At 38.0% G+C, this 144179-nt stretch overlaps 7 protein-coding genes across 11 annotated transcripts; 3 read left to right on the top strand and 4 right to left on the bottom strand.

Moving 5' to 3' along the window:
• The first annotated feature begins 31368 nt into the window (after positions 1 to 31368).
• On the top strand, positions 31369 to 37212 carry gjd2b (gap junction protein delta 2b). Its single transcript, XM_087812835.1, has 2 exons — positions 31369 to 31539; positions 36350 to 37212. The coding sequence occupies exons 1-2, from the start codon at positions 31469 to 31471 to the stop codon at positions 37188 to 37190; spliced, it is 912 nt and encodes a 303-aa protein (XP_087668961.1). The 5' UTR covers positions 31369 to 31468; the 3' UTR covers positions 37191 to 37212.
• Positions 37213 to 70888: 33676 nt separating this feature from the next.
• stxbp6l (syntaxin binding protein 6 (amisyn), like) lies at positions 70889 to 75317 on the bottom strand. Of its 2 annotated transcripts, none has more exons than XM_087812833.1 (7): positions 75164 to 75317; positions 74128 to 74295; positions 73928 to 74058; positions 73543 to 73870; positions 73380 to 73478; positions 71526 to 71677; positions 70889 to 71462 (listed from the first exon to the last, which is right to left on the bottom strand). In XM_087812833.1, exons 2-7 carry the CDS (start codon positions 74276 to 74278, stop codon positions 71439 to 71441), a joined length of 885 nt encoding a protein of 294 aa, XP_087668959.1. In that variant the 5' UTR covers positions 74279 to 74295; positions 75164 to 75317; the 3' UTR covers positions 70889 to 71438. The 2 variants fall into 2 exon arrangements, with proteins under 2 accessions (XP_087668959.1, XP_087668960.1); XM_087812834.1 differs by having other exon boundaries at positions 74128 to 74292.
• Positions 75318 to 76297: 980 nt separating this feature from the next.
• On the bottom strand, positions 76298 to 88575 carry ddhd1b (DDHD domain containing 1b). The gene is made up of 13 exons (XM_087813199.1): positions 87569 to 88575; positions 86582 to 86758; positions 86158 to 86286; positions 85021 to 85168; positions 84837 to 84946; positions 84523 to 84629; positions 83648 to 83904; positions 83495 to 83570; positions 82502 to 82651; positions 82373 to 82437; positions 81398 to 81576; positions 80381 to 80632; positions 76298 to 79048 (listed from the first exon to the last, which is right to left on the bottom strand). Exons 1-13 carry the CDS (start codon positions 88266 to 88268, stop codon positions 78864 to 78866), a joined length of 2535 nt encoding a protein of 844 aa, XP_087669325.1. The 5' UTR covers positions 88269 to 88575; the 3' UTR covers positions 76298 to 78863.
• Positions 88576 to 88997: 422 nt separating this feature from the next.
• cgrrf1 (cell growth regulator with ring finger domain 1) lies at positions 88998 to 94390 on the top strand. The gene is made up of 6 exons (XM_087812589.1): positions 88998 to 89168; positions 89968 to 90104; positions 90438 to 90615; positions 90836 to 90983; positions 91830 to 91937; positions 92590 to 94390. The coding sequence occupies exons 1-6, from the start codon at positions 89065 to 89067 to the stop codon at positions 92932 to 92934; spliced, it is 1020 nt and encodes a 339-aa protein (XP_087668715.1). The 5' UTR covers positions 88998 to 89064; the 3' UTR covers positions 92935 to 94390.
• A 557-nt stretch (positions 94391 to 94947) lies between these two features.
• ptk2bb (protein tyrosine kinase 2 beta, b) lies at positions 94948 to 113382 on the top strand. 4 transcript variants are annotated; one of them, XM_087812550.1, is made up of 31 exons: positions 94948 to 95048; positions 97815 to 98041; positions 99166 to 99344; positions 99467 to 99554; positions 99877 to 99956; positions 100061 to 100123; positions 100744 to 100798; positions 101366 to 101506; positions 101581 to 101655; positions 103023 to 103124; positions 103195 to 103312; positions 103398 to 103437; positions 104135 to 104166; positions 104235 to 104276; positions 104346 to 104443; positions 104509 to 104590; positions 104660 to 104760; positions 104852 to 104967; positions 105656 to 105756; positions 105865 to 105954; positions 106949 to 107153; positions 109318 to 109435; positions 109509 to 109568; positions 109637 to 109759; positions 109822 to 109974; positions 110167 to 110202; positions 111577 to 111601; positions 111767 to 111801; positions 112359 to 112493; positions 112571 to 112651; positions 112734 to 113382. In XM_087812550.1, exons 2-31 carry the CDS (start codon positions 97844 to 97846, stop codon positions 112950 to 112952), a joined length of 2991 nt encoding a protein of 996 aa, XP_087668676.1. In that variant the 5' UTR covers positions 94948 to 95048; positions 97815 to 97843; the 3' UTR covers positions 112953 to 113382. The 4 variants fall into 4 exon arrangements, with proteins under 4 accessions (XP_087668676.1, XP_087668675.1, XP_087668674.1 ...); XM_087812549.1 differs by having other exon boundaries at positions 109819 to 109974; XM_087812548.1 differs by having other exon boundaries at positions 109822 to 110202.
• Positions 113383 to 114398: 1016 nt separating this feature from the next.
• Positions 114399 to 127990, bottom strand: chrna2b (cholinergic receptor, nicotinic, alpha 2b (neuronal)). Its single transcript, XM_087813101.1, has 6 exons — positions 127690 to 127990; positions 121021 to 121172; positions 120904 to 120948; positions 120732 to 120841; positions 115439 to 116603; positions 114399 to 114801 (listed from the first exon to the last, which is right to left on the bottom strand). Exons 1-6 carry the CDS (start codon positions 127754 to 127756, stop codon positions 114676 to 114678), a joined length of 1665 nt encoding a protein of 554 aa, XP_087669227.1. The 5' UTR covers positions 127757 to 127990; the 3' UTR covers positions 114399 to 114675.
• Positions 127991 to 129173: 1183 nt separating this feature from the next.
• On the bottom strand, positions 129174 to 136824 carry LOC148061013 (uncharacterized). Its single transcript, XM_087813100.1, has 3 exons — positions 136679 to 136824; positions 130481 to 131004; positions 129174 to 129495 (listed from the first exon to the last, which is right to left on the bottom strand). The coding sequence occupies exons 2-3, from the start codon at positions 130996 to 130998 to the stop codon at positions 129366 to 129368; spliced, it is 648 nt and encodes a 215-aa protein (XP_087669226.1). The 5' UTR covers positions 130999 to 131004; positions 136679 to 136824; the 3' UTR covers positions 129174 to 129365.
• Positions 136825 to 144179: the final 7355 nt, after the last annotated feature.

The following is a 144179-nucleotide window of genomic DNA, read 5'->3' as shown; positions in this document are numbered from 1 at the left end:
GAGAAGGTGCAGAAGCATGTAAAGGCCTGATGTTGTTTTTCTCTTTCTTCGTTTTGTTTTCGCCCCAAAGGTCATGCGTAGGCGTCAGAGAGAAAGGGGGAATTTAAGCTGCCGTTTGAGTTGTCGGAGCAGGTCACGTAGAAGCTCTGGTTCGATAAGAACTCGTCTGCTGTTATTGGATTGATCATGACACGGATGATGGATGACCAGGCCCAGATATTCAACAATATAAAAGGGGGGGAAGAAAAGAAATGCCGCTGCATCTGTGGACACGTTTCCGTGAGACTTCTTAATTCTATTTTAAAGATTTGATCTGCTCGGTGCGCGCGAGCCAGAGACGCGCGCTGCAGAAAAATAAAGCTGATAACTGCAGGAAAATATCCGTTTTTTAAAATTTCCATCCAACATGCACCGCAACAACATGGACAAATGGAATTAAACCACACGTAATTTCCAACACCATCGTTTTGCACAGGAGAATGAATAAGCATAGAGATAATAAATAAATAAATAAATCCGGGCGTCATTAATCTCTGTCAGGCTGCAACGATCCGCTGCAGTTTAAAATCGAGCAGGAAAGCGACAGTGATGCCAGAGACTCCTGATTATTAACGAATATTCAATACTTTTCCGACAGAAGTTGTGGTCCAATCAGGGACTTTTTAATACCTTAAAGCCGTCCTGAGGTACGTGTAGAATGTAAACATATAAAAACACGCGTTTAAAGGTTTTAATAAATGTATTCCCCCTCGACGAAAAATGGAATTTGTCGCAATATAAACACCACATTTATTCCGCTTCGCTTGATTTTTAGACAATTCTACACATTGTATTTTAAATCAACTGCCCGACACACCTACTTTAAAATGTAGTGTTTAGACTTAAATAAAAAACAATGATAGCTACCGTATTTTATAGCGGCTTTTTATACAGCACATTTTACTGTATTTAGACCGACTATTCAAAATTGAACAAGTAATAAAATGCCGGCAATCGTAACACGTATTTTATATAACTAAAAATAGAAAATGTAAAATGATATTTATGACGTTATTCTAAGAGAAGAGGAACGTTTTTTTCATTATTTTAAAATTGTTATAAATAAAAAAAAGGCGCGGGCCGCCATTGTAACATATAGACGCGGTAAGTGACGGACGACGGAGACTGATGTGCCATTGCAGCATTTAATTCGTTCGTTTAATTTAGTTCTAAACCCTTAAGAAATCCCTGGTTTAGAAAGAATAATAAATTGTTTCCAAAAGACATACATCAGTGAATGATGTCTCCGAGTGGCGTCTTTAAGAATCATTCAAATGCCTTTATTTTAACACCTCGAGGTAAGTAAATTCCTCCATTAATGGGGTTAATAAATGTAAAAATCCTTTGTTTTGGTTGACCATGATCGCAGGTGAGAATGAAACCTCGCAGCAGCTGACGAGCTCCGTCTCGTCCTCCTCGCTGCTCCATCCTAACAGGCCTAATTCATTCACTGCTGCCGACTGAGCGGAAGATAAATGCGTTTTGAAAGCTGCCGGAAACAAGCGCCGATCTGTTTGAAATATAGGTCAGAAGAAAACTGCAGCACATGATGCACAAACTATTTCCCAGCGCGCAGTCGATTTAAATAGAAGCCACAGTGGAGGAGGAGTGTAAAGGCCTCTGGATAGATACAGAATAGAATCAAGCGCATCTAAATCTATCTTTTAACATTTAGTACAAATCAAAAATATTAACGATGAGGAAGCTCGTTCTTTATGATTTAAAAGGAAATGTGCAAAACTGAGAATGTGATTTTTAAGAATGTTTTAAAAATGTTCTTAAAGATGCTGTTTTTTTTATTCTTTAAGAAAATGAAAATACATAGACAATTTCAATCATTACATAACAATTACTGAAAAACTGATCATATCAAACAATTTTTTTATATTACATAATCTTGCTTAATCGTCGTTTTATTCGTTTTCTTGTTGCTTAATTACAACTTCCTTGGAATCTTTATTTAAGCATTCCATTTATTTAAGGTGTCAAATCATAAAAGAGCTATCTCACTTTACAGTCTAACGATACGTTATCAGCAGTTCGATCACCCTCCCCACAAGAAAGTTAATGTCTTCACTCACATTTAACTGTGCTTTTGAAGTTATGGTTCTCAAAATACATGTCAAGTTCATAATAATAGCCGTTTTGTGCTATTTATATAATTTTGTATTCCAATGTAGGCAGACTTGTGTTGACACATTATTATATTATATTAAATTATATTAAAAATCATCATCCACAGCTATGATCATGCTTTTTTCTTATATTTTATTTTTGACTTTCTAAAATGTGTATAGAGTATAAAATATATCAGTGATGATAGTTACTTAATTTGATGTTTGTTTTTTAGTGTTATAAAATGATGACCAATCTTACATGTTTTCTGTTATTTTTATTTTTTAAATACGTAGTATTGATTTATGTTTATATCTGCAACATACTGTTGTGTGACTGTCCATTTAGATTAAACTACATTAATCTAACTCAGTGGTACCGAACCTCCAGCCCAGTGACAACATACACACAGGCCGCACAGAAATAATGAAAAAAATACAATTCTGTTCTTAACTAATCATTACAGTCTAAAAGCTGTTCATTTTGTCTGAAGTTACATTAGCCTAATACTCTTTACATTTTAAGATTTTTTTTTTTCAGTTAAAACATAGTGAAATACAATCAAATAGTCCTTCACCTACCATTATAGTGCTCAGGCTTACTGATGGCTGGGTAAGTTAAATTGCCCAACAGAGGTAATTACTCAAATTACAAATACACAGATCCATTAACCTTATTGAAACCATTATGAAAAGTCAATCATCTTTTTATGATAACCTCATCATACAAACAAAATGTGGGATAATGTACAGTCATTTGATTGGATGACAGTTTGCCATCTCTATAAGACTTTGAAAAATATAATGCAACGAGAGTTAAGTCTATGTCCTAAAAATGTTTTATTGCTTGTTGGAGGTCTGCATCCTCTGGGGACTTTAAAGTTTTCCTCGGTTTTCTCTGTTTCTCTCATTTCCTTTACCTCAATACTTTCTCCTCATCAATTATTTTATGCAAGTCTTTCATATATTTGTGGTGTCAGCAGCTCTTTTGTCACTTGGCTCTAATTCATCTTTTTGGTCACTGTAAAACACCACCAATGTGAGTACAATACAATATGCAACAGTGGCCTCCTCCCAGTGACGTGCGGTGAGGTTCATGGTGGCTGAGGCACTGACTCCTTTAGTGTCAGTTTTACAAGTATATAAACCCAAAAGGGTAACTTATTCAATTAACTACTGGTTATTTCATATCTCATCAGCATTCTTCACACACACACACACACACACACACACACACCCCCACACACACACACACACACACACACACACACACACACACACACACACACACACACACACACACACTTTTAATAATTAATAATTTATGTATTGAATTGTGATATTTTGTGGGATGTTAGTCTACATCCTCCAGATCTTTGGCATTATTCGATTGTTAATGAATATTGATTTATAGCTTCATAAACCTGTCATCTTTGACATTGACATAAGAGTCATAGAGGAAGTATTATGTTTTAATTATCAATTTAATTAAAATTCTATATTCAAATTCTTTAACCTTGCATATTTAATGTTTTGAGACCTTTCAATTGGCTGAAAATCTAAATCAATAGATATAGAAACAGAAAAAGTTTAACCGGAACTCTACAGATTTAAATTTGGCTCAAGAGTGAAGAATCCCGAGCGATAGTTAGCTTGACAGCATTATGATGTCACGCTGTATGTATTGAATTGTTACGTTACAATGACTTGATCACACGTTGTTGTCAGTGTTAGACGCTATGCTGTAAGGAAAGATAGACCAGCCTTATGTTGCTTCTGATTGGTTAATATTGCATGGTGACTTCTGTGATTGGCTACATTTACACAAAAGGATTAAAGTAAAGAAGGATCTGACCTTCAGAGTAAAACATCGTTCCTGCTTAAATCCTTTGACATTAAAATGTTCTTATTGATCGTGAGATGTAGTGTAAGATGTTTAAACTCCAGACGTTAAAACAAAGTTGACACTTTGTCAGGAAAATACCTAAACTGATGCGACAGTGCTTGGATGTTGTCACCTGATCGTTTATGCAGGATTGGCTGAAAGTATCATCAAGTAGCTCGGTACTCGTTTGGTTTTGTCTGGTGGCTCTGTTTGCATTTATGTTGAATTTGAAAGGCTTCAATTTTTTTTATGTTGAATTAAAAAAGATACCAATTGAAAAATATTAAATAATTGAAATTAAAATATAAAAAATTCAACCTTTCAATAATTGAAAAAATAAATTAAACCATTCAATATTGTGATATACTTCCATGTGCGTGGTGGCCAATTCTTTAGTATTATATCAAATATAAATCCAAGAAATCCAAGAAATCTTACACTGCTTTGAACGACAATAAACTGCTTAGTGAACGAATAAAACAATGGAGAATTTTTCACTTTGCCATATTTGGGTGTCTGATGAAGACTCATTACCAGAATTTTAGTTCTTATCTTAAAAGCATAAAGACTCCCAAAATACTTGTTTCCTATTTCATGTTTGCTTTAGAAGTAAAATGTAATACAAATACAGTGGTATGAAAAAGTTTGGGCACCCCTGTACATTTTCATAATTCCAGTTAAATATATCTTATAGGAGACAAACACAGTGATATTTTAGAAGTGAAATAAAGTTTATATGATTTACAGAAAGTGTGCAAGAATTATTTAAACAAAATTAGGCATGTGCATAAATTTAGGCATCACAAAAGAAAGATTACTCAATATTTTGTGCATCCTCCTTCTTCAGAAATAACAGCCTTTAAACGCTTCCTATAGCTTCCAATTAGGATCTGGATTCTGGTGGAAGGTATTTTGGACCATTCTTCTTTACAGATCCTCTCCAGTTCAGTCAGGTTTGATGGTTTCCGAGCATGGACCGCCTGCTTTAAATCACAGCATAAATTTTCAATAATATTCAGGTCTGGGGACTGAGATGGCCATTCCAGAACGTTATACTTGTTCTTCTGCATTGCTTAGTAGATTTTGAGCAGTGTTTAGGATCATTGTCTTGTTGAAAGATCCAGCCCCGGCACAACTTCAACTTTGTTACTGATTCCTGGACATTGTTCTCCAGAATCTGCTGATATTGAGAGGAATACATGCGCCCCTCAACTTTAACAAGATTCCCCGTCCCTGCACTGGCCACACAGCCCCACAGCATGATGGAACCACCACCACATTTTACTGTAGGCAGCAAGTTCTTTTCTTGGAATGCTGTGTTCTTTTTCCGCCATGCATAACGCCCCTGGTTATGCCCAAATAACTCCTTATTCCAAAATGAAGCTGGCTTGTCCAAATGTGCTTTAGCATACCTCAAGCGACCCCGTTTGTGGCGTGTGCAGAGAAAAGGTTTTTCCGCATTACTCCTCCATAAAGCATCTCCTTGTGTAAAGTGCCCTGAATAGTTGAACGATGCACAGTGACACCATCTGCAGCAAGTTGATGTTGCAGGTCTTTGGAGCTGGTCTGTGGGTTGACTGTGACTGTTCTCACCTGCTCCGGTCATTGTTTTCAGGTTCATTTGAGAGTCCCATGTTGCCACTCTTCAGAGAAGATGATTGGACTCACCTGTTTATGGAGGTCAAGGGTCACTGAGGTTACCAAACCAATTTTGAGTTCCAATAATTAGTGCTAAAGGTATTAAAATCAATAAGATATAAGGGTGCCTACATTTATGCACATGCCTAATTTTGTTTAAAATATCTTGCACACTTTCTGTAAATCATATACACTTTATTTCACTTCTAAAATATTACTGTTTGTCTCTGTTATAAGATGATACTCACCAGTACACAGTATTAGTTAGGAAAGTTTGGCTGCACAGTTTTGAGGACCGAACACAGAGGAGAGGAGGGACGCCGAAAGCTGATAAGTTAGCTGGTGCTCCAGTTTTCTGTAGTGCACTCATCTTCTCAATCATGTCTTTATTCGGTCACAAATAAAGTTGTGTAATATGCTGTCCCAGATATTACACAACCCACTCATTACACAAGACGTAAAACGGTTGTGATGTAAATATTCATGGTTCCACTTGCTGGATATATTCTTACTCTAACATCACTGAATGACCAAGAGGACGGTGTCTGGTTACTCCCGACTGCTTCGTTCATTTAGTGGGAACGATAATGTTTAGAGACACAGTCTACCCCGACTTGATTATGTCAAACATGATTTAAAAGTTTCACATTGTTGCCGTCAAACTTACAACCCAGCCTTAATTTTTATAATTAACACAAATTGATTTGTTTTATTTTTCTTGTGTCCCATCAAAAAAAAAAGTTTTTAACTGGATTTTCAAAAACTTTACATGTGGGAGTTGGTCTCATTTGGAGTTTGACTCTCTCATTAGTAATTTACTCTAGTATCCAGCCTTATACCCCAGCTCTGGCTCTTAGGTCTGTGGATCAGAATCTGCTGATCTCCAGACCAGAGGAGAGAAATCCTTCCAGGCTGTTGCTCCGAAGCTTTGGAACGATCTTCCTCTCTCTCTGTGTTTGATGGATCTACTGACTCCTTTAAGAAGCTTCTTAAGACCTTTTTTTTCTTGCAGGCTTTTTCTTGATTTTCTTGGGACTGCTTTGTTTGTCTCTATGTTGTCTTAACTTTTTTAAGTTTTTTAATTTTGGTGTATTGTTTTGTTTTTAAGCGCTTTGTGACCCTGGTCTGCGAATGGCACTTTAAAAATAAAAATGACTTACTTACTTACTTACTTCTGTAGATGCTACAGTTGTAGTGAGGTGGACCTTTGTTTGTCAAAATGTCACCAGAAATCCACTCCTCATAAGGCATCCTCTCACCCTTCAAGCTCAAGATGAATTAGTCAGAAATGTCACATGTTGCCCTGAACACTTTCACACTTTCAAACTCCTTTTCAGACCTTCCCTCACTTTCACCTTGCTTATTCCCTGAACTACAGGATCCACCATATGTCCTCAAGGTTTCTCTTCTCTCTCTTTTATTCCCTTCATTAATAAACTCCTCAAAGAACAACTTCCATCGCTCTCATATTCTTTTTATTCTCGCCTGCTGCACACACCTCTAGTTACACTGAATACGTCTTTCTTTCCTTTACTGCCCATTCTGGAAATCAGAAACTAAAGTAAAATAAAGTGTAATATACAATCATATAAAATTGTCTGATCTGGGATTTAAAGTGAAGTGCTGTCTAACTGTCTTAATTGTTTGTTTGTTTTTTTGTGTCGTAATTGTATCTCAAACAGACAATAATGTTTAAGCAGAAACTTGTTTTCATTTAGCTTGAAAATTTGCATGCTAAAACAAAACTTCAGTAAATCAGCCTTACCATTTTATTTGCTTGGATAGTCAGCAAAACGATGAAATTTAAGTGATGAAATCTGAGTCTAACATCATATGTAGCTCTTCTACTTATTGATCCAAATGAATTTGGAAACCCCCCAGAAGTGGTTGCATAAAGGCAATATCCTGACATTATTACCCAATTTAAGTGTGTTTACCTATTTCCCTAATACACGCAGCATTCCATGCTTGTGTAATATAGTGATAATGATTGAAGTTAGAGACCTTTAGTAAAAAATTTGGTTAGCCAGATTGTACATTTTACTTTCAATCCCCTTCTGCAAACTTGGATGCCAGGAAATAATTTTATCTTTTCTGTGGCATTTAAGGCAATATTTCCTATTCAGAACTAGCCAACCAACCCTCTGAAACAAATGGAATGAATAAGTGGAAAAGTAAGTCATTTTTCTTGGCAAAAGTAGCATCCAGACATCTAAGTTAGACATTAGCTCAGCAGCAGGTGGATACTTAATATTTGGGAGACCACATCTTAACCTGATCAATCTTCTTTTCATGCAAGTAAATTAAAATGTTGCATGGCCCTTTGAGTGTTGAGATCCTTTTGAAATAGGAGGAGATGGATGCCCCTGATATTTTTGATTTTACATGAAAAGCTGATACAAAAAAAAAAGCATTTGAAAACCAAATAAATGATGGAAGTCGTCCTTATTTAATATGAATTAAATATAGTATACATTTAATTGAAATTAAAAATATTTAGATTTTCAAAAGTGTGTCCATTATATTTTTAAACATTTTTTATCATCATTACTGTTGCAAAGTAAACATTTATTTCCAGTTTTGCAAAGAGCTTTCTGGACTACATCAACAAACTTCCAGTGACTAGCTAAGCAAGTGGTGAATTTCTCTGGATATATAAGAAGAGGCAAGCTTGGGTTGATGGGCAGGGGCAGTTGGGTTAGGGGTTGCAGTGATGTGCTAACCGTAGTGTGAGAGGCTGTCACACATGCTGGACAACAGTGGCAACAAAAATGTCAGGTGAAAAACCTGGGACGACATGTGTCACTTTGATTCTGAGGCGGAGGCCAGTTCTGCAAGTTCAGTGTCCAGAGTGCCTGTCCGAATCCTCCTCCATCTCTGCCTAATGTGAATGAAAACACTTGTGTCCAAGGCCAGATGGACAGAGCTGCAGGCACTGGGAGGCGGCTGACAAAAAATCTTGTTTCTCCTGTTAAAAATAAGAGACTTTGACACTCAGATCAGATCTACTCTGGGATTAAAATATTCATGATGCATGTTGGTTTCTAATACCAGATGTGCAGTATAGTAAGTATTACTTAAATATTAAGGTAAATCCAATTATTTGATTAGAAAAAGATTTACTTTCTGAGACCGTATGTCTCCATTTGATTCTGTTCCTTCAGTATAATGATGTATATTTGGATTTTTTTGGGGGGAATTACAAAATACATTAAAACAATTTATTTGTAAACACATCGAAAGGAATGTCAGCAAAAAATCGTACTATGCAAGTCTTCTGAAAAAAGTGTCACACTCGCCACGAAAAATACCATACAATTTTTGGATTTTAAGAGTTTTTTTTTCTTTTTATTATCGCTTGACTAAACTGCCTTAATTTAAAGTCTTTGGAATATTTTTTAATTATCATATATTTGACAAGAATAAATAAAATATATAAACTATATCTAGGGAACATCAAGCTGATTGGGATTTTTACAAAAACCCAAATTTGCTCCGCAATTAGCTCCTTGTGAGTTGCATAATGACTCCCACATGTGGAATGTGGTGCCTTGACTTTGCGATGACAAATGAGATATTGTGTGTCAGCAATAATTAATGAGAAATTAAAGGTCAAAGTTGAAGCTCAGTATGCACATGTGATTTAGATTAGCGTGCTTGTGTGTCAAGAGAAAGTTTAGGAAGATCTACCATAAAAAGATATTCAAGACTGCTTTTTCACTTTTTGTGTGTTTATGCATGTATTGCCGACTGAAGACCATAATTCGTCTTTTTTATTTCAACTTGAAAAGGCGTTACCAGTTGACGCAACAGAGGTCTTCACTAGCACCTACTTGATAGCATTTCCTAAAGAAATGATGCAAGCATTGCACTCTTTATAGAGCATCAGTGAAATCACTGCAGAGAATCCTGAGAATCGTTCGGTCCCAGATTCCTTCAGGACAATCCTCCCTAAAGACAAATGCCTGTGAGGCAGGACAACATGAGGGTTCTAGCAGAGCTCATCTGGTCATTACAACATTATAGAGTTGGTCCGTCATGACGGATGATCGGGGGAGTTAACATGTGCAGAGTTGAAGAAGGGGACACGACTCGGAGTCAGGCTGTGTGTTTATAAACTCCCATCATTTCCCTGCAGCCTCAGATTACAGCAGCACTCAGCACCCTGTCGCTCTTCTAGCCGGCACCGACGACAGGTCATCATGACAGCATTTTAAGTGTAGTGTTACCAAATGTACAGCTCTTATTAGATTATATTTTAAGGGGTTCCTGCAGCAGCAAGTGAGGTTTGAGTCGTCGGTTGTAGCTTTAACTCATTGAGGCTATCGCTGGACTTGTGCTACAAAAAAAAGTGTGCTTTGCTTTTGGACTCCTGTGAGCGCCCTTGATTGTGGGACCGTTAGGAAAAGGCCTTTGGCAGTTGCCAACAACAATACCTGACAAGGTTGTCTTCAAGAGGACATGTGTCCAGACCGCTCATGTTAGGGTGGCACAGAGGCTTCATGGGGAATGAAGCCTCCGTGTCACCCAAATACAGTTGGGATAAGTCTGGTGTTGTGGGTGTGTGAGTGTGTGTGTTGTAAGTAAATTATACTTATTAATATCCACATACTTTTCCTCTCTTCTTAAGATGATTCAGTTGTTGACTCAAAACTGTCAGGATGTGTGAAACTCCCAGGGTTTGTCAAACTTAATCACTCAAGGGCCAAAGTATTTTCACACTTTCGGTCATGGTCTGAACAAATCTTACATAAACCAAACCATCTCTGACCAGGAGTATGACCTTCCTTTCCTATAAACTCAGTTTTACTTGTATTTTCATATTGTAGTTATCTGTAGGATTGTTGACATACATCATTTCTGTTCCTGATATCTTTATCATATTCATACATCCCAATAAGAACATGAACATCAATCTACTTTTGACCAAACCTTCTGGTGGGCCACATCAAATAACTTGGCACTTCTGATTGGCACATGTGACACATTTGCCTTTACCTAACGATGGCAGTGAACTCCCCACCAAACCAGCTGGCTTGTAATCATAATTTCAATTTCATATACTGTATGGATTGAAAACTAAAGTAGTGTTGCCTTTTTGTCAGTATGAAATGTTTGATTTGAAGTGTAACTGCAAAAGAAATAGGCTACATGTTACTTTTGATTCATCAAGTTAACAAGTCCGTCCTCGTGCAACTGCCGGAGAGGGGCCAAGCAAAATAAACCAGCCGAGTTAATGGGTGCGATCCAGAGTGCAAGGGCTGTATATTTGCTCTTGTCAGGTGAAAGGTGGCCAAAGGTGGCTTTGAGCTAGCACTGTTACCTGAAAAATAAACACGTCCGCCAGCTCACTTGACAATATTGCTTGTCATAATGTTTGACTCCACTGATATTTTAACTTTTTTTTACTGCAACATTATTTTACTTCATTGTAACCTTGTAACTCTGAGGTAATTTATATAATAGTATATATAGATAGATATATGTAATTGCAACACTGAAGCGAAAACACTTCAAAATTAAGCGAAAACACTCTGACATTATTGTTGCTGTGGAACTGCTGTGGACCCAACTACCGGCATCAGTCCAGGGGACTGACTCCACCTCTATGTTTGAAAACAATCTTAAAACCTTACTTTTTGATAAAGCCTATAATTAGGAGTGACTCTGGCTCTGCCTGAATCCGCCCTTTTTGTTTTTCTTAAGCTGCTATAGGCTTAGATTGCTGGAGGAGTTTTAGACACCGAGCTCTGTATATCCTTCTTTTTCTTCATTACATTCATCACCTGTGCAGTTTAAACCCACACTTTTTATTTCCCTCCCGGAGCCCCAGGGCTCCACCTCCAGAGCTGCTGCTGATCCAGGATCTCCAGCACGTCATCAGATCCAGAGTTCTCTCCAGCACCTCCATGGACTCTCCTATACTCTCCTCTTGTTTCTCACTGTATCCTCCCTCACTCTTCTCTCTGTCCATCTGTCAACCCCCCCCCCATCCTTCCTCCCAGCCGGTCACAGCAGGAGGCCGTCAACAATGAGTCTGGTTCTGCTCGAGTTTTCTGGCTTATAATTGGAAGTTTTTCCTCGACAGTGCCGTCATTTGGTTTCTCTCAGTACGTACATGAACCGACTCACTGTTTTAAGCACACATTAGATCTTGTCCTAGAATACGGACTTGAAATTAAAAATGTTATTGTCTCTCCTCAGAATTCAGTTCTTTCTGACCATCAATTAATAGCCTTTGATTTTATCTTAACTGACCCAAGTCTACAGAGCAGGAGCACTCTCAAAAGATGTCTGTCTGAAAGTGCCATGACCAAATTTATGGAAACAATTCCCTCAGTGCTCGGTAAAATATCTAGCCTCAGTGTGTCAAGAAACTCTTCCCATAGTCACCCAGACATTGATAACATTGTGGGCAGTTTCACAGACTTGTTGCATAACATGCTTGACTTAATTGCACCACTAACTCAAAAGACAGAAGCAGTCGTGCTCCCTGGTATACTCAGGAAATATGTAAGTTAAAACAGGATTCTAGACGATTAGAAAAGAAATGGCGTTCATCAAAAAATGATGAATTCTACCAGGTCTGGCAAGATAAGTTAAAAATATACAAGGCATCTCTTCGGAAAGCCAGAGCCAGCTATTACTCATCACTTATAGAAGCAAATAAGAATAACCCCAAGTTCTTATTCAGCTCTGTAGCCAGAATGACAAAGAGCCATCATTCCATTGAGCAGTCCATCCCTCCTCATCTCAGTAGCAGTGACTTCATGAACTTTCTTAATGAACATTTTTTAACTATTAGTGGAAAGATTCAAGACCTCATAGATTCTTCTAATACAACCGGTGCAGCTTTACCGGACACAGACACTAAAACTGATGTATATTTTGAGTCCTTTTACTAGTAAGTCCGTGACTGCTGTCCCTGATTGTTTCCTCCTCAAAGTCCACAACATGTCTTCTGGATCATATTCCCACATGGCTACTTAAAGAACTGTTCCCCTTACTTAGCACTTTCATACTTGACATTATTAACTATTATTAACTTGTCAATGACATCAGGCTATGTGACTCAGATTTTTAAAGTTGCATTAATTAAACCTCTGCTTAAAAAGCCCACTCTTGATCCAGAGGATCTCACTAACGATAGGCCTATCTCTAATCTTGTCTTCATTTCAAAGATTCTGGAGAAAGTGATTACGAGTCGGCTCTGTGATTATCTCCATGACAATGATCAATTTGAGGTGTTTCAGTCTGGTTTTAGGGAACACTATAGCACAGAGACCGCCCTGGTAAAAGTTAGTAACGACCTGCTAATGGCTTCTGATCAGGGCCATGTTTCAGTTCTTGTTCTTTTAGATCCCAGTGCTGCATTTGAAACTGTTGATCACCAAATTTTTCCACAGAGGTTGGAAAACCATATAGGCATTCGTTGAACTGCTCTAAACTGGTTTAAATCTTACCTGTCGGCTAGAAAGCACTTTGTACATGTCAACCACCTCTCATCGACACGCACTAAGGTCAGCTATGGTGTCCCACAAGGTTCTGTTCTTGGTCCAATCCTATTCACAAAATATGCTCCCACTAGGGGACTTGATCAGAAGACACTCTATAAACTTTCACTGTTATGCTGATGACTCTCAACTCTACTTATCAATGAAGCCAGATGAAAGAAACCAGCTAACACAACTACAGTCCTGTATTACAGATATCAAGTCCTGGATCACCAAAATCTCCCTCTTACTGAACTTGTAAAAAAAATGAGGTTCTACTAGTTGGTCGGCAACATCTCAGACAATCATTAACTGATGATCTAGCTTTACAAAATAGACTTGCTCCTGCTACTAGCACCACTTTTAAGAATCTGGGTGTCCGCTTTGACAGGGACATTTAACTCACACATAAAACAAATCTCACGGAACGCCTAACTTTTCAGCACCTCCATGGACTCTTTTATACGCTCCCCCTTTTTTCTCTCTCACTGTATCTTCCCTCACTCTTCTCTTTGTCCATCTGTCTTCCCCCCCTCCCATCACTCCTCCCAGCCTGTCACAGCAGGAGGCCGTCAACATTGAGTCTGGTTCTGCTCAAGGTTTCTGCCTTCTAAAAGGAAGTTTTTCCTCGCCAATGCCACGATGTGATTTACTCACTGCTGGGATCTGTTTTTCCTTTCTCCACTTTAGTCTTACTTCAAATGTAAAGTGTCTTGAGATAACTTTGTAATAATAAGACACTTTAAATAAAATTGAATTGAATTTATGAAGCTGTTTCGTAAAAAAATAACGTTTAACGAAACATAACATCCTGATATACATTCCTTAAAACATTTGCTACACTAAGACATCAGTGTAGATTTACTACATAAAAGGTACAAAACATGTTCTGGCAAAACATAAAGTATAAAGTCATTGCCTATAATTGAAAAACTTTATAAACTTTATTTAAAAGTACAAGTTAAACCTGACGTGAACAAAGAGATGCTAACAGAATAATAAAATAGAAAACAGTGTACCGTAAATACCAATGATTTATGACACTCACATTAGATGAAGATTACTTTTCATTCTCTTTTGTTCTAAATCTTTTGCTACTTGTCACTTCAGACTCTTGTTGTTTCAACAATAAAGTCCATGAACTGTCATGAACAACACTTCCATTGTGGAATACTGCCGCACATTTCCGTTGTGTTCTCACTTCGGTATTTTCATATGTTGTGAGCTTTTTCGACCACCGTAATGGCTACCACCGTACAAATGGGTGTGTCAAATGCGGCAGAAGGGGAATGACTAGAAAAAGCATATGTTCAAGCCATTTAAAAACAATAAACGACTTTATGAAGGTTTTTTATTTTTCTTATCTATCAATCTTTTGATCTGGCACAATAATAAGTGAAATGAACTCAGATTGAGGGCCTTTCTATGTAATTTTAGGTGAGATTATAATTTAAAAAAAAGAATTATAGAAATGAATAACAGATCATAATCAGCCAATCTCTTAAGGTTTTTAAATCTCTTGACAGCACTAGATTTACAGTAAGATGGATGTTAATTATCAGATTCAGAAAGAATAAGTGTCCTATAACAATATTATCCAGTTTTGTTTTATTATTTAATTAAACGATCTTGATTGTGCCGAGCACACGACTATAAAAAGATATAGATTTAGATGTATTTACAGCAAACAACTCTCTGTAAACATGTTTAGTCTGTTAGTCGGAAAACATGGAGTCAGTTCATAAATACAGGCAACATCGGCTTCTGCAAACATCACGAAAAAAAAAAAAGAGAGAACATTCCGAAGAACCAAACGCCCTCCGACCTTTTTTAGTGTTTGTTTTTGTAGTTTTTTTTTTTAAACCCGCGGCATATTTGGTAACTCGTGCACGTAGGAAAAAACGGTGCTTCTTCACAGGTCGGGAGCAGGAAGTCGTGGTTTTTAATTAATTATTTAATTATTATTGTCTTTTGATCTTTTTATTTATTTCTCTAAATAAAGATCACAATTTGTCCAAAATTAAACTATTATATTGACAATTGTAGAGATAAAATTCAAAGAACTTATACAATTGACAATTAGTTAGAGATTTAATGATCGATGTTTACAAACATGCTAGTGAAAAATTAAACCGCTATGGCCAAAATTTGGTCGTCATGATAGGATCTTATTGACAGTAATTAAAAATCGGTGAGACCTTTACATTATTGAATGGCACACAAACACAAGTCAGCAGGTGATGAATGAGAGAGCCCGGGCGAGGCTCATCCATCACCTTGCTGGTGCGCCTGGCAGAACCAACGTGACAGAAACGGTCAAATAACGTTTAGCACACAGGGAACCCTGTGTTTGGGGGAAGATTATTACTGTCACAGCTTTAATGGATTAGCTAAGACCGTTGACGCTTCAGCCAATAAGGTGCAAGTACCTTTCATTAGCATAGCTATCAGTGGTCCAGCCAGGCAGCAGCAGGTTCTGTGATTGACAGATGGAGGTGGCTGCCCAGCAGACATGTAGCCAGTCTAAGGCCAAGCAGCAAGAAGCCAATTATATGGGGAGAAACAGGGTCATTCATCATTCAGTTAGACACCTGTCCAGACACACAAAAGGGAGTAGGGAGGCTCCGCCAGCATCCCAAGACAGAGATGATGCTCATTACATTGGGCTGGGAAAAAAAATCAAATGAACCCCATGTTCACATTTAGCTCACAGACAATACAGCATGCAAGGGAGGAAGTTGAACTTTTAAATTTAGTCAGAAAGACTTTTCACCAACTATGTTTATTGTTGCTTAAAATAAGTTTGGTTATATGCCTTTTTCATCTTCATTTTACACAATACTACAATATCCAAGCCAATAAACTCGAGAAAACATTAGACAATCACTGGCAATCAATTATTTACTTTATCAAATGTAACTTGGCGAAGAAGTAGACAGAATACCAAATAGAAATAGAAATTTCAAAAATTTAAATGAAACTTTCTACCACATTGTAACTATTAAAAAATGTTGGTTTTTTTTACACCTGAACATATTCTTGTCTCCTGGCTTTAAAGGTGCAATTCAGCATCTATGACTTAGTGTGCATATTTGCAGCAATTTATTTTCTGTTACTTTAGCTTTTGGATTTAGAATTTTACTTAAACTTTTAATTTCTATATTCAGTGAGTTTCCGTGATTTATTTTTTGAACAGTAATGACAAAAATGTCCCCTTAAAGGAAAATCTAATTGAATCTAATCTAATCTTGCCCTACCCTTTAGAATTTTGCCTGAGCAACCCATAGACAAGTACAAGTAGTGCTCATGTTACCACCAAACTGATTTACAATAGTGGGTCAGATTATTTCAAACATAATATTTCTGTACCATAATATAAATACCGAGTATTGAAGAACGTCATCCCATTTTAAAGTTAGACCATTACTACAAAGTTTAAACACATTTAAAACATATTTTCTAAGCTGTATAGGAGCCATTGCATCAGTTAAACAACCAAAATTGTTGTCTTAACACTCAGCTGCTCTACTTTTGGCCCAACAGGGATGCTATCACATGGTTTCTTCTTCTTCCCCAGCAATTCCTGATGTTGAGAGTGAGAGTATAAAGAAGTCTTATTTTTTGCTCTCTTTGGAATACAAAAATAATCTTATCTCAAAACATTTATTTCAATTGTTCCCAAATGTATTAGATGATCTGGATTTAACTGATCTTTCTCAACATTGCCATTCAAACAAAGAATTGGCCAATATCATAGCACTCATCATTGTCTTTGCCTTTCAACAGCAAGGGTGTGCCCAACATCCCCCTCAGTGCTCAACTTCCCATTTACGCCTCATCAGCTAGAAGCTCGGCTCCCTCCACTGATCACAGACTATAAACCACTGCACTACACAGAAATTAACAAACGCTTGACATTTGCTCCACGTCCAATTACTCAATATCCAAGGCTGAGCACATGTTTAATCAACATTCATATCCCCAAGGGAAGCCGAGGAGCTCTCTGCTTCACCAGCCCGGCCACATTAGGACGGATCCCTTGGGCCCTCTTGGCAGGCGTCACTGTTTACCTTCTCCCTGACTTTGTCGTCCCCGCGACTCCGGGGGCCCAGCAGTGCACATGGCACTGCCAAATCAACCGCACAAGACATGTTGGTCAGGGAGTAAGGGATCAATTCACCTTACACAAAGGGGGTCAGGAATGCAAACTGAGACCGCCCACCAAACAAACACAACCTCTACACCCCTGCTGGTCATGCCCTGGTGGTGTTGAACTCTCAGAGGAGTGCATAGAGATGCTGGTCAGATTAAGAATATTCATCACAAGCGCAGACATCTGTGGTAAAGTGGTGGTTTTTTTTTTTACTTCTCCAACATCACAGTGAAATCAAGCTTTCACGACTTCTATCACTGCATTGAAAGATAACGACTGAAATGTTTTTTTTGTGTGAGTGACAGCAGCTCAGAGGCCTGGATCCATCACAGCAGGGAAGCGTGCAGAGCAGATGACGCCACAGCATCTGGGATGTGCTGGACACATGCATGGATGATAATGAGCTCACCCTAAAAGTAGAAGCAGTGCATTTACCAGCAGCGAAATAGAAGATGGTAAATAAAAAATACCCAAATACATTTTTGCCTTGCCTGACTTATTGAAGACATAACTATATGTAAGATTTTGACATATCTTTGGATATTCTTTTGATTAGTTAGAGATATGCTTCATACCCACAGAGTCTGTGATTGTCATATGGGTGTGTGTGGGTCAGTGTTTTTTATATGAAGTACTGAGATACTTTTTGAAGTCACCAGGAAATGAGAAACAGGCCATAAGAGACTTTTTTTTTTTTAGTAAATACATGTCGATGTGTCAACATTCTTTCTGCAATATGCCTCCTCACTGTCCTTTTTTTGTGTCCAAACAATCTGACCAATGAAATTAAGTTTTACATCTCTACAACCCTGGCAGCAAATAAAAGAACACACACAATGAACATATACGAAAAATACCATTTAGAATAAAAAGCAGAAAAAAGGTAAATAAAACAAAAATGATTAAATATACTTGCAAAAATAACAACAATAATAATAATAGAATAACAATAAACAAATAAATAATATGAGAATAGAAATGAATAACAGCCAAAATACCAATAAATAAAACCACTAATTGAACTTTTCTTTTTCCAAACTTTCAACATGATATTACCTTAAAATATACAATACTTATTTCTGTGTCCATACTGGTCATCAAACAAAAATATCTTCAAAACCACCTTTAATTTCTATGCAGAGCTACCATTGCTAATTGACTTTTGGTGTGTTTTTTTAGAGCCATCCTCTGCTCTGGCCACAATTTAATTATTAGGCCATACTATAGTTTGAAGACCGGAATTGGTTCATGTTCTCAAAATACTTAAAAAAAACCAAGCCTTCCAGATTATTATCCTGGAAGAAAATCTGGCCATCCCTTGTGACCCAGAGTCTCCTGCAATACAATGTGCCATCCTATACAGCTAGATCCATCAAGATGTAGAAGAAGGACCCCCAACTCAAGACCTCGCCATGACCTGCATAATCTCCAGACCTAAAGTCAATTGAAAACCTCTGGAATGCCATCAAGAAAAAGATGGATGGTCACAAACCATGTTGAGCTGCTCGTAGCAGGAATTGCCTATTCAGCCAAAAACAGTGGCAGACATGAAGACGTGTAGTGTGTCGATTTGTTTTCATTTCCTTGGTTAAACTCAATGTTGAATTGTAATCGACAATATTTCTAACTGTACTATCCCATAACATGCTAATTACTTTCTTTGCATTGTGGTCAATCATGCGTAAAATTCTGACGAGATAACAAACCTTTACTGAATAAAAAGGAACGTTTTCATATTCTTCCCATATCCCTTAGTGGCCGAGTGACATACATGTTTCCTGCGTCAGAATTATTTCTCTCCGTCACCATAATGGCATTAATGTCTGTATCAGGCAGACACAACAGTCTGAGAAGGCGGGATTGGAACGTGTGTTGTGTGGTAATCACTAGATTGCTGATCAAATAGAGGATTACATCTGTATGTATGTGTGGTGCAGATATAAGTGGATGTGTCAGAGAATGATGGATGACCAGGGGAATGTGCTGCATCCCTGAAGTCTTATACAACTGGCCCAATCCCCCCATCCATCTGAGCCTGCCGCAGCTACCTCATCTGTCAGGAAAAAGCCATTTTCTGTGCACTAGTGCATGGAGCTTAAGGTTATTCCATTTCTTTATTACAAAGCGGGATGTAATCGTTCCAGGCTACTGTATATCAACACGTGTACTTTAATCTGAGGCAGAAATCGCTGTTTGTTGCTCTGTGTGTGTGCGAGGATAGCTCTACCTATCATTATCCATGCAAAATTCTTCAATAAGAGCTATTATTTACATGTCAGGGTGCATGTTGTGTCTCAGTGGGGGTTAATGTGTGACCGGCCATGTTTAGAGATGCTGCTCCTCTCAGACGAGCCACAAAGAGAGACAAAGCCAGGGCCACCGTCATCATTAATCTTAGTCAGCGGGCAAGGCTGGCCCAATCTGCATGACCAGGCCAGTGACAAATGCCACTATTGGACTGGGGCGTCGCATCTCCCCAGCTTCATTTCCCGTTAATGTCAAATCCATCACGGCCAGCCCTGTCCTGCCATGTCGGAGGAGATGAGACTGGTCGTGGGTGCGAATTAATTGGAAGGACAAGAGCGGGTTGATAGGATGGAGGCAGACGAGTGGCGAGTTGCATAAAGAATCTAATGTGTACTATTAGAGCTCTGCACACTGATGAATTTAAACGACCCTTGTTTTATGATGCTTGTGAGTTAGTGTTAAAAATGGAAGAAAGGTCTTGAATGGTGCAATAAATTTACATTGCTATTGAGACTAATTGAGAGGCTTTACTGGTCTAAAACGACTTTTTGAATGATGGTAGTGCTTTGACTACGGGAGGTTGGTGCACTATTTGACGTACTACTGCCCTCTGGTGATAATAGCTCACTGTCTCAGTCAAGTGGTCAAATAAATAAACAAGGGTCAGCTAGTCCTTCATCAATTTTTCTTAATCCGTTGAATGTTTCAAAAATGGTTTACCAAATTACTGATTAATGACCTGGTTTATTTCAGGTGATAGAAAAGCTTCTGCGGTGGATGAGTTCCGCCCAGAGTTTCTCAAGGCCTTGGATGTTGTGGTGATTATTTGTCTCTCGAGCCTCTGCAACTTCACATTGGAAGCAGTACCCCTGGATTGGCAGACTGGGGTGATGGTTTCCCATTTTAAGATTCTGTCCGTATTAAGTAATTAAGCAATATTTGTATAGCGGTTTTTCAAGACCAGGGTTACAAAGCGCTTAAACAATCAAAACAATACCCAATAAAATAGATGCTTAAAAGGTCAAGACAACACCGAGACCAACACAGGAGTTGTTGCTGGAGAGAGGAGAGTCTCGGCGGATAAGCAAACGACGTCAAAGAAAAAGTTATTTAAACTAACAAATCTAACAAATGAATTCAACTCCTAAGGGGGCCACATGCAGGCCCATAGTCATTCTGGGTCAGTCCACTTCAGTTTGTTCCATTAAAACTATGAAAATAAAAAGCAAAAATACCCTCACAACCTATTGACCTCATACCTTTTTGAAATAATTTCAAAAGACATGGTTTCTGAGCCTAGAATGTTAAGGTAAAAATTATCCCAAGTGGCAAAATAAAGAATTGAATAATTAAAAGAAACTAAGACAACAAAGTGACTTCCCCGAAACCCCAAGTGCACATCAAACACTTTGAAGAACAACGTGAGTAGGATTGACATCTTCATCCTGTGACAAATGAAAATAATGTGCTGCCATCATCAAAGTACACATGAATCCGAACAGCGTCTCTGCGTGGACGTGGAGGGAGGCTCCGGCCAGAGCCGAGGAGTGCTGAGTGCTCTGACAGAAGTCTGATAGCGGGCCACTTCTGAATGATTTAATCAGGCAGCTCAGCCCTTCAGCCAAGTAGCAAGACATGCAGATCCCTGTGTGTTACAATGATTAGGTGCACACGCATGATGGGAGATGAAGGAATGGCTCATCATTTGCATGATTTCAGAGACGGAGCTGCAGTCAGTGATGGGTCCAGGACTTGTCATGTCCCACGGGCACTTTTCAGAGGAAACGCTTTATTTTTCTTCTCCTTTTGTAAACATAAATCTCACTAGAAAACGTTTCAGATCCATCAGATCACGCTTATCATTTTTGACGGACCAAAAGACATACATTTCAAACCATGGATCAACCTTTTATTATTGTTTATAATTATATTACATTGTACGTCACTATAAACTTCAGAACTCAAAAGTTCAGTATTAAGATTCAAGACTCTGTTATTCACTGGCCGTGTACTTATAATATATATATATATATATATATATATATATATATATATATATATATATATATATATATATATATACAGTGTTATGAAAAAGTTTGGGAACCCCTTTACATTTTCATGATTTTCCTTTATAAATCATTGGTTGTTTGGATAAAAAATCCAGTTAAATAGATCTTATAGGAGACAAACAGTGATATTTGAGAAGTGAAATAAAGTTTATATGATTTACAGAAAGTGTGCAAGAATTATTTAAACAAAATTAGACATGTGTATAAATTTAGGCACCCTTATATCTTATTGATTTTAATACCTTTAGCACTAATTATTGGAACTCAAAATTGGTTTGGTAACCTCAGTGACCCTTGACCTCCATACACAGGTGAGTCCATCATGAGAATATATGAGGTATTTAAGGAGGCCAATTGTAAGTGTTTCTCCTCTTTGCATCTTCTCTGAAGAGTGGCAACATGGGAGCCTCAAAACAACTCTCAAATGACCTGAAAACAATGATTGTTCAACATCATGGTTTAGGGGAAGGATATAGAAAGCTATCTCAGAGATTTAAGCTCTCAGTTTCAACTGTGAGGAACATTGTGAGGAAATGGAAGACCACAGGCACGGTTCTAGTTAAGGCCTGAAGTGGCAGACCGAGGAAAATCTCAGTTAAACAGAGGTGCAGGATGGTGAGAACAGTCACAGTCAACCCACAGACCAGCTCCAAAGACCTGCAACATCAACTTGCTGCAGATGGTGTCACTGTGCATCGTTCAACTATTCAGCGCACTTTACACAAGGAGATGCTTTATGGAAGAGTAATGCGGAAAAAGCCTTTTCTCTGCACACGCCACAAACGGGGTCGCTTGAGGTATGCTAAAGCACATTTGGACAAGCCAGCTTCATTTTGGAATAAGGTGCTGTGGACTGATGAAACTAAAATAGAGTTATTTGGCCATAACCAGGGGCGTTGTGCATGGCGGAAAAAGAACACAGCATTCCAAGAAAAGAACTTGCTGCCTACAGTAAAATTTGGTGGTGGTTCCATCATGCTGTGGGGCTGTGTGGCCAGTGCAGGGACAGGGAATCTTGTTCAAGTTGATGGGCGCATGGATTCCTCTCAATATCAGCAGATTCTGGAGAACAATGTCCTTGAATCAGTAACAAAGTTGAAGTTGCGCCGGGGCTGGATCTTTCAACAAGACAATGATCCTAAACAATGCTCAACTACTAAGCAATGCAGAAGAACAAGTATAACGTTCTGGAATGGCCATCTCAGTCCCCAGACCTGAATATTATTGAAAATTTATGCTGTGATTTAAAGTGGGCGGTCCATGCTCGGAAACCATCAAACCTGACTGAACTGGAGAGGATCTGTAAAGAAGAATGGTCCAAAATACCTTCCACAAGAATCCAGACCCTAATTGGAAACTATAGGAAGCGTTTAGAGGCTATTATTTCTGAAGAAGGAGGATGCACAAAATATTGAGTAATCTTTCTTTTGTGATGCCTAAAGTTATACACATGCCTAATTTTGTTGAAATAATTCTTGCACACTTTCTGTAAATCATATAAACTTCATTTCACTTCTCAGATATCACTGTGTTTGTCTCCTATAAGATATATTTAACTGGAATTTTTTATCCAAACAACCAATGATTTATAAAAGGAAAATCATGAAAATGTACAGGGGTGCCCAAACCTTTTCATACCACAGTGTATATATATAATAAATCAAATCTTTGTCTGGTTCCTCCCCCTAGACCTGTTTGCCTTGGATTAGCCTAGTAGGGGCGTGAAGCACCTGACAATATGGCTCCAGAGATCATTTGGACAAAGAAAAACTCACAAAGAGGACACATGTAAACATGTACACCAGAGGTCCCCAAAACCTTTTCCTGTGAAAGCCACAGACCATTTTCTTCTCTGATGGGGGGCCTGGGGTCAGTTTGTAACAGAAAAAGTGTGATGCTTGCAGGGGTGCCAAAACATAAAAAAGTATTGTTTTTTAGAAAGCCACACATAACAAAATAACCTTTTCCTGCTAAGCCAGGAAAAAACCCCACTACTTATTAAATCAATAATAACCAAATAACCTTCTCTTAGTTCTTCAGAAAAAAATCCAAGGAACATTAACCTTCTGTTGTGCCGTGCATCTTAACAGGTAAAAGTTCAGTTTAGTTATTGGAGCAGCATCTAAATTTCAGGCCTTAAAATGTTGATGTATTTAAAACCAAAACTTAGAGAGCAAAAGAAAAAAATAGGTATGTGAGTTCAACAGCAAAAAACATACAGTCTTATTTTTCATTCACTTACTCAAAAAAATAATCTACCCCCTAAAAGGTGTGGTCCTATAATTTTGTCATGCACTGTATATGAAAAAAAATGCTACTGTTGTATTGTTCAGGGGGCCGGGTCAAATGTGAAGGCGAGCTGTAGTTTGGGGACCACTGATGTAGACAAAGAAACTTTTTTTTTTTTAATTAAAGAATTTGAATTAGACATTATATTCATTATTGAACTGTACATTTTAATACAAAGAATTACAAAATAAAAACCTACTATTAGCTTAATAGTCATAAACAAATCCACATGATCAGTTTTTTTTTATTTTAACTCCAACTTGAGAGCTGCATATATACAGTCGGATGGCTGTGTGTGAACATAGTTTTATAACCACGAATATTTGTACAACCAGCTCTTAACCAAACTATCCTCTACACCAAACGGTCACCGCGTCTCATAGTATCATTGAAAATGTATTTAATTGTGGATTCAAATAAATGTTTTAAAAGTGGGTTAGACTCCAAATCAACATGATGAACATTAATCAAACTTAATTTAAATAATTTCCCTTATGAATCACATTTCTAGTTGTTGACCAAGTTCCAAATACAATTTCAAATTAAACAGGTCAATCCGCTATCCCACATTGCTACTCAGTCTGTCTCACTGTGTGTAGGTCAATAGCTTCTCCGCTTGGGGGCAGCATTACTTCGCTATTATACAGAGGCAATGAAATTCCCAAGATGGCATATCTATTTATTATTATTATTAATGTTTTAACCATAATAATACATCACAGACTCTGTTCTAGCTTGCCATAACATCCAGTTAGCCATTTAGTTAGTTATTTCCTATACTTTACTATAAACTATAAATAATAAGACGTACTTATGTTCAGTTCAGTTCAGTTTATTTTAAGGACAATGTGCAGTTACATTAAAAAGATGGCTATGTGATCTATAAGTTTTGATTGTTTAAGTGCTTTGTGACCCTGGTCTGGAAAAGCGCTCAACAAATATAAATAACTGACTTACTTACTTACTATAAAATGTTATTATTGTTTTTCTTCATCATTCCATGATAGTAGGATAGAACACCTGTGGCTGCCAAGGTAGTGCGTATAGTTGCTTGTTACATTGACTACACATCCCTGCTGTTAACTTGACTTGCTTCCAAATCGGAATCTGTTTTGGATCCTTCCATCGTGCGTACCTTTACCCTCGACTCAAGGACTTTGTCAGGTTAACATGATGTCAGTTGTAATAAGCATGTGCTGGCTTGTTGAACTCACGGACAGTATGGGCTGAGGATGAGAGCCCTTAAAGATATGTATCCAGAGAAAGATTAGAAATTGTAGTGATCCATTTCATCCACTCAATTGTCCCCTTGTCTTTGATTACACTTACCTTAAGCAGGGATTTTGCTCCGGCTGTGAGTCTGGGTCACACTATTCATCACAACCGCACATTTTATAGGTCAGTCTGTGATTACAGGGTAATTTAATCTGTGACACTGCTGGGCTGCATGAAGGCATAATCCTGGGCGCGCCCCCCTGACCAGTTGACTCTTTCTTTGATTGAGTTAGGCAGCCGTGGATGGATTCTGCACTTGTGTCTCGTAGTGATTTGAAACACGGATGAATTCACAGGTCAGATGCTTCGTACGCACATTTGTTTTCAAATTTGCACTGAACGGAGATTGTTACAGTTGCGTAGTGTTACAGATTGACTTCTGGATTCTCAGATCGTTTGAAGATAGATCTCTAAACGAATAAAACAGTTTGAATACATTTTATAAAAAGCATTTCTCAATGCCATTTAATCAGACTAAACTTTTGCTCTAACTAAGGGCTGAGTCATGAGAGAGACCTTACTTGACATTCGACGTAGATTAAGATTCCTGGGTCCCCTTTAACTTATTCAGACTGAAAGGTGAAAAGTAATCAGATGGTACCAGCTAGACATTAGACTCATGAAAGAGTTTGTTCAACGGAACAAGTCTTGCAACTCTGTAACTCCAACCCCACCTCCATAACAAGTGATACCTTCTCTCTGGTCTCCTGACCTCAGGTCAAGTCTATCGTCATTTCAACATCATAAGCAATTCCTGAACCACTTACTTCAACTTTACTGACACCTCTACTGTCGTTTCCCACATCCCTCCCTTATATTCACACATGTATTCATTTTTTTTTTACCACTGTTTACCTCAGCAAGGTGAAGTGGGCTGGAGCCTATCCAAGCCATGTTTCTAGACTGTGGGAGAAACTCTTGAGATCCCAGAGTAAACCCTTGTAGATTATGGTAATCCACTGCTCTTCAGAGTCCCTCTAAAACCCTTTCACTGACTTTAACTGGTCTAGAATTCTGCGTTTACAAATAACAACTACTTACTTGTACGGCATTTGCATTTTCTTGATGATATGTTCGAATACCTGACATTTGATAAATCAGAAGTTTTATGTCTTTTTGTTTTGAATCACTTACTCAGCCATGCAGCCTGTTGTATTTTTAAATATGTAGTATTCATTTTCATTCATTAATAATGAAAAGAAGTCATACACTTTTATCGTGTGTGGTTAATTTAGGCATAATGAAAATACGTCTATAAGATGGAAGTCAATGGATTGTCTTCTGTTTTGTGCCAGGCAAAACTTCCAGACAAATGCTAAGAAATACTTGAAGATCCTTTAGTGGTTTGTGCCAGGCAACACTCCCAGACAACACGCTCGATGTCCCTGGCTGCTAGATAACATTATAAATTCGCTGTTTGCATGCAGACATAAAGGGCAGCTAAGGTCTCCTTGTACCACGAAGCAATTAGCTTCTCTGGCCTACCAGAGCATCAGAAGTTGAGGCAGACAGCAGGGAAGAATTATGATGAGCTCAGTCAGACTTAAACTCTCCCATTGGTGGACAGCTTTGTGAGTTCAAACACAGTTCACTTCTCAGTGGGTCTGCTTTTGGTTTAAATGGTCAAAACCTCCTGTGGGGGGCTATATTTAAAGTTGTTCTGTCCTCATCTGGCCTGGCGCAGACCTGGATTTTTTATTTTATTTTATTTTTTCATATACTGTGAAGACGCGTGAAATGTAATAAACAGTTATTCATTGAAAAAATCTGGAATATTAACTTCTGATCTTGGTTCTAATTATTTGAAGATAACATAGATTTCTAGGGTTTACCCGCCTTTCTCGAGATTAATAGTGAGTTTATGCCTCAGTAATCCCTCATTCATGTGTTCTCTGGTGCTTTCTTAAAATGTACACAAAATATTAAACAAAAATACCAACTTTGATACTCAAGTCATCTATAATGGTGCTAAAGGATTGTGACTTATAAACGACTAAAATGCTTGTTTAGAGAAAACAGTTGATCTCATTGATGAAGCAAGAGCAGAAAAAACAGCGGTAAATTTACAGAATTTTGGCATTCATCAATACATATATGCAGTTGCCTTTGAAACACATGATACAAAAATATTACACATTTAGCTAAATTATTTGGCAATAAAAAAAAGAAAAAATGTGTCATGATTAAGTATTATCTATTTAAATTGACTTCATAGACGACAGATGTTTTCTACATGATGAATGGCAATAACATATAAGAATATAGGCTTGTAAATGGCTAAAACAAGTAAATATGTAAACAACCTTCAGGTATATTTCGTGACAGAGAGGTCTCCGTTACAATGCAATCGACGCTCTTGTCAGCAGTTAACCGGAGTGGTTGTGCAAAACATGCCTGAAGTTAGCTCACCAATAACAACTGGTTGAACTTCCAAAAGCCTCTGTTGCTTCGCCTGTTAGGATCTGATAGAATGGTATATACTTTTGGATGATTAATAGCACCTGTCACAGCCCTCTAGACCTGCGCTTCTGATGTCTTTGTCACAACTCCGCTATTAACAGAAGATAATGAAATGTTTTTCTAAACTACACTCAACCCAAAATGTATTTAATATCTGCTCCAGAAATGTCTTTTCACTCTCTTTCCCTCTGTTTGTTGCATTTCTGACAAGTGGACGAGATCCTCTAGACCTCCTTATATGAAGATCAATGACTATTCATGGGAGGGGATGCATGATAATTACTGGTTACCGTGACAGTGTTATTTTCATACATTAAAACATGTTTAAACTTCATGAAAAAACCATCAAGTAATTATTTATAATAAATACATTTAATTGACCAGAGTATCTTTACACATGGTAATTGTATCTTTAAATAGCATATTCAGAATATGTACTAATTGTGTGTTTAGCGCTTGTGTTGCCTCTAGGTCAAGGTGAACGACCTCCCCGGCTTCTATAAACCTTCACCTTGACCCGGAGGCAACCAAGGGATACCTCAAACACATTTGTTTAAGAGTGCACCATTTATCCTTCAAGTGACATTCTGTGTTAACAGCCCACATTGCATTTTTATTGCATTATAATATACACTCTAGACTCTTAGACTGTCTCTATTAATAAATGTCTATTTCCTTCAACAAAATCTTAAGTTTGATTTAAATAATTCACATTTTCTATAGAATCTCCATCTGCTCAGCCAGCAACTTCATATGAGAAAATCATTTTCACAACACTTATATACACACATATATATATATATATAGGGGGTAACATGAGTGGCATCACAGGGACCTTGACCGAATCTTAATCATTGAAGAAATTCAATATGTGTGCCTGAGTGTTCATTCAGAGGACAGTTCAGTTCCTGAGAGGAATGTGACCTTTGTCCTGTGGATGGATCAATCACTAATCTCTACGGAGATTCCCTAGAGTGTCCTCCATCTACTTGCTACTGTGGAGGTCCGAGGGGCCTAGTCACCTTTGCAGCTAAAAAAAGCAAATGTTCTCGGTGTTCATGAATATATTGACCATAAATATAGCTCCATAAATGAGCCCTACTATCAATATAGTAAGTAAGAAACAGTTATTTGTAAAGCTAAATATGCCTGATTTCTAATTCGATTTTATACTGATTCAGTCCAAAACTGTCAAAAAATATTCAAGTAAAACTAAGCTTTAAGAAAATGTAAATATACAAATTCAAAATAAAAACTTTCGTTCTCATGCTTTCATTAAAACAAAACAGTTGTGTAATGTTGAAGATTCAAATCATTGTATTTGCTTTTGTTGTTTGTTACAACAATTGTTTTTTTCCCCCTATCAACATGGCGCCCAGAAGATCTTAAATTAACCCTTTTATAAAAGCTAGGTTGTAAACCATGTGATGGTTGATGATGATGAAATGGTTCAACTCTATCCTTTTGTCAACAGTATGGTAAACCCGACAATCCTGTACCAAGACAATTAATAAGCAGTAAACAAACAAATAACCTTTTAAAAAAATGACTTTTAAAGATATCAATTAAATCAGATATGTTGTAGACGTTTGAACACTAATTCATATAAATATATTCAAAGCAGACTTTAATTAACTCCAATTAAATAACCTCAACAGATGGTGTAATTAAACATTGTTTAGGATACATTTTTCAAACAACACCTTTGTACTCTGAAAGTTTGTTTTACAGCACATATTTTGAAGAAATTGTAACAAATATATCCTTTTATTTTTTTAAATAGAAAATTAAAATGTAAAAAAAACCCAAAACTGCTGAGTTATTATTAAGACAATGTTTTAACTTGATTAATAATAAGGTTTCATTAATATTTTTGTTAATAATATTTATTAAATTGCAAATAAAAAAGCTGTCATAAGTTGTCATATTTCACATATTACTCATATGACATGATGAAAATAATAGATTTTGTTTGTCTCGTGTCAGTAAACAGGTGATGCCTTCCAGACCGCACCATGAATCCGTGCTGCTTTAACAGGATTTGCTGAGGACAGGCAGATACTCAAGGTTTGTCCTCTTACGTTTACTTCTATATTTGGAAACAAAGCACAGCAGCTAAAGAGCTTACTCTATGGAGTCAAGTTGAGTCCTCACTGGATGAAAACAATCACAGAAAAGAAGTAAAAATGTTTCTTAATCATGATGTTCCCAGAATTGATTGAGTCACGGCTCTGTTGTCTTTTTCCTGACGTCGCAGTCAATAGTCTGAACCCCAGGAGTCGTCATGAATTGGACTATAAGTAGCAGCAGGGCTTAAGAGCCATAATACGTTAGCGGTAGCAGTGATGTTCTCCAGACCTCTGACCCGTGACGCAAAGCCAGGAGTTCACGCTGTGTTTATATCTTTGAAAACCTCCCTTAAGTTGGCTATTAATTGATAAGCATGAGCAATGAAGTATTACAAGCTAAAATAATGTACTTATTAATGTAGAAGCTGAGTTGTCACTAAAGTAAGCATACATTTAAATAATGACATAGTTAAGCAACAGTATAGTAGTGGCTTCAAGAATGATTGTATTAGGTAGCATAAAAACAATGGTTTAATTTTTTAAACCAGAAAATACAGCAAGAGGCAAAATATGACACATAATTGCTTTGGACACATTTAACGTTTTTTAGAGTCCAATAATTGGCACCACTTTAACATGAAACACCTTCTGTTTTCTGGAAGTTTCTTTATGTGAATGTCTGTTCCTTAACTTAGCTTTAACAATATTATCTTACTAAGTCACAATATGAATGACATATGTGGGAGGTGTTGTGGCAATAGTGTTCAGAAGTTAAATTATAGCCAGTTGATTGTTCACATGTAAGGGATAGAATAAGAGTGACAAAAGTACAGGTGAAGTGTTTACACTAACAGAATTGTTAAAATATGACAATAGAAGATGATACTGTATCAATATTCAACAGCAATTAATCTTTTGACTTTCAAATAACATCTTATTTTATTTGTATTATGGTTGTTGCCTGGTAAACAGTATATTTCAATAAGTAATAAGTGTCTGTAAAATAAATTATTTATATTTTTTATTTGCAATTAACATGAAAATCTTTTAAACCATTTTTGTGTTGCAATTCAATTTCCGGCCACTAGATGGAAGCAGTCATCATGTTCTAAGGACCAGCTAAAGGAAATCAAGGCTGTCACTGAGGACAAGAGGATACAGTTGGCACCAGCCATTATTAAAGCCGATTTTTGTGCATATTTTAATTTTAAAACAAATAAAAGCAGTCTGTAAATTGTGCCCCTGTATCCTGATACGTATCTTATCAACAGATTCTTGCCAATACACACCTGTGCAGTGGGCATCATGCTGTTGCAGGAATAGTGTATAAAGTGTGTAACTTATTGACTATTTTAAATGGTTAAAAAATTAAAAAATCAGGTGATTAACAACAATATCAGTAAAGTTATTTGTGCACCCATGAGAGAATGACAATGTTGTTCATGTCACTTTTCACATCCTCAGGGCAGCAGTGTGAGTCCATATCTTCTCTCCGGCGGACAAGCCAGTGAGCGTATGACGCAAAGGAGTCTACTTAAAGAGGGATTAAGGCTGAGCAGCCCACACAGCCTCCCTCAGTAACTCACACTCTCTCTCTTACTCACGGCACAGGAGGAGCAGAGTGATCTGCTGGATCATGTGTTACAGCAGCAACATGCTCACGTTCTCCGCTCGGATCCTACATTGACTCTTGTTTTTGTTGCTTTGAGTGTGTGTTCCTCCGGATGAGCAATCATGGGGGAGTGGACCATTTTGGAGCGTCTCTTGGAGGCGGCTGTCCAGCAGCACTCCACTATGATAGGAAGGTAAGAGTTTGGAAAGGAGAGGGGGATTAATAGAGGTCTAACTTGATGGTGGAGCAGCATCAGTTTAAAGGCTGTAGAACGTTCCACTTACAAACAGTGTTTCATGTCTGAAATAATACCTCATTTCAGCACGAGAGCTTACACCCGCTCTGTTTTTCAGAGCTGCCTTCACTTAAGAGTTTGATCTTATCTCTGGAAAAATTGTGAGACTTCCATAAATTAAATGCAGTTTTTATTTACTTATTATTTAATTGATTGAAAACAGCAAAATGTTCAATAGAAAAAGAAAAAAACTAGAACCGGATTAACTAAACAGGGTTCTTGAAAAACTGATTTTAAATGTATTTATGTATATCTTCAGCAACAATGCTTGACAATAAATATTTTACTGCCTAACTTTCATAGTGTAGAACATTTTTATGAAGCCATTTCAAATTATATGAAAGGACGGTTTTGATTGGCATGTCCATAAAAAGCAGTAGACAATGAATAATTGAGTGAAATCCCATTGCCCTATCTGCTGTCAAAACCCAGAAAGACCTCATTTCATTTATCCCCGTGGAGTTACGTTAAACCTGTGCACCCTCCTCATATGTAAAGTTTATCTTGTTTTGATATGGCATTGTACCATATTATATTAAAAAAGTTTTTTTTAACAGACATTGTTCTTCTATAATTTGAAGATTTTTATAAAATGAACATTTTTCAGTTAATGAATCACATTAAACATAAAAAAGGATAATTGAAATGAACATTTTTGAATGAACACAGCAAAAATGCAATATATTACCTACATAATTAATTAATGCTTGTTATAGGAGCAAGGTGCCATTTTGTAAAATCTTTTTTTTTCTTATTTTTCTTGGTCAGTCCGTCAGAAAGTAAGAATCCAATAATACTCTATATCAGTGATTCCCAACCTGTGGGCCGCGGCCCCTGGTGGGCCGCGAAGGTATTGCAAACCGCAAAATCGTTTCCAAAATGGTATCATTTTTTTTGTGGGACGGTGGATGTAGTTATATAAAAATAAAAATACACATAATGTTTTAAATGTTAAAACTCGTTAAGTTTAAAGGGATAATAAACATTTTCAAATATTATTTTCATTATATTGTTTTTCCTTCGAGTATCATACATGTGACAAGGAAAAGAGAAAGCATCATAAGGCCTTGGTTTTTATGGGGTCGGAGGTGAGACGCAAAGGTTTTTGAGACTTAAAAGTGGGCCCTGAGTGGGAAAATGGTTGGGGACCACTGGTTTAAATTTTCTAAATATTTAGACCAGATGTGTTAGACTCATGTCCCAGTTTCCAAAACCAGCCACCCAAGTCATTTTATGTGGCTCTCATTTTATGTCACATAAACTGACGAACCCTTTCTTCATCAACCTCAACATCCCTATTTGGTCCAGAGCCTTCAGCTGCTCATCGGACATGACATTGTCACTGATCTTAGAACTCACCTATAAACCCACCTTTCAAAATTTGCTTTTTTATTATTTATTATTTTATTATATTGATGTTTGATAGTTCCCCACCCTGTTTCCCATTTATTGTATCTCTATTTACTTAAACTTATTTCTTGCTGTTTTACTTTTTCTTACTGTGAAAGGTACCTTAAGAAAATAAATGTATTATTATAATTATTATAATAACAATAATGTCCATGTGTCAGTTTGACATCCATGATTAGGCAGAAAAACACAGCAATATTCAACCCAGATTCTACATGTGTAAACTGAATTTAAAAAACAATGCTCTCGTAATTGGTGAGGGCTAAATGTGAGCTAAAGTCAACTACAATGTTACATTTCCTGTCATTGACGGTGAAGAGATGAATGCTGATAATAGGAAAGAGCAAAAAAGTAATTACAAGCCACTGCTCCGAAAGTCATTGCTGTTAACTGGGTAGTAGTGCTTGGGACATTCCATAACATACTTAACTTGGTTATCGGTGATGGAAAGAGGGAGACTGTGGATCAAAGAATGATGTGTATGTTGTTACAGTCCGTCAATGTGAAGTAGGAGCAACTGTAGAGTTTCTGATCTATGATTATGAGCTGGCAGGACATGTTGAGATGTTGCATCCTTTACACATTCCAGGGACACCTCTGTCCTCCATCAGAAAATCAAAGGGGGGAGAGGGGGAAGTAGCTTCTTTACTATGCCTACTGGTCTTAAACCATTAAACCATGGCTAAACAAAATGAAAAATTGGAAAAACGGACAAGGAAACATCTACCACACAGCAGGACCATGTAAATCTGTTACGGACTAATTGATCTACAGCATCTCCTCAGAGTTGGGTCAGGTCAAGGATAGACTTGTTGTTAAATCAATATCTTTATTATGTTTGCTAACAGTTTCCCTGTGTTTTCATGGTCTGCATCTGTTTCTGTGTGATGTCAGCACCGAGGGCGTAATGGTGTTTATTGATCGAGGCGGGCTGCACTCGGTCCTGTTCGACCATCTACACATACCTGACACATGATTTGGTCACAAGACGGACACAATGCTGAATCTGCACCATGTCAGACATTCCAAAGCTAGGACCTGACAAGTCATTTCTCACAGAACACCTGACACTTTTTCACTTATAATCAAACTAAAACTTGGATTTAAAATAGTGCTTCTGGCTCCACCAATGTAAATTCTCTGTTTTGCTGATACTAAATTTCCTGTATGTTCAATTGTTTTCAAAACAAATGAAATGCTCTTGTTGTTGCAGTTTCTCGTAGTATCTTCCTGGTAACTTCAAAAGTATCTCAGTACTTCATATGAAGATGTTTTCTACGACTAACTACTGTATGGCAGTTTGGTGGTCACATGACACTCACAGATTCTCCAGGCTGGTCGTCTAGACAAAGTTGTGTAGTGACGAATATTGGTAAAAGTAACTAGAGAGCTAAAAACCTAAAAATAATCCCTTCATAAAATAACAAATAAAATAATAAAAGTTACATTTTAGTTGCTTTAATTGGTCAAATATATTCATAAATAGATGCCTGGACCGATCTGCCCGTACGTATGATCTGGGCCTTAATCCACGAAGAAAGTTCTCAAAACTCTTTAAATGGCATAACACATCAGACATCAAAGTGTGAACATGATGGCTGGATCAGGAAGACAAAAGGGAAGCATCTAATTGGGCTTGTTCTATTTTTAAGTCAACAAAAGAATTATTTTAACATCTAAAGTGGTTTCAAAATAAGTTTGGATGAACATTTGCTCATTTTTGAGAGGAGAAAGAGGATCTATGAGAAAGCTAGACCTACATTCTGATATTTACAACTAGATCAAGCTAAATAAAAGATAAATTGTTGAAAACCAGAGGGAATACTCATGTTCTTTTTCCCCAGACTTGTCGTTTGACATGTCCAAAAGTTTCTAGTTGTTTAAGTGGCCTCTTAAGCCGGGGGTGGTCAGTAGATTGCATTTATGTTTTAAAAGCAGTATTTATAGATAGAAGATAATAAAGACAGCCTCGTCATGATAGTTTATCTGTAATGCCTGATAAGACTTGAGAAGCGTCTCTTGTAATAACAATGAATCCTTTTTTACTTCAACATCTCACCACAGTTCCAGTGAAACACAATGATGCACAGGATCAAATCAAAATAAGAAGATTCAAACATTTTCCTGGTATCATTTAAAGGCATGTTTAAAGGCCTTTTAAAACTTCCGTAGAATCTTTCTTAGCGATCTGGTGGCGTGAATGTCAGGCTGAACGTATGTAGCATTTCCTTGTCCGAGATCCTTTCAAACTTAAGTTTAGGAATAATGACAGTAACTTTAATCATCCTGTTACAAGATAATTTGAGGCATTAAAATGCGATTTCAGTCCCTGTCAGTCAAGACTTAGTGGTCGCTTTATTTTACAGTATGTCACAACTTTAATCAAGAGCCACGGAAGAGCTTAAGTTCAGCTCAATTATGACCACCTAACTATTCCCAAAGGTACTGACTGTACTGGATGTTACAGCTCAGTAAGTCGACTCTAAATCCCCTAAATATCTGAATTTAATAACTGTCTGTGTCTGTAGACTTAAGTTAAAGTTTATAGTTTACATGACTTTGGCTGTACTGGGCTGTATGCTATGTTTTGAAGGTAATAAACCTGTCAATGAAATAAAAAAATCATGTCACCACCAGTCCACTATTATTCACCACTAAATTGTATTCATTTGTGACAAAACTACCCTCCGTGGTCTAAGTAGATGGGGGATTCTGGAGCAGGGGATTTTTGAATAATAATAAATGGATTATGGTCTGGATTAAAAGTCAATCTATTTCTTTATCACCAAAATAAAATGATTGTTTCAATTGACCAAACCCACTAAAAAGGACTTTGGTTAATGGTTTCATTTTGATTCTAGTATATCATGTTTTGATAAAATTACTTGTATGTACATTCAACGAAAGAATGCAATTAAAAGTTCATGAATATCACTCATGCTTACATGGTTTTTAATTTTTTTTTTCTTCCAAAACATGTCTAAATATTACTATGAACAAGCCTCGCTCAACAGTTAGTTATTTAATTCTGAGCCTCTTAGTTTGTATTTCATGCCGTTGTTCACTAACAACACTTCATCCCAAAAATATAGTTAGACAAGTCAAGTTCTCATTGGCCAACCTCCAATAACAATGAAAAGCATGCCATTTGAGAATATAATGCCTTTATTCTTCCCACATGGGGGAGGGGGGTTCTGTATCAGATGGATGTGCATTGTCTGTCTTCACCCTGTCATTTTGAACTGATTCCATGAAGGTTTAATATGAAATGTAATTCAATTCAACTGTGTTTCTCTAGGATCCTGCTGACAGTGGTGGTGATATTCCGGATTCTTATCGTGGCCATTGTTGGAGAGACAGTGTACAACGACGAGCAGTCCATGTTTGTGTGTAACACACTTCAGCCAGGCTGCAACCAGGCCTGTTACGACAAAGCCTTCCCCATTTCCCACATCCGCTACTGGGTCTTCCAGATAATCATGGTGTGCTGCCCGAGCCTTTGCTTTATCACATACTCCGTACACCAGTCTGCCAAGCAGAAGGAGCGACGCTACTCAACAGTCTACCTGTCCTTGGACAAAGAACAGGACATGAAGAGGGATGATAGCAAAAAGATCAAGAACACCATCGTGAACGGAGTCCTGCAGAACACAGAGAACTCAAACAAAGAGGCTGAGCCTGAGTGCCTGGAGGTCAAGGACATCCCGAGCACGACCATGCGAACTACTAAGTCAAAAATGCGACGGCAGGAGGGCATCTCTAGGTTCTATATTATCCAAGTGGTATTCAGGAATGCATTGGAGATTGGATTTCTGGTGGGTCAATACTTCCTCTATGGATTCAATGTCCCTGCGGTGTACGAGTGTGATCGATACCCCTGCATAAAAGACGTTGAGTGCTACGTGTCCAGGCCGACTGAGAAGACGGTCTTCCTTGTCTTCATGTTCGCCGTCAGTGGTATTTGTGTGGTTCTGAATTTGGCCGAGCTCAATCACCTGGGCTGGAGGAAAATCAAAGCTGCAGTGAGAGGAGTCCAAGCCAGGCGGAAATCCATTTACGAAATCCGGAACAAAGACCTACCCAGGATGAGTATGCCCAACTTCGGACGCACTCAGTCCAGTGACTCTGCTTATGTTTAACAGGGGGCTAAGGACTTAAAGTGCAAAAAACTGAAATAATTCAAGAGAAGAATGTGCATCACTGGACTTCAACTCTGAAAATAAGAGGGGACCCTTTAGGGCACATTCAAGCGCCACCTGTTGTATGGCGTTTTTCATGGTTTGTAGATTGTCAAAGTTTCAGAAACAGAAGCATAAATGATTGAAAGTATTGAATTGTTGGTACACAAAGCTAAACGTAAGTTAAAAAAAAAATGTGCTGAACTCTATATGGAAAAAAATATACTGTGGTGCTCCAAAATGATACAAGTGTTGTGTTTGCATTAATCTGCCACTTCTTCAAAACAGGCTATTTAGGATCCATCTATCTTGTTAAGCACTGTCACAATACATGTTGTATGAAAATTAATCAATGATAAGGTCCTCCGGTAAAAAGAAAAGTTATGGTTGAAACGCACATCATTTTCTTACTGTGGTGTTTTAATTTTAGTAATGCGAGATGAAAAAGAAATTACGCCAAAGTGCTAGTCTGATGGATTTGGGAGTGAAAGCACAATAATAAGTTCACCAATTCTGCCGTGTATAATTTACTGTACATAACCTATACGTTTCCAGCCCCACACAGTCAATCCAAATATGTAAAATAAATCCAAGTGAAAGTCATAGTTTGTATGAAACATTGGGTTTAAAAAAAAGTTAAAAAAATTACCATTGAATAAATCTAGGGTAGGTATTGAAGTATTTAAGGGTAAACAAATAAGAGTCCCTCTGTCTTATGTTTATCTCTTAACTCCAAAACCAAGTGGCTTGACATCAGGTTGGTGCTATATTGTTATTTGTAGTGTTACTTATTGTAGCATCCTCTCAGTCACAGTCCACATGAACCACCTTCCTTAAGTCTCAATGGTTTAACTGTTAAACAATATTCAAACCTTTTAAAGGATTATCTGAAGTACTCCTATAAAGTACTAAGTATGCATATGCAGTGGTACCACCCCTCCCTATCCTACCAGCCTTGATCCACCACATGGACATCCACCTAGGGCTGCATCATATGACATTTTTAGTTTCCTGTTCCGTTTCATCCTGATGCATCCGCCCTTGTGGCTGTTTCTGTCCAAACACTTTTTTATCCAAGGAGCAGATGGATTGATGTAGAAATGCTTTCAACAAAAAACTGTCGGTGTGGAGCTGTGATGTTATAAAATCAGTCATAACAGACCTGAGAAGTCACTACGCATTGATTAAACACACCCTAATGTTTCCTTCAGACATAATGAGGTAGAATTTGGCAAAGTTTAGTCTGGTCAATCCTGACAAAGACCGACGATGGTCCACCTATTCCATATTATATGTCTGTGCTGCATTTCTTTTTGGATGTAAAGTAGGACTGCGGAAAATACTGACACATCCCTTTAGTAGGGAAACTTCAGTCAACGATCTTACCAATGTTCTACCAACAAGGACAGGATAGAAAAAAATAACTGAATTTGAAAGAAACCATAGTAGCATTTTGACATTAATATAATTATTGTATATTTACTGTGTTGTTTTAATTTTAAACAATCATGACTCATGTCTTATAATTCTCTAGCTATTATTTAAGTGATGCTCTCCAAAGTGACCGAACTGCATTACAGCAGAGACTGTGTTTTTATATGGCTAAATTACTGAGATATTTTTTGAAGTTACCACGAAGGTAAAATAAGGAACTGCAACAAGAGCCTTTTACTTGTTTCTTATACAATAAATGTTGGCTCATTGATTTAACAGCATTGGAGTGACCAATCCTGAAACAAAGAACATGTTTTCAACCTGCATACTGTTGCTTTAAGAAAAACATCTTATTTAAAAAATATATATATACTGTATATATATTTAGTTAAATACAATCAATGATATCTGGTGCTGCCTAGGATGGTTGCTAAATCCAGACATGCCTAAGCTGATTTAATGCTATTGTTGAGTTAATTAAAACGGCTCATGTGAATGAGAGTCTTCTGTATCCACTCACTGTAGTCAGCCTGTCATGAATGATGGTTTATTTTCTTATTTGGGTGGGTCACATGACAGGATGTTGATTGTGGACATGCAGTGAGCAGCAAGGATTTTTTTTTTTTACACATTTAATAAAAAATGTTTTAAAGGTCCCACTGGGCTTCTGTTTCTGCGAATAAAATGTTGAAAAAAGCCACATCAGAAATACATCTTTTAAACTAGATTCAGTCACAACTGCACGTCCACATATTTTTTGCTTCTGTCCACAAATCAACGTAACTGTTGTCTCATGGACGTATCTCTCATCCTCTCTTGCTCTGATTTATTTGGAGGCCTGCTCGCACACCAATGACCTTAACCCGACACATTTGCTCTGACAGAAGTAAAGCAAACCTGAGAACTGACAATGTTGTTTTTCTGTGACACCCAAGCGCCCGATATGTGGTTGTTGTTGTTTGCTTGTTCAATTAAGTGCAATTTACAGTGTGTAAATATATAGATATATGATGCATATCTAAAAATGTTCTATCAAGGGATATAAAATGTGAAATTATCAAATTATCTATGTAAATAAATGTTTTTTATTTGTACCTCTTTATCATGATGGTTTTCTAATTTTATTTATTTTTTGTCATAGTTTATTGAGAAACTGCAAGATTGTGCAATAAAGAGAAGCCATATAAAGAAGACCAGGACTATGTGTGATCTCAGCTGTCAATAAGAGCTCCAATTTGAGAAACTTATGAAATACTTAAGTTTGATATTAAAGTGAAAAAGTTCACAAATGTTCTACTCACCCTCTATTGACCAAGGGTTGGGATTATTTTCTGAGTAATCTGTTCTTTTTTCTAGAGTTATAAGCAGATAAATGTGTCCTTTTTTTGCAGTGCCTGGCACTTAGTTGTCTTCATCTTCATCTTTGTCCAAAATCATCCAAATACCTCCATACTGCTCTCTTTAATTCTCTCGTCTTGACACGAGAAATCCTTTGTAAAACAAAAATGACACAAGTCTGTGTTTTAAGTTTGTTTGAAGCATAAGATTAAAAGGTTACTATTCAACACAGTTAGGAAACTTTATTTTTGCTATCAGTTATTCTATTATCCAATTGTTCTGAGATCTTGTCTCTGAAGTAAGACAAGCTATTTTTAGGTACCATTGGATCTAAACTTAGCCTCTGGTATGTATTTCTATTATAGTGCACGTGTGTGTACAACATGCACAGGAAATCGGAATAAGTTTACCAAAGTATTTACAATTTATGAAATGAGACAAAACAGTCTTTTTAATTTTACCTTAAATATCCATTCAAATAAACATTATGAGACATGATGCTAATAAAACAATTCATAGACAAATTGCAAGCAGAGTATGTCATACAGGTGTTACTCTGGGATAGGTCGAAGGGGATAGGAGCAACACCCAATTTTAAAAAGTCAACGCGGATGTGCAGTTAATGGAGCATCCACTTGAAGCTGGGAGCAGCAAGAAAGAAAGTCACGTATATACCACCCCCCAAAATGACATTCACGGCATTAAAGCCTGATTTAAAAAGTGAGCGCACATTAGCCTCTGAATTAGCCCCTTCTAATATGTCACACTCTGCAAATACAATATATACGTATATATATATATATACACACACACACACACACACACACACACACACACACACACACACACACACACACACACACACACACACACACACACACACCATTTTCCCCTCTTAAACACACTAGATTCTTTATATTTATTCTGTCATTGTTACTTTAAGAATAAATGTTATTCCCTCTTGCATGATTCCTAGTGCTAAGCATTTTTGATTTGACCTCTTTGTTTGTTTTCTTTTACTCAACTAAGTACATTTTATTATCTTTGTTAAATTATTTTTACTGAAAGTCCAAATTAAGTTAAATATATAATTAAAATATTGAACCAAAGAAAAAAGGGTTTGGTGACAAGGTGACCCAGAATCTGTCACACAAACCAAGGTAGAATTAAATACAAATATAATTTAATAAATACAAGCAAAACAATCAAAAACGTCCAGGAGAGGGGGTTGAATAACAAGGAGTTCACTTTGTCAGTCCATGAAATAATTAATCCATAGAAAAAAGGAGCCAACGAGGGGCAACAGGAAGCGAGAGCCCCATTAAGGAGTGACACGTGGCGCCTTACCCGGCTTGTTTGGGAATTCCCGATAGTAGGGTCCAGGAGGAGGGAGCAGGAGATCCAGGACCTCTTCTCAGGTCCGTAACCCCCCCAGTCCACCAGGTACTGGAATCCACGGCCCCGGCGACAGACGTCCAGGATCTTCTAGACAGTGTAGGCCGATTTGTCATCGATGACGAGGGGTGGAGAGTTGTTAGCTGGTGGCAACGGGCTTTAGGAGGGAGAAATGGAAGGTGGAATGGACCTTCAGCGATGCAGGAAGCTTGAGTCGGACAGCCGAGGGGATTATGAGCCGATTCCACCTCGAACAGTCCAATGAAGCGGGGAACACACTTCCTGGAATCCACCAGGAGCAGGAGGTCCCAGGTCGACAGCCAGACTTTCTGGCCAGGACGGTAATCGGGAGCCGGAACCTGGTGTCTGTCAGCCAGGACCTTGTTCCGATGGGCATAGCGTCCCAGGGCCTGCCTAGCGTGCCTCCAGACGATTTGCAGCGGAGGATGTTGGCACGAAAGGAGGGGCCGGCCACTTCACGCTCCTTGCCGTTGGAGGGGCGTAGCCCAGTGATGAAGTTGGGACCAGGGACAACTGGGAACTGGATGTGGCTGAAGCAGTCTGGAAGTAGGACGATGAGAGTCACGAATAAAGCAGCGGTAGAAGTTAACAAACCCGAGGAACTGTTGCAGCTGTATAAGTGTCTTAGGAACCGGCCAGTTAGTCGCTTGCAGAGCTTGATTGGCCTCGCCGAGGGAGTGCCCCTTGCCGACTGTCGACAAAAAACACCACAGGGCAAGAGAAGGGAACAGGAAGTGAAAAAAAAAAAGTCTCAGGAAGGGAACAATGACAGGTTTGAGATAACGATAATGAAAATGTTTTTATTACCATCCGAGTTTGGAAAGAATAAAGGAAGTCATGATCAATTAACGCTTAAGGTCTGCTCAGACGACTAAAAATGACACAGCGGGAGATGAAAGCATGGCAGCTAAAGTAGCAACATAGAGATATAGTGACAAAGAGTGTGTGTTTGTGCTTGGCCGCTCCACATCTGTGATCCTGAGAAGAGAAAAGTTTAGGCTCCAGCCAACACTGACCCACTGAGGCGAGTCTTAACACGATGTCTGTGCTTTGTTTTCATCGTGCGTTTATTCTTAATCATTTGATCATGGTGAATAGTTCAGTGGGTTGAAGAGACAGGAAGAGATCACCCCGAAAGACAAATGTTTCTTCTTGTTCGTTTCCTTCTTTTGCTGCTGAGGTCAAGATAGAGTTGTCTAAAAAAAGAGATGATCAATAAGGTCAGGTGAAGGAGCATACCTTGCTCTAAAAATCTTTGACAGGAATTGCCAAAAGAAACAAGGCAAAAAGACACGTCGAGTAGAATAATGTGCTTCCTCCTCATTGTTACGCAACTGTGTAAATAATAACTAATACAAACAGTTTGATTAATTCATCTTGTTTTCCCTCCCGCCTCAGAGGCTCATGTCCATTCTACTGCTCAAACATCTATTTTAAACATTGAAAGCACAGCTTGTTGAGTGGCTAATGTTTGTTTGTGTGCCGGTGTTTTTCCTTGAGCTTACCAGACGGCCCTTTTTGAGAGCTACTTTAAACAAACCTGCTCTCAGCATGAATATTCATATCTGACAACAGCTGCCCGTGTATGTGCTGATCAATGGCCGCTCTGTCAGAGGCAGCATGTCGGAGTGCTCGACTGCTACTGAAAGATGTAGTTTACCCAGTTCAGGTCACAGTGGAAATTCATCCAGCTGTGATAGTAGAACTTACTTTATTCAAATTTGCTTCAAAGTCGCTTTTCTGCTTCCACATCGGTGGACGACTTCAAAACACTCTAAATCTGTCTGGCTCAGTTCCTGCTAGAGTACCTCTTGAAAGCAGTTTACCTGTTCTAAATATTAGCCGCATTTTTGTTTTAGCAGCAGTGTGCGAAGTGTTTCTAAAAGGTAGCGTCTCACAGTCTGCGAATTAAGGTAATAAGAAGTTACGAGGTTTTTCTCATAATTCTTTCATGACTGTGACTTTAGGCAGTGTCCAACCATTTAGATTATTATTTTTCTTTAACAGCATCAATCACAAAACTCATACCACATTCCACATCCACCTGTCAATCATTTTACCAAAGGCAATGAGAAGAAAAACAACTTGTTTGATCATCAAATTGACTCAATAGTAAGTATCTTTCTTCGATTTAGATAATTGTGGTAGTAAAATTTAAATTGATAAATGAACTTCATAATAATAAAAGAAGACCAAAATGTAAGTTAAATGTTATATTGATACATCCAATAAAACAAAAAAAAATTGCTGTTTATATAGTGGAGAATGTCCGGAAAAAAAAAAATAAGGCACATTATTTGAAATTAGGTATGAATCTCATAACACAAGATTATCAATTTGCCGAGCCGCTCAATATGAACAAAATCAAAGAGTAGCCTACCTAAAAAGCAGACACTTCTTCTTAACAGCTGTGTGGTCTCTAGGTCAAGGTCCCCCCTCTTAACACTTTTCAAACAGGTAAGTGAAAAAAAGAAACAGTTGAGTAATGTTGTAGTTTTCAATAATATTTAAGGGTCTTGGTCTTGTCTTTGTCTCAAGTACTCACCGTCTGGCCCCGTCACAGGACCGAGTTTATTTTCTTCACCTTTGATAATCCTTTGACAGAACCTGAACTCCTCCTTATAGTCTAGAGAGATAAATTGAAAAAATGTTGGCAAACTGTTTGTTATGAGTGTATTATTTCTTTAATTTTGAATCGTTATGAGTCTCGGTCTGGATTTGCAAAAGTCTTGGTCATGACCACAAGATAAAATCCAGTTTTAAATAGTAAAGCCAATGTGAAAGTGCAAAAAACATAGTTAATTTAGGTTCCACTTGAGACTGGCCTTTAAAGAACGAAAGCCAGATATACACCAAACCAAAAAGAACTCGCTTTCACGACAATAAAACACATTCAAAGCCTTTTTCAAATTAACATTACCTTTAATAATGGGCACACAATAGCACAGTAGCAAAGTGGTTAGCTATGTGTGTCATTCTACCCTCTGCATGGGCCTTCGGCAGTGTTCTTGAAGTGACTTTTTCTCTTCCATTATTCAAATGGAATCTGTTCTTATTCTTGGAGACTTCAACTTTCATGTTGATGCCATTACACCTTCCTCAGAGAAGTAAGAACTTTTAATTTTAGCTGAAGCCTTTAATTTTGAGCAAACATGTTTCTGAACCCACTCACCAAAAAGGCCACATTTTATACTTAGTTTTTACTCTTGGCCTGGACATTTCTAATGTACATGATGTTTATCTGAGTAATCATTCTCTTGTTTTATTTAACATGGACTTCATCCCGGAACCTATTGAAAGTTAGGTCTCAGGTTATCTCAGCCTATACAGCAGACAGTTTTTCTGCAATGTTTGTCCCTCTTTCCTTCAATGATTGCCTTAACATGGACAATTTGATTCACTGATCATTGTGTTAAAATCCTGGATCAAGTGGAACCTGTTAAATCGAAATTGACTATTCACAAAAACGGTGCCCTTGGAGAAACAAAGATCTCCTGAGTCGGAAGAGACTATGTCGAAAGAGTAGAGACTTCACCTCAGGGATCTGATGTCCTCATACAATGAGATGATTGAAACTGCCAGATCTGATTACATTTGGAAACAGGTAAATTAGAAAATAAATCCCCCAAAGTGTTTGTAAAACGATCAAAACACGGAGACACTTCCGTCGCTCCAACACGATGTCACTTCCGTCCCGGGTCTTATACTTCGTGTCGTGGAGAAAGATGAACAATCCAGAGTGTGTAACGGGTCATTTATTCGCCGCTTCAAGTCAAACAAAATACAAGCTTTTATTTACGATCGACCGGACCCACGATCTCCCAACGATTTTACAGATCAATAGCCCCGGGCAGACTGGTCCCGAGCTGTAGAAACATCGCTATATTTAAGGCAAATTTCCCGTCCAGGAGGTCGTCTCTTTCCGGCCAAATAGTTATTTCAAGTTCCCTGTGTCACGATCAACCGCAGAGAGACGTCCTAATTTGTTTTCTTGTAATCTAATCATTCAAATGTTCTCTGTCAGGGGTTATCTCTCTTCCGTCTTTTAGCCTTGTGTCTTGCTTCATTCTTTGATCTTCAATTCAAGGTGATTTGCAGATAAACAGATGTTTCAAATTACCAGTGTTGTATCTCTAATTCTGATCCAAGCTTGCCTCGAACCAGTGTGAATCAGTCTGAGTGGAATGTTGATTGTGAATGTGTAGTCAAACTCTTGCGCTCTTAGATCAAGTGAGTAATTTATACTTTATATTTTGATTAACTTTTAGCATTAATTTAAGTATGGCGTATACGTATATAATAATTTTAATCTAACATTTGACACGATAAATGATCTCGTGTGTCCTACTGCTCCAATCACCCATGTCTTCTGTGAAGCTGACAGCCATGCATTGTTGAGATTTTTCACTAACAAAATTAGTATTATTAAAGAAAAAATCTTGTGGGCCTTCTTTAATCCTGTAACTCTAGCTGATATTTCAGCACTGCTGAGCAAGAGGAGAGTATCATCTTGCTCACCAGTCCAACATCCTTTCGTGTAGGTTCTTTATTAAAGTGTTTAATGTAATTGGCCCCTGGGTTACCAATATGGTAAACATTTCCCTTTCCACAGGGGCTTTTCCCAATACATTTAAGCATCTCATTGTGAAGCCTTTACTAAAAAAGCCTGGCTTTGACTCAACTAACTTCAGTAATTTCAGGCCTATTTCTAAGCTTCCATTCTTGTCCAAGATCTTAGAGAAGGTGGTGTCTGAGCAGCTGTCTTTGTTCCTGGATCAGAGCGTCATCGATGAGAAGTTTAAGTCGAGCTTCCGCAAACATCACTCTATGGAGACAGCCTTACTGAAAGTGTCCAGACATCATGATGTCGGCTACTTCATATAAATTCACTGTTCTGGTTATCGTGGATCCTCAGCCTTTGACACAGTTGATCACCAGGTCCTGCTGAGAAGACTGAGGGATGAAGTGGGACTGTCTGGGTCTGTGTTACAGTGGGTCTTGGCATACCTTTATGGGCACAGTTTCAGTGTATCTTCCAATCAAATAAGATCTGAATCAGCGGATCTGTTGTGTGGAGTCCTTCAAGGTTCTGTTTTGGGTCCTTTATTATTTTTGCTGTACTTGATTCCCCTGGGTAAAATCATTCAGAGATTTTGAGATGTTTCTTAACATATTTTTCCTGATAACATCCAGCTCTAATGCTCATTCGATCCAACTGAGTCCCAGAGGCTGAACAATTTTAAAATTCTGGTTCTTACTTTCAGAGCTATTCATGGTCAGGCTCCTCCTTACATCACTGATCGGATCCAGCCTTACATCTCAGCTCGGGCTCTGAGGTCTGTGGATCAGAATCTCCTGATGGTTTCTCGCACACGGTTCAGGACCAGAGGAGGGAAGTTCTTCCAGGCAGTTGCTCCTAAGCTTTGGAACGATCTTCATCTCTGTTTGCACTTTATGGAGTCTACTGACTCCTTCAAGAAACATCACAACACTTTTTCATTCATGCAGGCTTCCCCCTGATTTTCTGGAACTCCTGTTGTTGTTGTTCTCGGTGTTATCTTGATCTTTTATATATATATATATATATATATATATTTAAGCGCTTTGTGACCCTGGTCTAGAAAAGCGCTCTATAAATATAAATTACTTACTTACAAATAGCCTCAAACCCTCTGTGAAACCAAAACATAATTCAAGTTAAAATTTTGATAAAAAATATGTGGGGAAAAAAAGCTTAAAGACCACACTGGTTTAGTCTTAACAAGAATTTACCTCAAGAGGCAATTGGCTAGTTGTTTTTAAACCTGTCAGTTGGACATCAAATATGATAAAAAATAGACGCAAAATACTGCACAGTAATAAAGACTTTTCAATACAAGTACAAAAGAACAAAGCCTCTCCAGCGGCAGACAGATCCACGTCCAGTGTTATGTCTTGCAAATGGAGCTTTTCATTTCCACATCTATAGAGTGAAGCAGACTTTTCATTGGCAGAGCTCACTGATGTTTTAAGCTCCCGAGTGAGTCTCTCATGTGTACCTGTCCCTCGGAGAGCTGCTGGCGGGAGCTGTCTGGTCCTTATCTGAAGAGGAGACAAGTTCATGGAGGTCCAAGTTAAGAAGAAGAAAAAGAAGAAAAAAACTTGCATTTCAAAGTCTCTTATCTTATCTACAAGAACATAAACAATTTATAAAGTTTTACCTTACCTTATAAGCGTGAATCCTAACTAACCCTTTCCTCAGCCACCTCTCTAAGGAGAGCTGGTTTATAATCTTAAGCATGGTTAATAATGGTCTGATCATGCCTTAATAGATTGACTTAACTGGAAGAAAATATATCAATTGACCATGACTTCATGATGTACCTTCTCCTTTGGAGTGACAATATTATCAAAATTGAAAAAAAGAAACATCTATGTTGTTGTCTAATCCCATGAGGTGTGTTCTCTTGTTCTTGACCGTAAACTGCACTGAAAACCCAAACAGTACTACTACCTTAAAGTCATTATGCTCAATTAACTCAAATTGACCATAATAACCCTATATTTAAGTAAATAGCAGAAAGCGTGCATGGTGACGTCATCAACGTCCATGTGTACTCTAATTTAGTGCATTTTCTGATTTGTCAATGGTTGAACTTATTTGGCAGAGACAGACAGACTAGCAAGTTAAGGACAAACAATATAACATTGTTTTTCTTTTCTAAATACCCATTGTGTCAATGCCATTTTCTGTTTACAGAAGAAATGTTGTGTTAGTGTTTTCACAATTGATGGATTGTAGATAGATAGTTCACCCATGACTGTGTCGCGTCCCACAAGGACAATGTCATCCTCAAATTTGCAAATGACACAGCAGTGATAGGATGCATCACTGGCGGGGAGGAGGCGGCCTACAGGAGGGAGGTGGCCAGTCTGATGGCATGGTGTGAGGACAACAACCTCACCCTCAACACCGGCAAGACAAAGGAGATCATAGTGGACATGAGAAAGAAGAGGAAGTGTGAAGTGCAGAACAACGAGACTGAAAAACTCTCTTTCCAACCGCCATCAGACTCCAAAACAGTTAATCCACCATCTACCTCATGCACTAATTTTACTTTTACTTGTTTTTATGCTGTTATGTTGCTTTGTTTTAGATTTTAGTTCTTTCAAATGTATATATATGTATATATGTATATGTTTATACTGTGCACTTTTGTTGGGAGTACAAAGAAAGAATTTCATGGTTCGTAGCACCTATGACAATAAACGCTTCGAATCTTGAATCTAGATAGATTTGTTCCCTGTTCAGCTTCTCCTCCAACCTTCTCCTGTATGTGTCCTTTGCCTCCTTCAAGCAACGCTTCACCTCCTGCTGTGCTGAACGCATGGCTTCTCTTTCCTTGCTCCTGAAAGCCTCCATCATCCTGTTAAGGACATCCTTGACCTCCTTTGTTACCCACGGTTTATTATTAGGGTAACAGCGGACAGATCAGTTAGACAATGTGTCTGACCCTCAATGTCCTCACCATGAGACTTCAGCAGCGACTCCCAGTCTGTGATGTCAAAGTAGTCTCTGATGGCGTCCACTTCCTGGTTGTCCTAATCGTCACATACTGTCTCTGCACCGGAGGACTGTACTGTGACTTTAGGAGGACCAGGTTATGATCGGACCTTCCAAGTGGAGGAAGAGGTTTGACTCTGTACGCATCCTTCAAGTTGGTATAAAGAAGGTCAATTTTCCTAGGATTCCTGGTAGGACAATCCACTGCATGGTGGAAAGTAGGCAGTGTAGAGTCCAGGTTGGCATGATTAAAATCTCCACAGACGATGACAAAAGCGTCAGGATGTTTATTCTGGAGTCTAGCTGTTATTGTGCTCACAAGCAGAGGGAGCCGCAGCACTCGGAGGAATGTAAACACACAACACTATCATGTGACTGAACTTGCGTGGTAGATAGTATGGCCGCAGGCTGACAGCCAACAGTTCTAAATCCTGACAACACAAGACTTTTCTTTCTTTACTGTCAAGCTTTATTCGAGGATCCTGGAAAGGAGGGTCTGTTGGATAGTCGAGCATCAGTTTCAGGATGGGCAATAAGGTTTTTGCCCAGGTCATGGAACTGTGGATCAGCTCTACACCCTCAGCAGGATCATTGAGGGTGCATGGGAGTTTGCCCAACCTGCCCATGTGTATTTTGTATTTAACAGGGCATCTGTTCTCTGTATGAACGCAGTCAGACCTTGGTCCACATAGCCGGGATTAAGTCGATTAATTTATGGTGAGGGTTTGACTCCATTATGGCTGCTCTTTGTCTTTGAAAACTTTTACAGACATACTTTCTACGGGCAGCCACGGTGTTGATGTATGATGGATTACCATCTGGATCAATTTATTTTTCAATGTTTTTTTTTTTTTTACAATTTAAATAAACCTGAAGTGAACAAACAGGCAGAAACCTCGAGCAGAACCAGACTGACGTATCAGACTCAGTGTGAACGGCCTTTTGCTATGACCGGCTGTGAAAAACAGAGACAAGGTGATGGAGAGAGCAGGAGAGGGGAATAAGTGACAGTGAGAGAATAGATAGAAGTGTAGAGAAAAGAGCTAACGCTTTCTTTTTTACTACATCTCTGAGTTTTTGTTAATTGCAGACACCCTATGTTTGGTTAAGGTGATTGTTGGCACTGTTTTTCTTAATGTTTAAAAAGATAAATATCAATGTCAAGTTCTGTGTGTGTTCGGACCACAACTATGCCTAAACTTGAAAAGGGCTTGAATCACTTTTCGAAGGCTGCAAAGGACAACTCGATTCTTTCTCTTTGGTTTTTATTTTCTTCTGATGATTTCAGACGAAGATTCCAGTTCGGAATATAATTGTCATAAACGAATAGGTTGAAAACCTTTAAAACAGAAACATGCATTAGTTTTAATACAATTCAATAAAGGTCAACGTTTTGTTAAATAAAATGTTCATATAACTTGCTTTTTCAACCAAGTTTACAAAATTATTTAAATACGTGCTTTAACGATCAGTTTTAAGTGCAAACCAAAAGACAAAATGCAAGCTTAAATTAGCTTAAACAAAAGTCTCTTAATAAATTATTAGCACTCAGGAGCAAACATAATCCTCTTTAAAAGTAGTTTCTTTCCTACCAGTTGCATCTTCTGGGTGATCAGGAGCTGTGGTCATGTCCTGTTTTCAGGAGCAGGTGAGAGAGACTGACTGGGCTCAGTCCAAACATTTAGGCCATACTGTTCTGGTGGGTGCGCAGGTGAATTCGGTCCTACTGGCAACACAGGCCAGGATGTTGGTCCCACCAGAGTCTTTTGCACATGTTCGCCCTCTGCTGGTTTGGAGTGCACTTGAGTCTTGACTTGACAATCAATAAGGCTAACACAGGTGGGAAGAATGAAGATGAAATGCTCAGACACTGTATATTCATGTTAAAAAAAAGAATAAAAGAGTGAGAGTTTGTGTGAGAAATAGACTTGACCATGCTGTTTGACTGTCTGACTTCTAAAATAAATTCATGTAGTGAATATCATGTTAATTAACTTTTTCCTAGGATGAAGAAACTGCTGACAGAGATGAAGAGGATGATTGTTTGGTGATGAAGAGTTTCCATCTGCAGTTGTTTTATGAACACGCACAAAACACACCTGATGTATCTGCTCCGATCAGAGATTAATACTCTACCTTCATTCTTTCTTTGGTTTTAAACTTCCTCATGCTTTTCTGCAATAGTCAAAGATACAGTCAAAATATTATAAGTGTCCTACAGGCTCAGTCAAGGTCCCACAGCTGGACGTTGACATATTGGCCACTTTGGGTGCACAGATTGATAGCTTTGGTCCAGGGTCGCCGCAGTGTCAGGGGCTGATGAAAATGTCAATCAATAACAACAAATATATATATATATATAGAGAGAGAGGGAGAGAGATACAGTATATATATCCATATATAGATATATATATAGATATATATATAATAGAGTATATATATATATATATATATATAATAGAGTATATATATATATATATTTGTTTTTTTGCTCACCAAACGTTTTTGATATTTTATTGAATATTTATATATGATAATAATCTCACTTAAAAGGGTACAATTATTTTTAATAATTAAAAACAAGTTACTCTAAGAGAGAACAACAAGTCTCTTTGTTTTCCAAGGGGCGCAGCTCAAAGAGAAGAAAACGTTTGACGATTCCTTACTTCAGGAGTCATTTGGTTCCCTTCCTATGTTTACCTTGATGTGCAGAACTAAAATAAGAATATGGGCCAATATAACTGAAAATGGGATGATATTCCTTGACTTTAGTTTTTTTGTACTTACACCATCTGACTAAAGGGCAGCAGTGCAAGACACCGTTGGGCACAACTTTGACATAAGATGCTGCAGTGGATGATTTTTGTTGTCATGAAAAGGAATGAGAGAATTATTTGACTTAATATTTGCGTGTTTAAACGTTGACCGTCAGCAGGACTAATGGTGTTTATGCAGCAGCTGCTCACATATAGCAGCCGGAGAAACAACACAGCGATTATTATATTTGTGTTATCAGTCTCTGTTGCTCCAGCCTCGTGTCACTGTTATGTCTCTGGTCGTCACGCTAAATATGTGTTTTGGAGGTCACTGGTGGATGTGACAGACTGTCATGCTGTGCTGTATATCTCCTGTGACATCTTGTGGTAAGATGTGCTGACACCTGAACCCGGTCGTTACTACCCAGCATCCTCCTGGCCACATAGCAAATCCTGATATCGTCACACGTCTGGGACGAAGACTGGATCGCTACAATAAAACAAACGTCCTCGTACCCCCAACCTACGTCGCCACGACTAACACAGCCAGACGGCAGAGATGCCCGTCACCTGCTGGGTGTTTGCTGACCACTGTGTTCTCGTCTTGGACTGTGTGGACTGATCTGTGGAGCCTGCCGGCACAGAACTTCTTCTAAAAATAGTCGGTCCAACTCCTTCATATCAAAGTTAAAACCAGCGAAAGTAAGAAAAAAAATTGCCACCTTAGGGAAAGCTGTTCAAACACTTCCTCAATCTTTCTGACAATTTGAAAGAACTGTATGGGTTAATTCATTAAAGTTTAAGGAATACCAGTCATGCCCTAAATTCATAAATAGAGAAGGAAATAATAATGAAAATAAAAATATGTGCACAAATAATGGGAATAAATAAGGAATAAAGTGGGCAAAAGTAAATATGAAAGAATTATTATATTAACTTTTATTCATGTTTATTTTACTTTTATTTGTAATTCAATTTTTTATAGTTTCCATGTTTGTAGTTCCCTTTAAAATTTAATTTTCTAAAACTTCACTTTTCACTGTTGTTTTTAATTCGTCTGTATGGTGTCCTTGTGTGTTCTGAATGTCAGGACTCGGGGCAGGCAACGCAAATGCAGAGGAATAATGTCTGGAGGTAGATCTGTTTCTTTATTATTCAAACAAAATAAAAGTTACTTCAATAAAAAAAAAGTTTTTTACTTTAATAGAAAATAATATTTTCTTTGATTGACACATTATGGGTTGGAGTTTGTGGTTTGTGTCTTAATTATTCAATCCCAAAAAAAGTTATTTTGATTGAAGCGAAAAAAGTTTTGAAGTCATTTTTTTTATTGAAGTGAAAAGTTTTGAAGTCCTTCTTTTTTAATTGAAGAGAAAGGACTCATTCGACACGTGTCAAATGTGGGCGCGTGCTTACCGATTGGTCAGACATGTGGGCGTGGCTACACAAGCACATTGTCGGGGTAGAAGGGGTTGTTCGGTAAGTAGATAAAATCATATTAAATGTATTGGTTTCTTGTTGAAGTTTGCAAACTTGATTCACGTTGACTAATTTGTGTGATGGTGCTGGTTATTTAACGCCGTCATTTCGTCAGAACGGCTGTGCTAACAGCCAGCCAAAAAACATTATGCACACCGAATAAATACTTTATTTCAATTAAGTAAAGCGGCTTAATTTTTTCCATTACCACGTTATGTTATAATAAGTAAAGTTATTAGTGGTAAAACAACAGTCGACAACTTTTGGCCAGCATCAATCTTATTGACTCTCGAGTTTTGGTGCATCTTGATACACTTTACACTACCTTGGTCTATAAAGGCGCTTTACAAATAACAATAACTTACTTACTTACTTACCTACTTACTGTATGCATGACACATTACACATAAGTATTGATAAGTGATGTTGATATAGCTACAGTAACAACTGCACTCTTTTCTGGAGACAGAGGCGAGACAACTTAATTTCAGTTACTTAAGGCTTAATATCTTAAGCATTGGATCACTTTGCTTGTGTGTTGGTCAAATATCCAGCTTCCTGTGAGAAATACTGTGAATTGCAGGATATATTGATCATCACACTTTGAAGACACCTTGTGGCCTGGGCCCACCTCGGTCTGAGGGTCGCTTTGTAATCTCTCAAGGAAGAATTGGTCCCTCTCAGGGCCATAATCCTTCGCCAGAGCACCCACCCCTTTGGGTGAAGGCGTCCGTTGATGACGCCTATCAAGCCCCAGGAACATTTTTGATCGATAAAGACAGAAGAACGGTGAGAGCGAACAATGACTCACCTGCCGAACCAACTAACCATGAAAGTAGAGATTAGCGGACACTGGTGGGAAATGAGGTGCCACAAACACAGGACCATCAATTCTTCTAGGTACGCTTGCACACAGTTTTTGAAGGAACTCGGCTGGTAGGTTGTTCCAAACATATATCAAACACTAACCACAGACTTGATGATGTTGAGGTCAGGGCTGTACCATCACTTCCAGGACTTCTTCTTCTTCTTTACGCTGAAGATATTTCTTAATGACGTTGGCTGTTCGCTTGGGGTCGTTGTGCTGCTGCAGAATACATTTTGGGCCAATCATTCGCCTCCCTGATGGTACTGCATGATCGATAAGTATCTGCCTGTATTTCTCAGCATTGAGGAAACCATTAATCCTGTCCAAATCTCCAACTCCATGTTTCAGAAATGTAGCCTTAAACTTGCAAGGAACCTCCACCATGTTTCACTGTTCCCTGTAGACACTCATTATTGTATCGCTCTAGAGGCCTTCAGCGAACAAACTGCCTTCTGCTACAGCCAAATATTAAACATTTTGATTCATGAGTCCAGAGCACCTGCTGCCATTTTTCTGCAGCCCAGTTCCTATGTTTTCATGCATAGTTGAGTCGCATGGCCTTGTTTCCATGGCTGCAACTCTTGCTGGTTTGAAGCAGCACGTTGTTGGTTATGTAGGTAGACCTTACCCCACCTATAACTTACTTACTTAATTACTTACCTATCACACTATGTAGTGGTTGTGGTGTTAAGGAACTTGTTTTCTGTGCGCACGGCGCAAGGATACACAGTGACGCGGATGATGTGTGTTGTTGTGTACTAAAGCTACGGCTAAGAATAATAATAATAATGTTACTGCCTTCGTTAATGTCGATGTTGTAAATTGAGATTTTATTTAGTTTTTTTTTTATTAATTCAAAATGTAATTTTTACTAATAATATTTATTTTGTGGTCTGTTTTAATGTTGTTATTTTGCATATTAGGAAACATATTAAAGGTACAGACATAATGAAACCAGATGTTTAAGCAAAATTATTTAAAAAAGAAAACATAAGACATACTGTAGAGGTGCGAATGAAAGTCTCACTGTATAGTTTCATATGTTCATGGTCATTTTATTTAAAAATATTTTAGGATGTATATTCTACCATTCACGTACTTCACAAAAAAACAGTTTTAACATATTTAATAATAACTCCAGCTACTAGGCAAACCTGGACCGTTCAGACATTAAACCCAGAGAAGAGGAGATTATATAGATAAGACTTTGCTCTATATTTACATCCCAGGCCATGGTGATGTCACGTTCAATCATCAACACTGCATGCACCTACAGAGAAACATTATGTTTCCTGACAGCAGGTCATGCGCACGTCACTGTACCTGATCGGCTTTGTTCTGTGATGTGACATGAAGGAAGAAGGTCACTAAGTAAATCTGACATCCTGCCGTGTATGAAACATGGAAGTAAAAGCAAGAATTCGGTCGTCCTTAAGCCAATCGAATGATGATCTAATGATTTTAAAGATGTTTAACAATCAACAAAAACATTGACAGGTTTTTGCCAAGCCATGAAACACCTGACTGCCGTCTTGGGTAAAGAGAAAAACACAAAGTATAAGCACTGTGCTGGCTGGAGATACAGTAGATGAGACTGAAACTGCACCAGGAAAAAACCTCCTGTGTTTAGATTTGGCAAGGAGCTCCAGTGGAATGAAAGTAATAAATAAGTAATCTAGGTAAAATTTAAACTGTATCATAATTGTTGTTTTCGTTGTTGAATTAAAAAAAAGTCTTACTTTAAATATTATTTGGCAAAAAAAAAAAAAGGACTGATGACAACAGTCACTATTTAATGAGGACAGCATAAATACAAGAATATTTGATTTAAAAGCCACACTTTTCTGAAGAGCAGTCGTGGGCATTTCAATTCACTCATGGACCACATTTTATACTGTGATCGAGCAAATAGATAGAGGAATACAATTTAAAAAGGAGAGAATAATTGTCATTGTGCAATAAAATACTGTGAAAATACTCCAAAAAGGAAAATAAAAAAGTGGGCGGGTCGAACATCAGTCTAAGGCAGTGATTGGTTAAACTAAAGCAATCGATGTCGATCTCAAAAGCATTGAGATCATTGTCTAAAAGCATTGACGCTGCACGAAGAGAGTGAGAATCTTTTCTGAAATCTTAGCAAACAAACTTGATAAGTTGTCCATGTTGTTCATGTGCATGAGACTGATTTTTTTTAACAACCACGACCCTAATGAATAAACACCCCGTGAATCTCACAGCTACAGCACCAGCTCATGCGGTAGAGTGCTCGCCTCTCGATTCTCAGCTACTCATTTTCATTTTCATTATTATTATATTAACGTGATGCAGATATTTATATATTTTGAAATGAGCAACAATTAGAGACATTGTTATGAGTAACAATTTAACATTGAATAATAGGCTAACTCTCTGTTTTATTTAGACATTGTGTAGTGTTCGCAGAGAGAGAGAGAGAGCATGAAAGGTTTATCAACTTTATTGATAATGCTGATCATGCTGCTGTGCCACAAACAACACCTAAAAGAAGTGATATGAGAACTTTACTAAATATAGACTAAGACTAAAATAGTGAAAATAGTAAAAATAGAGACTGAAATACTGTAGGAAGGAAGGTCAAAGAAAAAAGAAAAGATTAAGAGGTAAATTAAAAGAAAAACTGAGGCAAATAAAAAATACACCTGTTCAAATTAACAAATATATTAATAAAACACATTTGAAACCACGCAACATCGTCTACTGTTGAAAGAAAACTCTCACACATTCACACAGATCTTACAAACAACACACTGAGCTCAGCAACAAACAAACAAACACATTTAAAAAAATTAAAATTGAATAAGATAATGAAAGTGTCACTGCCTCGACCTGCTCCCTGTGTGTGTGTGAGACTGAAATAATTCCACTGAACCCCCACCTGAGTTTCTCTCATTTCCCTGAAGTCAAAACATACTGATCATTTGAACGCTAACTTCAAGATTTATTCATATTAACCACATGGAAAAAATGAAGAGACATACAAAGTTCGGAATACACAACTCATGACACACACACAATGCCCTCATAACCACAACAGATTCATAACTGACTTTTTCATAACTTCTGATCATTCTCTTTCTGTTAGGGGTGGTGTTGAGAAGCCCTCCAGTGAGGGAGTAATGAGAAGCCACTGTCCAATGCAGATATCAGATGATCTCCTTGTTAGAAGGGGAACAAGAAACATGAGCCAACATGTGTAAAGGTAAAAACTTGACTAGCAGACTTTTAAATTCATGTATTTAAGTTTACTTTACTACTTTAGACATGTGGTGAAATAGTTAAGATGTGTAAATTATCAAACACAAAAAATCATGATTTGATATGAATCCAAACGTCTCCTAAAACTAAAACTAAAACTTTACTTAATGCTAAAAGAAGGTACATATTGGTAATATATTTAAAAGGACCATGAAATGGGCTGTAAATTGTCTAAACATCGGGAAAGTTCCAAACAACAGCAAATATCTTGTTATTATTAAAACATATTTTTAGAACTAATCCTTTTATAACCATTCTTTTATCAGTGGCAGCCAATGATACAATACACAATATGAAAAGTGAAACTTGGAATTAAAAATTAAATTGATTAATTGAAAAAGTTAAATAAGAAATGGAAATATGTCTCTAGAGCTGCTACTAACGTTTTAAGGCAACTATAAACATTTTATGAACAAATTTAAAGCAGGGAAAAGAATTGACTCTGAAAAATGTAAGACCCATCAGAAAAAAATGATGCCTTCAGGAAAGAAAGTAGAGAATAATATATTTAGAAACTACAGAATCATATGAGTCTCTAAATTATCTTTGTTAAAGATAAATATACCTTAAATCCAAGTTGATCAAAAATAACAACTAGAACAAGAGATTGATTGAAAATAAGCAAGTTGAATTCTAAATTGACTGAACATATGGACTTGCAAGTGTAATTTATTGAAGGAATTGAATTATGGAAAATACTAGTCTTCCATTCACATGACAAAATGATTATATTAAAGTCTTAAAACAAATGAAACCTAAAATAAATATCAAATTAATGCTAGAGTTGAATAGTTCTTGGAGGACAACTTGATGTACAAATGATGCACTGATGACGGGGGAGAACGTCAACAACACCTCACACGAAGAGCCCACATCCATGGTCGCCGACTAATGGATCTGCTTCTTCCCTTTTACCTCCCTAAAGGGTTTTTTCAAAGAAGTTGATACTGGCTCTACATCCATATATATTTTACTAAAAGTCTAGTCTAGTTAATATAAACATGTTTGTTTTGATGATTTGCCATTTAATTAATTCAGTTTTAATACTTGATTTGGAATAATTTTTTTTGGTGTCTGATTTTTACTTAAGAGGCATCACTTGGAAGAAATAATGACATCATAACCAAATGTAATCGTTGAGTGGCACTATATGGATGACAGTTTAGCATGTTTAGCTTGTGATCAGATTTGCGATTATTTTTATTATTTTGTAAGGAGACTTGTCTTTCAGGGGGAATTCAAGGATATGACAACTTTACAGGAATCAATCTTCTAGATTTAACACACATTTCAAATAATCACTTGATTAACTGATAATCTTTCATATTTAATTCATATTAAATAGTCATTGCCTCTCTTTAGAATCCATGTGCTCAGCTATTCGTCAGGTCAGGTCAAATTAAAAGAGCTACCTGAAGAACTGTTATTTGTTGATTGTGAAATAAAATACGTTCTAGACTGATAAAAAGCAAAAAACAAATGACACGAAAAATGAAACAAAACTCAACTAATGTGCATTGTTGATGTGTTGCACGGTGGTGCAGGTTTACAGCCATCGATGGGGCCTGTTCTGGTGATTCTGTCGCAGAAATTAAAAGAGCTACCTGAAGAACTGTCATTTTGTTGATTGTGAAATAAAAGTCTAGTTACAGGAGTGAATCTTAAACACCCAGTATTTGTCTGCCTTACCAACAGTTGGGAAAGGTAGAAGTTTGACAAATAGACCGTTCTAGAATGAGAAAAAGCAAAAAGCAAATGACACGAAAAAATGAAACGAGTGATATCACAGGGAAGTTTTGATAAACTTGCCCATACCTGTTGGATCGTTCAGACGTGAAACGATAGATTCTTGACGAAGAACGAAACTCAGCTAATGTGCGTTTGTTGAGGTGTTGCACGGTGGTGCGGTTACAGCCATCCGTTGGGGCCTGTTCTGGTGATTCTGTCACAGAAATTAAAAGAGCTACCTGAAGAACTGTCATTTTGTTGATTGTGAAATAAAAGTCTAGTTACAGGAGTGAATCTTAAACACCCAGTATTTGTCCGCCTTACCAACAGTGGGAAAGGTAGAAGTTTGACAAATAGACCGTTCTAGACTGATAAAAAAAAAAGCAAAAAACAAATGACACGAAAAAATGAAACGTGGTGAGATTGGGGAATTTGATAAAACTTGCCCAGATAATGGAACAGCGATATACTGGTTGCACCAAGTACTTGAAAAAATGGAAAGAAAGATATAACTTCGAACCATCCGAAGTTACAAATAAAACAGAAGAATTGCTCAGACAGCTGTCGCTTCATAAAGAGCAAAAAAACTCATTTTTTAATAAGAATTAATAATTTGACATATGGCCCATGGGCTATACTCAACCCATGTCTGGTCTAGAGTCTAGGTTTTACAGCAAATGGACAATGTGTGAGAGCATGATGTCAGATTTCAAACAAAATAGGAAGAAATCGTAAGTGATGTGATGTCGGCCACGATCCACTACTCTATGTCAAAGATCGCCACCTATATTCAGAAAAACTGACCTGGTTATGGCTGTATAAACTCCCAGTGTGCATCATGATACCTTAAAGTGCAGGTAAACAGACCATGCGGGGGAAAAAAACATTATGTGCAAATTTGAAACTATTACAGTCTTACAATGTAATTTCCTGCAAACCAGCTTTGTCCTTGTTCTATTGGGCTCAATCCCTGGATGGAGACACCATTAGGCATATTTGGAGTTGTTGTTATTCAAAGCAGAGAGTATGATTGTGTCTGGCCTCTTTAATCATCCGGCAGCCAGCAGCATGTGTGGATTATGGGATTTGCAGCTGTCTCATTGTTTTTCAGGTGAAGTAGGCCAGCAGTATGGGACACTGGACTAAAACCTTGCCAGAGCACACGCTAAACCCAGCGGTTGTAAAAATAGCCTTTCTCTCAAACTTGTGACCCGGTTTGTCTGCCACTTTTAGATAGTTTTTTCTATTAAACTCACTTGCAGTCTGTCTTCTCTGTCGCACTTTCTTTAAAATCCCCAAACCGCTTGACAAAGGTAGTTGAAAATAAGCAGGTTGTATACAGACCTCCCAGTGAAGGTTTCAATGTGGAGGGCAACTTAATCGGATCAAGAGAAAGGAATACAGGGGGGCAGAAGACCCCCTGGAAAAAGTTCAAATACATTCATTTGATTGAAGATTTATTTTTGTCCATTTTAATGTGGCAGAAAGGGGGTACACACCTCCCTCTGAGAATTTCAACTAAATGTATACTATATCTTATACATACTAAAAAGGGATTTCCATAACTTCTGATAAATCTGGCTATTGTCAGGACTATTTACACCTGAACGTATTCTCTGCTCGTCTGTAAGTACAGACATGTAGAATAGTAAAGTGCAGGTTGAAGAAGGGTCGAACACTTGTTGAATGTGAAGTTGGACAACTGTAGCGACATCCTGGGCCTCAAGTCGACTCAGTTAAGACTTAGCACCCCCCCCCCGGCTGGTTTCTATCAAAATTATAATGGTGTGTAGAGATTATGCATGCTCTTGTAACTTTACATGTGTTTGGTCTATTTTTGGCAACAATAGCAGCATACTCAGGACTGGCGCAACATTGCTGTGTTGCTTCTAATCTGAATCTCAGCTGTAGTGAAACAAAATTCTAAAATGTGACATCTGCTGGAAGATAGCTCTTGGAGACAGTAAAAACTTTGTATGAACTTTTTATCTGTTTAAAACTTGCATTTTCATTTCATTTCATTTAGATTCCGATCATTGTCCATGATCCCTCCAAACATGTCAACTCCTTACTCAAAACATTTGCAACTTTTGCTGTAGAATCTTTAAAGTCCATGTCCTAGAAATAAGTTTTTAAATTGAAAGACGAAACAGTACGTACTATTTAATGAGCAATAAAAACAAGATATTTGATTAGTATTTTTTAACATACTGTATCCTGAATGATCTCTAAAAAGAAGCCACAGATCAGCAAAGAGCTCTTGAGGAACCACAAGTCTCGGCCCGCCTTCTTCTTTTTTCCAGGGTCAGGTCACAGGGACAGAAACTTTAGCACCGCTGTACCGTGGTGGTGAGGTTTGTGTGGCCCAATGAGCCTATGTTGTTGGTGGCTTTAAGCACCTGGTAGGGTCACCCAAGGCAATGAGGTCGAGAGGGAGGAAGCAAAGACTAGCTCAGTGAGGCAGTGAGGCTCCAAGGCGCATAGTTAACTGAAAAGGTGTCGTGGCATCGCCCTATCATGAGCTTTCTATCTGTGGTTGAGGCCAAAGGGGAATGATGTGACGTGAGCCAGGTGGCAGTACTAGTACTATTGTTAAATTAAATGGCAAGTACTAAGAGACCGTGGTGACCCGTTACTCGGCTGCAGAAGCTCGCTCTATAGACATGAAACTCTTCTCTGGCGGGGTGATGAGGGTGCCCTGCTTTGTTTAAACAACGAGTGTGTGACAAACCCTAATGCTTGACCTATCACAGCAGAGTGGGTGTGGTAATGGTAAACAAGATTAACATCTCAATGTTTTGAGTTTGCGGGTCCTAAGCACATTTTCTTATGTAAATATTTAAATTAACTGAGAGTTTTGTACAGAAACATACTGATTAGTACAATAGAGGTGTAAAATCAATTTAAAAGACACTCAAATCAACACATTAGTTGCCCTCTAATTCTAATCGAATTTATGGAAAAAAAACATCGACAACTACAACCTTTGGAGTCCAAAACTATAAAAAAAAATAGCAGGATGTAGCCACTTTAAAGACAAAACCTTTAATGATTTAAATGTTTAAAGAAAAACCTATGCATCACCCTGGTTTAGATATTTACAACAGTTATTGTGTACATATACAATAATCACACACAACTGTCTGCTTGAGATTTTAATTTGAATCTCTGTGACATATTTTTATCTAATGTCCAGCAAATGAATGCGAAGTGAAGAGGTGCTTGTGTACCCAGGAAATGATCCCATGAACATTGGTTCACAACTGTGACATTCTTCGGCTGTCTCATTAAAATGCCTTCATAGCCACTTTCACAGCCAACCTCGAGTCAGAAACTCAAGCCTTATTCGGAAGAAAGCCTTCCAGCAGCTACCTGGTTTTCTAGCTCACAGTTGAGCAGATGTGGTGAGATGTTCATAGAACTGACTCTAATGTCCCTTGACTGTTGAGTGCAACAGCAGACTGCAACGTCAGGACCATTATCTGGACGCGGGGATCAGTGAGCAGGTCGAGCTCTTCTTCATGTCTTTTAGATGGAAGTGCATCCGAGGTCAGATTTTAAGACGCTGCAGTCAAATCCAATCCGTCTCAATGCCTCATTATACTGCTGCCTGCACAAGCAACAGAATACCACAATCAATGGCAATTTTTTTTATATAATTTGCATCCTTATTTTTTATGTGGTGATGTCAAAATGCCCATTTTTAATCTGCTGTTCTGTCGCCTCCCGGTGTTGCGTGGCTTTACTCTGAGCAGTCCAGTTTCCTCCCACAGTCCAAAAACATACAGAGGTTGATTGAGAACTTGGGGAAATTGTCAGTAGGTACGAGTGTGTGTTTGAATGGTTGTATGTCTTTGTGTGTCCTGCAACAGTAGGGTGTCCTGTCCAAAGTTCCTGGGTGTCCCCCTTCCCCTTGCCAGATGAAACTGCCTTCGACTCTCGAGACTGCTGACCTACTGGTCAATCACGTTTTCAGACTCAACGGCATCCCAGTCAACATTGTGTTGGACAGAGGGCCTGAGTTTGCATCTCGAGTCTGGAGGGCATTCTGAAGAGAGCTGGGAGCCACTTCAAGCCTTACATCTGGCTACCACCTGCAGTCAAATGGTCAATCTGAGCGGGTTAACCAAGACCTGAAGACTGCCCTCCGCTGCGTGTCGGCTCATCAACCCGCTTCCTGGAGCCTCCACTTGCCCTGGGTCTAGTATGCACATAACTCTCTCACCTCCTCAGCCTCGGGTATGTCGCCCTCCATGGTGGCCTATGGTTATCAACTCCTACTGTTAGCATTCCAGGAGAGAGAGGTTGCTGTACCCTCAGGGAGAGCCCACCTACGTCGCTGCCACACCATCTGGAGACACACGAGGGCTGCCCTGTCACGCACCGCTACCTACATAAGTCAGCTGGCAGAGAGGTACAGGTCCAGCTTATAAACCAGGCCAGAAGGTGTGACTGTCCTCCAAAGACGTCCCCCTGTAGGTTGATTCCAGAAAGCTTGCCCCTAGGTTCGTCAGCCCATTTGAAAGAATCATAAACCCCTCTGTGGTCCGGCTGAAATGACCTGCCTAACTCAGGTGCACCCAACTTTCCATGACTTTTTCAGATCATCAGGGGAAAGGCCAGAAATCTATATTATATTGTAATTCACATGCTGCTCAGAGTCATCGCAATCCATGGCTCCTATGCAGCAGCGGCATTCCGGGGTGGGGCCGGCCAACCCGGGGCTGGCTGGGGCGGACGCCATCACCGCAGACACTCGCTCTGTGGATTTGAGACCGGATAGCTGCCATTGCCATTTGATCCATTCTAATCTGTTGATTCTCTGACTACTGAGTCATTCGCTGGTACTTCACCGGTGATAACCTTAAGCTTTTCTGTTCTTACCTTTCACAATAAAAGCCCCTTTCTCCAGATAAGAATATTTCTTTATCTTGAAATGTACATTGTTTGTTTGATGTTCTCCCTCCCTTTACTGTTTTAACTTGTGAGTGAGTTTGTGATTATTTGGTAAATATTTTTCCATCAACCATTTGGTATATATGGCTTAAAATAATCTCCCCCTCACTGTAACAGACACAACCAGACAGCATTATGCAAACTAGTATGTAATTAGTCATTGATATGTAGATTAGCGTGTGACGTCTTTTAGAGCTAATGCTAGCTACTTTCATTGGAAAAGAGTTGGCAACACTGCTTGAAACTCTTTTAGGCGACCTCTTTCATTCCGCACATGTCCACCGCTTCCTCATACGACACAAAAAGCTCCTTCAGAACAAAAGCTCAGCAAATAACAGGCATGAAGTGTTCACATGCAATAAAAACCCACCCAATCAGCATCTAGGAATCTATCACTGTTCTGAGGGTCAATTTCTCAAGAGCTCAAAGGTGATGGTAAAGGAGTAAAGCACAAATTCAATCAGATCTCTTCTTCTAACTTCAGATAATGCTGATCATTATTTTTGACCCTGCCTTGACAACTTTTGCATCTGCGTTGATAGAAAATGATGAAAAGTAAGAGGTACATTGTGCATTGACTTGACCGGTCCAAGGCTGTTGATAGAATGATAAGTCTTGTCATGGACTAGTTAAATGTGCTTGTCCTTGTCCTTGCTTCCTCAATATCACATTGTAGAGCCACCATGTTTTTATCACCACGTTATAAATAGACCACCACGATTAGCCTGACAGTAAATGTGATATATGATGCCGTCCCAGGTCATGTGTGTGTTTGTTTGTGTGTCTTGAAGATTCACTTTAACGACCAGAGCAATGTTTGATTATGTTGTGTTCGAGCCTGTTGTTCTCTGAGGTCCTATTTAAAAATAACTTTAATTTTATTCTGAAAATAGCATACTACTAAAATAGCAACACTTAAATAGAAGCATGTTGTGCGTGTTGCGTCTTGTATTTGTTAAAGTGTGTAAGTTTATGTGTGCATAAGTCACACTACTGGTCTGGAAAAGCGCTATACAAATAAAAATTACTTACTTACTTACTTACTTACTATGTGTTTTAAAGCAAAGGCAATAATGTTTACAATTGAACCTTTCATTTAAGGGCCATTTTTTGACTGTATGCTGCTTTTTAAAGGACCTGGTCTAGAAAGGCGCTTTACAAGTAACCATTTCTTACTTACTTACTTACTATTAGTCAATATAAACAAAATGTTTCAGGCGGCCCCTCAGTGTTAAAATAGAGTAATTGCAATGTCGTAAATTCTCTCGTTTCGCCATTGCCATTTTCAATCGGCATATATTTGTTTAAGACACAAGATTAAAGCTCACGTTGTTTAAGTTTCTGGTTTTATCTTCCTGGTGAAAAGTTCCAAAACTCTCTAAGTACTTTATATGGAAAACACTGTTTCAGACCAACTGCTGTAAAGCAGTTTGGTGGTCACGTGACACTCACAGACCACCCGGGGCGGGTCGTCCAGACAAAGTAATGCATTGAAGAACATTGTTAAAATGATAGATAAATCAATCAAACACAGCAGAAAATAATATTAAAAAAGGTTGCATATTGTTGCTTTAAGAGCCAGTGAAATTAAGCACTTTTTATATAAAGTCTTTTTGATGACATAAAGTACATTATAATTTTTCATTGTTTTCCGCTGATGAGAAACCTTGTCTGCATAAGTCAGAGGTTTGCTCGCGCCTCTCCAAACCCACTGAAACTGATTTGTCTAAACCTGTCTTTTCATTCAATTAAGCATACAGTGATTTAAAATGGAGTAAGTAAGTAAGTAAGTCATTTTTATTTGTATAGCGCTTTTCCAGACTAGGGTCACAAAGCGCTTAAACAATCAAAACAATATTCAATAAAGTATAAACTTTAAAGATGAAGATAAAACTGATAACACAACAGGAGTTCCAGAAAGTAGCAACAAAAACTTGCCATAGGTTGCCTTGGGATATGTAACAGTGCTTACTTACTAATTACTACCCACTACTTACTATTTCATAGCCATTGTTTTCCAGTGATCTTAATTGTAGGCACAATCTTGGTAGTCCAACCCCCCAGCGAGAAATACTACTCTGCTCATATTCATGAAAACAATATTCTCAGGAAATGTTTTTTATTCAGACTCTTTTTATGGCTTAAATCATTAGAATGAAACCACCAAAGTCGATCATATTGAGAACGTAAAGCTACCCTTTTACTTTTTATATTGTATCGTCACTTCCTGTTTTCTCAATTTCCTCTCCCGATGAACTTGACAAATGTCACTTGTGGCTGATCAGAAATCACCTGCAGTACACCTACCCTCCACTCCCAGACTAGTGTGACAGAAAAACAATCATTTGTTAGGTAATTGTTTTTCTTCTGGTTATATTTTATGGCTTTTCCTGGCTTTATTATTTTTGTTATTTTGCTTTACAATGAGTTTTATTCTTCGATCTGGTGGACATTTCAGTTTATGTATTACCGTGAGACATTGTACTCCTTGTTGTTGTTTGATGAAATATTGGACGCTGTCTTTTGTGCTTGCTCTCATTCCATTATATTTCCGTATGGTAATGCTCCTGTTTCTGCTCGAGACTGATCACTTTCACTTGGGTTCTGTTCCATTCAAAATCATCATTACGTAAAGTTTGCTTGTTAATGACTATTTTCAAGATGAGAATTTTTAATTCTTCAATTTAATCCAATAAATTGCATCGTAGCATCGCAGTGAGGGATATATTTATGTGTGATTTTTTATTTTTAAAGGATGTTTTGTCTAAAATGTAGAGCATCTTGACTGTTATCGTTGCTTGGGAACAAAACACATGTACACATTATATCTCACCCTTTTCTTAGTCAAAATCCTGTACATTTAATGTCCCACTAATCCTTCAATTACTGAAGCTCTCAGGCTTTTAATGTCTTTATTTCGCAGAGTCTCTTTGGCTCTAACTTGGACGTGTGTGCCCCATTCATGAACCTTTATGTGCATCATTGTTAGACGTTGATGCAAACACTAAAGCCTCCAGATGTTCAGTGACAGATGTCAGACTCATGCAAGCAGAACGGTTGTCACGCAAATATACCTTCACATGGTTTTTCATGTGTAGCTGAATGAAACTTTCCAGTTGAGGAATATAGAGAGAAATGCTCAGTGAGGCTGGTGGTTACAATCTTTCGTCTTCAGTGAGAATTGACCTACCATCATTATACTAATTCAATTTTGACACAGCAACATTGAATCATGATGTGGGATCACGGATCAGAGGTAAAAGCCACCAGGTCAGTGTCACACTTACAGGGCAGCAGCTTCACCCGAGCATGATGAAGGCTTATATCGACCCTGATGATCTGATGCGAGAAAATAAAACTCACCATTCCTCATATTATCCAATCTTGATAAATAGCAACAAAAAAAACTTGTCTTCAATTAATTCATGTGAAAGATTCCTTCAATGCAATTTAAAAATAATTTCACAACAAAAACAAAATCAGCGCTGGAATCATGGCCGATTTAAAAATGTTAAGCCGCCCTCTAGTGGTTAAAGATCTGAATTACAAACTTCAGTCTCGATGTGAAACATTTTAGCTGTATTTAATACAGTTAGCTTCACGTGTATGAAGGACGATAAATGACACATACATAAATACATAACAAAATTAATAAATAAATGTGTGGATGAATATCAGTGTCAAAATAAATATTTTTGTCGAAGAACGGTGCTATTTGTATGTATATATACACGTGGCTATGCGAGGGTAGTAGATGTTTTTGAATATTATTGAAATTACCTAATAAGATGGAATGACCAACAACGCCACCCTGGGAATTTCACCCAGGGAACGGGACTAGTATTATTACTCGACGAAACAAAACACAGAAGACAGAATATGAATTCAGGAAACAAAAAAAATCTTTTAATCAAGGAGGATAAATTCATAAATAAACATTCAACACAAGCAACAGTCTTTGGCCAGAGGTACTGATAAAATGAATGTACACTGAATATAATCGACACATTAATCGAAGTAAATAAAGAAACAATAAAATACAAATAACAATTATGAAAAAAACAAAATAAATGAAATGGACTAACAAAATAAAAACGGGTAAAAAATTAAACCCAGCGGCCAGTGTTCCAGGCAAATCAGCCACTACAGACAGAACCATAAAGTTGATAAAAAGTTAATAAAAAAACCCGTTGATTGCGGCAGTTCACCTCAAGCGGTGAAGAGAGAAGCTGAACCGGGCATTTGACTGAGAGGGTGGAGGCCTCTCATGGGCTGGTCTGGGGAGATTATGTGGGTTTGAATGACAACCAGCTGTGGCCAAGGTCCATCTAGCAGCAGCATCACTACTCTCAGAAGGGGGGTGGACTACGGAGTCAGGAAGAGTAGGACCTGTCATTCTCTGTACTTCCCCATCACCACCCTCAAGATGGTTGTTGGTCAAAGGGGCTGACTCCGCTGTATTTCGGCTCTTCTCCACCATGTGGAGAGGGGTGGCGTCACCCATGCCAACAAATCATCTGTTGATTCATATAGTGTGAGAAGCTGCCCAGGGGGAGCAGGACTGGTTTCTGGTGTACTCCAGACACCGCCTTAAGCAGCATTTGATGCACTCGCCTCACCCTGGTGAGATCACTCACTGGTGCAACCAAGTAAACGGGACCTTCACCAATAGGGGCTTTATGGACCCTATGAATTACAGAGTTCCACTTGTGTTGAACTTTACACCGCCCTTTGTGACCATAGCTCTTTAAAATCACCAACCCAAAAAGAAAAATCCCAACCCATAGTCTACATGAGAGTAGAAAATTAGTTTAGTTTGAATTTTGAGTGAATGATCACTAACTAACGTTTGATTTATAGTTTATTTATATATAGCAATAAAAGCAAACAGAGAAAGTTAACATGATGGAATTATATTTTTATTTTTAAAAGTCAAAGGGGTTATGCGGCTCCCAGGGTTTATTTCATGAAGGACATGGGTCCAAATGGCTCTTTGAGTTGTTAATGTTGGTTTAGAACATGTCACAACAACTACTTGCATGGTTTCCCCAAAGGTATACGACATGCCCGCCTTCCTCGCATCTTAACTTTACCAACGACCTCAGTTGCACGGCCTGGCGAGACCCGATGGCATCCCTGTGGTGCCTGCAGAACTGATTCTGGTGCTTCAGCAACTGTGGAAAGTTTATCAGGGAAGGGCCATGCTGCCCGAAGAGCACTGCTACATGATGTTCATTCCCAAAACCCCAGGTGCAGAAGGAGATACATCAGCCGGTGGGTCGTTGACAACCAGCAGCCAGCACCCTGGTAATAACGAAAAGCAACACATCCAGTTCAAGATATCTCTAGTGGAGAATGGAGAACCCATTAGCTGCCCTAAGTTGCAGCCAATGGCAGGAGCGAAGCCTCTCTTGATCACACATCTCGATATGTTGCTGAAAGAAACTCTGTAATGGTAGAGACCATTGACCCCGTTTCCACCGAGCATGGAACAACTATTCCTCCCATTACAACATCTATGTGTGGGCAAGTAGCAATTAGCATAGCTTGTTCGCCATCCTTTACAATATCATACGAGCTGGTAGTCACTCCCTCCGAACCTTGGCTAGGCAGTCCAGTTCGTGGTAGTGTCCCTGAGGCAGAGCTACACAATTTGGCCCGTTCACCTGAGGACCATCTGGCACTGATGGTGAAGGGCGGTGAGGAGCAAGTGCCTCCCTGCACTGCAAGTGTCCAGGTTGCCGACACCACCTGCAAATGACCGAGCACCTTCACGGAGGACGAGGACGCAGCTGGCTAGCCTGCAGATGAGTAAGCGTATCAGCAAACCTATTAAGCTGCTCCTGCTGAAGCCTTACTTCACCCCAGGCTAGTGCATCTCCGACAATGCGCTAGCCTGGGGTGATGTACCCCCGGGCTAGTCTTCTGTACACCATACTGCAACCCCAAAACAGAGGGAACTGAATGACTCCGCCCTCTCACACTCCCTGGTACTCTTTTGAACCAGATTAGTTTTACCGGGGATAGGGATAGAATAGAATAGAAAGAATAGTAATAATTCAGGAAACAAAATGATTCTTTTAACACAAATCAAGGAACATTTAAGAATACGATTAGAATTAAACCCCTCCTTTTATTTTTTTAATTGATTTTTAAATTTTGTCTTATTTTTTCATGTATTTATACATTTAGTCTTTTATTTATTCATGTATTTATACATTTGGACATTTTGTTGTCAGTATGCAAATTAAGTAGACGGGTTGAACATCAGTCTAAAGCAGTGATTGGTTACAGCGACGTCATCGGATCAACTACTGGTGCGTTGACGAGCATCATACGTTAACATAGCTTCAATGCTAACTTCGGATAATCCTGGGAAGATGGAACGCGTACATGCTATTGCTAATGATCTATGATCAGCGCTGATATAGATATGAAATTAGATGAGATCACAGTCCAGCAAATATTGTGTATAATGTGTCTGGTTGTACTGCGTTTACAATGTTATTCTTGTGATCAGAGTACATGAGTTATTCATTTCCTGGACAGATGGGTGAGCAAACCACAATGTAATGTCTCACTTCAAGTCTAACAAATCGTAAAAATACTCAGGTAGTACATTGTGAAGAATGTACTACCTGAGTTACTCTCTGGTGTCAATTATGGGAGAATATAAACAAGTCTAAACAAATAAATAGAAAAAAAGAGAGTTTGCCTATTATTCAATGTTAAGTTACTCCTTATAACAATGTCTCAAATTGTTAAGAAAAGACAAAATGTATAAATAACTAAACGTATATATACATAGAAATACCACCGTTCTTTAACACAAATAAATTCAGTCATATTGATATTTATCCACACATTTATTTATTTATTTATACATTTTGTTATTTATTTATACATTTATTTATACTTGTGTCATTTATCGTCCTTCATACACATGATAAATACTACACTTAGTGTCTGTATGCTTTTTTGATATAAAACAATCAATCAGGTGAATGTCATAACGAAGTTTAAAAACGGATAAAAGTTGTTGGTTACACACAATGTGAAGACAAATTAGTCAACAAAATTGACAATAAAGTGACAACAGACATACAGACCATTAATTTCTCAGCACAAGTTGCCCCACTTGTAGGGGATACTTGGCACCAAGTAAACGCTGACAAGACACATACAAATAAATTAACATGTTTAAATTAAAACTTCAATTTGATATGTTGAATGTAGCTTTACATTTATTTCACGGTAAGTTTGTAAAACATCAGCAGCTTTAGGTTAAGTCCAGCTCAATCTCAGCACTATTAATCACTAGTCACACACACAATGATGCTCAAGAGGTCAAAGGTTAGTGGTCAAACATCGCATAGTGTCTGCAACTCCCTCGAACCCTACTTTGAGTGTTTAAGGGCAAGCTGGAAAAAAATAAAAACATTATTTAGTAGAATCAGTGAAAGTGCAAAGTGTAAAGGTGTCACCTTGTGGGTCGCATCTGCAAACTGCTGGGCTTTAGCAAGCAGCTCCACAGTCTTGTCCTCTGCCTTGGTCAGCCTGTGGCCTCGCTCCCCCAGAGCCACACTTATCCTCTGGACTACTTTTGTGCTTCCTGTGGCCTTCTGAGCAAGCTTTGCTGGTGATGACAAAAATTAGAAGAGGTTTTTGCAATTTAACTGGAAGGATCGTACATTAGGTTCATGTTATGGTTCTCATTTCCCATCATGCTACTCTGATGCATGCAACTCTTTTCAATCTTAACTTAAGTTTACCCTAGTCTGATCAAGCCCGAAAGAAAAAAATGATACACACTACTAAAACATTTAATTGGTTAGATTTTTGTTTTGGTTTACCAGCTATATTCATCTGGATTAAAGGTTCTAAATGTTTCTTGCTGCAGCCTGGCACCTCGGCCTCCATGACTCTGTCAGCGGGTTCAATGGTGCCCTGTGCTCCCGCCCCCTCCTGCTGCTCCCCCTCAGTGCTTCCTAAACACCAGCGATCCTGTCATCGCTCTCCCGAAATAAACAACTTCTCCTGTCATCTGACTGCCTCATCACTGAGCACAGTGCTGTCTTTCTGCAGTCAGAATGAAGAATGGACAAACTCGGATAGAAGAAAAAAAGAAGGATCAGCTCATGGTAATGTGACCTTAGTGATGGAGATATTTAACCAATATATGAACACTGAGTCGAAAAATCATTCACCAGATAACTAATGATGAGCTCAATGAAAAAAACACAACACAAAAATAAATAAATATAATAGCATATTGCTTTTTTTTTCTTTGTCAATTCATTTTCCTTTTTTTTTTTTTTCTCAATTCATATTGCTGATGGATCGGATGACATCACTTACAAGTGTTAAGTAGTGAAAAAAGTAGCAATACTTTGTACACATATTGAGACAATTCTGTACTTTTTGCTTCAGTCACTGGGTCTGTGAGCAAGAAGTCCTCAGAATCCGGAGTCCAGTCGGTGACATTGTGGCATAATGTCATTTGGATTCATGTTGTTGTGTTGTGGCTTAATGTTGTGTGTTGTTGCATAATGTTGTTATGTTGTGTCTATATGTTTTTGTGTTCTGGCATATTGTTGTCAGTTGTGTCCTTATGTTTTTGTGTTCTGGCATAATGTTGTGTGTTGTGGCATAATGTTGTTGTGTTGTGGCTTTATTTTGTTTTAGTGGAGCTTTAAGTTGTGGCTTTATGTTGTGGCTTTCTGTTGTTTTAGTGTGGCCTTATGTTGTGGCTTTGTGTTGTCTGTTTTGGCATAATATTGTATGTTGTAGAATATTTTTGTTTTAGTGTGGCTTTATGTTGTTTTAGTGTGGCTTTATGTTGGGCTTAATGTTTTGTGTTGTGGAATAATGTTGTTTTAGAGTGGCTTTATGTTGCTGTATTATTGCTTAATGCTGTTGTTTTGTAGCATACTGTTGTATTAGTGTGGCTTTATGTCGTTGTATTATTGCTTAATGCTGTTGTTTTGTAGCATAATGTTGTATTAGTGTGGCTTTATGTTTTTGTATTATTGCTTAATGCTGTTGTGTTGTGCCATAATGTTTTTTAGCGTGGCTTTATGTTGCGGCATAATGTTCTCCTATTTTGGTCTTATGTTTTTGTGTTGTGACTTTATATTGTTTTGTTGAGGCATAATGGTGTTTAAGTGTGGCAAGATATTGTTTTATTGTGGCTGTGTGCTATACTTGTATGTTGTATGTAAGTGTTGAGGTTTTATGTTGTTGCATATACACTGGTACACCATTATATAATTAATTCAGAAGCATATTTACAAAATAAATCTTTTTTTTTTGTTGCACAAAATGTATTTTTTACTAACCTTTACCCTTGGAGTGACCTTGGTTGGTAGCCATCCTGCTCTTCATGCGGTTAAGGAAAACTTTGCAGCGATACATCAGCAGGTTCATGGTGCAGGCGTCTAGGAAAAGAAAGACGTCAAATAATTCTGTTTACTGTGATCAATGAAGGTGATTAATGATTACCTCCTGTAAGTTTGGACTGGCAGTTGATGAACTCGGTTGGTTTTGTTGGAGAAATACTTTTCCTTCTAGCCTGCAGCGCTTTCACTGCTGAGCTAGACAGTGTGTCCATGGGGTCATCTTCTACATGTTGCTCTCCTCTCTGAGTGATCGTTCCCTTTATAGAAGCTTTTCTATGTTTCACAACACTGCCTGGTTTCCCCAACTTCCCCTCCCAGTAGGTCCGGCAAGCGTGATACAGGATCTGGATGAAGATGCATTTCTCTGCTGAAGATCTGGCCACCCACTGGTCCGTCTCACTTTCAAAGACCAGGTCAAATTCTGGACTGTCCTGAAGGAGAAGAGAAAAATCAAAAGAGAACTGGCAGGTTCTGAATTATTTGCAGACCTTGTTGGGGTTGATCCCGTTGACCTGTCTGAGCTGGTCCACTGACCAATTGGACCTCTTTTTGAAGGTGTCAGATCCAACAAACTGCTTGACTTTGGTGATGAGGAGCTTCCGTGGTTGTTTGTTGGTCACTGTAAGAGACACCAGAAGTCATCAAACATTCAATCCTTTTAAAAAAAAACAAGGGGTTCAAACTGTACCTGACACACAGATAAATGTGCTGTAGTCTTTCTCTCCAGCTGGCAGGAAGGACATCCTCTTCCTCTTCCTCCTCCACACCTCCACCACCACCAGCAGACGTTCATCATGAGGGATGAATATCTCTTTGTTGATGGCAGACTGGATGCTCATTGTTGTGACCTACTCTGCTAATGGATGGACATGAATACATTATCGAAAAAGCTTGTAGTTAAAAGCATTTTTCAATAAAACAACTTTTTTTTAATTATTTTACTGACACCACCTTTTGTAAACATGCATGGAAATATAATAAAATACTTTATTAAGCATCTCCTAAACTACATTTATGAAGAAGCAAAATATTGTATACTTTATGATATGTATTATACAATGGATTAATGGAGACACAATATTTAGTTTAAAATATATCTCTGTACTCTTTACCTGTGTTATAATAAATAATATTGCCAAACTAAAATATATGTAATATACGTCTTTCAACCAACAGCTTTCTACCACTGGCTAGCTAATTTACTAATGAGCAAATTTGGCTACTTTTCTCTTGTTTGGTAACCGAACAAAACATCTAACAAATGACTGTAAAACTTTACTACTTAACTTTTTTGAATTTTGGATCATCACATTATTATTTACTTGAGTAGGCCAACATAGCTATTGTTTCAATACTTTTTTAAATGTAAAACAGCAACACATGCTGAGTTTTTGCTTTTGTATCCAAAAAATCAATCAACATATTATTTTATTTTTCAAAACCTAGATACATTAAATATTGAACCAAAACAATCAAAACTTTAAAATATAAACAATTATTTAATGTTTTTATTTCTTGCTTCTTGTGATTTACTATGAAATAGTCATCAAGTTCATTCAATGATTCTTCTCCAGCACTTCACTTTCATCACATTTCGTCCAGCAAGCAGAATCAACCTTAACTACGTTGTTACTATTAATTTGAATATATACTAAACATTTGATTAAAACTTTGTATTGAATCATCTCTGTTGTATTTAACAAAAAGTAGTTTGTGATACTTACCTCCTGTTCCCTACCTTACAAATCTTCTGAGCAATTCCTGTTAGTATTAAATGGAATTAGTAAATCTGTTAAGATAAGAGAAATTTCCTTTGCATCCTCTTTGGTTTTATCGATCGCCAGCCACACACCGAGCGGTGTGCCGCTATGTGAAGGCACTGACAGTCCACAGTTAGTTCCACTGCAGAGGCTGGTCGAGGTCAGAGAACAGTGACCATCTATTTGTGACCTGCTGCCATTAACCACTGCATGACTGTGACTCTGACAGTTTGTTGTGAGAAAAGTCTGAAAGATGAATATGAAATTGTTTTTTATTCCTGAAGTATCTACTGCTTCGTAGCGAGGCACATACATTACAATTAATATCTGCTTGTATTGTGGGAAAAAACTTTATAGTGTGTAAAATAATGCAGAAGGATGATATGGAACCCTGTATGAATAAAATAAGTAAATGTTTCATATTGTTATTTGCCACCATGTCCTTAAATTGTTAGTTTTGTTGGCCAAACCTGAAAACTGTAATGCTAATACAGTGAGTATTCCTTCCTGTCTTTTACCCACCTGCTTGATTAGTGACCAATTCCAATTTAGTGTAAGTAAAATACCATTTTCAATCTTAAAATCTTTTTAGTTCTATAAATCCTGAGGTATACAATATGTGCTCAGTTCTCATTAAAACCTGGTGATCAAAAAAGCTGTAGGCCCCAAAAAAAGTGAAGAACACCAAATCCTATTTGTCATGTTGTTGTTTCTTACTTGTTTCCTGATGTTGACCCAAGGTTTTATCCAGCAGACCTGAAGTATATTATTGATCACACCATATCTTATTTTTTCAAGATCTAAGGAGATGAAGATTTACCTGAAGGTACATTCACTTTTTCAATGGATTTCTGACTGTTGTCTTCTGTTGGATTTTCTGTTGGATTTCCTTTCACCTATGTTTACCTTCCTGTTTGCCCTTTGCCTGTTACCTTAGTTTTCCTGTAGATTAAAACTTTTTGAACTTCTCATTTTTGGTTATTATACATTTTAAATCCTCTCCTGGGTCTCCTGTCTCTTCTACTCATTACAAGACGTTTTGACACGACAGAATCAATTAAACCACAAACAATAGGCAGGAATCATTCATTTATTTTCATGAAAATATTTTTTCAAGGTGAAGCAAACCTCACCCAAGGAGAGTCATTTACATAAGGAAGGGGCAAAATAAACTGTGAAAACAATCAATAGTTTATACAGAGTAGTTTCTGATATGGTAAAATCACGTCATGGGTCTTCTTCCTAGTCACTGCTGTGTGACTTGTAACACATGGGTGTGTGGCAAGGCAAGAAATCATGGGTAAAATAAAGTGGTACATGAGTAATACATAAATCAGGCAGTGAATAAATAAGTAACTCAAACTAATTTTTTCTTACCAACTGTAAAAAAAAAACTTAAATAAAAAAAAAACCAAAACTGCAGATTCCAAATCCAAATAGAAGCAGCAGTAATTTCTATATAGGTACATCAATGTAAAACCTGTTGATATGGCACAATATTGGTGTTCGTCACACAAGTTTTGAATACATTTTGACAAGCTTAAAATGGAGTAGTGGGCAAGCACACCAGTCTACTGAAAGCAGTATCACCTAATATTTTGATATTATTCTCGGATATCATTTTAAACAATCATGACTCTCAATAACAGTAAAGCTCTCACTATTTTTAACAATGCTTTTCTCTACATCACTTTGCCTCAACGACCTGTCCTGGATAATCTGTGTGTCATGTGACCAAGACTTTACGTAAGTGTGTCAGAAACGATGTTTTCATATGAAGGACTTTTTCAACTGAACAGGAAGATAAAGAAAAAGAAACCACCAACAACAGTCTTTGTCTTGTTTTGTAAACAAACACGCATGCGGCAATGCAACAGCAGAACAGAGAAGCCTCAGCATTGCAGTTCCACTGTTATGACACCAGAGGAGCCAGAAACAAACTTTTAAATCTTGATTTGATTTACCTTCATATTCTGACTTATAGCTGTAATGCTATATTCAAAGTGAAGGGACACAAATAAGAGCTTGTAGATTAAAAGAAAACGAAATTATGCTCTGCGTTAGGAAAGGCAATGATGTAAGTTTGTTAATGATTTCATCGCAGTAAGACCTCCTCATGCAGGTGAATAGGAAACTGACTGAAGCATGTTGGCAAGTACCGTCAAAAGATTCAACTTTGCTTTGCTTTACTTAATCATTCCAGCAGTAGAACGTTAAATAGAGCTGCTGCAGAACAAGTCGACAGAGATGACACAGCCATAGCGCCAACAAGCGAGGATGTACTATGGTATGAGATGTTTCTTACTTCTAACGCACTAATGCTTACTCAGCACTCAGTGCTTACACCAAGTCCCAAATTCAGTGTCAGGAGGTTTCCATGCAACCTGCTAGTTGAACCGTATAAGGCAGTCAGGGGTAAACTGTCTTGGAACTTAAGGGATTCTTAAAAAAAAAACTAAAAAAAAACACATCAACAGAAAAGCTTATGGAGCTGGGATTTAGCTGGTGACGATGGTTCAGATATCTGGACAGCATCTATAAGCAACTTTAAATTATCGCCTAAATATATAAAAAGATGTATTTCTTAGGCTGTGTAATGGCTGTAAAAGACAACTAAAGCCTAAACCTAGCGCACACAATCCACTAGAGAATAAGACCTTGTAAATAACCATTGCAGTTGGCTCCAGATCCTATCGAGGTAAAGCAGGTGGATATGACACATATCTGAAGGGCTCTGGCATTCCTTTTACTTATGATTCTCTAATAAAATGAGGCAAAACCATGACAAGACTTAAGACAAGAGCACAAGAAAGGACAAATGTGTTTTTTGTAAAATTCACCAATGACTACCAAGACAAGTACAACAGGAAAACAAACAAACTCATCAGAGGCCAATGAGACATAAAATGAAGGGCCTGAATCCAGATTCGAATGAATAAATGAAGATGTAATAACAATTACCTGAATGTTTGAGAATCTACATGAATAAATGTTCAAACGCCAGATTAGAACTGTGTTAAGGTCGACAACCCCCTCCCTTTCCAGTTTTTATGGCACATACTGTATTAGTAAAGGGTTGTAGACGTGTAAACATGAATGAAAAAAGGCCCTTTTCATGCTGAGTTGTAAAGATGACTTATTGCCTAAAAGGTGGTGTAGGTGATGTTGGGTGGAACAAAGTATGAACAAGCTCAATTTAAAATCGCAAAGTCCAACCTCTTCTTCTGATTCATTTTTTTCACGGCAACCATAGACAAACCATGTCACTGGGCTTCTTAAGCATCAGAAGATAATAAGTAAAGAGTGCTTTGCAAATGTCAGGGCAGAGTTGGTCTAATCTGCCAAAAGTCACAGTGTCTAAACTAGGTCAGATTTTCGATTTGATATGTCATTTCTGTGTGTTTGTGTGTGTGTTTACATGCATGTTCAAAAAAATTCCCTTCATCTCTGGACATTTTCAGATATAAAGGCAATGTTCAAAAACAACAGTCATTCACTCTTCACTTAACATAAGTCCTAAGAAGAAACCTTACTTCTATTCATTTCATATCAAGCATTCCTCCAGTAAAATATCAGGCATTTTGAGAACAATTTTAGTCAAAAAAGTGGAAAAAATTTGTAAATACGTCAAGAGAGTAATTGGGCTCCCTCATCAGTATGTTTGTTAGGAGTACTCTGAGATGTCCACTGCAGTGTCTGACTGCTCCTGAGGTCGGTACATGAAGGTCAACAGGAACAGAGCCACGTCATAGGAGCACCAGTAAGCCGTGTGTGAAGTTACCGTCGACCAGTAGCGGCTCTCAACCAAACCTTCCCGAAGTTCGAAGTCGATGCGTCGCTCCAGTTCCACTGCAGCAAGGAAAGACAAAGACTGAGTACTTGGTCTTCGAAGTACAAACATCTTCTTCGTCTTTCAGCAAGTCACCCTCCACCACCTTAACCTAGCTTGAGTGTCCTCACTTGACACACCTTCCCTCTCTGGGTTTTTAGAGTATAACCATGAATCTCAATGGTCTTTCACTTCCTGTTTTTGGTTTCTTCACTTTGAACATCCAGATGTCTTCCTCATCTCATTCCTCATCATGAGTCCAAACTAACTGAGTCTGATCTTGTGCTACCTGGTCACGCTCAATAAAAAAAACAAGCATCTTTAACTCTCATTTAAGTCATGAATCACTTCCACAATAGCTGTAATACAATCCATATCTTGTCAGAGAAATATTATTGATCAAGGGAAAACACTATCGCTAACAGCATTAACAAATCCACCTACTTTAATTTGATTTACTGTCAATAATAATACCTTCAATATATTGATCCTTTTTCCCTCATCATTTAACTATTCTTTGCTATTGAACGTGTTTCAAACTACTTTTTAGTACCTCACAATAATCTCTCGTGCCTGGCTACAACAGAAATGTTTTAACAAGACTAACTGGTGGTTTGTTTAAATCTAATCTGGATGCAGCCCTAACCACGACAGCATCTTGCTAAACAACAAATTCCACTTAACTTTGTGGATAGAAAAAAGTGCATTAGGCGCTTTACAAATACAAATTACTTACTTACTTACATTAGGTATTTTAAACACTTTTGCTGGCACATTATGATCAGAAAGCTGAGATCAATTGTATAAATGAAGTTTTTAAATAATAAAAGCCAGCACTTAATAACAGTAGAGTAATTGACTTAGGGTAATGTTTGTTCTGTGGAAATGTCCTTTAAGCACAATAACACGCTTTAAAAAAACAAAACAAAAAAACAAAAAATTTTCCCATAGCAGAGCACTTAAATGTAGAAAAATTATATAAAAAGTTGAACTTCATACTCAATAAGCAATACTGATAAATTCAATATGCATTTTTCATTTATAAATACTCTTCACAGAAAAATAAAATTTTATAGAAAAAATAAATATGTCATAAATAATTTAGAACGAAAAAAAAAAAAAAAATCGTTAAAAACTAAAACTAATGTAAAAAATGATTTCTATTAAAAAGAGAGGGGAAAACTTATTAATAATCAATATGACATATTAATTAATATCTAGTTATATTAGGAAGAAAACTGTACTTAAAAAAATATTGTTCACATTAATTACTATAACCACATATGTAAAGATTTGTTTATGAAAGAAAAAAAGGAATTATGTCAAGAATGATTTAACATTCTAATACTTACGAGAGGTGATGTCCATGACTGCTGATGCCGACTGTGACATAGAGGGAGGCTCCTCTACTTTCACCTCCTCCTCCTGTTTGTCATGACAGTCGGTCACCCCGAGTACCTCCTCTGCTGATGCCGTGCCTGCTTCACCCAATCCACTCTCACCGTCTGGAGGTTGCTCTTCCTCTGCACCACTAACCTGCCCGCTGGATCGCGAAAACCGGGAGAACAAAATTCCCCCGATTCCTTTTCCAATACTTGCAGCCCCTAAGTAGTTTAAAAAAAAAATGTACTTCAACAGTAGTAAATTCATTAAAGATTATGCATGTACTAGATAGGAACATTTATCTATATAGAGTCTTAAAACTAAAAAAATATTCTTCATGAAAAAAAAGGTCCATGGAAAGGTTTTATATACTTTTATTTTTGTTATCTATAATGTATTTAATTTAAAGGTTAGTTTGTAACAAACAATATAGACAACAAAACTGCATTTCCTTTGAAAGATATACTTAAATCATAGGTGAATAAACAAATGTTTTACTTATTGACTGTTCTAGATAAGATAAGGTCAACAGTGTTTCTTTTTCGTCTTGTTTTTATCACTTACAAATTATTTATTTATTTTTATTAGATTTATAAAAGACTTATGCTTTACTAGTTACCTGATGGTTGTATAAGTCATTGGAAACAATGACAATCCCTTTTTTCTAAAATCAAATGCATCGGAAAGAATTGAGCAAATGTATTTATCAAAACCTATTACATTTTGTGTAGCAACATTTATAGTCTAAAATAATTACAGTCATTAAGTGCTGTGATATGGAATGACGTTAAGAATCTTCACACGGGTCAGCAAATAGATTTGCCATGTCATAAGAAAAGGAAAAGTCATGGTGTGTCATTGACAGAGGCTAATTGCTTCCATTGATCTTTTAAGAGTAGCCAATATCAACAATTCAATCAGTTTGTGTTTCTCCGGCCACATGAAGCTCCCGAGTGTTCACTCATCAAAATAAAAAGCACACTCACCCATGATGCTGGCCTTTCCCAAATTAGTGATGGACTCCCCATAGTGCCTCCGGGTTTGAGGTGGAGAGGTGCAAGGGCTGGGGATGCTCTCAGAGTCTGACACTGATGTGGTCTCCTTCGGGGGGTTTATCAATATGGGTCTGATCTGGTCATACGGTGTGGGGGAAGTAGTGTTGTACCTGGATGAAGAACAATCCGGAATTCAACATCGCTGGTCTCAGATTATGAAGCGGTCATTTGATGCATAAATGTTTTTAGCATTATCAACAATAAGATTGCACAACATTAAAAAACAGTTGTGAAAATGTGCAGCGGCGTTAAGAGTAGTACACAACATAATAATAAAAAAAATATTAATAACATAATACCCTTGAAGGGTTTCAAAATAACGGTAATACATATTTTGTGTACAGAGCAGCTGTACACAGGGTTCTGTGAGTAAGAAGCTGTTCAGCAGTCTTGTGGTCCTGCACTGGAGGCTCTGCAGCATCATGTGTCACTCATGGGGTCAAAGTAAAAAAAATAAAACTGATCATTGGGTCAGTATAAAAAAATGTAACTGAAAAAAAAACAGACTTTCCCAAGAGCTCTGTAACAGCGTTGCCGTTTTTCAATATTTGACTTTTCATTGCTACTTTTATTCATCAATAATGTGTGCCTGACATAAATACTTAAATACTAAACTATAATACACAAATACATTACTTGAAATACATAACATTACTTAATAAATAAATAAAAACACAACTACCATTTGTTGGGAATATTTGTCTTACCGTTGCCCAAAATAGGTATTAAATAAAATCAATGAATTCAAACATTAAAATATTTCATGTAATAAAGTATATGTTTGTTATTGGGCAATACATTTTCTATTTACCTGAGCATATCAATCTCTTGTTGGGGTTATACGTTTCATATTAGTTAATGGACATACAAAAAGTTTGAGCATAAACAAAAAATCTTCCTACTTACCAGTGGATTTGAACGGGTGAAATATTGCTGTAGTGCTTCAGGATGAGAGGCTCAAGCCTGTAAGCCTGAAATATAGTGCGACACAAATCATCAAATCAGACAAAATAAAATAAAAATCATTGATCTTACCACAGGGTCTGTCGGGTGGAAAATGTTAAAGAGACGTTTGCAGATGGAGGTAGGAAGGATGTGGTCCTGGACTCCGTTGCTACCTGGTCGGATTCCTCGCAGTGCCAAGAATACAGCTAGAGGGGACCCCATACAGAAGAAGTTCTCCACCTGGTTCAAAAGAGCAGGATGTTGTGGTCAACAAGAAGGCACCTTGGGTTGCATAGTTAACTTTCTGCCACTAGTTGGCAGTCCTAACATCCTCTGCAGCTAAAGGAACTGTGAAATCCTGCAAGATCCCAACAATGACTGAGGACTAGAGGATATTGGACATATTTTGGTTTCAAAACAAATGAAAGTCTTCGTCAAGAGTCATGCGGTCTTGTAAACGCCACAGTCAAGTACTCGGGCAATACTACAAATTATCTATATCTTGTTCCTACAGTGTCACTATATATCACAATATATCACATCCCTTCCTCTGTATCATTATACGTTTCTTATTACCAGATTCTTTCCAATAGACAGCCCAAAAATATAGTATAGTACTTTTATTGTTTTAAGTGCAACTAATGGTACTGAATTGTCGTGTAAAATAAAAAAAATGTAGCTATAGGGGACATCATTTGTTACTTTTAATCCATGACACATGGATATAGAGAAGAATATACTTGAAAAAGGTACAAAAAACTGTATGATCTTAAAGACACGCTCAAAAAATGTACTCAAAAACATGTGCACAGTAACATGGGCACTAATGAATGGATGAACAAACATTTGCAGTGACACAGAGGCGGCAGAGACACACTTTAGTGGATGCACAAACACTGTCAAGGTGGACCAAACAAACATAAATCCTTGTTCTCTTAGGAAACCACAAACATGCTCTTGAGTGTTCAAGATGGGAAACAAAGGCTTGACTAGAGGTTTGTTGAGGCATTGGTGGCTTTGAGACACTCTCAAGGAGATCCAATAAATGACGAGGGAGAAAATACATTTATCAATCAACACTACCTTGAATTTTAAAGCTGGCACTGCAACACAGGACAAAGTCTGAAGACCCTGGATCTGGTCCTCCAGGTCCCTGAGCCTAGTTGGTTGATGATATACAATGTCAAATACATGATTTAAAAACCTCCAAGCTAAAATGAAGATAAGACCGTGTACCTGAGCCTTGTGAGTCTGAGCTGCTCTTGAAGATGCCGCTGTTCATCACAGGGCCATCGGGCCATCGTTTCATCCAGATCTGGTTCTTCTTGGTAATGGAAACGAACTGGGTCCCAGCCGGTCATGATATCGAAGGTGATGACACAGCCGAGCGAGTGTGAGACTATGGACACTTTTCCGTTCATCTCGAAGTCAGGATTCCGAGAGCAGAAGAGCATGTAGAGGCGGTTGAGCTCATTGGTCAGACCTCGATTAATCTGCAGAAAGACTGTCGTTTTAATAATAATAATGCTACCTTTATTAGACTTTGCAGGAGCCAAGGTCGCAAACAGCAAGTTCCAACAAAATGTGATGTGAATAATTTTTGACAAGTCGCATCTGTTGAGATTATTAAAAAAAAGGTAAACTATAAAAATGAAAGACTCATTTTTAACTGAAATGAAAAGTTGAAAAGTGAATGTTTCTTTTATTGGATAATGTTAACAGGGATTTGTAACTGAGGTGACATATATAATCTTTACATGACAAACATAATATTGACATTAAACACGTTAACGATCAAAGGAAAAAGATAAATACAGCTTTACATTACATCAATAATCAATGGACAAAGTGAAGTATGAAGTAAATATTCTACTCAGTGATATAGGAAAGTATGATAATAAGAACTTTTCTTTTCTCAGCTCCTTTTCTTTTAAGAAAAATGTTTCTTAGCTGATAATTTAAGTTGAAATATCTTTTTGATTATAAATACTCATAAGTTGCATGATAAAGATACAGCTACTTAATCCATTGTAGTTTTAACAACGGTATAAGATATTGATAATACTGCGGGCTGCACACTAAATGAAAATAAAATAAATAAAAAGTCTCACCTCGTCTCTGTACAGAGGACTGGTGTAGTACATGATGTCCATGGCACTGCTGTTCAGCATGTCTCGGAGCCCTCGCACTTTGTCCGGAGTGATAGAGTCCACAGTGTCTGCAAGAACAAATCAAGTCTGTAAATGTCTGAGAGAAAAGTTACCTGATATTACTCAATCTTTAATCTCTCGAATCCTAAAACAGGGTAAACTGAAAATATTCACTTTGGTCTGTAAATGCCCTTTTTTATATTTAGGTCTAGGAGATATAATTGAAAATTGGAATCTATCTAAAAATAAATAAGATTTTTTTTTTTTAGATGTACCTCCATCCAGAGCCAGTTTCGACCTCCATTCCACAGGCAGGAACTCCACGTGTTCTGTGGTTCTATCAGCAAAGTGTTTCTCCTCCATCTTCCTGGCTGCGTCTCTCATCCTACAATAAATCAAGCGGTGAGTTGCAGGAAATCTAAAAGCACACGCAACCCAATATGCTACAGTTACACTCACATGCTGGTGTTTCTGATGATGCGGCCTTGATCCATCTTCTGACCGATACCATGTACCACAAAAACAATGTGGGTGGTTTCAGGTGGCGTGTCCTCAGGTGCGGAATCTTCTACGTACCCTCTGTGCAGACGGGTGCCACTGCTGGAGGCTTAGAGATCAAGAGGACACTTGAGCAGCAACTCTCAATTCAATTCAATTTTATTTAAAGTGTCTTATCATAACAAAGTTATCTCAAGACACTATGCAGTTGAAATAAGACTATAGTTGATTAAGGAAAAATTCTCTCGTCAACAGAGAGGGACAAAAACACGTTATTATGTGTAAGAGGGCCTTTAAATGATGATTATATATATATGCTTTATAGTTAGGGTTTAACTATTTATACATTTTGTCCTAATAAGGAAAATATAATAACTTTTTACAAGTTCGAATTCTATATAAATGCATACATAATGACTTAAAAAATGTATTACTTAATATAATTAAAATAATATTTTAAAGGAGAGGATTTTTTTTTAATTGTTTAATATTAAAAGTAATTAAGTAAGTCATTTTTATTTATATAGCGCTTTTCCAGACCAGGGTCACAAAGCGCTTAAATAATCAAAACAATATTCAATAAAGTATATACTTTAAAGGTCAAGATAAAACTCATAACACAACAGGAGTTCCAGAAAATCAAGGAAAAGCCTGAACAAATAGAAAGTGATATGATTACTTAAAATAATCCATAAAAAAAAAATCATTTTTTAAAAACTTTTTTTTAACTATTATGAGACTGAAAATAGCACTAATTCTAATACACTCCGGTGAGTGAAGGGTGAGGAGTGAACTATTCATACACGTCATTCCTCCAAACTCAGCAAGAAAATGAAAAACAAATCTCTGCTCAAACGTTATTCTATCTCTAAATTGTGTCTTCTTAGCAGGGCCGGGTCTAGGCAGGGGCAAGAGGGGGCCTGGCCCCCTCAAATAAATGTTGTGCCCCCTCAAACGTACATGTAAGTAAGTAAGTAATAGCACAATGCCCCCTCAAGATTTGTGGCTGCCCCCTCATACATGCCTGTCTAGACCCGGCCCTGCTTCTTAGTGAGCTTGAATACCCGACAGTCCTATTCCAATGTTTTAAACAAATACCTTTAGAGAAGCCGAGTTTCTGCGTGACCGTCCGTGCGATCTTGGAGGTGGTAGCGTCGCTGTACAGGTACACCTCGTCCACACTGTGCCAGTCCACATGACTCCGGCTGAGCTTCAGACTGTGAATGGCTGGAGGATAGCGAGACACACATTTAGTTCAGCTTTAATTAAACAGGCGGTGAGTTTAATCATCCTTGTGCTGACAGATTAGACACACTCCTCTGTGTAATGAGCTCTAATATTGCAATATCACGGGCAGATGATGACGACAAATGACACACCAATTGAAGGTCATATGATGAGTTAATGTAAAAGCGAAATGTAAAAAACGAGTCATCAGCTGGGCTAAGTTAAGCTATAGCTCTTAGGTGAGATAATATAAAGAGTTCATCCTCCCTTTACAAGGATGTAGTCTTTATTTTACCATCTTTGCTGTCCACTGTGGTGGTCACCGCCTCCATGTCATACGTGTCTCGCATCTGTTGTCCCCGAAAACAGGCGAGGTGCTCGAGCTCAATCAGGTCGCTCTCGTCCTCCTCCAGGGGAAGCCACGTCCCATCGATGAACCACTGGCCCCTCATCACTGGGATGCGGTCTTGCTCTGCGGGATGTAGCACAACAGGTGGGGATTTGTTGGAGAAGCTGTTAGAAAATGCAAATAATGATCCGGGTATTGACATTTCAAATAATGTAGCCCAAACCAATAATATGGAATTACCCTAAAAGCAATCAAAATGAATTATTTTAATTATTTTACAACTACTTCAGGAAATAATTGTATTATACTTGTTTTATATTGTTCAATACCAAATATCCAGTGTGGCCAGTAATGTCCCTCTATGGTTGTTTATATCAGGCATGGTCAAAGGCATACAAAAAGTGAATCTATGTTAACACTATTCTATACCACTTCTGATCACACTGAGAGAAGATGTTTCCGAGCCAGTCTTGATAAAGAGTACTTTTACTTGAGGCCCTGGCTGTTTTCCTGTTTCCTTTTGATCTTGTAATTATTGTGTATTTCCCAAATTCTGTATAATGAAAATTAAAAACTCTATTTTGGAAGAATAAGTGACCTCACCTGTTTTATCTATATACTTTTCTTGTATTTCACTTTTTGATAGCGATATTAAAACTTTTGCAACTACATACTTTGCTCAAATTGAGGGATTTTAATTTTTTGAATTTGAGCTTTGGCTTTCTCCATTACAGTTCTTAGAGATGTATATTTAGTAAACGATTACAGAAGAGATATACATATATTTCCCGATTTGTGTATTCTATTTAATTATGCGATTATTTCTCATATTGAATGATGATGTCAGCGATTAGTTATGGAAAATATTGCTGTCAATCAGAGAAGTCGTTTTAAAGGAGGTTTTTGAGAACATGAATCTTCACGTCTGCTCACGGTTCCAGTAGACAGGGTAGCACTCCTTCTCCTTGATGTCCACTTCATAGAGCCCCCCTCTGACACACACCGACTCCACGTGCACGTCCACGGGCTCCTTCCTCTCCTCCGACCCGGAGCGGAACCCGCCCGCCTCGGATGACCCAGCCTGGCTCTCTCCAGACTTCGCCTCCGGTTCCGCGACTTCACTCAGACGCCTGACCTTGTCTGGGTTCTGCTCGCAAAACCTCGCGTAGGCGGTCTCGATCTTCAACGAGTCGTGTCCTACGAACGGCTTCCAGGTCCGCTTGTCCTCCTTGTAGAACCAGCGCACCTGCTCCGGGCCGAGCTCCGTCACGATCTCCCCCCGGTGCCGCGAGCTGGTGGAGCGGATCCGCTTCTTGGTGGTCACGCTGCCGCCGTCGCTCTCCGTGTAGTCCAGGTCCCGGTCCAGATAGGACGAGTCGCTGTAGTCCTCCCCGTCCAGGGAGAGCATCATGACGTCCTGCGGCAGCCGGTGTTCGTCGTCCCTCAGCAGCGGCAGATGTCGGTTGATGTCGGGCTTCGGCGGGTCGCTCTCCCCGCCGGGACCGGGACCGGTTGGGTTCTCGTCGTAGCAGGACACGAACACGTCGTTGGCCATGTCCCACTCACTGCTGCTGACGGAGTTGTTCTCCGAGCTTTGTTGGCGAATAGTCGACTTGTCCTTCATATTGTTCATGATTTATACGGAGATTATGTCGAAACGATCCAAATCTCTGTGTGTGTTTGTGTGTGTGTGTGTGTGTGTGTGTGTGTGTGTGTGATGATGATGAGAAGCTTGACTTCCTCTCACTCTCAGCTGGTCACATCTGTGCGCCGAGCCGCCATTATCCCGAACATATCAGTGGACTTTATAGATTGATATCAAAGATTCCGATTGAAAATATTAGGCTTTTTCTCTTCCCGCTCCTCATAGTCGATCCCGTATGGATCTATTCCGCTGTTACCGTTAACGGAATCACGGCGCTAGCTAGGATGTCGTCCTATCAAGCCAAACATGATGCTGCTACTTCCGGTTGGTACTTCAACGACTGAATGTATACGTTTATGTTTGTTTTTTTTAAATTGCAGTAAAAGCTGTTTATAAACAAAACCATGGTCACTTAATTCTTTTAATTTACATAGCAAATTTTCTTTGTTTAACTTAAAGAAACTAGCCTTATTTTATTTTGAAACGGAAAGTCAACCAAAATATGGCCTTTATCAGCGTCATTATTAAAACTCGATATACTTTTTTTTTATATAAATATATATAATAGAATATTAATCCTTTGAAAATACGCTTTTCGACTTTATATATTGTTAGATGATGTAGGCATTATCTTTTTTTTTTCTTTTCAACCAGATTATTCTACTTGTCGCCAGACAAATATCCACTCCGGCCACCGTAGTTTGTCAGGAGGCGTTATGGTTGTAGCTAGTGACTTATATTAGTCTTCTTGGATAAACCTGTTTAATATATTAAATAAATAGAAATGGTCGCGGCTTTCCTGGCGACACTGTTCCAATACTATCCAGTGTTTCCGATCGGTGCAGTTTTTTTGTGTTTCCTTGTCACAGCTGCGTTGTTGCTCGGCTGGTAAGTGACAGTTAGCATATCTAGCTTAGCACAAGGAAGTCTCCAGTACAGAGTTATAAGTTCCCTATTTTGGTACGAATTAGAAAACATGCATCAGATTTTACTTAAAATAATTCCTTCTGATATTGCTGGCTTAATATAGCATAACATAGTAACTGTATTATCACCAAACGACCTACTACTATTGTTTTATTTTTGTCTTTCAAACCAAATTACCCAAACTTTAACTGTTTGAATGAAAGGTCAGTACAGTAAACACAGGTTTTAACCCACGTATATTTATTGATAAAAAAGGTTTGATTTGAACAATAACCATTATTACCATATATAATGTTAAAATTTGATTTGAAAGTAAATACAACTTTATTGAAATCGTTCTAGATATTGAAAAAAATATATGTTATGCCTGGTTGGGAGAGGGGCACATTCTTATTTCTTTAAATATTATTGGATTGTAAATGATGGTAGTTTATTTTATTTTCATTTAATTTGCCACTGAAGAAAGATATTCTGTTTATCAACAACTCCATTTACTTAGTACAGCTTTGTCTCCCACTGGCCATCCGTGTCAGTGTATTGAGGTTTTTTTTAAGATGTATACCGTTTATGCAAGTTTTATGTATATATTAACCATTATGGTGGCTTTGGAAGTGTACTGAAGGACTGACAAAAATGATTATATTAAAAGATCCTGTCTGGGGACTTCTAAATAGGGTTCTTTTCTTAGTGAAAGTAGTTTATGTTGCAGTTGTAATATATGATATGTGGTCTACTGTCATTTTTTTGTCTTTTCTTGCAGGTTTGGTTTTGATGTTCCTGTCATCCTACGCACCTCTGAGGAGACAGAAACCTCCCTCCCTACACCTGAAAAACAAATGGTACAAGTGACCAACCCATTCTCACTTGAGATTTGCACTGGTCCTGCATCAGTGACAGGTGAGAGAATCGCTGAGATAATCTGCTCGCCTACACTGTAAAGAATGTGATCAACACTCATTAATATTATGTAAATAATTCATCGTAAAGTATACACAATACAAAAGACTCTGCAGTTTGTAATCTCACAGAGTCAATTGTATTTACTTAGTTACTTTTTTAAGTCAACTGAGAACCACTAAGTATAATTAAAGTATATTCACTAGGGTAGTCAAAAGAGAAGAAAATTGATAACATTAACTAATTGGAAACTAGATCTGTGGTTTAGTTGGCATGAACTTGTTTTTTATTTTGGTTTATGTTTAGTTGATGTAAAATACCATTCTGTTCCAGAGGGTGTGTCGCTGAAGGCTCGCTGTCTGGAGCCTTGTGTCCTCAACTGTTTTTGGGGATGTGAGGTGGAAGCTCTGCAGCAGGCACTGCAAATCCACCAGAACTGGCAGCACCTCTGCACTCCTCACCATTTTAAGGAGTCATTACAGCATCTCTTTCACCACTACCAGAGTTTTCAGTATCCTTTACCAGCTGTCAAAACATTCAGATCAAACACTTTGTTCTTGTTAGACATATTCCTCCCCAATTTGATAGTCATGATAAATATGAATTTACGACAATGTGAATATGTTGTATTTTCGACTGTGCTATGTGGTGAAAATGTGTCTATTATCTGGAATGTTCACTGCCTGGTGGTCAAAGTTCAATTGCTTTGCTCCTTGACCTCAGCTTCTTAGTGTTGCTGATGGTGTCGAGGAAGATCACCACACACAGATGCCTCCGGACCTCGGGATCAAAGATTTCGGCACGTTGCCAAGGAAGTGCTACCCTCTGGTGGTTGTGATGACACTGTCGGAGCCAGAAGCCAGGGAGGCGTACAACATTGTGAGTTCATCACATCTATTTAGAATTCTTGCAAAACCTTTAGTTTCCATTAATTGATGGAGCTGCCAGGTTGCTCTATTGGCTCCAAAATACTAAGTTACCTCTGAATAGTGGTTTTAAACCGTTTTGCTCACTGTGAAGTAGGAAGTTGTGGGCTAAATAATGTGTGCTATTGGTTGTGTATTGTCAAGAATATAGTGATAGGGTATCCCAATACAACGGCGACGAAACTAACATTTTGCAATACTGAAGGAAAAGCAATATATTTGTGGTATTGTACTTGACTCTGGTGTTGCAGAATTAACAGAACGAATGACTCTTGATGAGGTCGTAACTATTTTCATTTGTTTTGAAACCAAAATATGTCCAAACATCAGCTTTAAAACCTGCTGGAGTTGACTGTATCCTCTTGTCCTCAATCATCACCAGGATCTTGCAGGAATTCGTTGTCCCTCTAGCTGTAGAGGACGTAATGACTAAAACAAACGGCTTAAATATTTACTTGTTAATATTATTATTATTATTATTATTTTTATTTTTTATTTTAATTAGTATTGGTTATTTGACACATTTTATAAAAATATAAACTACAAAAGAACTATAATCAGAAAGATTTTGAAGCCAGAAGCTGCCTTGCTGTTCTGTTTATTCTGCTTATTTTGTGTTTTATCTTGTTTCATTCTTTCATGTTGTGTTAACAAAACTGGCAATAAAGGTTTCTGATTCGGATTTGAAAAAGACATTTTATTTAAAATACGTTGTCATGAAATGTATATCCCTGTATATATTTTCTTTCTCACAGCCCTAATGTGTTTCCTTTGTGTTTTTTTATGATTGTTTCTGTAGGTGGCCAGTGTGACTGTCATTCACGTTCCAGATGAAATATACAACATTTCTGCACGAATCCTGTTCCAGTACCTGCTCACAGCAAAGGGAAACATGTATGACTTGAAGGTACATCAGACAAAGACACTTTATATATACAATCTAAAACAACACATTAATTGCTTCATAAGTGGAGTTCTTTTTTGAACATGATCTCTCTCATCTGTAAACAGTTTTATTCAATTTAGCAATCTAAAAATAGTAAGTATTACATTTTATTTGTAAAGTGCCTTTCACAGACGAAGGTCATAAAGTGCTTAAACATCAAAACAATACTCTGTTATAAATACATATATATTTAAAAACTCTCCAAGGCCAAGACAACAACAGTGACAAACTGAAGAAATCAAGATAATCATGATAAGCCTGCACAAATAAAAAGGTCTTAAGATGCTTCTTGAAGAAGGCAGTAGACTCCTTCAAGAAGCAACAGCCTGGAAGGATTTCTCTCCTCTGGTCTGGAAGTAAACAAGGGGCCTTAATTGGTAATAACATGTATTAAATGAAATTTAAAAAGTCTTAAAGACCTGAACACAAAAATGTATTTTCAAATGGTAACATTTTTTTTTTTTTTTTTTTTTTATTAAACTAAATTTCAAATTCTATTAAAAAGTCTTAAATAGTAATGAGTTAACTTGATGAGTTAACTTGAGCTGTAGAAACTCTTACGAAAACCGCTTTGTAAATCAAGTTATCACTCACAAGTGTTTACATGTCGCAGCCTTTATTCATGTCGGCGAGCTCCGGGGCGGATTGGATCCGTTCTAACCCAGACCTGAACACACACCAATGGGAATCCTTTGGCGAGGAACCGAGCACAGACCAGCCACCACTCCCAGAGCAGCTGGAGGAGGAGGAAGAAGAGAGCGAAAGAGAATGGTCCGAGGTCAGCGGCAAAGACTGTGTGGTTTGTCAGAATGCAGAGGTGAACCGTGTGCTGCTGCCTTGCAGACACGCGTGTGTGTGCAACACCTGCGTGTCTCACTTCGACAGATGTCCCATCTGCAGGTCCTTCGTCCTGGAGTCCTTTTCTCTGTCAACAGGACACTGTGCTCAGGAGCTCTGACTTATGCTGCCGTCTGCTACTGGTTAGATAGACAATAGATGAGACTATTTTATGTTAATTTATGAGTTTCAGTGTCGACAAGACTGGACCTTTCTGAGCTCACATTATTTATTTGTTGTATTAGTCACAGAATTGTATTGCCAGAATATTTATTTTTTATAAAACTCATTTTGCTTCAGACCAAGTTCTGCCACAAGCACTGTTGTGACTTCTTAGTTGTTCATACATTTTATTATAATTTATATATTTAAAATATTAAAAAAATAGCTTGTTTTTCCAAAATGTTTTCCTCCTATATGTGCATTATCCAACTTGGTTTTGCAAGGACACTTAAATTCCACTCTCCCACCTAAGTAGCATGTTTAAACTAACTTAAATTGTTTACAGTTCTTAACAATTATTTGTCATAAAAATTATGCAATTATAACATTTATAATTAATTTATCATATATCTTATATTCAGCATCCTAAAATATATAAAAATGCCTTATATATAATTACAATAATTGCTATAATTAGAATAATTGGGGTTGCTAAGGAAGCAGAACGTGTCATGCAGTAGCATGTTTCCCTTCCAGAGAATTAAACAAGTAACACTTTAACCTTCAAATCACTTTCATCGTGCCGATAAATAACACATTCAAAGTAAATCAATTACTTACAATTGATAAAATTAAGTCAGAAAGTAGATGAAGTTCATATTGAAGATTTAATTTCCACAGTCCTCAAACATATGTATTATTGTTTGTTACCACAGAATTAAGTGTTAAAAGGTTTACAAATGTAAAAAAGTGTTAGAATATGTATAAATAGATAACGTGATCCCAAATGATACTAAATAAATAAAACAAATAAAATGTTATATTGAGCATAGTCATGACTGATTAGGGAAATGTTTACTAAAATATCATGTGGCAATAACCATGAAACATCCAAGTTGTGACCATTAAGTAAGTGAATGTTATGTGTAAAGTGCCTTTCTAGACCAGGGTCACCAAGCGCTTTAACAATCAAAAACAATACACAGTTAAAATATATACTTTAAAAGGCACGTAAGACAAACACAGAAGTCCCAGAAAATCAAGGAAAAGCCTGCAGAAATATTAGCGTTCCAAAGCTTAGGAGCAACAGCCTGGAAGCATTTCTCTCCTCTGGTCAAGTAGCGTGTGCGCGGAACCGTCAGTAGATTCTGATCCATTAAATGCTCAAAGGAACTTGATATAGTTGTTTGACTTGCTAAAGCTGTCTTCTTATCACTGTTCTTCAAATATATGCAATCTTGTTTATTTATGACCGCTCCAACATGCTGAACATACAGATGGTACGAGTATTATCTAAGTTTTATCTCAAACAGCATTTTTGGATTTTTGATTTTCACCTTCTCATCCCAATACGTGTGAATGTATACTCGTAATTGTATAATTATTCATTGTACATTAAAAAGATATCTTTAATGCGTTATAGTCGGGTTTTTTTGGCGCCCCTCGTCGTGCAGATGATGTCATTACATCAATGGCAATAATAGAATATTTTTTTATATATTTTTTCTAAAATAATGATTGCATCAATAATTTGGGGAAAATGCATACCACTTTTGCAGTTAAAGAAATTCCATATATTTAGAAATATATAAAAGAAATCGCAAACACCATTAATATATTTGTTGTTAATGGTTTAAAAAATATACCCACATATATGCAAGATGGCCTTTTACAAATGTGAAAAAAAGATTTGAATATTAAAAGATTCTGTTTAGTTCAGATATAGTTCTTATATGCTTTATTATTGTTCATCATAATTTTGAAAATGTGGAATCAAAACAATGTCTTAAACACCTTCACATACTGCTTGTGTATAATCCAGTGATTATTCTCAAACATAACCTGTGTCTACAGAGTCCAAGTGTGTTAGTATTTAGTGTGATTTCTCGACTTCTCTTCTCTGTGTTTGTTTAACAAATAAGGAAGTGGGTCTGTCTCCATCTGGACTCTAGGTGAGGGAGTGTCTCATGCTCACAAACGTACATAGGTGGAGTGAGACAGACGGGCCGATCTGTCAGGCCTTAGACTTCAATTCTCCGCTTTCACTGCCAAAGGAATTTATCCCAGAACCAGGTAAGAATATTTTGTTCCTCATAGTCATTTTAACCGCCTTTCTGTGGCTCAGGTGAGAAGAGAAAATGTGTGCTGTTTAGAGAATAAACAAACAGGCCGGAGATACTGACTTCTCTCTCAACAGAAACTGAGTGTAATGTAACAGAAACAGAACTTTAAAAAGGAAATTGCAGTAGAAAATACAATCTGAAAGCAAGTACATGTGAAATGTCATTATTTGGCTTTAAAGTGAAAGAGTTTGGCAGCCACTCGCTCCTAGAGAAGAAGACAGAGAGAGGACTTTGTTCCTACTGAGCAAGTCTGTGCAGGTGAAGCCACATTCCAGCGCCGGGGGTCATACTGGCAGTACTGCAGACCCTCAGAGAGGCACTGAAGCTTGGACTGCTTGACACGCAGATATGAAATAACTTGAATACTGATATTGATTTAAGTGATTTAAATCTTCCAGATCATTTTTTAATACATGCTGTAGATTCATGAATGTGTAGTAACAAATCCATTCAAAATATGAGGTAGTATGTAAGATAAATAAAATAATTAAAACAAATTAAAAATGATTTTTGAAGCGAAAGATAAATAATTTCTAATTATTTTTCCATGCAATATTATATAAAAAAAAGTATTAAGGCTCATGTCAAATACACTTATTTTCTAAAATTATTTTATTAGACAACAATGTCACAGAAGATGTGAAAGAAAATAAATACCAAGTTTACAGTCCATACATGTGCTAATATGTGTGTTTATGAAGTAGAAACACCAAAAATGTAAACTATTTTTTTGAACAAACACATTTATTTTAAACGAACTCACTTTCATCATCGGTTATATTCTCAGTTTTTAAATCGCCATATCTTTCTTTTAACTGATTAGAGCATAAGAGAAAGCAGATCATCACATCTTGTTAAAACAAAATCTAGTTAAAAAAAATGTTTTTCTGCTTCTGGATTGTATAGTGTTTCAAAACATTGTGCGTTGAATTATTATCACCTACAATATGAGAACTGTTTATGTTCTCTCCCTGGTGTTTTTATTCTGTCCATGTTTACATTCAAAGGGAGTGAAGTCATAATATTGCAAAAGTGTTTTGCTTTACTTGAGCTGTAAGTCTCTTGGTTACCGTAGCAACCTTTATGTGTCTGTGTATACATAGGGTTGTGAAGCTATTTTTGTTAAAGATATCATTTTGGTTCATCAAGAAACCTTGAATGAAACAACAACTTAGTTTTAAAAGAAAAGTTTTTATTTATTTATCGACATGTAAAAAACTAAAACTAGTATGCCCTATATTACAAACATATTACAAAAAATGATAAAATGATTAAAATGTATTAGTAATCTCATGCTTCAACCTCAAAAATGATATAAGGCGAAACATGTCTTTAAACTTTGGCTGACCTTTTTACTTGATGATAGATGAAGTTTGATTTCCAATCTCTAATCAGATTGTTGCAGATCAACCCTTAGTTTCTTTACTCGTGACCTTTAATGTTGTTTTCATACTAGCCAAGAACTATACGTCCTTTACTCCTTATACGATGCTTGTCTCTGTGTACGCCCAGGTGATGGTGCAATACTTCCAGGCTCGGTACTCCATGTCGTTACAAATATATTTGCCCACGCCCACTCGCTTGGGAATTCGTGGCCTCGGGTTATCAAAACACAAGCGGCTTCACCGCCCTAGAGGAAGAGTTTTCTCAGCAGACTGACGGCATTGGTGCTCAATCTCAGCTAAAACATGTGCTCGCAGTAAAAACCAGTAAGTCACAAAAGATGCCAGTAGTTGAACTTGTACTTGTGAAGATATGTTGAGCAAAAGAGCCTGGAGCAAACTGTTTATAGTGTCGTGCACTACTTTGAAAAATGTTGAGAAATGCCGAGTCTGGAGAAATCCATTGATTCAATAACTTAATTCTTTCAGCATTAGATGTTACTTAATCAGTCGAATCCTTTTTTTTACATAACATTCCTTGATAGTGTTTAGAGGACACCGTTTTCTAGACCAACATCCCTCTCAGCACCCGTTTTTATGTGTATACTTAGACATGCACGTGGCTTGTCTTCACTATATGGAATGGAAACAGAGGTTATCAATGTTCTGACTCAACACTTTGCTACGTAGCTTATTGTTCGGTGACACATTTGCTTTGAACCACTAATGCAGTCGCTTCTAAAGTCAATGAAACGTCTCAGTTATTTTCCTTGTGTTGATGATTATTTACATAGTAGATTCTCACTGAATGCAACTCTAAATGAACAAATGTGAATTTATGTAATAAAAGAGGTGTAAAATAAATGAAAACTTGTAATAGATACTTTTCTTCAAAGTAGCACCTTTTTCTCCGATGACTGCTATGCAGACTTTTGGCATTGTTTTGATGAACTTCAAAATATAGTCTCCTGAAATAATTTTTACTTCACAGATGTTACATACTTAGATTTGCAGTTAGGATTTTTGAATAATGCAAACAACAAATTTCAAATCATCTTTACCGATTTTCATGAAGTGGTACTCAAACCAGATATTCTTTTACTCTCAGGTTTAATGTAACAATAAAGAGGATTTAAGCAAAAGATGCCTGTTGTAATGTTTTTTCCAGGTGTTAAAAGTAACTGTCGGTTCAAGCAGAGGGTAAAAGAAGATGAGGTAGACAATCGATGAGTTTCATGGATGTGCTAAAGGATGAAAGAGAGAAGAAATGAGTGAGGAGGGGGTCACACTAAATCTTGCTATTACTTATCCTGGCTGTTTCTTAAACGTGACAGGATGACGTACATGTGACAAAACTGCAAAGATGTACGAGGTGATGTCCGGCGACACCCTGGGCTGGAAGGTGCCCAGTCCGAGGAGCAGCGGTACAGACTCTGGCCCGACGTCGCCCTTCAGCACAGATGGAGGGGTGGTGAAGATCCTCAAAGTCTGCTTCTGCACCAACAATAACCTGGGAAAGAACTTCAAGCTTGTCAAGTGTGACAGCTCCTGGCAGATCAGGGTAAGTTGTGCCAAGTTACTAGAGACCATAAATGTTAGGTTGGTCCGATTCATCAGCTCTGGAAATGATCAAAAATGTCAGATTGTATTTAAAGCGGTTCATTGGTTGTAAATCACACAATAAAGGTTCTTTGTAAATATACATTTTGCCATTTTGGCTAAGAGCAGAAGTTTAACCTGTAACATGCATTTAATTATTTATTTTCTTCATTATCTCATCTTTTACTTTAAATCTGTATACACTACATATGTACGTATATATTGAATTTAGAGTCTGTTAAAGTACTATAAAAAATAGCATTGTAAGATATTGTCACGGGGTGCCGACAAGAACGGCAGCCTCTCCAGCTCTGCAGCATCGATCAATAACTTTCTGTTTTTTATTAAAAATTTTGATTTAACAATTTCGCGAAGGAGATCTATAGAGGGATCAATAAAGTTTATCCATTCTATTTATAGTACTTAAAAAACTTGACTTGCATCAAAATATAATATTAGATGGACCCAAGTTCATCTTATATCTATATATATTTTTTTAAGACACCTTTTCAACGATAAATGAGCTCAAGATTCCTTCATTCACCTTCGACAGCACAGATAGAATTTAGAGCGCTGTGTATAAACAAACAGGCCAACAATCACATGTATTTTATTTTTGTCTTTTGTTTTTTCTTTTGTAGTGTTTTTTTATAACAATGAATTTATCATATTTCCTCGAAATGTTTTAATAACACAACATATATTTTAATTTATATTATAAACATTTGCCATCAAACGTTTTTTTTTTCCATTTAATGATTTCCCTTCACATATTAGTTTTTCCTCATATAATATTTTCTAAATTTACTTTTTCATGCATTCTTGCTACTTATCATACATTTCAAAAATGTTCTCCTAATTTAATCTGATTGATAACTTTTGGTTTTGATCAATTTAAATTAGAGATTATTGTCTATCATTTTAAATGCAACAGAATGATTCCGTGTTTTAAAGATGTTTACTTGTATTATAAGCTCCAGAAATATTATTCACCCTAACCTGTGTTTGTACTTAAAATATTATAAATGACTTGTTAACTTGCAAGTCTGTGGATGACCTACCAAAATCGACATTTATTCTCTTCAGGCAATCATTCGTTCAATTCTCATCAGCGGTCGCCTGGGACCAAACGTTGAGCACGTAGGCTGTTATGGAATATTGTTGAAGCACCTGAAATCAGAGGAACTTCACTGGCTCCATCCGGACCTGACTGTGGGAGAAGTGGAGCAACGCTACGAGAGCCATCATGTAGAGGCTGAATGGAGGTCAAGAATGAACTGGGATCCAATTGCTGACATATCATGTGTTTGATTGAAATATATATATATATATATATATATATATATATATATATATGTATATAATACTGTTTGATGTTTGATCACAGGTATGACCTCAGAATCCGATATGTTCCTGTCAACTTCCTGGAAAAATTTAAAGATGATCGGTCAACTTTAGTGTATTTTTACCAACAGGTACAGATGCACCCCATTTTCTACAATATTTTCTTGATTTTTATGTTTTACTTCTCATCATCATTTTTTGAAACATGTTTTTATTCTAATTAGAAATAAACAAGATGTATTTTTGTTGTTAACTTTGACCTTAATTTACAAAAAAAAGAAAATGTAAAGAAAACGTAAATCTAGGAGTTATTAATAATAATTTAATTATCAATGAAAAGGCTTATATGTTTTTGAGTGTTAAATATGAAAGTTTAAAAACCCTCTTAACTAATTTAAAGATAATACGTAGAATATAAATTACATTTCCTAAATCAAACCCCTGTTGCTGCAGGTGAGGAGCGATTATATGCAGTATCACGCCAGCACGGTCAGTGATGGAATGGCACTACAGCTCGGCTGCTTGGAGATACGGTGAGTCACCATTGTTCACATTGTCTCTCAATTACAGGTTACTTTTATCTCGATCTTAGTCGTGAATCACACAGCTTCAACTGTTACTCCTCCAACATTTTCAGACGATTCTACAAGGACATGAACGCCAAAGGCCTGGAGAAGAAGTCCAATTTCGAGCTTTTAGAGTAAGTTAAATAATAAATATTTATTTATATATTTAATATTTAAATATCAAGTTGAAAATGTTTCTTATATCATATGTCACATGTTTATTAAAGTGGAACAGTAGGCGTGGACCTCGAGTGGACACTGTTCCCCGCTTCTATTTCAATTAGCAGTGATAATGACACATATAAAAACAATAATAATGATAAAAGTAATAATAACAATAAACTTGTAGTATTTAAGGGGGCCTTAAGGGATCCTCAATGACACTTTACAGACAGGAACAGTAAAATCACACTTTAAATAAAACAAATAATAAAATGTTTTATCATAAAATAAGCATGATTAAAATTGGGAAATTGCAGTGAAAGTGAATTAAGGTTAATGTAATCAATTGATATAACCTTTCAGTATTTGCACGCATAATAATTGTATTATTTATTTCTATAATTCTTTGATAACTATAATTAATATAAATACATTTTAATTCTGATTTACTGGGAAGACAATGAAAAGCAAGAAAATATACAGCCCATTTGATTTGGCCTACCCCTTAAACTGTTTTTACTGGCCACTTTTTTTTTATTGTTTTAATCCTATAAAGTGTGTCCTTAACACGTCTATGTTTTCCCTCGTGAAGGAAAGAGGTGGGACTTGACCTGTTCTTCCCACAACAGCTCATCAACAGCATGAAGGTACGTCACTTTTGTTGCTTTGTTTCTTCATACACACTTTAGAATAATACTAAAATAAAAGCGGAAATGACCCAATCTGTCATGTAAAACAGTTTGTTTTAGTTTGATAGATGTGGCTTTATAAAGGTTACAGAGTTCTTGTAAATATATATAGTATAAATAATAGTTGTGAATTAAGGTTATATTTACTGATACTGTTTAAGGTGTTAAGGTTTCCCTTTAAGCCAGGCATGTCCAGAGGGGGCCATTTGCGGCCCCTTGAGCAGGTTTCACGTGGCCATGAGGTCCATTATAAACTGTATTATTCAACCAGAGAGTTTACTTGATTTTATTGTTAAACTTTCCATTTCACTCAGAGGGAACTTGTGTGACATTTAAATAGGACACAAAGTGAGTGTAGTTCGGCCTGTGTAGAATGAGTTGTTGCTTGTAGGATTAAATTTTGGAACATCTGGATGAGGAAACTCTTGGTAAGATGTCATGGTTCTCATTTGGCCCCTGCTCGAATTCTCTTTGAAAACAATTTTGAGCACCCCTGCTTCAATTTAGATGGTTGTTGTTCTCTAGTCTAAGCAGCTCCGGAAGCTGATCCAGCAAACATTCCAGCAGTACGCCACGATGAAAGAAGACGACTGCATGATCAAGTTCTTCGAAGCTCTCAGGGAGGTGGTCAGTTACGAAGAAGAGGCCTTTCCATGTGAGCTAGTGGTGAGGAGCTTGTTTCGTGAAATAAACTGCTGACCGAAGGGAATCATGCGTCTGATCCTGCCGTTCACCTGCAGCAAGGTTGGAGTCTGGCGGTGGAACTGGTCATTGGTGGAAGAGGGATTCGACAGCGGACGCAGAAAAATTCAGCGGTAAGTAATTAAAAAAAAATTAATTAGTTTTTTTTTATTGTATATTTTTCATAAATATGTATTAAATCATTCCTTATAGTCTTTTCTCTTCATTTCATTTCTTTCCTCTTGCTTGCGCAAGTTGCGCACTGCTTCCAGTATTGTACGTTTATGTTAGAGCTTCATCAAATACTATTTGAGCAGCCGTTCATGGGTTACCCGAGGCCTTCAGTCGTTTCAGAGACAGCCCTTGTCCATTGAAATCAACAGCAGTCGAAGGATTGTGTTAACAAATCAGATTCGAGTTGGCAACACGGTCATGTCCTCTATTTGGATTGTCACATGGAGCTTAAATGATGATTTGAGTTAATTAAACCGTTTGTTTTTCAACACAATGGCTGAAGAGCTTGATCTGGTCGTGGATATACTTGCAAAGCCATTTTCAAGAAAAGCTGGACGTTGTTAAGAAAGTTATGCTAACTCGGAGACGAGTCTTTCACGAGTTTCAAATGATTTATTTATTTCCTCCATGAACTACTTGAGTAAATGCATTTTTTTCTTAATAATGTTGCACTTTATGAGATCAATAGTGGTGCTTGTGTGTGTGTGTGTGTTTTGGGGGACAATGCAGAGCGTGTGTGTCGTTGCCATGGAAACCACACAGACTAGTGGGAGTGATATTTTTATATAATGCACTGATGTTCATTTGATGATAAACGTCTTATTGACCTATAACAGTACACGGTCAGATCCCTGTGGTGCATAAAGAACCTTAAAGTAGTTATTGAGAGGTGGATTCATTCAAACGTGCGCCACTGAAGGCCATTGTGTGAAATGCTGCATTATATAACAGTATAGATAGTAAGAAATTAATTAGATAAAAAATATTATAAATAAATAATACCCTAAACAAATCAATAAACAATAATATCAATAATGATAATAAAATAATACAATTTACAAAATCAAATCAAATAAGCAAGGTGATAGATAAAGTATTAGTGACATTTGAGGATATTTTCCCTTTTGATTAATTGAGTCTACTTTTTACACTTGTATACTCAATTTAAATTTTACAAATGTATTTGTATAAACACTTCCTTTTCCTGTCAAGTTATTATATTGTAGAACTTTATTATATTTAATTGAAGTTTTAAATAATTCTGTATTAAAATATTTATTATATGTAACTTTTCATCTTTGTTATGTGTTTTTATTATCATATTAAATATTTACTTTTTAAATTAATAGTGGAAATTTATTTTCCTTTTAACTTAAATATTTATTGGTTTATACCTCGTTCTTTTCCATCTCTATGTTTTACTTATTCATGTTTTTATTTGCAATACTAATAATAATGTCCCAAAAAATGTCTCTGCTCCCTTTAGCCTGTGTTCATGGCTGACTTCAAGCAAATCAAGAGAATTCAGTGTTTACCTCAGAGCAACGGCAAAGCCTTCATCAACCTGGACGTGGAAGGAGCCAAACAGGTGTCGTTCGGGACAAGATCATGATCGACTGATGTAATCTCTGTAGTTACTGACTGTTCTCGTCCCACAGCGTCTGTCCATCAATGTGGCTACAGTCCCGACAGCAGAGAACATGATGGACCTGATAGACGGATACTGTCGTCTTGAGAAAAACACGGACGAGTCTGTCATCTACAGAGCAAACAAGGGTGAGAATCTGTCAGAAGATTGAGCTTCTTAGATCTCAAATGAAAGTGAAATGATAAACTGGGTGAATCTATTGTGTTTTTCCAGATGCACCGGCACGATCTTCATTACCTGAAATACCTAGTAGGCGAGTAAACACACTATTATTTTTATAAAAAAGGTGGTTAGGAAAACTTTCTCATTCCTCTTCTTCACATATTCAGTGCAATACTATAAAAGTATATCATTGTATTTGTTGAATTTAGAAATTGTAAATTGTTCTCTTTTACAATCATTGTAGTTTTCCTTTTCAATAATTATATTCAATCATTTATATATTGAAAAGGTAGTTGTTGTTTTTTATAACTCAATTAAAAATATTTCAAAATGTATGTATTATTGTTACTCATAGAGTTAGATATTCGATAGATTTTTTTTTTTTTTTTTTCGTAGCCTTTTATGTTCAATATAAGAATGTTGGTATAATATGCCACCAGACAATATTGAACTTAAACATCTACAAATGAATACATTTGAGTTTAAAATGTATATTTCTATAATTGGAATTGAATTAAAATATATAAATCTCTCTATCTGTTTATAAAAAAACATGTAAAATATTATTTAATGTATATCACTCTAATAGAAAAAAAAATCAACTTTCAACATTTGAAAGGTAAAATTTAACCATTTAATATTTTGATGCCACTGATATACTTCACTATACAATACCACTAAAAATGTTTCCGTTGTTGCTAAAACATCAATATAAAGTATGTCCACAGTTCTACACTACATTATGAAGATGAAATAAGTGCTGACATTGTTGTTTTTCTGTTCTGCAGCAGAGACTCCGGCTCTCTCCGACACAGCATGGGTGAGCTCGATGCACAGTTTGATCTCTTTCTCAACATGTCTTTTTTTAATTTCTAATATCACTTTCAGGGTCAGATATCTATTGTGAGATAGATGAGAGACCAACATCAGGTTTGTTGACATCCCTAAACATTATTTTAACAAAACGTCATCAGTACTCATGTCACTCTCACTCTGCAGTAGTGAAATACGGCATTGACCGGAATGACATTGAGCTGGGAAGTATCCTTGGAGCTGGATTTTTTGGAGAAGTCTACGACGGCGTGTACAAACACTCTGTAAGTCTTCTGAAAGTCACATAACCAGTAGTTTATTTAAAAAATTGTGATCTATTTTTGGACAGAATGGTGAGAGAGTCAACGTGGCGGTTAAGACATGCAAAGACTATTCGCCGGATGTGATGGAGAAGTTCATGAGTGAAGCAGGTAGTACACATCAAGCAAACATACTTGTCACACTGAGAGGGAACGTTGTGTTTGTGTGTGACACCACAGTGATCATGAAAAACCTGGATCACCCTCACATCGTGAAGCTCATCGGAATCATCGAGGACGATCCGGTGTGGATCGTCATGGAGCTCTACCAGCACGGAGAGGTCAGAAGCAGTTAAGATCAGACTGATCCTTACATTGAATTGATCATAAGTGGAAATCATTATATCAAAAAGACGATTGACATCCTTGCAGCTCGGGAACTATCTGACCCAGAACAGCGAGTTGTTGACCAACACAACTCTGGTGCTGTTCAGTCTGCAGATCTGCAAAGCTCTGGTCTACCTCGAAGGTGTAAACATGGTTCACAGGTAAATAAAACATACATTTTCTTGTTCGTATTTAGTTTTTGAATATTATTTCTACTCTCATTGTCACATTAACAAGGAGAACCAGGATTGTAAGGAAATCCACAAGACAGATGGTGAAATAAAGAAATACAATTCACAATTTACAAAACAAACAGGAGTCCAAACAACAGTGCAATACTATAAATGTCCATTGGGTTGGAGGAAACAAATCCAATCCTTATCTATTTATTGACAGTGTTGATGGTCTTTAGGAGGCGCTCTAGCAAGAAGCCCAAGAGCAAGTAAGGTAGAAAAACATATTATGCAAGTTGAAGTTGATCAATCAGGTTAATGAAAAAGGAATTAGAAATGTTGCACAAAAGTATTGACTTAATAGAAATTAAATGTAAAGAGGTATCGTTCCGACTTGTCAAAGAGGGTTCAGGTAAACTTTTTTTTAATCTAGTCATGTTAGTGTTCTGGTCTAAGAAAGCATTATTTATAGTTTTTCAAAATGTTCTGTGTACCATCTTTTATATGTCCATATCTCCTGTTACAACGTAACAACACTCTTATAGTCCGGTATGGCCTAGAAATGTGCAAATATATATATTTTTTAAAATCTAGTTTGTGTTGCTTATATTCATGTATGCTCAATGTTTCACCCAAAATTTTCGTATTACAATTCCTTCCTTTCTATTTCCGACAGAGATATTGCAGTTCGTAATGTGTTAGTAGCCAGTCCAGACTGTGTGAAGCTGGGAGACTTCGGTCTTTCAAGATACATTGAGGATGAAGAATACTACAAAGGTAAAGAAGACGAGTGGATTTTAACAGCTTAAATTGGAAACAGTACTAAAAAAATGTTGCCAGTGTCCTAAAATAAACTGTTATAGTCAAGTTTTCTGTTATTCGTAGCCTCTGTCACTCGACTGCCCATCAAGTGGATGGCACCAGAGTCCATTAACTTCCGTCGTTTCACCTCAGCAAGTGATGTCTGGATGTTTGGTGAGTGTAGTATTTATATAAAAATATGTTTTTGGTGTATGTCTTCAAACTACATTGTTGATTTGACTTTAAATTGAATGAACAAATTGGCAACTACACCTAATTTTTATTTATCTTTGATTATTGCCACGTTTATTTGTTGTGTACCTGACATTTTTGATGCAAGATTAAAAATGAAAAAGGTAAAATAAGGAAGTCGCTTTTTAATAGCCAAAACCGTAATAGGTTGGTATGTAGAAGAAATAAAAAGCCTTGAAATTTTATTTAGTGGACAAAATGACACTAGGAGAACAACAATAGGAAAAGCACATTATCACATGTAAGGCCTTACCTGATATTGAAAGAAACATGGTTAAAATGATTGAATAAAAAAACAAAAAACATTTTCATTTATATGTTGGGCTCACTATCTATATATACTTTAGCGACATGGCAGGAAACAGAAGAAATGGCAAAAAAAGTGGATCCACCAACCAAGAAACGAGTCATTAATAATAAAAACATTTCAGAAATCTACAATCGCCACTCGATGACAATGTATATCGATCAATTTAGCCATTTTTTAGATAGATACTTTACTAATCCATAGGAATGTGTAAATTATATGTTGTAAGATGCTGTTAGATGTTAAGAGTTTATAGCAAGGTCCCCAACATTTAAGTAACGGAGCACTTCTTCATGGATGTTTAATAGTTTAAAGGACTACCAGGTTGTTTGATTAAAAAGTTCCTAGTTTGTTTGTTTTATGCATAAAGAAGTTTAATTTTGACTATTCTTTTTTTTAATATAGTCATTTGCTGTAAAATATGCATTAATGTCAGACAGTGATTCAAAAAGTACAGAAGATACAACCATTGCCATGTCTCACTGGCCCTTTAAGTGGTCCTTGCGGGCACCGGTGGGAACATCACTGGTGACCCCTGCTCTACTCAGAGAACCCTGCAACAGGACTAAGCAACAAGAAACAAATGATTAACATGTAATTCATCCACAGCTGTTTGCATGTGGGAGATCATGAGTCGTGGTCAACAGCCATTTTTTTGGCTCGAGAACCGAGATGTCATAAACCAGTTGGAGCAAGGCATCCGACTCCCCAAGCCTGAAAACTGCCCCCCAGCTCTGTACTCACTGATGACCCGCTGCTGGTCCTATGACCCCAGAGAGAGACCTACGTTCACGGAGCTGGTGATCAAGATCAGGTAAAGTTCCAGGGTTTATTCTTCTTAATTGGTTCAAAGTTGTCTTAATTATATTTCAGTTTTCTGTCATGTCAATGAAAATAATATTACATATCGCTTTCCTATTTTGGCTGGTGTCAAAAAATGAATTTAAGCAAAAAATCTATAGTATTTTAAACACTAAAAGTAGATAAAAAATAAACGATAATTACTTTAATTTCTTATTCGTTGTTTTCCGTTAGGGTGAGAAGGGGATTATAATTGATATATCTTCCTGTACTCTACCTTTAAATATAAGGTATTTGTATTAAATAAAATACAATAATATAAATAAAATATTAAAAGTAGAGACTCATCACCTAGGCAAGGATTTAAAGCCCTACAAGTCAAGGTCCATGGTGCTGAAGAAGAGGAAAGTGATTGAAAAGTTCAGTTTTTCGTCTCAGGAACTGTCATCCCAACCATCACAGGGAAACCTGTCGATAGTTTGACAAAGCTCTTTGACTCTAGCCTGAAAGTCTCTGCCAGAAATCCATCAATGAGCTTAGAAAGTCCGGTCTGCCTGGTAGATTTAAAGCCTGGATCTACCAGCACTCTATCCTGCCCCGAGTTCTGTGGCCCCTGTTGGTCTCTGCATTCCATATGACAACGGTGGAGTCCCTAGAAAGGAAGATCAGCAGGTTTCTTCTGAAGTGTCTGGGGCTGCCACGTAGTCTTCCCAGTACGGGACTGTATGTGACGAGTAACTTCCTGCAGCTGCCTTTCAGTGGCCACACTGAAGGATTCATGGTGGTACACACCAGAGATGTCCTACAGTACAGGGACTCCAGAGACTGCCAGGTCTTATCATTGAGGTGAGGACAGGAAGAAGTTGGCAGAACATCTACTCCAGGAAGAGTTTCAAGCAGGTGTGGAGGAAGAGCTACTGAGCAGGGCTGTGGGACTTCGGCAACAGGGAGCGTGGACAAGGTGGCAGAGTACAGATCAGCTGGGCAAACATCTTGCAGTAACATTTACATCTGGTTGGTTTCACGGTGCAAGCTGTCTGAAGAGTGAGACACCTTGCCTTTCTGCTCTGGAAGAGGCTCTTTAGAACATCTCCTCAGCAGCTGCCCCAGGGCTTTGGCTGATGGTCGCTTTCGTTGGTGCCACGACCAGGTGCTTTAGGAACTTTCTGAGAACGTAGACTCAGCCCATTTAAACCAGAAGAACACCATCATGCTCCAAAGAAGGTAGTCTCCTTCAACAAAGCTGGAGAGAAACCTCAGGCATGCTCACACTTAACAACAGGCCTCCACCACAAAGCCTCTGACTGGCAGCTGCAGGTCGACCTGTGAAAACAGCTGAGGTTCCCCCAACATATTGCAAGGCTCTGCCCAGACATGATAGTTACCTCTAAGGCTTCAAGACATCTCATCATGCTGGATCTTACGGATCACTGGGAAGAGTTTATTGAGGATTCCAATTAGAGGAAACGTACAGGGAGAGAGGCTGAAAATGTTCTATAAGCCTATAGAAGTTGACTCTATGGGTTTTGCAGGATATTCATTGTTGTCCAAGTCCTTAGACGTGTGGGTGTGACAGAGGCGGCCAAGAAGAGGGCCATTCAATTTGCAAGCGAAGCCGTAGAAAAAATAACACAAAGTGGCTTTGGATTAAGAGGGGCTGATCCGTGGTCTGCTCCTGGGAAGCAAGTCAGGACTTGGTCAACGCCGGCTAGGTCGTCTGGATGAGGGTATATGATGTCGTGAGACCCGATGATCCCAGGATACATCACTGAGGAGGCATGCCAGTGCATCCATGAGATGTTTCTTGCATAGGTGCCAGCATAACCTTGCCCTAGATCTTATTTGTGGTCATGGTATAAACATTATAACCTTTTAGATCAAGGTTTGGCAGTTCCATCTCCCCTGGGGCCACATTAAATACTGTGACTGTTGTGAGTAAAAAAAAAAGCTGTTTTTCTAAATGATCTCAATATTCACTGACAAACTGTCCTTAACAAAGAACTTCACAAGTTGTATAACAGTGAGTTAATACAATAATACAAAATATAATTGTTGCTGTGACTTTCTACATTTTCTTACGCAGATTAGTTCTACTCTGACATAATTAGGGCCTCATGAAAAATGTGCCCATGTCTGTTTTTAGATAATGGTTAACGACTGACTCTTGATCATTCCAGTGATGTCCACAAGATGGAGAAAGAGGAGGAGGAGGAGCGTGGGCGAGGGCTGAGAGAAAGAACGCGCTCCACAAAATATTTTGAACCTAAGTTTAAGTTTGATGAGCCTCCTCCCAAGGTGTGTTTCCTCGTGAAATAACTACAAATCGCAAGAAATGATTAAAATCTGCTATTTTGTGTTTCTTTTGTAGCCATCCAGGATGAAACCAGGCCGCTTTGGGAACGCATTCACTATTGGTTTGCACATCCAGGTACACATAAAGGCTTTTGTTTCCTCCTGGTAAAGCTAGAACTTTGATTTATGTTTGTGTTTGTGCAGCTGAATGAGGCCCTGTGTGCCAGCTCTCCTGACTTAGCCAGTCCCAGTGAATACCAGTCTCCTGTCGACTCCATGAACACGCTCACCTTGCCTGTCCGCTCACCAAGACGGCGCAGCATGGGGGTAAATTCAATCAAGAACTCACACACAAATTAAACAATTGACATGTGAGCTTTTGCCAGCAGGAGAGTGAGTTCATGCGAGCGGACGCCACCAGTCGAGAAGACGCCCAAAAGCTGTGGCAGCAAGAACGCCATCACATGCAGGACACCCTCCGCATGCAGAAGGAGCAGATGAAGGAGGATGAGAAGTGGCTGGAGAAAGAAGAGAGATTCCTGGTGGGAAAGAGAAGATCCTTAGCTTTAGCCCGTCCCCTCTCTCTGGCTCTGTGTCCCACAAAAGCAGAGGGGTCATCTGTAAAAAGTGTCGCCCGATCCGCTAGTTTTATGTTGAATGTGCCACTGGCCACAGTTCCAAACAGAGGATCCATATCCATATGCTATGAAATGAACCTGCCTGTTCTTTTGCAGGACCCCATGGGGCCAGAAGAAACCACCAGCCCTCTGGTGAGTGTTTATACAAACTAAAAAAAAACACTCGATGAAAGTCTCTATTTTTATAAATAGTTCTGTTCAAACTGAAAACGAATCTAACCACCTCTTTATTACCGTGTATAAAAGAAAATGGAAGTTAAATTTATGATACCGACTGACGGTAACCATGTCAGTACAGGATTAACACATTTACAGTATCACCTGCCACCCATACACATGCGCACTGGACTCTCTAACTCACATACAGCAACAATCGATAATTGTTTGGATCACATTACAGTATTCACAAACATAAAGTGACGATGTTTTGACGGATGTGACGTATCATGTTCAAAAATATAACTTTATTGAAAAAACGTGTAATGTTTTATAGTGATCAGTGACTGTTTTGTGCAAGATTATTCATTTACAAAACACAACTTTGCGCAAAGCAATTGAAAATATGACAAAAATATTTACTGAACCAGTAGCTGTATGATAACATTTTCACTGGAAATTTGATTTTATTTAATTATTCATACAACAATAATTCGTAATGATTAATGTCAAAATATCATCATTCCTCTTAAATTGATTCTTAAATTGTTCAACAAACAACATTTATTTCATATGAATAAATAGATTTCCTTCTTGTCTTATCTTATTATTATTTACTGTGAATAAATGGAAGTATAAAGATGAGTACTGCAGAAATGTAATTAAACCTTCAGTTTTTAACCTTAAATTCTGGTGATTTAAATAATTTAAATCGGGATTTTCTAAAACTATTAGGAAAAAATGAAACTATTCTTGATCACTAGAAGAAACCTGTAGTGTCAGCGATCTCCCACACGTCATAAAACATTTTATATGAAGGTCATTGTTTTGTTTGTAATGATTCAAAGGTTGGTTTAGTTAGTGTCACATATTTTATAATTAAACACAATATTGTTTATCTAACAAGACTCCACACATACTGTACACCAACAACAACACACAGTGGAAACAAAACATTACTCATTGTCACAATCATTTCTTTAAGAAAAAGTAGTTTCTTGTATCTTCAAATCGCTTATAAAGTTGTGTTTTGTAATAATTTAAATTTCACGGTTGCCCAACACTATAAAACAACGTTTTCCTAAAAGTTTGTCAGTACTGTAATGAAATCTGAAAAGTGATCGATTGTTTCTGCCTCGTTGCTGACAGAGTTAGAGGGGCCAGTGCGCATGCCTGAGGGCGCCAGTGCGCATGCTCGTGTGAATACTGTAATAGTGTTAATCCTGTACTGAAATCACTATTTGTATCAGTTTATTTGTAATGCAATTCCATAGTTGGCCACTAGATAGAGCCATTGTCCAGTACAGAACTTAATAACCTTCCTTATGTTTTGCTTGTCTTTGTTTTTAGTCCAACGAATTCGATAGCGAAAATGGTGAGTACTAAATCATCATCAATAATATATTTGATGATAAGTTTGTGTAGTTTTTGTTAAGTTGTAGATTGTTTTCTTTTTCATTGTTATCTTTAGTTGATCAGGCTATTTTTTTTTCACCTTGCAAGGTTTTGTTTAAAATAGAGTTTTGTCTTTATTCTCCAGCTCCACCGGTGAAGCCTCCTCGACTTACAGCACAGGTAAATAATAAGTCTTAAACTTCTCTGTGCACACACAAGCATTAATGTGAATTACGTAAAGTAATCTTGCCAACAGATAAGATATCAAAAGTTACAGTATAGTATGCATAAAAGAGGATTACTAATAAAGTATCTGTCTATTTAAAAATATGTATATGTGTTATGTTTTCTTAAAATACATTTTCTTTAGTAAATAAATAACCAGCCACTGGAGATAAGCAGCCTCAAAGTCAGTGTTGACTTTTGAGAGATTATATATATATATCTATATATCTATAGATATATAGATATATATCTCACCATAATTAATTTGAATTATTTCTAAAATTGGGTTATTCTTTCACTCAGTTTGGCTTCACCCCAAACTCTAAATTATTCTCTTATTATGAGATGTTCATCTATGTTATGACAAATAAAGAATATGTATAATTAGAACAAAAGCCCCGTAGGTCATCAGCCTCAACTGACAAAAACAAAAAAACACTTGGAAGAAAGTCAGAGTTATTGAGTGACTGAATATGATTTCAACGACTAAATAGTGAGTTTTTCTCCGTCAGCCTGCGCCGACTGCTGAGCTAGACCGCTCCGATGACAAAGTGTACCAGTATGTCATGGACCTGGTCAAAGTGGTTGTGGAACTAAAGAATGCCATCCCCGATATGCAGCCAGACCAGTACATCACAATTGTCAAAGTAGGCGTTCTGATTTTTCCTCCCAAAAGTAGAGATATTCCAGGTTAAAGTAATTCAAATGATTTCTCCGCCCTCAGTCAGTGGGCCTGGCTCTGCGGGACCTGATCCGCAGTGTGGATGATATACTTCCAACCTTACATGAGTCAGTCAAGACAGAGGTACAGTAACTTTTAAGGCCTCGTCAGCACATTTTTTAATCTTTAAAGCCATCAAAAGTCACTTCCTGTCTGTCTCCTATAGATCGAGGGAACCCAAAAGCTCCTGAACAACGACATGGCCGAGCTGATCAGCAAGATGAGACTGGCCCAACAGAATGCCATCACTTCCCTGAAAGAGGAGTGCAAGAAACAAATGCTGGCCGCATCTCACACTCTTGCTATGGACAGCAAGAACATGCTGGACGCTGTGGATCAAGCTCGGGTGCGAGCCAACTTGGCCAAGCCTGTGATACAAGAGTGAACTCTTCAGACTGAACACTAAATTGACTCTCGTCTTCTCAGTGAAGCGGATGTTGTTCTTTTCCAGATTCTCTATGTCCTCAGCGCAAACCTGTGAATTATCTCAGTTTTAATGTAATATGTCGAGGGTTCAAGTGCTTAAGACAAAGCCGTAAATAAATCATTATCATTCTTTCATTAATTCACTTCAACTAAATCACCTCTTCTACAAACTTTAATTCAATGTAGAATCATGTATGAGACACAACATGACTCACATGCCGAGAGAGGGTGGTTGGTGACGTCCTTACATCTTTACAGAACCACATAATAAGATACTTTTTTTTTTTTATAATTGTTGCCCTGTTAAGCCTGAAGGAGTTTCTTCTTCCTTTTGATCAGCACTCCAATCAAATGAATAAACAGTTCTTATTGTAACTTAATAAAATTCATGATCACTTTCAAATCTTTTTTTAAGATGCCCCTCCCACCGCTCATGTCGCATAACACTGCTTATTTTTTACCTTTATTCCCTTACAATCTGTTTTTTGCAGCACATCTTCTTTACTTGACAGTTCTACATTGTGGAGCTCTGCCCTCTACAGGCTGTCGCTATGGGTTGCTCTTTCCACCTGCTGAGAAAAGTTAATGCGCTCGCCACCCAGCAGGGGCAGTACCGTCCCCCCTATATAAGGCCTCATTTTCCGCAAAATGGCAGTATTTTTTCACTCGGCATTGACAAAAGGTTATGTGCTACTGCTCACCAGGCACATGTGTCATTTGTCTGATCAGATGTACCTGACTTCCGGGTGCTCCCACATGGTCTGATGAGTACAAGCCGGCTTCACCAGTGGGTTGTGGTAGGTTCTTGGATGATGACGCAGGAACTGTGGTGCGTTTTCCAGGTGTCCTCCTGCTGTGTCCACACGATCCCAAATAAAAAGTAAACTAATGCACATGTGTAACCATACTCTGCTCTGGGTGGATCCAAACATTGCATTTAGTGACGAAACCCGGAGATCTTTATAATGTTCTGTTTTTTTCCTGCACAAGAAAATTATAAAGTTCATGAAGGCAGTTCCTCTGTAAGCACTTTAACACAATAAATGACAAAATCCATGTCGTTATGCGTATAAAACAAATTATTTACATAGGTCACAGTCTTACTTCTGGCACACTGCGTGTCATCTCATGACGAGGCTTCTTAAATTACCTTATATATTGGGCGCTGTCACAATGTCTAATTCCTTCATTGTGTTCATATGCAAGTGGAATTATAGGTGTCATTGGATCTGTTACACATGAGTGTACAGTGTGTCCCTTGTGTTCCTTTGGATTAGGAGACAAGTCATCTTCCTCTCGATTGTTTACAACTCTCTGTGACGGACACAATCACACACTTTTACTTTACTTTGACCCTAAAGTGTACAAAACATATTTATGAAACACCTGTTTTAATTTTATTTTTTAAGCCACACATTTCAACCTTTAACAGAATACATAAACGATCTGCATAACAACAGAATATATTTCTGTACTTTAACACCAAAAATAGGCCTCTGGATCGCATGTTTGCTAACGTTCTACAAAACATATTCACAAAATGACATCTTTTTAAGTACTGTATTGTCACCATGCTAATATTAGTATTCAACTCGAATCAGAGCTGGTAAAAATGTTGTCGTTGGGATTTGTTTTATGTGTAAAACAAGAATCCTTCAGCATTCGTCCTTCCATCAAACGTGCTAGATCATGCCTGCTAGCCAGGGTGGCAGGAAGAGACCAATCGTTCCAAGCAAACACACAATAATAAACATCCATAGGAAGATCCGGTCGATCACCATGGCAACGTATTTCCAATCTTCTTTAACCTGTATGCAAAGAAAGAAGAAACAAAATAAGTAAAATAATATGATATCTGATGTTAAATCAGCACTATTTTATATTTTCATATTTTAAGGGCAATAAAAAAATCGCAGAAAGATCACTGAGTATTAAGTCTGGCTGCAGTTAACTGGAAGTCACATACCCACCCACCAAAAAGAACCTTTACATCACTAAAAACACAATTGCAGCACTGAATTTGCTTAATAATGCATGGTTGACTTATCAAGGGTGTATCAACCGTTCTAGTCATAAAATAAATGGTTGCGGTTTCATCGGCGAAACATCAGCTTGTCCTAACTCAACGAATTTCCAAGATGGCCGGTGGCTTCGATACCGTGGTTTGGTTACAGGTAGGTGATTTCACAGGGACTACATCACTATTTTATATATATATATATATCTGTTGCGTAAATAATTGTGCAGTATAAGTCACTCACCAGTATTTTAATAATGTTCTCTGATGTGGCTTCTGTGGTTCATGAAAAGGTTTTGACTCAAAAGAACAAATATGTTCTCAGATAGTGCCAATCTAGAATAACCTTCTCCCAGAACTATTTGGATGCCGAAAATTGTATCCAATGTATGTGGAAATTAAAATAGTTTTTTAGCAATGATACTCACGCTGAAATCTGCGTCCTCAGCCCTCAAGTGGTCTGCAATGTAGTGAACTCCTTCCAGCGCCCGAAGAACACTTGGTGACAGCAGGCCAGCTGAGTCTGACGCTGTCTGGTCAACATGAGTGGACTTCGGAGTGAGACTGACTCTGGACCCACTGTGTTGTCTGCTACACCCTAATGATCCGTCTTGTCGATTCTGGCTGTTCTGCTGCTGGATCTTCTTTGTCGGGGGTGAAGACCCTGGAGGTCTGGGGGATGGAGGTCTGAAGGAAAAGTAAGTTGCTAACGTTCCTAACTCTAAATGTTCGTAGCAACTCTTCTCGTTGTCTTCCAACACAATCCCATCTTTTAACCAGTTTGCGGAGGTGCTAAGGCCACCCGCCGGTCTATGGAGCACTCTGCCTCGACAACGATCCAGTGCTGCTTGGCGCTGGAGCATCAGCAACCTGCGACACCGTCCATTGGGCACAGGCCGCCTCATAAACAACCAACGCGGGATAAGGTCCAGGAACACAGAGTGGACCCAGCGTGGCATCTTGTGAGTGCTGGGTGAACGGTGGTGGACGTTTAGGACAAAGACGGTGATGACGATGGACAGAGTGACAAAAATCATAGTGAATAGAAGGTACTCGCCAATGAGCGGGATAACCAGTGACGTGGAGGGAATGATCTCAGTGATGAGCAGCAGGAAGACAGTAAGGGACAGCAGCACAGATATGCACAGCGTGATCTTTTCTCCACAGTCAGACGGAAGATAAAATACCAAAACTGTGAGGCAGGAGATGAGCAGACACGGAATGATAAGGTTGATGGTGTAAAACAAAGGAAGCCTTCGGATGATGAAGAAATACGTGATGTCCGGGTAGATTTCATGACAGCAGTCGTACTTCTTTGTGTTGTAGGTACCCACAGCGTTAATGATGGCCCACTCGCCGCTCTCCCAGTAGTTGTTTAGGTCCACCGTGTTCTCTATCTTCTCGAGATCAATCTTGGCCTTGTCGTATGTCCAAGAGCCGAATTTCATCTTGCAGTTCTGCTGATCGAAGGGGAAGAAGGTGACGTCGATGCTGCAGGAGCTCTTGTAGATGGCCGGAGGAACCCATCGGATCTTCCCAGTGTGGAACAGGTGGGCTTTGGTCATGTGGGTGACAGCAAACTCCCCGTCGGCACTGAGAAAGTACATTTCACAAAACATGAGTTAAGATCCTCAGCAGACGTTGAGAAGATCATGCCAAACCTCGCCGTAGTAAAACATCTTCTTTCGTTGATCGGAAGTCTTCACTGAGCTGGTCTCTATTCCTCGCTCCGGTGCAATTCATACATGGCTGCCATCATTAGGGCCTCATTATATCATTGCTCACTCTTTTTAATTTCACTTACAAAAGCATTGACACCACATCAGTGGAGTGGAATCACACCGAAACCCTGCTTTCTGATCTTTACACATTCAAACCAAAGATGAATCTAAAATGATTGAAAAAAATGATGAAGTTTAAATGGGCAATTTATAAATATTTAAATACACAGAGAAGTTCTAATAAAAACCAAAGTTAATAGTGTGAAAGGAGGAAGTCAGTTGGCGGGTGAGTTCATCTGAAAAGGCTTTTTATTTTCACACAACAAAGTACAGGAAGTAGAGGAAAATAACTAAATATGAAATGATTGGGGTACTAACATTTAGTATCGGTCTTGAAACTTCCCACTAAATAGTTATTTATGTTGTCAACAACAAATAAAATGTTTCCAAGACTCAGTGAAAATGTCAACTCGACAAATATGCAAGAGCAGTTCAAAAAGTAGTTTTATCCCCTAGAGACCGTCGCTTTATGTTGTGCTGGTTACGAAAGCGGAGTCCATTATGATGTAACAATGTGCCTCACTCCTCCTCCAGCCAGCTGCAATCATACTCGGCTGTGTTTAAACAACGGCTCTCTTGGAATTAGAGAGACTTCTGGAGACACCTAAATCAAGACATTCGTTGCCCTTTAACAGCTGGGTCGCAGCCTTTCTCAAATCTGACCAGCGTGCTAGTAGTTAAAGTTTGTGGCATTGTCTTTTTAAAGACGTCCATTGCCCAAAAATTACAAATACAAATAAAGGAAGGCATTTAAAGGCATTGGTCGATCTTTAGAGAGTATTTTTATTTTAATTAAACTTCTCCAGTTTTCTGAAGTTAATGTTGAGTATAGGTTTTTTGCTGTGGAGAGTTTTGTTGATGTTTGTTTTTTGCAGTTAGCCACTGTTCTGTCTGTTTTTGTCGATTAATAGTGCGTCTGCGTGCTCTTACAACCGTATAGAGCTACTCAATATATGGCCTTCACCTTTACCTGGAGTTCTTCTCTCCAATGTCCGCTCACTCTGCAATAAGATGGATGAGCTGTCGCTAATGATGAAAAACTACACAGACTTTACTTCATCTTGCGCTTTGTGCTTCATGGAGACATGGTTGATGGAACATGTCCCAGAAAGCACAATACATCTCGAGGGGTTCCAGCTTCACCACGGGGATCATGTCCCGGGACTCTATGGGAAAACTGGAGACGGAGGTGTTCGATTTTATATCAACAGCCTCAGATGTACAGACGTGACTGCGATATTGTGAAATGCAAGCCATTTTAGTCTCTGCTTCATTCATTCTGGCCGCTGTTTACAACCCACCGAACGCAGACGTGCACGAAGCGCAGTGAACACTCACAAACCAGATTCTACATGTGGAGCGAACATTCCCGGACTCTCTGTTATTGTGCTTGGTGACTTCAACAAAGCAAATCTCAGAAAGGAACTGCCAAAGTACAAACAGCTTGTAAAATGTCCCACCAGAGAGGAGAACACGCTGGATTATTGTTACACGTCTGTAATCAATGCATACCGCGCCCTCCCCTATCTAACTATCTAACCATACTAACCCAGCGCAGCACTCAGCTTCTCAGATCACATCTCATCCTCAGTTACAGACATAGACTGAAACTCTTCAATCCTGTGGTGAGGAAAACTAAGATCTGGTTTAATGAAGCTGTGGAGGACCTGCGCACTTGTTTGGAGACCACAGACTGGGAGGTATTCAGAGCTGCTTCCAGCAATCTGGACGAGTACACGGACACTGTGACCTCATGGATCAGTTACTGTGCGGAGTGAATTGTGCCGACGCGCACCAGGGTGTGTGTTCACAACGACAAACCCTGGTTCACACCTAAACTCAGCTACATTCGACGTGAGAAGGAGCAGCTCACAGGAGTGGAGACAAGAGCTGCTACAAGGAGCCGAAGTACCGCTTGAGAAGGGATTTGAAAGAAGCTAAAGTACTTCATTCAAATAAATTCAAGGAGCAGTTCTCGACCAATGACTCGGCAGCAGTGTGGGAAGGGCAGAAGAGCATAACCAACTACAAGCCTCAAGCCTCCCTAGCTCTGAACAATCTCACCCTTGCTCAGAGCCTGAATACACACTACTGCCAGTTTGACCATCCTTCTGCATTCAACACCACTGTGATCTCTGACACCTCTGTGATCTACCTTCCACCACCTCCTTCCCCTCCAACACCGTTGTGGCCACTTTATAAAACCACAGCACAGGACCCCCCTCTCTCTTCCCCCCTGTCTCCCATACCCTGGAGCAGGACGTAAAAAACAGCTCAGGAAACTCAACGTCAGGAAAGCTTGGGGGCTAGACAATGTTTCCCTGTCCACCCAGAAACATTGTGCCACAAACTCAAACGTTGTGTCAGTGACATCTTTAAAGGCCGGGAAACACTGCACAGACCAGCGACCGTCTGGAGAGACTCAGTCGAGCTGAGCAGTCTGCCCACATCCCTCAAAAAAACACCCTGAACACACCAAACAGATGCTGGCAAAAGTGTTCTGTGCATGTGCGAGATGTAATTCGCCCCCATAAAAGCGGGCTGCGCTGCTGCGGCACTCATCTGTGTTGACGCCAAAAATAATTGAAAACCGGAAGTGCTTTTAGACTAGGCAAGAACGTTCGGTGTTTTCACCCGTTGAATGAAAGATAAAATGAAAATATGATGGATAACGACACGAATATGAAGCGACTGGCATTAACAGCTCTTGGTCTTCTTGTTGTGGAAGAAAGACGTCGTAGAAAAAACGCATTAAGTCTTGGATCTCACAGTGGCAGCTTGGAGAGCTTTTCCGTATATGTGTTGAGCAAGATATAGGGAAATCATTTTGATTATCCAGAATGATCATTAAGTCATGTCAACAATATTGGCCTTCTGTATCATTATTAGCAAAAAATGACCATGTTAGAATCAGGCACGGTGATAATGGAATGTACAAATGTTGAGATGAAGGTGACTCAAAAGAAAGGTTGCATAGGACAACAATTTAAGACATTAAAGTAGATGAATGAGTACATGGAGCAGGAGGTGAATAAGATGTGTTAAAATGTTTTGATTATGTGCGCTGGATGCATGTGAAAGGAGGACAAGATTACCATGTCTAGACTGCATTGCCTGCATTCACATGATAATATTGGTGTAAGTTTTCGATGTAAAGTGTGGTTTCATTCCTTGCCATTGCTGCTTATCTAGTGTTTACAATAGACACTTCCGTTTCATTCATGCACTGATTCGCTAGTTAAAGCTAGCACTCAACCAATCAAATCGACCATTGAGTCTGACTGAGACGAGAGGACTGAACGTGCACCCGGGACTCCTGTTCCCAAGAAACCCAGGATTGAATGACAACAGCGCTATTGACGTCTGTAGTCATGAAATCCTTGGTACTGCCGCACCTCACTGCCCGCTAATGGATCCACTGCAGTTTGCCTACAGAGCCAACAGGTCTGTAGCAGTTAACCTGGCCCTCCACATCTGCAGCCTGTGGACTCCCCAGAAACCTATGCCAGGATCCTGTTTCTGGATTACAACCCGTCTCTGCTCCAGATCAAGCTCTACCAGCTAAACGTGCCGGACTCCCTCTGAAGGTGGATCATAGACTTCCTAACGGACCAGAGCCATCATGTGGGGCTTAGGACAACTGTCTCTGACAATCGGACCCTCAACACTGGATCCCCTCAGGGCTGTGTACTTTCCCCCTGGCTCTTCTCCCTGTACACCAACTGCTGCACGCCCGACCATAAGTCTGTTAAACTTCTCAAGTTTGCAGACGACACCACCCTCATTGGACTCATCTCAACCTGGAGATGAGCGCCCAGAAAACAGTGGATATGATGAAAGTCACAGTGAACAAATTCCTTATTAGTGGACCCTCTCCCCTAATAATGGCACAAATAAGGAATTCTGATTCTGATTGAATCATCAATGGCACTGTACTCACTTGTTGTAAAGGACGATATCTGGGACCCAAATGAGTTCGGATGGCACCCGTATGGAAGTCACATTGTCATAATCAGATGGTGTCCAGCGAAGCTTGTAGTCGTTCCATTCCTACATGAAAATAGAAACATCATGTGTCATTTCTTGTCCGAGTAGAGGGTAGGACGTCGTACCTGTTTGAGCCACACGTTGGTCGTCATCATTTGGTTCTTCTCATCCTGCCGAGGAAAATGTAAAGCACTAAAGAGACACAAAAGACTCTGGGATGTCGCTCTTTGAGTTCAACTCACCACATCAATCAGTTGAGCTATGGAGAGTCCAAACTTGACAATAACCACATCAGAGATGTTGGGAACTGGTCTAGACCACTTGTTGTAACCTGTAAACAGCATCTTGAAAAGGTCTTCCTCGGCATGTGAGTGAGTCTTGTCGAAACAGAGGACTGTAAAAAAAAAAAAGGAAAATGAATTAAGTATTGTTCTGGAGGACTCTCACAGCGACCAGCTGCTTATGCTCACAGAGACCAGATTGTCTTCCTCACTTTATCAGTGTCGTCAGAGTCAATTACACACATCATTTGTTGGGGTCTTAAGTGGAGTTGAGCCCATTCCTCACCGACGACTTTATTGTTGAGTGACATGTCAATTTTACTGCTGGTCCATGAAACAATTAAGCTAGAGAGCTGTGGCTGTTTGTGTGAACACCAAAGTCTGATTAATCACTTTGTTTTTCAAGCCAAGTTCTTAGATTGGTTGATTAATAAAAGCATGACTTCTTAAGTGGCTCAAATAAATGAAATGATCCGAGTTCACATGGATTGTAGAGAATCAGTCACAAGACACATGAAGATACAATGGATTAGTTAGATCAATGTCAGTTTTTATATTTCAGTCGCGGTGTCTAATTTCTCTTTATGAAAGGTTTAAGCCTACTCTTGTTCCTGCTGCTACAATCAGAAATATAGTCACAATTAGCTTTAACTTGAACTTTCATGCTTCAAAATGAAGCCTTTCAAATTCAATATTCCAAAAATTTGATTTTAATGTTTAAAAAACTGAAAAAATTACAAATTCCACATAACTGCAGGGCTAACAGTGCCACCAGACAAAACCAAACAAGTACTGACCTACTTCGGATCATACTTTCAGCCAATCATGCAACGCATAAACAATCAGGTGACAACACGAAGCACTGCCGCGTCAATATAGGTATTTTCATGACAAAGTGTCAACTACGCCTGGAGTTTAAAAATCTTACACTACATCTCACAATTAATGAATTCTGATGTCAAAGATTTTAAGCAAGAACGATGTTTTACTCTGATGGTCAGATCCTTCTCTATACGTTTGTTGAAGCCCCGCCCACAACGTCTTTTGGTGCTGCGGGTTTAAACCCCGAAGCCTCATGTACTAAGAGAGCATACGCGCTTAGTTTTAAACGTCAACTTTCATATCTGACAGGTTTGAAGGTATCGAACAAATATACTGCTCAGATCCATGTCAGCCTCACTTGTCATGTTGAGAGGTTCACATGAGATGTAGTGTAAGATTTTTAAACTCTAGATGTTTAACGAAGCTGACACTTTGTAACGAAAATACCTAAACTGATAAGGCAGTGCTTCGATGTTGTCACCTGATCGTTTATGCATGATGCTCGGTACTCGTTTGGTTTTGTCTGGTGGCACTGTTAGACCTGCATTTATGTTGAATTGGCAAGGCTTCAAAGAATGTTATATTGAATTTGAAAGGCTTCAATTTTTTTAATATTGAATTTAAAAGGCTACGAATTAAAAAAAAAAATTGAACAATTGAAATTAAACTATAATGAATTCAACCTTTTAATATTTTAAATATTAAATTCAACCATTCAATATTCTGATGGCACTGATAGTTTTAGACATATCTGATTCAAAGTTGAAATTCCTCTCTGGACCAGCTCCCAAGGCCGCGTACCACCTGGAGGAAGAGACTGGGACATTTTTGGAGAATTTGGGAAACAGGTGACGCCTACAATTCACCGCCTACGCGCTACCTTCTACTCCTCCCTCCCGGCTAGTGGGACTTGCTGAGCGCACTGACAATAGCTGCGTCCTTGACTGTGCTTTTGTGTTTCAGAGGTGTTCTTTTTTTGTATCCCTTCACTGCGCCCCCTTCAGGAGCAGAGCAGGGATGCCTGTTTTTTCCACTTGTCCGTACCTTCATCATGTTACAAAGTGCAAGCCAAGTTTGGCGCCGTATATAAATGGCCGCTTCAGTGATTGCTTTTTCTTCTACACCACAACAAGTTCCTCTGTTGTTCTTACATCACTGGCAAATAAAGCTGATTCTGATTATGAAGTGTAGGGATGTCTTAGCCATAATTAAAGTTAAAAGTCATCTCTTCATCAAATATTAAAATATCCATTTTAATTTAAGGTTCTACTTTTTTTGGTCTTGTTTTTTTATAAAGTGTTAATATAACTTCATTGTTAATATTTAACTTAAAATAAGTTTAAAGAGAGAAAAAATGTAATCTCCAGTCCAAGACAAAATAATTAACAACTTGATTTTTTTTCAGTTACATATAAAAAAAATAATAGGTGCGCATATTTTTATGAGGTACAAATTGTTGATATTTTTGGGTTAAAAGATAATCATTTAGAAAATATTACAAGGACTATTTTGGTTAGCGTTTTTTTGAGAAATTACCATTTATTGACTCAAAACACAAACCACATGTGTTTAAAAATGTTTTGAATTGCTAATGTCAATCGAAAATGTATTTAAAAAAAACGGTGTAATTATATAGAGAAAAATATTGATGCTCACAATATGATATACCAAGGTGCCACAGAACTAAGACCATGGAAAGATTACTAGAAAGAGAGGTCTGTCTCCAGAGCCACTTGTGAATGATCTGACCACATTAGCAATCCTAGAGATCTCTAGTGCTCTGCACGGGAACCACTGGGAAGAAGGAGAACTCCTTGAAATGACACATTTGAGTCTGGCTCAAAGGACAATGTAGAGAATGATTAAGATAAGGATCAACCATACTAAACTAGTACACTTTGGTGAAATAGATACATATATATACAATATATACAAAAGATAGTAAACACAGTGCAAAAAACGTCAACAGTGCAATAAATGGAGTATAAATAAATGGCATGGTGGGAATTAACTGTTCAAGAGGGAGGAGGCGGAGGTGAAGAAAGTGTTCTTGTGGCGGGTAGTTCTTGTCCTCAGAGCTGTGTAGCACCTGCCTGAGGGGAGGGGGCCGAAGAGGAATGACCCGGGGTGAGTCGGGTCTTTAATGATGTTCCCTGCTCACTTCGTACTCCTGGACTCGTACAGTTCCTTGATGGAGGGCAGGGGGCACCAAAGATCCGCTCTGCAGTCTTCACAATCCGCTAAAGTCTCCTCTTGTCCTTCTGTGTGGCCGCTGCGAACCACACAGTGATGGAGGAGGAAAGCATCGACTGGATGACTGCAATATAAAAGTTAAGCAGCAGATGCTTCGACAGCCTGTGTCTCCTCAGCTGAAGGATGCAGGTGATGTTAACCTCCCACTTCAGGTCCCGGGAGATTGTTGTTCCCAGGAACTTGAAGTAAGTCCGAGGTGTGACGGGGAATGGTGGTGGGGTAGTGTGGGTTGTTTTTGATGTGCGTTTTTGTCCTTTCTAAACCAGCAGTAAAAGATGTTGAGGTCATTGGCCAGGTCTTTGCTGGCCTCGGTAAGCAGTATCGTTGGTGACACATCATCTATGTTGCTGTTGGCAGCTTGGAAAACACTCCAATCAGTGCAGGCAAATGATTCTTTAAGTTCTAAGTTTTAAGCTTCTTCCATTTAGGACACTGTCCCAGGCTTCTCTTGGGACAGCGTGGTATGCCCCTTTTTTGTGGTGTAGCAGTGGTCCAATGTGTTTTTGTCTCTGTGGGGACAGCTGATATGTTATTTGAACTTTGGCAGTTCGTGGGTTAATCTCGCTCTGTTTAGGCCTTGACACAACGCGCCGATTATTGGGGCGTCTGGCGTCGCCGGGCAGTCCTGTGTGGTTGGCGAGTCCCTTTGGTGTGTGTCCCCCCAGTCGGGACACACCACTTCCAGGAGTCCGGCTCAATGCTCAAGCTGATTGGTCGAGTGTTAGGTTTAGCTAGCGATTCAGCGCAGGACAATGAAACGGAAGTGACTATTGTAAAAACTAGATAAGCAGTGATGGATGAAACTAGACTTTTATCAAAAACTTCACACCGATATTATCATGTGAATGAAGCAGCTCAATGCGGCAACGTATCTGATTCATGGTCATGTTATGCTAATAATGATACACAATATTGTTGACATGACTTTAATGATCATTCTAGATCATCACAATTCTTTCCCTACATCTTGACCGACACATACGGAAAAGCCTCTGAGCTGCCGCTGTGAGATCCAGGCGTTTTTTCTACGACGTCTTTCTTCCACGACAAGAAGATCAAGGGCTGACAATGCCAGTCGCTTCATTTTTGCGTCGTTATCCATCGTATTTTTATTTTATCTTTCGTTTGCCCGACAGTCGGCGCGGTGTTCCCAGGCCTTTAAAGTCTCCATGACAATAAAGACTGAGTCCGGGTGTTTTCTTTCAACTCTGAGTATCTGCTCTGCGAGAGTCTGCAGAGCGTCATTCACATTGGCTTACGGGGCGGATGGAAACAGCAGCCCTTATGAGGACGCAAACTCCTGCAGTGAATAAAACGGCTTACAGTTCATGATCAGTGATTCCAGGTTCGAACTGCAGTGGTTTGACAGAACTGTGACAGATGTGCACCAACCCTCATTTATGTAGAAACACACTCCCCGACAGCTCCTTGTTGCGGTCTGTGCGCGAGAAGCCGGGCAGATGGAGAGCAGAGTCCAGGATAGCTGAGCCAGTTTTCAGTGTAAGAAGTCCAAGTTTTTACCGTGGAAAATGAGCGTCCATTTCATGCCAGGTGGATGGATGAGAAACCCTTCAGAAAACCTTCAGGGTTTGTGTAAAAAGTTGGTAAAGTGTCCAAGGAGGACTAACTGATTTTAACTAGTTCGTCTCTGCTGTTGTTGACAAGGTTTGCCCGGCAAAAAGCAGAGTATAAACACAAAAGAACCAAAAATCCTACGCAGAGTGATGCCCAGGTAGCCATCCATATATATATATATATATATATATATATATATATACATATAGGTACATCATACAAAAATGGAATATCATGAAAAAGTTCAATATTTTTTGTTACTAATTTCTGAATGTGAAATCCATACATTATATAGATTCATTACACATACAGTGAAACTTTTCGAAGATTTATTCCTTGAAATTTTGACAATCGTGTCTTATAGATAATGAAAGCCCAAAATTCAGTGTCTCAGAAAATTTGAATATTGTGAAAAAGTTCAATCTTTGAAAACTCATGGTTGCAGTGCAACTCAATCATCAAAATTTCAAGAAATAAATGTTTGAAATGTTTCACTCTATGTGTAATGAATCTATATAATATATGGGTTTCACATTCTGAAATGAGAGACAAAAATATTGAACTTTTTCTTGATATTCTAATTTTTTGAGATGTACCTGTATATATATATATATATATATATATATATATATATATATATATATATATATATATATATATATATATATATATATTGACCTTATATCCAGGCGTGATAATAATTTAGTTTGGGGTTTGTTATGACTAATTAAATATAAATAAAGAATAAATCCAAAATATAAACGTATTTTCATTTACTTATTTAACTATTGTCATGTAAAGACAAAATAGCAGAAAAAAGCTTTACTACAATGGCCAACCATGAACAGGAAATAGTCAAAGATTCACCATCTTCAACATCAGAGTATACAGCACTAAAGACAACCTCGAAAAATGTACATGTAGGAATACAAATGGCTTGCCATAATTCTGAAAGGTCAATGATCAAGTCTTAACCAGTTTACCAGTAGTAGACTGTAAACTAGTAGTAGTTTCTGTACCTTTCTGGCATGTTACTCGAGAACCGCTTGAGAGTTTCTATTTTGTTTTAGGTATTCATAGGTAGATGGGAGTCTGACGCTCTCTGCTCCGCATTATTTACTTTTAAATTCTGAATAAGCTGTTCTTACTACTTCTTGGAACTTCTTTCTCAGCAAAACCATTTTCTAATAAGGCAGTATTTGATAAATAACAATTTTAAAATGAGTATTACTAATTATAACTGCTATAGTTTGTACTATTGTTGTTGTTTTCTTCCTACACATTTAGCTTGATGATATTTATTGTTACTGAAAAGTTGTCATAGATCAATTTTGTTTATATTAAAACTCAACAATATTCAACATTATCTTGCATTTAGCTCCGTCATCTCCTCATCAAAGAGGCCAGAAAAAAAATCCTCTTTAACATAACTTGTGTCATCAATCAGCATTTTGATACGTCCGCCAAACAATGTTTTGATTTGCTGATGGGACCAAATTTTAAATGTAGTCGTTCTGGTCAATAGCGGTCATTCTTTGTGCGCTTTCTATGATCTCCCTGCTCCTCTGGGTTTTTCTCCGGGACTTACTCCCACAGTCCAAAATCATACAGATGTTGATTGAGTAAAATAACTGCAGGGATGAGTGCATGAATGAATTGTGTTGTGAAAGACAAGTGACCTGTTCAGTGTGTCCCCCGCTTCTCGCCCTGAGTAGCTGGGATATACTCCAGTCAATTTTAACCCTGACATAGGAATTAGTAGTCGATTTAATTTTTTAATTAAAATTAAAACGTTTATTTTCCCATACCAGGTGGTTTATTGTATTAGTATGTAATCTCAAAGATGGACAAAATATCCCCCCAAGAAATTGGTCCCAAAAACTTTCAATCTTGTGACTACAGTAATTAGTGAAAGTTCAAGTTCTAGTCTAAGTTAAGTTGGGTTTTTACGGTCATTCACGAGCTTTTGTGATTCCTCACCTGAGTGACACAGGAGCAGTGAGCAGAGAGTGGTCGTCCTGGTGGAGAACAAGTGTCTGTGACCCATGGTGATAGTGATGAGGAGGACTTCACGTCAGCCTTGATCTCAACACCACGATGTGATTTTTCCAGATCTCCTGAACTCCTGCCGCTCCCTCATGTCCAATGCAAGTTTAGGTCCGATTTCTGTGTGCGAATGTCCCAGAAGTCTCCACGCTATCCTGGGTTTTCTCCATCACCGTGATTTAAAAAAGAAGACGCAGGTCAAAAAGATCCACCACGGAAAATATAGAAGTGCGTGCGTTTCAGCCGTGCGTCTTTACGCACTGTGCCATGCGCGCTCCTGCAGGACACTGGCATTAGGATCTAAGGTACCACTTGGATTAGTCAGGAAACATCTGAGTCGGTGTAGTGGTGAGGCTGGAACTGCCCGCCCTCATCTCACACCCTCTTTCTCTCTCAACTGGACTCACGCACGTTCACACGCACGTACACTGTATTCAGTTGAGTTTTTAATGCAATATATTTCGTGTTATTTTCTTTACAAAAATAAACGTATTCGACACCTTAATGTCTTATTCTTTAAATTAAAATTAAACACATATTACGAGCTGTCCTTTTTATAAATCGGTGAGGGCCGCTAGAGGGCAGTGTTGTGAAGTTCCCGTTTTTGTTAAAACGGTCTGCATGGAAATACTAGTTAGTTGATTATGTTCATTTTACCACCCCACAATAGAAATACTGCTTTGACGAAGTATTGCAATTGTTTCTAAATGTACACATATAAGCTCATCATGGTAGGATACATGGATAATTCTGAAGTTATTAGTTGTAAGTCATTCTGAAGTTATGTTTCACTTCAAGCATCGTCATTGCTGTTATGATTAATTAAGAAAATTATTGTCAACATTTTAAAAAGTATTGCAGGTGTTAACAGCGTTTATGTTCTTTGCTTCCTGACAATAACCTTTTAAGTTTGGTGTAGAATTTATTGTAAGTTAATTAAAAAGTGAAAGAAAATTCAAAATTCATGACCAATAACGCTTTTTCTTCTAGCAAAAAGAGGTAATTGGTGCTGTGAGGGACAGTTCATCACATCGACTGTGCCCTTGTGAGCTCTTAAAGTACACAAACAAACCATCACTTGCAGCCCACCAGTGTACCCTGAGCACCGTTCTCACCCTGGAACCAGATGGCCAACCCACTGCCTCCCTCCTAGAAGACCAACATCATTATTCTGGGGCTCTGAAGGCCACTTTAATGTGATCCATAAACACTTCACTTGGCCCGAACCAGCGCCACATACTGCTGCTGCGGTGAACTTTGCCAAATTCCTCAAATAATACGTGGTTGGAAAAACGTTTTTCTTTCAGGTTATTACTTCATTCTTCATCTCTCCTTTGTTGAGCCAGCATTTGAAGTTAACTGCTCCAAAATGGAAACACAGATATGGGTCACTTTATTCAAGATCATTTCTGGTCGAGCTTTATTTAAAATTATTTCAAACCTGATGGTATACGCATACATGTATTTGGAAGTACAATATTTTCTTGGATCAAATGCTGAAAAGACATGGGACCATTTCTTATGTAGAGGTACTGTTGATCTTAATTTCTTCTCTGTCATGTGTTCAACTATACGATAAATGCGATAAAAAAAATGGATGCTATGAAACATCAACTGATCGTCTCTCTGAAGCGTTTCGTGAACAACGTGTGCAGCCGCTGTGAGGAGCTCTCCAGGCGAGAGGCGATGTCTGCTGCAGCACGGAACATCTCCTGGATGGAGGAAGACTCTTCTCTGATTCTGGAGGTCCAGGTCAGCAGACGAGGGAGGGAACAGAGAAAATAGAGAGTTTATTTAATAAAAACGTTTTTTTGGAATATATACTGTCTCTCTTTTCTAGTTCTTATCTTTTTTTGTCCTAAATGTTGGAAGTTCTCATACATACAATATAAGATTATAAGATGCTGAGTCAACCTTAATTTCAAACAACAAATCGACTATTTTCGGGGGGACTGAAAGGACCAGAAGGGGCTCAACTGTATCCGTCGATCGCCGCAGGATCGCTGATGTTTACCCGAGATCAGTGGTCCCCCACCTTTTCCAACTCAGGGCCCACTTTTAAGTCTCCAAAACCTTTGCGGCCCACCTCTGACCCCATAAATACGAAGGCATTATAATGCGTTCTCATTTCCTTGTCACATGTATAATACACAAAGGAAAAACAATATAATGAAAATATTATTTAAAAATGTAAAATATCCATTTGAACCTAACGCGTTTTAACACTTGAAGCATTATTATGTGTATTTTTATTTTAATATAATTACATCCACCCTCCCACAAAAAAATGATACCATTTTGGAAACGATTTTGCGGCCAACTTGAAATACCTTCGCGGCCCACCAGGGGGCCGGGGCCCAAAGGTTGGGAATCACTGCCCTAGAGCTTCACCTTTCTGGCTTTGTTCGTTCAGAGAGAGAGTAGCAGTGACTCAGATCGGGATGATGGGTTCTTACCTGGGTGTCATAAGGGATACTTTTATTCATCGCAACTTGACAATAGAAACTGTCGACCAAGTTGCGACTTCAATAATAAATAGTCATATCACTCCCTATTACTTTCACCTTCTGTATTCCCAACACCATTGTTTTCACTTGAATTACACTACAACCATCAACACTCACCATCTTCTTAGTGGTCCTCACACTTGTTTAACTTCAAATATAGTAACAGTGTCCCTAAAGTCATCGGTGTCGTCATTACGAGTTAGTCATCTTAAACTCACTTCTGCATGCCGGTAAGGGCGTGCAGCACCTCCCCCTCCAGCTGCTTCTTGAGATCCTCCTCAGCCTTCTCCAGAGCCTCGTGACAGCTCTTCCGCTCCTCTTGAGCGACGATGATGTTTTCCTTGATCACATCTTCGTAGCGTTGATCCCCCATCTCTTCCCCTACAACCTGCACCAGGTTCTCCAACACCTCCTCGTTTCCATGCTGAAGGGCCCACAGGTGGTCCATCTCTTCTCTTTGGGCTCTCAGGCTGTGGGAGGAGGTGGTGCAAGTGCTGAAGTGAAGCGAGCACTTGTCTGGTTGAGGGTGGTAGAGCAGTGGAGGCGAGAGTGTCCCTGCTGCCCCCCAGACGTTTGCATCAGTCCGTAAAGGCTCATCACCTGCTGTCACCTGAGATGTTCCATTAGTTTCAGCTCTGCCAGAGCCAGAGCCCCACTCTCCATCTCCACTTTGGCATAGTACTGGGGTTGTTATGGTTGCCAAGACAAATATAAGGGTTGTCCATAAAGAGTACATAGTTACCTAGACAAAGAGAGAAAAGTTAGCCGAGTTGTCTAATGGTGTCATGTACAAGGAGGAAATAGACACCAGTTGATGATTGTTGATTGTAGGAAATATCTATAAGACAGTCATGTCACACCATGTACGGTGTAGAAAAGTACAACAATGGCTGTACTGTAGTCAAATAAAATCATTATTTGCATCGATTTTCTTGCCAGAGGAAAAAACCTTGGTGGGATGTTATGCAGCAGTTTTCATGCAGGCGTTCTTTCACCTTGTTGATCAGAGCTCCTACTTCGTGATACTGAACTAACCAGAGAGAAACAATTGTTTCATTTTGCTAGGTTTTCTAGGTAGAAAGGTAAACGTTTGTAACCCTGTATAACTATATTAACAGTTTTTTTTTATTATTGTTAAAATAGTTTTCGGTTCAGGTAACTGTCATTTTCGGACAGTAAATATCAATTTCAGTAATTGTCTTCGTTAAAGCTGAAGTTGTTATTTTCTTGTTTTTCTTAGTATTGTAACAGAGCATTAAAATGACTATATGAAAGCAGCGTACTAGATCAGTCATTGTCTTATAATTGTTATCTTATTTTATCCTTTGCTTCTTTGTCATCAATCAAAAAGAGAGAATGGAAAAGTAAGTTTCTCATTTTAATGGTTGAACTAAAATGGTCATGTCCTGTCATTTATGTTCCTTTTCGTCTCTGGTCTTATTGTGAAGTCCTGATCCCTGGGGGCTAATGTCTTTTTGTCAGTGCCTTGTGCCTGTTATTTTTGTTATTAAAGTAGTTGTTCATCATTCCTGTCTCCTGCCTCTGCATTTGGGTTCCCTGCCCCAAGTCCTGACACAAATTTAAAGAAACGAAGAAGAAAATGAACAATGACGTAATAGAAAAAACTAATCTAATGTTGTAGATAGTTTCAAAAATGTTATGCACTAACATAGTACCAGGTAGTGATGGGTCGATGAGGTGTCATGAAGCGTTTCAACGCATAGTTTCACGCAACCTTCTAATAATGTCTATCTATCTGGTCTGAGGTTTGAAAACAAACCCTGTGAAAAATCTTGACAAATGAGCGATTTATGATCACTTTTATAGTGTAAACACATAATTCTTCTATTGATGTAATGCACTGTAGGAGCGAGTGGCACTGTACCAAGATGGCCGCCCTGTATACACACAGCTCTAGTGGGCGACAGCAGTCGATGTGACGTCTATGTATATAGATGTCTATGGTTTGGCTCATCAATGTCAGTTCGAAAAAGTCCCGGTATCAATCACGTGACGTTCTTAAAGCAATACGCGCACCGACATGGGTGTTGCTGTCTGGGCTCAACGCACACTGGTAACAAGTGAGCTACTACACAAAGAAGTAATAAAAAAGGCAAAAAACTTCAAAGAGTTTGGCCTTCAAATATTGAAAATACCTTTGCAGATCATTACAAAATATAATATACTGTGACTGACTAAGTCCACTAATGAGATAGTGTTTACGGTAAAAGTAGTTCCTTTAGTGAAGTTTTATCTTTTGTTGTTCATCTAATAAGGAAAACCCTCTAACAAATGCAGACCGTTGTCACAGTGGAGCTTCAAAGCCAATAATGTCGTATTACTAATGTTGTTTTTGTTCAGTAAAGAATGTCTAGAAATCTTTGCTCACTTCTTGGACAACCCGAGAAAGCACCTGAGAGACAGAGCTACTCCTAAATGTCTTTACCCTGCACAGATGGTCTGGTCAGGAGAGATTGGGTTTCAAAGTGACTTCCAAGCAGCCGAATCACTTTTAAATGCTCTTTGATTCAACTCTAATACCAAGTTGATCTCTGGCAGTTTCACAGCTAAGAAAAACACCTGGCCAAACAACACTCTTGTCACAGCTTCATCCCAATGAAACTCTTGGATCTCTCAGTCGAGTACATCACTCTTTCCACTGGATAGTCCAGTATTTTAACTCCTTATCAAAACATCGACGTGGAAAGTCTTGAACTCTAAAAAGATTTTTCTCTGAAGTCTAACTTTAGTGACTCTATTGCTTGCTGAGATGTCATTGTCTGCAGCATCACGCTCTCAACCACTTGAGTGGGTGACATTTTAGTGTCTCAATGATGCCTCAGGGTTTCAATGATGTCGTAATTAAATCGAGTTTTTCGTGTTATTAGTGATGTCTCATGATACAGTGTCTTCACTACACAGCTGTTTCATGAGGCGTCATCAACCCATCAATTGTCTTTATTGGTTTTAGTAATTCTATTTTCATTTTTGTATTTTTATTTTGGAGTGTTACGGGGTGATTCATAAATTTTATAATGGTGTTGTGGAGAAAATATAATTCTATTGTTTAAGAAACATAAGCGTTATATCAGGGGCATTGTTTAAATAATAAAGTTAATAAGAAAAACTTTTTTAATGACAAAAGGTTATGCTCATTTCTTTTTAAAATCAATTAATAAATACATCTTAAAACACATTTACACTTTTAAGGCCTGGTTTCATAGAATAACAAACAATTATATTGAAAAATATTATAAAGACAAAGCCACCCTATGTGACAAGAAAGTGGCGGATCCGTGCAACAGTGAACAATAAAAACATGTTTTATAGCTACATTTAGAAGATAACTTAAGGGTTCCAGCCTCTAAGAATGTCTCAACAGCAACTCAGTTCCACTCTAAAATCATTTCCAGGTGCATGCTGGGGGATAAACAACCTTGAGTGAATTTAGAGGAAGTGCTCTCAAACTCAACAAGATTTCAATGTCAGAGAGAGATATTTGAGTGAGACTCTAGAAGTAATAATGTCACAAAGATACAGTTATTTATTTATTTTTTACTTTGTCTTGGACAAAGAAAGTATCCTTCCACAGGACATAAGAAGAAGAAGTGGTGTCTTCTTTTAAGAGCCCACATCTAAAATAGGAAAAATATGGTATAGCAGAATAAATAGGAATGTTTGGACAGGGCCATTTACTAAGAGAGGAAGTCTTGAAATGCTCATCAGTTATTTCAGGAAGAATTCTCAAATGAATATGAATTGTAAACATTTTTGCATAGGCATTTACTGACAGCTCCATGTTTCTATGTTCTTCAACATGTGTCCTTGAACTCACCCTGACTAAATCTTTAATGATTTCCATTGATAGCAGGAACACAATCAAATGAAAAACTGTAGAGCTCAAGTCATGTTTTCTTAAACCAACATGCTGGCCAACAAAAACTTTCCCAGAAACGTCTTAATTGTGATCTTGAATGTAATCACTTGATGGTAGCGACAGAAATCGTTTCCTCTTTCTCTTTCATAAAATCGATGAAAGAGAATACATTATCAGCTATATAAATAAAGATTTATATTTTGAATGCAACACATGCGCATGTGTTCATGGATGTGGCAAATTTTCCCAGATTGTTCACCGACACCAACCACAACTCATTTATTTTTGAATGAACAACAACTGCATACAGGCTAGCTTTGAAAGAATGTTTTTTAGTGTACATTGGTAGCCAAAAGGGTGTATTGATATCATACGTCATGAGCTGGTTTTACTGACTAAGACATTGAAGACGGATCTAAATGATAATTTAATCTTGTCTTAAACTCGCCTGTGAGATTGTTTAATGTAACTTTGTAGTTCTTGAGATGACCGTGGTGTTGAGAACACTTATTCCTGTTCTTAGTCTCATCTTGGTCTTGTCTTTGTCACAGGTTCTCTACGTCTCGCCTGGTCTCGGGCCATAATAGCAATCTTGATTGATAGTGAGCGTTGAATATTCTTTCCATTCTTTTAATGATAAATACAAGACAAACTTTGACACTCCTCCTTACAGTCACTCCAGAGAGATTCATTGGCATAATGTGGTCAAATTCAACTCCAGCACATGTTAATGATGGTACTATTTATTTTTTATTTTCTTTTTTTGGGTCTCACCCTGGAAAGGGTCAGAGTCCTCTGACTGTTGCCCATATAGGAAGTATCCAGGACTGATTGTGGAGGCACTTTTTCAGAGATTTACATTTATTAAATAGCTGAAGTACCCAGCGTTGCCCAGGGATTTTGTTGTTTTCGGTGACTTTGGACAAAAAAGTAAAATCAGGCTGGTCATTTTGGGCCCTTTAAAGATAAAGATAAATATGTTCTCTTTGGTACATGAAGTCAAACTACACTTTTTGCATTGTTAATTAAAAAAACAATCTTTATTGTTGCTTGTTGAAGCCTGGAGCCAAATCACGTCCACATATATTTTGTAAAAAAAATGATTGAAAAGAATCATGAACAATTTCAAAAATAGTTTCTTGTTGTGAAAATATGTTTAACGATCATGAATGTACATTTCAAGTTGAAATTCTCAAATCATGTATTTTGAAAAACCTTTTATGAGGCTTAGATCACACTCTCATTAATTCATTAATTTGGAAATACTAAAGGAATTCAACCGTCAGCACCTTCATAACATAACCTTCCTCTGCAAAGGCATCTGGATCAAAAACATTTAATCTTTATCTGACTTTTACTGCTCAAGTTTGGACGCCAGTGAAAGAAAAGCTGTTGAGCATTTAACATTCACTGTGACAGCATGGAAATGTCATTCATCTCAGGGTGTGCCTGGACTGTCTGGGTGCAGTAAAAAGAAGATCCGGTGACATTATTGGAGTGTGGAAAAGGTCCTTCTAATAGGAGAACACTGCTGACTGACAGCAGCAGTAGACGCATGTTTGTGGGACTCCTCTGTGACCTCTCTTGACCTTACTGGCTAAGGTGTGACGGTCCCGTCACGGTAGAGCTTTTTTTTACTCGTCTATTCTGGCCTTAAATAGCGGTGGCTGTGGTGCTGACATGAGCCCAGAACAAAAGTGGAGTTTTTTTTTTTTATTGTTTTTGGCTGTGGTTTGAAGCCAGATGTTGATTTATATCAGCTCAGGCTGCACAGATGGAGGATAATAACAGAACAGCCACTTTCAATGACATTTCATCGTTTAATGCTCAGTTCAAACTGCTGAGTGTGCACAAAACAAAAATTATAATAACCACATGGCTGTTGGTTGCCAGCAAGTTCCCGCTGTTGTCATGAAGCCTGTCTTTCTCATTTTAGGTCAGTTGTAGGAAACAGATATTCTTAGAACTCCTTATGAGAACTTTTTTGTTTTTTTACCATTGTTTGTTGTTTTTTACCCCCCCCCCACCAGCTTGGTTTTTGTTTAGCAAAATTCTTTAGCTTTAGTTGCAAAAGTTGCTGTACATATTCCTACACTTAATATTGAACAACACTAAAACTTATGCAAGATTTTAAACTGTCCATTTGTGGCATCCTCTTCTGTTTCACTGGCTCTATAGCTGGTGTGATTATGACCTTTACATCCAGACTGGACTTCGGATCATTCCGTTGATTTGCGAATCCATATCTTTGTGCGTCTCTGACCCGCCACTTTAAGTTTATGGATCCTGACCCTTGGACACAGCCTCATCTTCACTCATGTCTCAGATAATCAGAGCTCGGCTGCTCGGCCTTCTGTTCGCACTTGTCGGCGCAAGTGTGTTCCACAGGTGCTGTCACAATTGGACAGTGTTACCATGACAACCATGTCTGTAGCACTGAGCAATTACAGCCAAGAGAAATCTCACATAAGCTCGGAGCATCTTTGCTGAAGATAAGAACCTAATCCACACATCTCAAGTGAAGAAAAAAAAAACTTACTGTAACGTATTCTTGCTACTTCCCTCCACGCTCTCATCAAAGCAAGGCCAGTTTCAACATTGTCTCCTTCTCGAGAACAAATACTTTCTCCTTACTAGGGTTTGGCTGGAGATGTTTGCGTCTGGGTGCCCCGTACTGCCGAGGGAGAGGTGAGGGGGGGGTCTGCAGAAAAGCCCAAAGTCAATGATTTCTTTCTTTTCAGTGGAAAGAAGGGGCCGGCAGAGAGGAGGGCTGATGACAGAGAGTAATCTACTTCACATGTGTGAGTCGCTGAGAGAGGAAGTGGGCTCGACTTGTTGTGAACTATTTTGCTATGTTATGTTATGGACTTGTAAGCTTATGTCAGATGCTCGGAGGATGCAGATGGCACTTTATTAGTCTTTATTGGCCTCATAATGTAAATAAAAGGGTTGTAGAAATAATACAGAAAGTCAACTTGGACAATAAATAAGTTGCAACGTTACTTTAATAAACACAGAAATTAATCAACTAGCAGACCACAGTTAAACTACTTTTGTTTTCAAATTAGTTTTTGTTTTTTCTTTAAGATGTATAGCTCTAACCCTCCATTGTATAGTATTATCCGGAAAAGATTTAAACATATTTTTAAATAAAATAATTACATTTATATATAAAGGTTTATTTCCGTTGGAACAGGCAGTTCAAATAAAATGAATCCTATCAGTATATTTTCATCTTGAAAACCAGTTTTATTTAGGAATAATGTGGAAATTAAAAATTCTTTGAACAAAATCAGGACACCAAAGCCGAAAAAATGAAACACCAAAATAACCTAACTATGGGTAATGTTTATGGCTGTAACTGTGTTATGAAAGACTTTATTCAGCACTGACATTTCAACAAGGCACAACTTAAAATGAATAGATTTTTTTTTACCTAAGTTATTTTGTGAAACTACACCAAACTCACTAATCTAGGGTTATTGCTATAAAAGGGATAGTGCATAAGCAAATATTTGTCAAATGTTTAAATAGATACACATAATTATTGATTAGAATAATTAGAAGTGAACAATTTTTTTTTTTTAATGAAATCATCCCATTTGTTTTCTTTTCATAGAAGTGAATACTGTTCCGTGAGTGATTCTTATTTCATTGAAATGTATCCTTTTGAGAGGATCATACACCGAATGCCAAGCTTCATTGAAAACATCATTCGTGTGTGACCAGCTGTGTGGCGAAAGATATTTTTCTTCTTTATGTCCTGCCATCACTTGAGTTTACATTGTCGACTTATTAACACGTGCAAGAAGACCTCAAAAATAAATCAGTTTCTAAACTGGACATCTGCTTCTGTGTTATTTAACGAGAATGCCATATCTGGTTTTGTGTGATCCAACATCCTGTTTTGGCCGTGTTCTTTAGTGATAAAAGTCTTTAAAAAAAATTGATAATCTGGATAAGTTTCACTTTGATTTGACTTCTGGTTTAAGAAAATAAATGCTTTAAGCAAATGTTTGGCTTCTCTGTTAAGTGTATACTTTGGCTTATGCGATCTGGAACTGGTGTGGTTATATGTACACACATCTTTTAAATAATAATAAAAGGGCAGCTTAAGATGGGGCTATTACTGTTGCTAAAGCTTTGTAAATGCATGAAAGGATTCACAAATATAACGTTTATCTGTACAGTGATCCACAAATGTGTAACTCAAATCTATAAAGTCAAGCATCACAAACTTCCAAAAAACTAAAGAACCTGCTATTTTTGCACATGTGACTTTTGCCACAGTTCATGATCCGCGAACGTGTAACAGGATTTGAATACAAATGTCTCAGCTGCAATGACACCGTCCCGCCAGTAGGAGGCTAATAAACCTCCATGCAGCTGAAAAGAGTTGACATGGACACGAACACGAACGAGCCCCTGACATGACATGGTAAAAAAAATAATCTTAATCCGTGGCGAAAGTGAGTGTTGTGGACACGAAATAATGACCTTGTGCTATCAGGAATGAATCCAAATATTTTTATGAATCTATTGCACCTCAACATCCCGTGTAGTTCTTGTCATTTTTACGAGATTGTTTTTAAAATCTTATAGTGGTTTAGAGAATTCAATATTTAGGTATAGGTCTCAATAAGACACGTTGGTGTGATAAATGTTGTAATTTTACAACTGAATACAATGTAACATCTCTCTTCTGACATTCTTTAGAATAAACTCTCTGGTGTCAATAACGTCAGAATATAAATAATGCCTAAACAAAAATGTCTGTTATTGAGACGAATACCTAAATATTATTTTTTAAGAACAAAAAAACAATCACGTAAAAATGAAGTAAAGGACTAGCCAGGTCTCAAACTCAGGATGTTAAGGTGAAGTGCCATGAGCTGTAGCATTGAGCTAAACAGACGGATGACATAAACAAGGATTTGGATTAATTTGTGATTATTAATTCCTGGCCACAAATTATGTTTTATTTTCTTACCATGCCATGTTTGGGACTCAATCGTTTTCCTGTCCATGTCAACTCTATTCAGCTGCATGGAGGCGTATCCGCCCCCTACTGACGGGACGGTGTCGTCGCAGGTGAGGCTTTTTTTTTTACAAATCCTATTACACTTTTGCGGATCGTGAATGGTGGCAGGACTGTTGCAAAAGTCACGTGCGCAAGGAGACCAGGTTTTTCAGTTTTTTTTTAAACTTGCGCTAAGTATATAATGCTTGACTTGTCAGTTTTTATTAATTTAAGCATACTTATTCTGAATTACACATTTGTGGATTAATGTACGGATACACGTATATATTTGCAATTTCTTTCGCGCATTTTTACAAAGCTTTAGTAAGCGTAATAGCCCCATAGATTACTTTCAAAAGAGAAGATGAAAAAGATGGACTTGGATGCTTGATTCAATATATTTACGTTGATGTCATCTTTATGTTGTCAAGGTGACTATTCCATGGTCAGTCCACATTAATCCCTTAAACAACCTTTTTACTTAGAAGCCAAGAATTTTTAATCTTATTCCATTTGTAAAATTCTCTACAGAGATAAATAAAAGTGTCTATTTTTAATGAAAACTATTTAGTTCTCACTACTGAGCCTTGAGAAACTCACAATCCCATATGAGATATTTATTTAAGGAGTTACATACAATTGAATATGTGTTTTACATTATTAAGTATGAAGTGATTCCATTTAGTATGACTTCATCATCAGAGTTTACTCATGAGAGTTTAAGCCAGCACCTGATCAGGATCAGCACTCCATGATAAGTGACGGGGATTGTTCCACTCCAGGATTAATTCTGGAGGATAGGCATCTACATCCACAACCAGATAACACTGAAGCAGCCTGGCTCAGCTCCTGATCACAGATTTAATACTTTCTAGGTCAAGATGAAGAGATATTTGATGAAAGAAAGTATTTTAACAGTGGCTCACAATTTAGGCTTTCAGGGAAACATTTATGTGCAATTTTTCACTTTCATTTTTCATGTCAGTTGTATGATGTCAACAGCAAAAAAGAAAGACACATTTTTGCTTTTGAGTAATTTTCCTTTCATCATTGAAATGTTAGCTTTCTGGTCGTTTTTACTGTATAACAAGAGAGGGCAAAATGCAGCAATTTGTCATTTTCAGAATATTTTTTAATAACCTTTTCGTCATGACAAACACACACCTTCATGCAGCAGTGGACCAGATGACATGTCTCAAACATGGCAGCCCAGGCTGCCAGGAGAAGAGATGCATGTCTGATCCTGATACAGGGACAATATGGACCAAATGTCTGTACAACAGGAAACAAACAACACAATTCCCAGACAAATGTTCTGATATCCATGCCTATTGTGAAAACGGCAGCTCTGTGGGTAGAACATGAAGAACAAAAGTTTAAAGAAAATTGTCCACATTTAAGATACGGTCTGTGCTGTATTTTGTTCAGATTATCATTCATTCAAATTATCTGGTAAAACATTACATACTAGAGGTTAAGTTAGTGCAGCATCTTGAGATGTGCATAAGTCTGACAATCTGAATCGGTGGATGGATATTGGCTAGTTTCCTTTCTTAACTGAGGCTGTGGACTTTGTTCTCTTCACAGTTGCTCTTGCTGATAAAGTCTGCTCCACTCCAGGAGGTCCTCAAGCCAAATATCTCAGTATCCACTGACACTATCAATGTGCTCTTTTTTGTCAAATACCACAGGATATTAAATCAGTAGACGTGCCATTCAAAACAAACCCTGAAATACAACCTCAGTTACGTGAAGCGGATGAAAAAACTGTATGTTTTAGAGGCCATTGATATGATAGCCACATTTCTAAAAATAATTACAGACATGAAAGTGTTTAGAAATGGTTATTTCCGAATCAGCGATTAATACCAACCATTCTCTCACTGCCAGGCAAACCCCCTAGAAATCAGATCTGGTTTTATAATCAAACATTTTACTTGTACAATTGAGAAAGAAGAACAGTTTACATGTCTGTTTGGATACTTTCTGAAGCAGAGAGGTGTTAGGTTGCTGTTATATCACCGTATAAGTTTCACAAGCTGTGAGTTATCGTGCTCAACAAAAGAAGTGAAGTGAACACTAACAGTAATACAAAGGGTTTGATAAATAGGAAAATGTAGTTTTAGCTCAGCATGTTCCCACACATGGATACACAGACTCTGAAAATAAATGCTTTAAGCAAATGTTTGGCTTCTTTGTTAAGTGTATACTTTGTCTTATGTGAGCTTGAACTGGTGGTTATGTTTACACACATCTTTTAAATAATAATAAAGGAGGAGCTTAAGATTCTCTGTCAATTTCCATTAATGTCAGTAGCTATTAGAGAAACCAGTTTTTCTCTCTGTAGTCCGTTATTCTTCTGGAGTGATGACTTTCAAACAAGAAGTTGACAATATGGCCTTGTCCTTTTTTTAAAATGAAAACTATTTAGGTCCCACTAGTGAGCCTTGAGGAACTCCATACTTACGAAATCCCATATGAGATATCTATTAAAGGAGTTACATAAAATTAAATCAGCATTTAGCTCAGCATGTTCCCATCACACGTGGACACACAGAAGAACCTCATTTAACATAATAGAGTTGTACTACATGAATCATCATGTACATACATTATAAACAATTATAATGTAGTTAAAAGGTTACATACAGCTTCTTTAATCCATTTAGTGGTGCTCTAGAGATAGTGGATAAGCAACCGTTACAAATGGTTGAAGCTCCTACAGTTTATTGGATGGACTTCATCCAACAGAGGCCCCCAAACCACATTTGAGAAACCATACTTCATACAAAGCTTACCAGCTTGTCTTACAGTTTAACTCTGTTGTTCACATGGTTGCTACAGCAACCGACTTCCGTCCAGACATCATTTTATAAGTCAAACAGCAGGCACTGAGGTTGCCAGAGGACGTCCTGAGCTCTGATCAATCAAAAGTGACACTGATTTTGGCCAATGGACATCCACATATCAATACCAGTGTTCTTTTATATGGCTCCTCTCTGTTTAACGTCATTAACTCGCCGGGACAAGTAGAAGATAAATGGTCAGAAGGGGAGCCAAAATTGAATTAGACAAACATAATTAGCGGTGTTGTGTTCTTTCTGAGAGTAGATCAGCGGATGACTTCATCCACACACAGCAGTGTCACCACTTACTGGAACAGCTGCATTTACATGAGATAAATGAGACAAATGACTGTGTTACATTAGGATGTTACGACTCCATTGAGAGCATTTCCTTTTGTGTTTCTATCAAATACACTTATATCTTCACTAGTGTTGCAGTTATAATCTCGTCAATTTGGCACTTTTCAAAGTGCAATGTTCAATATCATTACAGCCCTGGATGTGTTCCACAGCTGCTCGTTAAATCTGAGACGTATCCACTTGTCAACTTCACTTCTTCAATGACTCTGCAACTTATTTTGATGGATGGATTGAAATGAAGGTGTTGTAGTGGATAAGCGACACCTTCAGAATAATAACAGTGTTAGACCTTTGGTTTAATTGTGTTCATTTTAATGTGAAAAATGTTGAATTCCACCTCAAAATTACTGCAGTGCTGTTATGCAATAGCTCAACTTATTTGCTTGAATTTAAATAAGAATTATGATTGATAGTGATCTCCAGCTAATGTTATCGTTGACTTTTACGTGAAACCTATAGTAATAATCATATAATAACTCATGATGATAATGATATTGCTTCCAGGGGAAAAGATCTAATAGCTCGGCCACGTCCTCACAATGGACATGACCTAGGATGACTATATCAGACGGCAGTGCTGCAATATGTATGTGCAGGGAATCCTCTTGCTTGCAGGTAACATGCATGTTCATACAATGTCGTACAATGCAAATTAAGAATTGTACTTAATTTTTATTTTACTTGAACTTAATTGAGTGAAATGTTTGTAAACACACTCAGAATATATATACAGTATATAAAATGACAAAAAAAACAACACTTTTTTTGCAAACTTCATTTGCTACCAACCTTTTATAATTCTGATTAGGAGGGGTTTTTTTTTCTCAAAAAGAGACGTGTCAGGAGGCAGGATGATGACTTGCTTTGAAACTATTTCATGTAGCAAAATAGAAAAATACAATTATTGCTTGAGTCATGCGATTTTAATCACATTTTTAATTTCATACTGTATGTTATTTTGTGAATCCTAATTTAAATCAGATCAAATACTTACAGACAGAAACAGAAAGGAAGTGTGGGTCATGAGGGAAAGAGACAACTCAACTGTCCTAGAAACACATCAGAAGATGATCCTAGTTGACCATAACCTGAATTACAATCAACGCTGAAGGTCAGAAGAAGGAAAATGAGAGTCAAGACTCCAGATTTGAACCCATTCAAGCAGAAAGTCCTAATCAATACTTGAGGGATGAACAACGCATGTCAAAAAAAGGCAGGGTGAGGGTCACAAATATGAAGCTGACCCTAACGTTGGAAATTCAATTCAAGGAAACCACCAAGGTCACCAAAGGGCTTCTGTTGGAAAAATAGAAGTGGAAAAAGAAGAATAGGTGCTATTTTCCTGTGAAACTACATTTTACGACTGCATGTCAGGCTCTGTGTGTGAGATGAAAACTGTCATAATGTCGTCACAAGGATAATATAGGATTGATTCAAGAACAGCACCATTTTCCGGTTTAAATCAATGGACCAGAATACAATATTGTTACATTCTCTATATTTATACATTTACAGGTATGTCGAATAATTAATTAAACACATCTGTGTATATATTGGCAATACCAGATTGATGTGTTGAATTCCATTTTAGGCCGAGCAGTTGGATTTAAATTTCAAAATCAAGGCTTCTTGAAATTGAAATTTAGTTTATATTTTTCATTTTGTAATAATGTAATAATTGATTTTACTTTAAATAGTTGTGACACATGCAAGTAAGTAAGTAATTAGTATTTATTGGGGGGTGGGGGGGCTTTTCCAGACCAGGGTCACGAAGCGCTTAAACAATCAAAAAATACCCAATAAAATAAATACTT

The sequence above is a fragment of the Callionymus lyra genome, chromosome 17 (genome assembly GCF_982586985.1).
Source record: "Callionymus lyra chromosome 17, fCalLyr1.hap1.1, whole genome shotgun sequence".
NCBI lineage: Eukaryota > Metazoa > Chordata > Actinopteri > Syngnathiformes > Callionymidae > Callionymus > Callionymus lyra.
Note: the sequence above shows the minus strand (reverse complement) of the source record. Positions and strands in the feature narration are given on the sequence as shown.

Bases quoted from the DNA above. Each gene is read 5' to 3' on its own strand.
- chrna2b (XM_087813101.1), bottom strand. From the start codon at position 127,756: ATGGGTCACAGACACTTGTTCTCCACCAGGACGACCACTCTCTGCTCA. The intron at 120,949-121,020 runs GTGAGTTGAACT...TTTCCTCGGCAG, and splicing joins TAGCTCAACTGATTGATGTG to GATGAGAAGAACCAAATGAT. The intron at 114,802-115,438 runs GTGAGTATCATT...CTTTGCATACAG, and splicing joins CTGAGGACGCAGATTTCAGC to GTTAAAGAAGATTGGAAATA.
- gjd2b (XM_087812835.1), top strand. From the start codon at position 31,469: ATGGGGGAGTGGACCATTTTGGAGCGTCTCTTGGAGGCGGCTGTCCAG. The intron at 31,540-36,349 runs GTAAGAGTTTGG...GTGTTTCTCTAG, and splicing joins CACTCCACTATGATAGGAAG to GATCCTGCTGACAGTGGTGG.
- ptk2bb (XM_087812547.1), top strand. From the start codon at position 97,844: ATGTACGAGGTGATGTCCGGCGACACCCTGGGCTGGAAGGTGCCCAGT. The intron at 104,761-104,851 runs GTCAGAAGCAGT...ACATCCTTGCAG, and splicing joins AGCTCTACCAGCACGGAGAG to CTCGGGAACTATCTGACCCA. The intron at 111,802-112,358 runs GTAAATAATAAG...TTTCTCCGTCAG, and splicing joins CTCCTCGACTTACAGCACAG to CCTGCGCCGACTGCTGAGCT.
- cgrrf1 (XM_087812589.1), top strand. From the start codon at position 89,065: ATGGTCGCGGCTTTCCTGGCGACACTGTTCCAATACTATCCAGTGTTT. The intron at 89,169-89,967 runs GTAAGTGACAGT...CTTTTCTTGCAG, and splicing joins GCTGCGTTGTTGCTCGGCTG to GTTTGGTTTTGATGTTCCTG. The intron at 90,105-90,437 runs GTGAGAGAATCG...ATTCTGTTCCAG, and splicing joins TGGTCCTGCATCAGTGACAG to AGGGTGTGTCGCTGAAGGCT.
- ddhd1b (XM_087813199.1), bottom strand. From the start codon at position 88,268: ATGAACAATATGAAGGACAAGTCGACTATTCGCCAACAAAGCTCGGAG. The intron at 86,287-86,581 runs GTAAAATAAAGA...GCTATCCTCCAG, and splicing joins CACAGTGGACAGCAAAGATG to CCATTCACAGTCTGAAGCTC. The intron at 80,633-81,397 runs GTGAGTGTGCTT...TAAACTACTTAG, and splicing joins GGGAAAGGCCAGCATCATGG to GGGCTGCAAGTATTGGAAAA.
- stxbp6l (XM_087812833.1), bottom strand. From the start codon at position 74,278: ATGAGCATCCAGTCTGCCATCAACAAAGAGATATTCATCCCTCATGAT. The intron at 74,059-74,127 runs GTACAGTTTGAA...TGTCTCTTACAG, and splicing joins CACATTTATCTGTGTGTCAG to TGACCAACAAACAACCACGG. The intron at 71,463-71,525 runs GTGACACCTTTA...ATTTTTTTCCAG, and splicing joins TTGCAGATGCGACCCACAAG to CTTGCCCTTAAACACTCAAA.
- LOC148061013 (XM_087813100.1), bottom strand. From the start codon at position 130,998: ATGTACTCTTTATGGACAACCCTTATATTTGTCTTGGCAACCATAACA. The intron at 129,496-130,480 runs GTGAGTTTAAGA...CTGGACCTCCAG, and splicing joins GCCCTTACCGGCATGCAGAA to AATCAGAGAAGAGTCTTCCT.